The sequence below is a fragment of the Artemia franciscana genome, chromosome 5, assembly GCF_032884065.1.
Source record: "Artemia franciscana chromosome 5, ASM3288406v1, whole genome shotgun sequence".
Lineage (NCBI taxonomy): Eukaryota > Metazoa > Arthropoda > Branchiopoda > Anostraca > Artemiidae > Artemia > Artemia franciscana.
The window spans coordinates 59812265-59956024 of NC_088867.1; the positions used below are offsets into that span (position 1 = coordinate 59812265).

At 35.3% G+C, this 143760-nt stretch overlaps 2 protein-coding genes across 3 annotated transcripts; both read left to right on the forward strand.

Annotated features, from left to right (window-relative positions):
* Positions 1-3441: 3441 nt before the first annotated feature.
* On the forward strand, positions 3442-98309 carry LOC136027660 (poly [ADP-ribose] polymerase 1-like). Of its 2 annotated transcripts, XM_065705099.1 has the most exons (16): positions 3442-3611; positions 12325-12469; positions 14321-14660; positions 44500-44728; positions 48793-48872; positions 50082-50207; positions 52263-52346; positions 57864-58021; positions 71131-71334; positions 78047-78247; positions 79520-79728; positions 81009-81365; positions 85357-85485; positions 91229-91608; positions 95888-96067; positions 98146-98309. In XM_065705099.1, exons 1-16 carry the CDS (start codon positions 3498-3500, stop codon positions 98222-98224), a joined length of 3015 nt encoding a protein of 1004 aa, XP_065561171.1. In that variant the 5' UTR covers positions 3442-3497; the 3' UTR covers positions 98225-98309. The 2 variants fall into 2 exon arrangements, with proteins under 2 accessions (XP_065561171.1, XP_065561172.1); XM_065705100.1 differs by lacking the exons at positions 3442-3611; positions 12325-12469; positions 14321-14660 and adding an exon at positions 24027-24145.
* An 11186-nt stretch (positions 98310-109495) lies between these two features.
* Positions 109496-142283, forward strand: LOC136027662 (activator of 90 kDa heat shock protein ATPase homolog 1-like). Its single transcript, XM_065705104.1, has 8 exons — positions 109496-109729; positions 115675-115760; positions 120929-121125; positions 127052-127172; positions 131532-131740; positions 133257-133358; positions 138400-138536; positions 142043-142283. Exons 1-8 carry the CDS (start codon positions 109650-109652, stop codon positions 142128-142130), a joined length of 1020 nt encoding a protein of 339 aa, XP_065561176.1. The 5' UTR covers positions 109496-109649; the 3' UTR covers positions 142131-142283.
* The last annotated feature ends 1477 nt before the right edge of the window (positions 142284-143760 follow it).

Consider the following 143760-nt stretch of genomic DNA (forward strand, 5'->3'; position numbering starts at 1 on the left):
CTTTAAGATCTGATCACCCACTCGTAAGTTATAAACACCTCATTTTTTCAATTTTTCCTCTCCCATCAGCCCCTCATATGGTCAAATCAGGTAAAACGTCTTTATCAAGTCAATTTGTGCAGCTCCCTGACACGCCTACCAATTTTCATTGTCCTAGCACGTCCACAAGCACCAAACTCGCCAAAGTACTGGACCCCACTCCTAACTCACCGAAAGAGAGCAAATCCAGTACGGTTACGTCAATCACGTATCTACGACATTTGCTTATTCCACTCACCAAGCTCCATCCCGATCCCTCAACTCTAAGCGTTTTCCAAGATTTTCGATTTCCCCCACAAATTCCACCCAATGTCAACAGATCTGGTCGGGATTTGAAATAAGAGCTCTTAGACATGAATTAATTATAAACACCAAATTTAATTAAGATCTGGTCACCTGCGCTTAAGTAAAAAATACCTTAATTTTCCTAATTTTTCCAAATTAACACCCCCAACTCCTCCAAAGAGAACAGATTCGTTCCAATTACGTCAATCACGTATCAAGAACTTGTGCTTATTCTTCCCATCAAGTTTCATCCCGATCTCTCCACTCTAAGCGTTTTCCAAGATTTTTATTTCTCCCCTCTATCCTCCTACGTACTTAAATCCAATTCTAGTCAAAAATTAAATCCAATTCTAGTCAAAAAAAGAGAGCGGATCCGGTCCGGTTATGTCAGTTCCGTATGTTGGACATGTTTTTATTCTTCTCATCCAGTTTCATCCTTACATCTCCTTTTGAAAATTTTCTAAGATCTCCCCCCCCTGCCCAAACACCCCCCACAATGACACTGGGTCCAGTTGGTATTTAAAATAAGAGATCTGAGTTTCGAGGTCCTTTTAAATATGAAGTTTCATGAAGATCCGACAACTCCTTCGTAAGTTAAAAATACGTCATTTTTCTAATATTTCAAAATTAATCCCCCCCCCAACTCCTCAAAATAGAGCGAGTCCGTTCTTATTATTTCAATTATGTGTCTAGTACTTTTCCTTATTTTTCACACCAATCTTCATCCTGATCCATCCACTCTAACCGTTTTCTAATATTATAGGTACCCCCAAACTCCTTCCAATGTCACCACATCTGGTTAGGATTTAAAAAGGGAGCTTTGACACACGACATCCTTCTAAATATCAAATCTCATTAAGATCTGATCACCTGTTCGTAAGTTAAAAATGCCTCATTTTTTCTAATTTTTCAGAATAGCCCCCCCCCCACAATTATCCCAAAGAGAGCAGATCCGTTCCGGTTATGTTAATAACTTATCTAGGGCTTGTGCTTATTTTTCCCACCAGGTTTCGTCTCGATCCCTCCACTCTAAGTTTTTTCCAAGATTTTTGGTTCCCCCTCCCTCCAACTCTCCCCCAATGTCACCAAATCTGGTCAGTATTCAAAATGATAGCTTTGAGACACGATATCCTACCAAACTTCAAAAATCATTAAGATCCCATCATCCGTTCGTAAGTTAAAAATACTTCATTTTTTCTGTTTTCCCCGAATTAACCGGCCCCCACACCCTCCCCCTCGGATGGTCAAATCGTTAAAACGACTATTTCTAATTTAATCTGTAGTGGTGCCTGATATGCCCGCCAAATTTCGTTGTCCTAGCTTACCTGGAAGTGCCTAAAGTAGCAAAACCGGGACAGACCGACAGAATTTGCGATCGCTATAAGTCGCTTGGTTAAAATCAAATGCCATAAAAACAAATAGAAACAGATTAAAAATAATTTCCCAGAAAATACGTTTTTAAAAGAAAAGTAACTTCATTATATAAAAAGAAACAAGCAGAAATATACATGAAATTATCCAACAAACGTAAAATTGCCACAAATCATCATTAATAAATCGATGAAACCAAAAACGCACAGAAATTATGAAAAAAATAACCCTAGTTAAACTCAAAACAAACTGAAATCATTTTGGATACGGCTGACAACCCCTAATTTTTTCAAGACCAAAACATATTTTTTCACTTTACATACGAAAATAAACAAATGAATATGAATTGTCAGTTTGATTGAAGTATGCTGACTTTTATTTATTTTGTTCTTAATAATGCTTGATTTATTGAAATTAAAAAGTGAAACATTTAAGATGTATTTTCTTCTACCATTACTACTACTAATAGCTCACTGCAGCACCAAGCCGCCTGAGGTTAGCATAACTACGCATACTCCTCATCCAACGTAATCTATTCAAGGCCTCCCTCTTTACACCCTCCCAGGAAGTTCCCATTTCCTTCAAATCTTTATTTTTGACAGCCTCCCAACCCAGACAAGGACGACCGGTTTTCCGTGTAGCTCCAGACGGTTGGCCAAAAAGAACAAACTTCGGCAATCTGTCATCCTTCATCCGCAGAACGTAGCCTAGCCATTTCAACCTTATTTTCATTATTGCCCTAGAAAGCGGGATTAAACCACATTTTTTGTAGAACCTACTGTTTGAAATACGGTCAGTCTGCCGGGTACCTAGAATAATCTGTTGGCAATTTCTATGGTAAACATCTAGTAAATTTTCATCTGCTTTTCGGAGCGCCCATGCTTCAGAGCCATATTTGATCACTGTCAATACTGTAGCTTCCAATATTCGAATTTTGGTTTGCAGACTTATTTTTCTATTTTTCCAAACTGTTTTTAACTGTGAAAAAGCACCCTGAGCCTTAGCTATTTTACTTTTGACATCTTCACTGTTCCCACCATCTTTACTAATAATACTACCAAGGTAAGTGAAGCTCCCAACCTGATCAATCTTTTCGTTACCCAATGTCACCTTTTCATTTTCACTTATTCCTAGCCTTAGTGACTTAGTCAGTAAAGTACAAATCGTTTTCTGGTTTTAAGAAGGCATGGGTTTGCTAGCTTTACTTATGTCAATTTCTACTTGTTTCTGCAATTTCTGATGGTTTCTCGTTGGATCTTTAGCGGTTCAATAGCCTGAAATATCTTATTGTGTGCTCTGTATTTCATTATTTATGCACGTATTTCATTACGTGCACTGGAACTCGGCATAGTAATTATCAAATTTTATTGCCTGAAAGATTTTAGTAGTTTACAATCGTTTTATGGTTACTTTGAAATGATGCTGCACAAAGAGAAAAATAGTTGCCCCAGAGCTTCATTATTTTAATTTTTTCAAAGTTAAAGGAAGATATAAAGATATATTCACAATTAAATAATTTTTTGCTGTAATCTGATCCACTATGTTGGTTAGTGAGCCTTTAACATAAGCAGCAATTATTTATTTAGCAGCGTTCATCTTTTTAAGAAGAAAATAATACCTCAGTTTATGTGAAACAAAAGAAGTCGTTCAGTGAGTGACAGAATATTTCGTCTAAAAATACAAATTGCGACCAGTGATCTCGTGAAATTCGGCTCAGTTTCAATCTTAAAAATGTTTTATTTGGCAATTTCAACAATCATTTGTGTTAAATTCAAACCGAATATTGAAACGTGATTTGCACAATGGCTGATGACTTAAATTTTCGAGCTGAATATGCTAAAAGTAGCAGAGCCTCTTGCCGTATGTGCAAAAGTGGAATTCAGGAAGGCTCTCTTCGATTGGCTGTCATGATTCAAGTAATATGAATTCTTTACTAGCCCAACTTATTATCGAGGCTATTTAGCCTAGGCCTACACATTCTTATTAGCATTGAGAATCGAGTTCAGCACATCGTATTAGCTAAGCTTACGCTAGATATTTTAGAACCTTTTTTAAAAAACTCAGAACAGCCAAATAAAATTAGCCTAGCTAGAGACTGAAAACCTCTTCTTAGCTAATTCATCAGTTATAATTTAGTAGTCTATAGGAACAGCAATGGGTATATATTGCTTTAATTTTGTAGGCATAGCAATCTAATTATAACCAATGCTGTGTTTGGTCATAAAATGGCCCATAACTTAAAACAATGTTCACATGATGACAAGACAGCAGCAAATATTTTGATTTTTATTGTAACCCAAATAAAGTAAACATACCACTAGATGCCCTTTCTGAACATGGTAAATGCTCTGCAGTTCATATAATTGACTTACAAGTAAATTGAACATACCATTTGATGCCTTTTTTATGTTCTTTGTAAATATAATAATCACTTCTATTGCAAATTCAAATTTAAAATAACTATAAATAATTTTGGTGCTGAGAAAATGTAGTAGTATTTTGTCAGGAATGACCAAAAATAAATACTTTCATTGAAAATTTCATGTCAAGGAAGAAGAAAATGGCCTAAAAAGCAAAATAAGATTTATTTATTCAACTTAATCATGGAAAATCAGTGCTTGTGGATTATCTAACATAAACAAAACTGGATTTATAATGAAACAGTAAGTTTGAGACCAATGTTTTAAGCCTTTATACACCCCATATTTTGGTCATTTTTAAGAGCTCAAAAAGTGTTTAAATTTGATTTACAATAGAATTGATTATTATATTCACAAAGAACATAAAAGAGGCATCAAATGATATGTTCATTAGATTGGTAAGTCAATTGTATAAACTGCAGAATATTTACCCTGAATATAATTGCAGTTGTTAAGGTGCTTGAGAGATTTGTTAATAAAGCTCTAATTGAACATCTTGAGGTCAATAATATCCTTTCCACATCACAACATGGATTCAGATCTGGTAGATCTGTGGACACTAACCTTATCCAAACATATGAATTAGTGACTACACTGCTTGATAAGGGTTTTTCTGTTGACATGATTCTTCTTGATCTGTCCAAAGCATTCAATAAAGTTTGTCATGAATTCCTCATAATCAAATTGAGGGCTGCAGGTGTCAACAAAGGTGTTGTACAGTTATTATGGGCTTCCTTTCTGAAAGATTGCAGAGTGTCAGAGTTTTCGATTTGCAAGGAACTCCTCAAACTCCAAAGGAACAGTTTCTGCTACTTCAACTGATATTTTCAAGTCCCACCTTGATAGGGAATGACTCTGCCAGGAGTTTCTTTACAATTGGGAAGCTGCAGAGTCCTCCACAAGAGTCTAATCTAACAGCCCCAATCAACATCAAACAATTTTTTTTTTCTTTTGGAGCATCACAAGGATAAATAAATCTTATATTGCTCCAAGCTGCAATTTAAGATTTGAGGTAATAATAGTCACCTTTTTTTGCAAGTTCAATTTAGGCTGTTTTAGGCCCCTTGAAAATAATAATATCATTCTACAATTTTTTGATATAAAAATGGGTCCTACCAAACTTTGTTTCAGGCTTACTATTTCATTATCAATCCATTGATTGTGAACATTGATTTGTCAACATTTAAATACAAATCTCCCATGTTTTCTTCTTGTTCTGTTAGACCACTCAAAAGCTGCCATTCCACCTTTACATCAAAAGATATCAAAGCTGACAGAAGTAACATGGCAGATAGAAAAATAGAGAAATTGTTTTGAACCTTTTTTTTTTTTATTTTCAAGGGTTCAAAAAGGGCTTAAATTTGAATTTACAAAAAAAAAGCAATTGTTGTATTCAGGAATATCATGAAAAATGGCATCTAGTGATATGTTCACTTTATTTGTAAGTCAATAATATGAACATCAAAATATTAAAAAAAAGAAGAAGAAACCTCATTGATTACTTTATTGTAAACCAAAGACTGGCAGGACACAAGATACTATTGTATATAGGAGGGCTCTTATTGATGTTAAAAGTAAAAATTACTGTCTAGGGTTAATTTAAAGCTAAAATCTTGGAAGGTAACCACCTTTCAGGAAGCATTGACACTAGTATACTCCAGAATGATAGTAGGAGAGAAACTTTCCAGGAACAGTTGGATAAGAAACTGGAGAGTTTAAAATTTGACAATGAAGAAGATGGATAGAATAATTTTAGGAAAATAATTTGTGAAGCTGTTGATGGTGTATTTGGGAAGAGAGTTAGGAATGCTTTATGTTTAATTGAGAGAAGGAGGTGCTTCTATAGGAATTATCTGAGCAATAGATCATGTGATAAAAGTTGGTTGTGTATGATATTTTTGTTGCAATGTTTGCAAAGATATTGAATGAGACATGTCCTCTTAGAAGATTTGAAAGGGGTAGAACAAAATTCTTAAAGAAACCATGGATTACACATGGTATTCTAAATTCTATAAGTTGGAAAACTGAATTGTATAAAATATACCTATTTGAACCATATGTCATTAATTTTCAACAGTTTAAAAATTACTGGAATACTTTAAATGGATTGAAACATAAAGTTGAAAAATATATTTGCAAAATGAATTTATGAAATATAAATATGATATGAAAGAAACATGGAAAACAGTAAATTCACTCCTGGGTCAAAAGGGTAAAATAGAAGTTATTAATAAATTACAATCAGAGAGGGGAATTTGACCACCCAAAAGGATGTTGTGAATTATTTATGTGAGTATTTTTCTAGTGAGGGAGTGAATCTTTGTTGTGATGTTTTGAAAAGAATTGAGCAGCCTCCCAAAATAATTCAATCAGAAGTTCCAGTAGAAAATCATTTGGTTTTTCATGCTTGTACTATAATGATGTGAGTAAAATTATCAGTAGAATGCAATCAAACTCAGGTGGTGTTGACAGTATTTCTCTTAAGATTGCTAAGTCAGTTAACACCACTTGCATGTGATTTGATTAATAAATCTATGGGAAAAAGAATTTTCCCAGGAGTTTTGAAGGTCAACAAAATAATAGCAGAGGAGGTAAGAGAGATGAATCTTCAAACAAAAGACCTATTTCTATCCTCCCTTTCTCTTCTAAAATATATGAAAAGGTGATACAATCCAGGCTAACTGATTATGTTGAAAATAATAAATTCTTATGAATACTTTTGGTTTAGAAAAAAAAATGTCCACAGAAATGGTAACTATTAAATATGTTGACTTGGTAAATATGTCATTTGAGGTGGATCTGATTCCAGCTGCTTTATTCTGGGATTTGAAGTAGGCTTTTGACATGATTGACCATAAACAGTTATTACTAGAGCTTGAAGAAATTGGTGTGACTGGAAAGAGTGTGTCTTGGTTTGAATCTTATTTAAGTGACTGAAAGCAAATTGTGGTGAATGGGTGTTTTACTTCTATGGCTAGTGTAATACCTTGCAGAGTACCTAAGGATTCTATACTAGGTTCTCCTTTATTTTTAATTTTATAGATCAGATTAAGCATTATTTGTCAGAGGCTGGCAAAATCCTTTTGAAAATGCTCTTTAACTTGTAGCTGCTTGATCAGTTGATCTACTTCTTGATAAAATGATAAATGCAATGACCAAGTTTAATGATTGGACAGATTTCAATCTTTTGACATTAAATTATGCTAAAACTAGTTACATTTTATTTTCTCAAATATGTAGTATTGAAACTAATTTAGAATTAATAATAAATGGCAATGAAATAAAAAGAGTAAAGGTAACAAAATATTTGGGTTTTATGGTTGATGAAAATGTATCATGAAAAACACATTTAAATATTATAGCTTCAAAGTTGTCTGGATCTCTGGGTTTGCTTTGCCAAGTTAAAAACCTGGCATCCCAGAAAATTATTTGATTGCTTTATTTTGCTATTTTTTACCCATACATTTGTTGTGGTTGCTTAGTATGGGGTAGTAATTTTTTTTCTGGTTATAGAAAAATCGAAAATAAAGCTGTTAAACTTTTGTCACCTAAAACTTTGTTTACTCATAATATTAATGAACTTTACACTTAGAATCAACTTTTTGATATTTCAAAAACAAGAGATTACCAAGTTAGTATTTCCACATATAAATTTATCAATAATATCCTTCCCTCTTCATTCAAAAACTTTTTCTCGATTAATAGTCATCTTCAGAGTGATGATACACAAGGGACATCAAATCTGGTCCACCCATTTAGAAACATGGTCAGAGTTTTCTTTGTAATTAGAAATTTTATCCTCTCTGTATAGGATATTATTCCAATTGAAACAAGAAATTCGAGTCTTCTGGCATCCTTCAAGGCTACAGTTAAGAGATTTTTCCTTGCTAAAGAATAGTATGTTTGTATTTATGTGTATGTAGTTTATATGTTTGTGTGTAGTAGTATGTAGAGTAAGAGTGGAGAAGACTGCCACCTGCTGCCAGCAAACCCTTTTGGGCTTTCTTAGCAGGTGCTGAAAAGTATTTTGTATACAATTTTAAAATAAAATTTATCTTATTGTAAATGTGAAACCCCTCTTCATTATTTCCCACAATGTCTTGATTCTCAAAAGTCTCTTAACATTTTTGAAATGTAACAACTTATTAACTTTACCCTGTGATACTACTACTATTACTAACCATTTACTGCAACACCAAACCACTCATGGCAACACAGATATGCATGCTGTTCTTCATTCCCAATAATCAAAGCCTCCTTCTTTACACCCTTCCAGTAAGTTTTGATTTCCCTTAAATCTTTCCTTACAGCATGCTCACATCCCATTTGGGGAAAAACGTGCGTTTCATTTGGCCCTAGATGGCTGGTCAATAGGAGTCACAAAAAAACAACTGAAATTGTTTTTTTAAGTTAAATGGTTACTTGGACAGGCTTTTCTGTAACAGCATAGCATAATGCATTTGAAGCTGTCAGTTCATCAAAAGAATCATGACAGAGAAATTACTTTGAGCCATTCATTCTTCTTTTGACACAACATAGAAATGGACAATTGAATGAGAGGCCTGAACAAGCCAAATGTCAACAGCTATGGTATTTATTTAGCAGAATCCAAAATGAACTATTTGCCATTGTTTGGCCAGAGTTTGCTAAAAAAAAATCATAGCAGAAAGTAAGCCAACTTCTTAGACATCTTTGAAAACAAAATGCCTGCTTTCAGCCATGAAGGACATTTAGACATATCTAATGTATTGACAGAGAGAAAGCTACAAATTAGTATTTATAAACTGTAAGAGATTTTGAATAAAAGCAAGGAGCTAATCTTGCAGAAGAAATTCTACATGTATTACAGAAGTGTAAACAAAAATATCATAGGCAAATTTGGAATTGGGTAGATTAATAGCAGAGGAGAGTGACTCATTGAATTTTGCTGAGAATATGACCTTTTTGTGACAAACACAATGGTCAAACACAGCAAAAGAGGAAAGTCACTTGGTGGTCCCCTGATGAAAGGACTGCAAGCATGATTGATAACATGCTGGTATTGAATCAGTGGAAATCTCGTTCACAGGCACAGTGACTCTCTCCAATGGGGGTTTTGACTGTGATCACATCCTCCTTATGTCATCAATTTTTCTAAGGTTAAGGTCTGTTGTCAAATCAAAGCAATAAGTCCCAAGATTCCATGTGGAATCTGGTCCTGAAGGACCAGATGACAAAACAAGAGTATAGAGAGCAGCTTTTGAAGATCATGCAAGAAACACTTGTCCTATTTAGCTCAGCTGACATTGATCAGCTTTTGTTGCAAAGTAGCAGGGCAATATTTGAGACATCTGAGATTGTTCTTGGCCATAAATATGCCAGAGACATGCCGCGGATTACCCAGGAGGTTGTTGACATGAGCAACAAGAAACGAACTCTCAGAAACAAACAAGATCGGGGAAACAAGGATAGGTTCAAGCAACTGAAACACCATGTCGAGAAGAAAACTCGCCAGGCACTTGAGGACATGATAATCAAAAAGTGTCAGCAGTGCAAAGAGGACTTCCAAAGAGGTAACCTACACCTTATGTTCAAACATGCTAAAGAGCTAGCAAATCATGAAGATACAAAGTGTTTGGAGCTCTTGGATAAAACTGGGTACAAAATTACCTCTCACACCTAAATCCAAGATCCTGAAGTCCTTCAGATCTTTCCAGCAAAAATAAATGAGAAATCACCCTTAAGGTCAGAATTAGAAAATGCTCTGAAATCCCTCAAATCCAATAAAGCACCCAGGATAGATAGTATTGGGGTTGGGCAATAATTTGATTAAACAGTATGTTCATATGTCAATATTTTTGCTTTAATATTCTATAATTGATATATCAATTTCGATATTTTTGATAAGTATTTTGCTCATATTAACTTTAGGGTTTGGCAAAATTCAGTAACGAAATTTTGCAATTAAAGAGTATTTTGCACCTTTTATCCAAATTTTGAATAAAGTAAAACGACTTCTATTACATGAATGAACATTACAAAACCTTCACTTGGAATTACTCTGGCCCAGGATAAAGAAAAATAAGTCTGCCCTGGGAGAGACCTCGCTAGCTCCTTTTTCTGACTCCCATTTGTGCCACAAAGAAAGTGAATTTTCTTCCCATCTCCTGAAACATGCACTGTCAGATTATACGTCCAGAGCTGACTTATAGAAGCTTAATTTTGCCTTAACATCTGCGGTTGGAAGGCATTGCTGTACATCAAATGTCCAGAATTCCTCCTGATTCTAGTGCTTTTTCTTTATTTTCCTTTTTTCTGTCATAAGCTAGTTTAAAGGCATTGTTGCATGTCAATTGTCCCAAAGTTCCTCCTGATTTCAGTCTTTTTCTTTGTCTTTTTCCATAGCTTTTTCTGCTCTCTTCTTCACCCTTTGGCTTGTACTGGAAGCTACTTACTTTTCTGTACAAGGGAAAGAGTGAAGAAGAGAGTAGAAAATGTTTGTTAAAAAACACAAAAAACCAACATTTTCACAATGTTCAAATTCGAAGATAGATACTTTCTGTGTGCATGAGCCCTCAAGTCAACAAACTCAAAAGCAGGGAAAGAACCAATGTGGTCCTTGATTATTCCAAATCGATTTCTTGAGACCTATCGCAAGCTTATCTCTCCAGGGTTGAATGGGGTGTCTGAACTACACCAAACTCTGTTATCTTTGAAACTATTCCTCTCAGTTCTTTTAATGTGATGCCAAAGGTCCACAATCTCTCCTTTCCCAGCACTATTCTTGAAAAAGCTGATTCATAATTTGGAGGAAACTAGACTTAGGCCTTTTGGCATAATGCTGTTTCGTGAATTAGGACTTAAGCCCTTTGGCAAAATTTGTAACTCAGTCAGATTTAAAGATAAGCCCATTTTGAATAGAAAAGTTGATAGATTTCTTCGAGCTCTTTTGAACCATATGCTTAACTCCTTTTCGAAAAAAGTAGACTTAGGCCCTTTTTGTAAAACGCCATGGATTTTGGAGCCTATGTATTTTTTTTTTTTTTTTTTTTTTTTTTTAATATGACACGAAATTACTTGATCACACATAGTAACCATAGCAAATACATGGGTAAAAAATTGGTATAAGAGACTTTCCACTTGCCAAAGTGGGTATAAGATGGTATAACACTTTCCACTTGCCAAAGGAGTTCCAGAGATCCTGACAATTTCTGCATTATAAGTGTGCTCTCTATGATAGATTTTCAGCAACCATAAAGCCCAAATATCTCGTCTTCTTTGCTCTCTTTATTTTATTTCGATTTACCATTAAATCTAAACTGGTTATGGTTGGAAATTAAACTATTCTTAAAATTGCCTTGGGTTTTTTCCTTTATTGTGGGACACAAGCATTTTTCTTATGGCTTCAGCTTTCCATGCTTCAGGATGTGTAGCTCCAGCAGGTATAACAAGGCTCCAATAGAGTGTTTTGGCAGCAGAAAATGCGTATTCTTTGGGTTTATTTTGTTTCTTTAGCCTTCTCAAGCATGCTCAAAAGGTTTCATCATGTTCGTTTTCATTTTGTGGGACTGCTACATGGTGATGAGACTATACACTAAAAAAAAAAAAAAAAAAAAAAAAAAAAAAAAAAGAAAAAAAAAGAAGCAAAATCGGCAAATCGGTTTGTTTGTTTAGCAGACCTTAATTATAGTTGAAAACTTAATATGGTCAGAAAAAATACTCTTAACATGATTTGATTTAACCTCAGATAGAAAAAAGTCATCTTGTTATCATTTGTCATGATGGATTTTACCCATATTTTCAGTTTGTATAAATGTATGACTGCTTGTTGTTTTGCATACATTTTATTAGAGTGTAGCAAATATAGGCTATTTGTAATTGCAAGTGGTCTAGTTACCTGTTGTATTCCAGAAAATTTGAAAATAAAATTGATTTTCCTAGTCTTTCTGAATACGTAATCTACTAAAGAAAACACACTTAAATGAGTGTACTCATAATAAAAGAGTCAGCACTGTTATTCCCTCAATCTCACCCATACCTACACATAGTAGGTGTATCTGTCTATCTGAGTTTTTGCCCACTTATATCAGGAAAAATTCTTTAACTCCTCTTTTAAAGCTGTTACTTGTGCGTTTTTGACAGTAGCAAGCAGTCTTTCCCCCCTGCAAAGAAAATTTCTGAAAATATAAGATGAAAAAACCTCCTGAAAACATTAATTTTCTTTTTCTAGTCAACAAAGTTTGATGGTAAGATGGCCCACTGGTACCACATGGACTGCTTCTTTATAAGACAAAGACCTAAGGGTGTTACTGAAATTGAACACTTTGAGTCACTTAGATATGAAGATCAGGAAAAGATACGAGTCCGAGTCACAAGTAAGTGTTTTTCTTCCTTTTAACATGCATTAAAATTGTCATGTCTGCACAGCCATTTTAGAGAGGTGGGTATCAGAGGGTTTTAATAAGGTGGAGGAAGTCCTATTATTTATAATTTTTATACGTCTGCATTTTCCTGGAGGAGGGGGGCGGCTCTTGGATGGTTCTTAGGGGGATTTGCCATATGCTATATGCAGGCAGGTCTACAGAAAATTTTGAAGTCAGATTTGTTTTTGGAAGGGGGACAAGTTTGAAAGATTTTAAATTGCTTGATGTGTCAGGTTCTTTTCCTAGAGGGGACGGGGTGCTTGAGAACATGAAAAAAGATGAGATGTTGAGGGAGGGGGGTTCAGCTCTTTCTTTTTTATGTAGATGGGGTCTCTGGTTATTTTGATTCCCCAAGACTGTAGCCTGTAGAACAACATAATCCTGCATAATGATATATGCATATATATATATATATATATATATATATATATATATATATATATATATATATATATATATATATATATATATATATATATATATATATATATATATATATATATATATATATATATATATATATATATATATATATATATATATATATATATATATATATATATATATATATATATATATATATATATATATATATAATATATATATATATATATATATATATATATATATATATATATATATATATATATATATATATATATATATATATATATATATATATATATATATATATATATATATATATATATATATATATATATATATATATATATATATATATATATATATATATATATATATATATATATATATATATATATATATATATATATATATATATATATATATATATATATATATATATATATATATATATATATATATATATATATATATATATATATATATATATATATATATATATATATATATATAGTGTGGCTATGAACAGACGCAACAGTAGACAAGAAGTTTTAATTTGGAAGAAATAGTATTTAGTCAAATTACAGGAAAGGCAGGGGGTTATCTACTTCCAGAAATGACGTAAACCAGATTTCGTGCATCAAGTGGGGGTAAATTTACTGTATGTGGCACGAAGTGTACCCTACGTGACACACAGAGGTGTGGTGGAAGCTCCTCAGACTTGGTGAAACAAGTTGTGCTCTAATATGTGAATTACGTGTGGGAGCATTGGTAATCCCCTGGAAAAATTGTATGCTCGAAAACGATTTCCTTGACCTATTGATAGCTTGAAAAGAAGATGTACTTTAAACCAATCCAGAGAATATGGTTAAGAATAATATATGTACCTAATATAATATATACCTAATATACCTATTTACCTAATATACTATATACCAATATAATAATATATTGTATATTATATACCAAGTCACATTACACTGGTCCAGTTTCGTCCTTTGATAGCGTCAAAAATTTGGGCAATAGACGAGGGTCTACCCTGTGAACTAACGATTTTATGTGCACTCTCAAAAGTCTGAAAAAAACCCTAAAAAAAATGGGGCATAGACGAGGGTACATTTCATATGAACTCGTGCTTTCGTGTGCACTCTGAAAAATCTGAAAAAACCTAAAAAAAAAAAAAAAATGTGCCGTAGACGAGAGTCTACATTTCCTGTGAACTCGGCTTTTGTGCCCATTCTAACAAAATCTGGAAAAACCCATGTCAATTCAGGACTAGTTTTCTAATACTACCAAGACAATTACTTTCAATAAACCGTAATTACATGAAAGAAAAAAAACAAAAAACTATCCTTTGTCGCCCCAGTCTTCCTTAAACATAATTAATGAGGAAGGGGCGATAATAGTTTCTTTTTCAAGGTTCTGCTGCCATTGGAGCCCCAGCAAAGGCAAAGAAGGGTAAAAAGGGAGATATCAAACTCCGTGATTATGCAGTAGAATATGCAAAATCCAGTCGTGCTGCTTGTAAAGGCTGTCAAGAAAAAATCGAAAAGGATGATATTCGCATTTCAAAAAAGAACTATGATTCTGATGCCGCTAAACGGTATGGTCCACATGATGACTGGCATCACGTTGACTGTTTTACCAACTTGCGTGAAGATCTAGGTTTTGTCGACTCAGTAGAGGTCATCCCTGGTTTCCACGCGTTGTCCCCTGACGACAGAAAAATGTTGAAGGGAAAACTGAAAGCGATTTCGGGGTAAGACATTTTTCAGTGCCATACGTTTATTAGAGGTTTTTGTTCTGCGGTTATCTACTATTTATACTTTTTTCTCGGTAATGTATATATTTGCGTAGTAAAGGGTCTAAGGTACAATTTTTTTTTGTACCTGTATTATTGCCTTGGTTGATACCAATCAGCCAATCATTAATTCTTAGCTCTGAAAATAGTCCTTTGATGTTGTGGCTACACGAAGCAAAGACAATATTCTTTATTATATAGACATTAGGTTTCATTAAAATTATGCCGAATTTTATTCATGATTTTTGAAAGTCTTTATCCCTTTGCTGGTTGACTGTTTTTTTTTGTGGGGGAGGGCTAATAAAAAGTTTCTGAGACCACACTCGCTAAGCATGCTACTACAACTACTAACAACGCACCACAGCACCATGCCGCCTGAGGCCAACATAGATACGCACGCTTCTCCTCCATCACAATCTATTCAAAGCCCCCCTCTTTAGACCCTCTCAGGAAGTTCCCGTTTCCTTTAAATCTTTCTTTATGAGATCCTCCCACCACAGTCTAGGACTACCTGCTTTCCATTTAGCCTAAGACGGTTGGCTGAAAAGGACAATCTTCGGCAATCTGTCATCTTTCTTCCGCAGAACGTGCCCTATCCATCTCTTTTTCTTAACTCTACATTTTAAAACAGTAAAAAACTTTAGCGTAAAGAGCAGGGCGTTGAGGAGGAAAAGCCCCTTTCAAATACGGAGTAGTTTCTGTTCGTTTTAAGTTTTAATGTCACTCCTTTGCTTTCATTTAAAAAAACTTGTTTTTTTCTTTTGTTTAATTTCTGGACGTTTTTGAATTAATGCTTGGTTTGATCTTGGCTCTCCGCACATGAATAATTAAAACGAAATTTGCATATTAATTTTTTGGGGCTAAATGGCTTTTTCATAGTTTTAATCGGAAGATTTTGAGAAAAAAGGAGCGAGGAGGAGGCCTAGTTGACCTCCAATTTTTTGATTACTTAAAAAGGCAACTATAACTTTTAATTTTTTACGAACGTTTTCATAAGTAAAAAATATACGTAACTTACGAATTAAATTACGTAGCGAACTTCTATATTCGTATGTTTTTATTGCGTATATGAGGGGGCTCACCCCTCGTCGATACCTTGCTCTTTACCTTAAAGCTTAAATTTTGTCCCAATTCCTTAAGAATGACCCCTGAATCACAAAGGCCGTAGAATAAATAGTTGAAATTGCTAAAAATACTTTAGAGTAAAGAGCGAGGTATTACGAGGAGGTAAACCCCTCATACGTAATAATTTCTGTTCGTTTTAAGTTTTAATGCTTCTTCTCATTTTCAGTAGAAAAAACTTTTCATATTTATTTTTTCATTGTTTTTTTAAATAATGCTAGAAAATCCTGCGCCTCCTCCATTGAAAGTCTCTTCCCCCATGAGAAGTTCCTCCATGGAAAGATCCTCCCATGTAACCCCCCCTCAACTCTCCCACCCAAACCAAAAAAATCCCCCTGAAAACGTCTGTACACTTCCCAGTAACCATTACTATATGTAAACACAGGTCAAAGTTTGTAACTTGCAGCCCCTCCCACGGGGACTGTGGGGGAGTAAGTCGTCCCCAAAGACATAGTTATTGGGTTTTTCGACTATCGTGAATAAAATGGCTATCTCAGAATTTTGATCCGGTGACTTTGGGGGGAAATGAGCGTGGGAGAGGGCCTAGGTGCCCTCCAATTTTTTGGTCACTTAAAAAGGGCACTAGAACTTTTAATTTCCGTTAGAATGAGCCCTTTTGCGACATTCTATGACCACTGAGTCGATACGATCACCCCTGGGAAAAAAAAACAAATAAACACGCATCCGTGAGTTGTCTTCTGGCAAAAAAATGCGAAATTCCACATTTTTGTAGATAGGGGCTTGAAACTTCTACAATAAGGTTCTCTGATACGCTGAATCTGGTGGTGTGATTTTCGTTAAGACAGTATGACTTTTAGGGGGTGTTCCCCCCTATTTTCTAAAAGGAGGCAAATATTCTCAGGCTCGTAACTTTTGATGGGTAAGACTAATCTTGATGAAACTTATATATTTAAAATCAGCATTAAAATGCCATTTTTTGATGTAACTATTGGTATCAAAATTCCATTTTTTAGAGTTTCGGTTACTATTGAGCCTGGTCGCTCCTGACTACAGTTCGTTACCACGAACTGTTTGATAAAGATGTCCATCATTAAGAAAGAAAAATAAATAAAATAAACTGGGAAGATTTTTAAGAAAACATAACCTTAATGTCACTTTTAAATGTTCAAATAAAACAGAGGTTTTTCAACTGTGCCAAGGATAAAATCAGCCCCATTCTGAGTAGTGGTGTTTATAGAATTTCCTGTTCTTCTACATTCCCTGTTCTTCTTTGGCTGTTTTTATATTGAGAGGAGCCACCAAAAATTGGGGGAGATGTCAAGGGAACACAGGTCCTCAATCGACAAAGCCATGGGGCTATGCCAAAGGTCTGAGGCTTTCGATTCCGCCTTTGTCTCAACATGTCTTTGACATCCCACATCATTTCATTTTGTTTGATAACACCTCCATTATTCCTCCTGTTAAAGGTCTCATGCAAGTTTTCAGGGAGGCAGCTGATATAAAAAAAGTGTATCCACCAAAAGGTCCTTCTTAATAGAGATTCTGATGAAATATATCTCAGCCCCATTTATAATGAATTTATTAATTCTGATCGTTTTTTAATTCTGATCGAAAACGAATGGAAATTATTCCGTATATGAAAGGGGCTGTTCCCTCCTCAGTGTCCTGCTCTTTACGCTAATGTTTGACTCTTTCTCTCAGCTCTACTTTTTAAAACAGTAAAAAGCTTTAGCGTAAAGAGCAGGGCGCTAAGGAGGGAACAGCCCCTTTCATATAACGGAATAGTTTCTGTTCGTTTTAAGTTTTAATGTCGCTCCTTACTTTCAGTTAAAAAAGCCCTGTTTTTTTACGTTTTTGAATTAATGCATGTTTTAAATTGGCTCTCAGCACTTGAATAATTAAAACGAAATTGAAATATTAATTGTTTTTTGGCTAAATGGCTTTCTCATAGTTTTCAATGGACGATTTTGAGAAAAAAAAGAAGCGGGGGAGGAAGCCTAGTTGCCCTCCAATTTTTTGGATACTTAAAAAGGCAACTAGAACTTTCAATTTTTATGAACGTTTTCATGAGTAAAAAATATACGTAACTTACGTAACGAACTTCTATATTCGTATGTTTTTATTACGTATATGAGGGGTTTCGTCCCCTCGTCAATACTTCGTTCTTTACACTAAAGCTTAAATTATTGTCATAATTCTTTAAGAGTGACCCCTGAATCACAAAGGCCGTAGAATAAATAGTTAAAATTACTAAAAATACTTTAGCGTAAAGAGCGAGTTATTAGGAGGAGGTGAACCCCTCATATGTGTAATAATTTCTGTTCGTTTTAAGTTTTAATGCTGCTCCTTACTTTCAGTTGATAAAACTTTTTTTTATTTATTTTTCCATTGTTTTTTAAATAATGCTAGAAAATCCTGTGCTCCCTTCATGGAAATTCTCTTCCCCCATGACAAATTCCTCCATGGAAAAATCCTCCCCAGTAACCCCCTCCCCTCAACACCCCCCCCCCCCCAATAAAAAAAAACTGAAAACCTCTGTACACTTCCCAATACTCAGTACTATATGTAAATACTGGTCAAACTTTGTAACTTGCTGTCCCTCCCACGGAGACTGTGGGGAGTAAGTCGTCCCCAAAGACATAGTTATTAGGTTTTTCGTTTACGTTGAATAAAATGGCTATCTCAGAATTTTGATCCGGTGACTTTGGGAAAAAATGAGCGCGGGAGGGGGCCTAGGTGCCCTCCAATTTTTCTGATCACTTTAAAAGGGCACTAGAACTTTTCATTTCCGTTAGAATGAGCCCAATTGCGACATTCTAGAACCACTGGGTCGATACGATCGCCCCCGGAAAAAAAAAAACAAATAAACACGCTTCTGTGATCTGTCTTGTAGCAAAAAATACAAAATTCCACATTTTCGTAGACAGGAGCTTGAAACTTCAACCATACGGTTCTCTGTTACGCTGAATCTAACAGTGCGATTTTCGTTAAGATTCTGTGACTTTTAGGGGGTGTTTCTCCCTATTTTGAAAATAAGGAAAATTTTCTCAGGCTCGTAACTTTTGATGGGTAAGACCAAACTTGATGAAATGTATATATTCAAAATCAGCATAAAAATCCAATTCTTTTGATATGTCTTTCACATCAAAAGAATCGTTTTTTAGAGTTTTGGTTACTATTGAGCCGTCGCTCCCTACTTACAGTTCGGTATTACGAACAGTTTGATATAGTTACTTCGATGAGAACACCAAAGCAACCGGATAAAAATATATAATCAGTTTGAAATCAGTATGAAAATGCGATTCTTTTGATGTAACTATCGGTATCAAAATTCCGTTTTTTAGAGTTTCGGTTACTATCTTTACCTAGAGTTTCTTTACCACGAACTGTTTGATTACATAAAATGAAAGCTTGAGAAGCCATTCACTATCATAATTGTTACCTAGAAAGGGTCTTCTTCTTTTAGTTTTAGTTCTTCTAGTACTTATTTTATTTCTTCCTCTTTTAGTTCTTTTAGGTTTGGCTTTTACATTGTCCTTCGGACCTTTATCCTTATTCTTATTCTGCACTGAGGAGGGTCGAGCGGAGGTCTCGATCGAAATATTTGCATAGTTCTCTTCTATATTTCTCTGGCTGTTATTCTCCTCGTTTTCTCTTCTTTAGATTTTTTTTCGTTTCATGTGGGGGGGGGGGTCACCTGGTTTTACGCCCCCCTTCCCTGAAATTTTTGCCCTACTCGAAAAAATATAACCAAAACACATTTAAGTGGCTTATTTGTACCCCCCTCCCCAAACAAAAATCCCAGATATGTCCTTGGGGGGGGGGAATGATTTACTTCTGTAAATTATTTTCATCTGTTTATTTATTACTGATAGCAAAGCTAGTAAAATTTTAAATTTAGGACGGGGGGGGGGTAACACATCTTTTTCAATCCTCAAAAGAGTATATACTATTACTTTTGTGTTTTTTTTCTATGTCTGCCGCCCAACAGGCGCTGCTGCTAGTTTGAAAATAAAACTTAATGGTAAAATATTTTTGAGAATTTGGAACTTTTTCTCGATTCCAATGCCAATTCCAATTTTAGGGTGGTCCTCAGTTTTTGGACCCCGATTTTAATTCCCATCTATTATTACCTTATTAATTAATGCGTTATTTAACGCCGACCACTTTTCTTTTTTTTATGATATTTTAAATGTTTTCTAGTCTATTTCTCGCCTATAATTTTTTCACCCTATCCAAATTAGAATGGTAATGTCCTATGTTTGCTTAAGTGTCTATTGTTTTTGTTTTTTCCTGAAGTTGTTGAATACATTTTCCTTCGGTTTCCCTTATTCGACTATGACTTATTAGAGAAATTTTATTTTCTTTCTCTGGCTTTAAATTAATATGTCACGTATTTAGGTTCCAAGTAAAAAGGAAGAAAATAAATTGACATTTTATGTAATTTTCGATTTTAATTCGTTAAGAAACATATTTTTGCTGTCTGCATAGATTTGAAAAGGCTTGCTTTTTTTAGATTTGTCTCCTTTTTGTAGTCACATTGAAAGTTATCCCAAATACGAGGGGAGCCCCTCTCCACCTTCAATGCCCTCAATTTGGTGCTAATGTGTGTTTTTCGGATAATAGCTTGTCTAAAATTACCCCCTCCCCATAATTTGTTGCAACCTTGAGATATTCCAAAGGGAAGGGTGGTCCTAAGAGCCAATTAAATGAAAAAACAAGTTTTTTCAGTGAAAGTAAGGAGTAGGCTAACATCAAAGCTTATAACGATCGTAAATTATTACGTTTGTGAGGGGGATTACCCCCTCCTCAATACCTCGCTCCTTACGCTCAAGTTTGACTTTTTTTTTACTAGATGGGTAACTTTGGTCGTAGCTTTTGATGGGTAACACTAAACTTAACTAATTTTATACACTTGAATCAGCATATGCCAATTCTTTTGATACATCTAGTGATATCAAAATTCCGTTTTCAAGGCAAAATGGCATCAATGATAGCAAACGATGGGATTATTTTGCTATAGAATAAGTTAACTTAACTACAATTTGATATGTTTTAATCCGGTTGCTTTGGTGTTCTCATCGAAGTAACTTTATCAAACTGTTTGTGGTACCGAACTGTAAGTAAGGAGCAACCCGGCTCAATAGTAACCCAAACTCCAAAAAAGCGATTCTTTTGATGTAAAAGATATATCAAAAGAATCGGATTCTTATGCTGGTTTTAAAAATATAAGTTTCATCAAGTTTACTCCTATTCATCAAAAGTTACGAGCCTGAAAAAAATTGCCTTATTTTTGAAAAAAGGAGGAAACAATCACTATAATTCATAGAATATAAATGAAAATCACACCGTCAGATTCAGCGTATCAGAGGACCCTACTGTAGGGGTTTTTAGATCCTATCTGCAAAAATGTGGAATTTTGTGTTTTTGCCAGAAGAAAGATTACGGATGCGTGTTTATTTGTTGTTTTTTTTTCTAGGTGTGATCGTATCGACCTAGTGTTTGCGAGAGGGCTCATTTGAACGCAAATCAAAAGTTTTAGGGCACTTTTTAAGTAACCAAAAATTGGAGGGCAACTAGGCCCCCTCCCGCGCTCATTTTTCTCAGTCACTGGATCAACATTTTGAGATAGCCATTTTGTTCAAAATAGTCGAAAAATGTAATAACTATGTCTTTGTCGATTACTTAATCCCCCACACTCCCCGGGAGAAGGGCTGCAAGTTATGAACTTTGCCCATTGTTTACATATAGGCCTAGTATTGGTTATTGGGAAGTATAGAGACATTTTCAGGGGAGATTTTTTCTGGTGTGGGGGGAGAGGGTTACGTGGGAGGACCTTTCCATGGAGGAATTTTTCTTGTGGAAAGAGAATTTCCATGGAGGAGGTGCTGGGTTTCTTAGCATTATTTTAAAAAAAAATCAGAAATTAAATATAAAAAAACAAGTTTTTTCAACTGAAAGTAAGGAGCAACATAAAAACTGAAAACGAAAGAACCGAAATTACTACGTATATGAGGGGTTTGCCGCTTCTAGTGGAGAGATCCGGATGAAACTTGGTGGGTAGAATAAGCACGTGTCGTAGATATGTGATTGACGTAACCGGACTAGATCCGCTCTCTTTGGGGGAGTTAGGGGTTCCAGTGCTTTGGCGAATTTGGTGCTTCTGGACGTGTCAGGGCGATGGAAATGGTAGGCGTGTCAGGGACCTGCACAATTGACTTGATAAAGTCGTTTTCCCCGATTCGACCCTCTGAGGGGCTGACGGGAGAGGAAAAATTAGAAAAATTGAGGTATTTTGAACTTTCGAGTGGGTGATCGGATCTTAATGAATTTTGATATTTAGAAGGACCTTGTGTCTCAGGGCTCTTATTTTAAATCCTGACTGGCACTAAGCCTCTGATTTTTCCTTTTAAATCAATCCATTGATTCTTAGAATTTTGCTGTAGCTCATGCATTATCAGTTCTTGGCTCTTGGCATTTCCGACCTCGTCACAAGTGCCATGTGAGCTCTTAGCTCTTTACTCTTTTAATTCTTTCGTTCTGTTGGTCTGTCTGTCGGTCCCGGTTTTGCTACTTTAGGCACTCCCAGATAAGCTAGGACGATGAAATTTGGCAGGCGTATTAGGGACCAGACCAGATTAAATTAAAAATAGTCGTTTCCCCGATTTGACCATCTGGGAGGAGGAGTGGGGGGACGGTTAATTTGGAAAAATTGAAAAAATGAGATATTTTTAACTTACGAACGGGTGATCGGATCTTAATGAAATATGGTATTTAGAAGGATATCTTGTATCAGGGCTCTTATTTTATCTTTCGTCCGGATACAGTGTCATTGGGGGGGGGGGTCTGGAGGGGGAACCGGAAATCTTGGAAAAGGCTTAGAGTGGTGAGATCAGGATGAAACTTGGTGGGAAGGATAAGCATAAGTCCAAGATACGGGAATAACATAATCGGACCGAATCCGCTCTCTTTGGGGGAGCTTGGGGGGGGATCGGAAAAAATAGAAAAAATTAAGTATTTGTAACGGGTGACCGGATCTTAATGAAATTTGATATTCAGAAGGAACTCTTACTTAGAAGAGAGCTCTTATTTTAAATCCACACCAGATTCGGTGACTTTGGGGGGGAGAATAGGACGGGGGAACCAGAAATCGTGAATATGTAAAAATTGAGCCATTGTTTACATATAGGCCTAGTATTGGTTATTGGGAAGTATAGAGACATTTTCAGGGGAGATTTTTTCTGGTGTGGGGGAGAGGGTTACGTGGGAGGACCTTTCCATGGAGGAATTTTTCTTGTGGAAAGAGAATTTCCATGGAGGAGGTGCTGGGTTTCTTAGCATTATTTAAAAAAAAAATCAGAAATTAAATATAAAAAAACAAGTTTTTTCAACTGAAAGTAAGGAGCAACATAAAAACTGAAAACGAAAGAACCGAAATTACTACGTATATGAGGGGTTTGCCTCCTCGTCAATATCTCGCTCTTTATACCAAAGTATTTTTAGTAATTTCAAAAAAGCCATTTATTCTAATTGAACAGCATGTTACTTATATGAGGGAGTTTCTTCCCCTCGTCAGTGCCTCGCTCTTTACGCTAAAGTTAAGAGTTTTTTTTTTAAATAATGGCCGATATAAACAATAATTAGTTTGTGGTATTTTTGGGGCAATCTTAGCATTTAATATTATCTTAAGTAGCTTCGTAACTATGATTTTTATTTGATTATAAACCAAAGATATTTTATGTCTTCGGCTTGTGTTGTGATTAAAAAGAAAGTTCTTTTTCCAACTGAAAGTAAGGAACAATATTATAACTTAAAGCGAAGAGAAATTATTACGTATACGAGGGTGTTGCCCCCTTTTCAATACCTCATTCTTTACGCTAATGTTTGACTTTTTGTTCCAGTTATCTAAGAATGACTCCTGACAGAAAAGGACCGTTTAATTATAATAATAAGCTTTTTACAAATTCACAAACATTTTAGCGAAAAGAGGGAGGTACTGAGGAGGGGGCAACTCCCTCATATATGTAATAACAACCAAAAGAAAAATCTGAGACAATTACGGTTCAAATGGCTCGTGGTAACACTGGAGATGTTTTCGAAATGACATTTCACCTTTCCTTGTAATACCAGTTCTTTTTAAGTAACATCAAGATAGCTCAACACCAAAGACAGATTTCTTAGTTTTTTACTGTGTTATGTCTATTTGCCGTCTGTCAGAATGAAACCAGTTCAATCACTACGCGATGATTCAATGGAAATAACAGGCAATCGTTGAAGTTGCGTACTACAACTTTGTCTCTGCGCTTTGTTACACTGGTAGTTTTGTGATAAGTTCTAGCTAAAATGGTTCGAATGTTGAGGTATTACCTTTTGAATATGGCATAGAAGAGTTTTATTTATCTATTTATTTTTTATTTTTTTCGTAAAATTCTAGTTAATTGACTCCTTGCTATCTCAGAAAGGGTCTAGGTTAGGAAAATGAAACTTTCAGGGATGGGTCTACAGGCTAAAGTATGTCCCGGGAAGGTATTTGTGAGACCGTTTCAGTTTCATGTATTTGTGGTCATATAGAGGGGGGGTATACACATTACACTTAGGGACTACCTTTATACTCAAGGGCTCATCCTATATATTTAAGTAATCTCTCTTTCTAATTTCCTTTTCATTTCTGTTTTAATTCCATTCGCATTTATATTCATGTGGATTGCTTAAAATATTCACTGGTAATAAGCCGCATAGTTGGCCTGATCCCTTTAAGCTCTTAACCCCTAAGTTAGTTCTTACTTTATAGTATGCAGCATATTTTTATTAATTAGATTATCATGTTCCCTTTCATTTTCATCCACATTAAAATTAGGTAAATGTTCCTATTACCTGAGCAATTGTTGACAGGTTACAATAATTCTTTGTTGTAGTTTTCATAATTTTGTTACTGAATCTTTACTGTACAAAATATTTAAAATATATAAAATATTCAAATATTTAATGTATAGAGATGGTAATTTGATTGAGTTAGGTTAATATAATTTCGTTACTTCGCGGAAATATTATTTAGGGCCATATCTGATACCATTGTCGGGGGGTGGGAGGGAGGATTTCCAGAAACGTGGAAATGGTAGGTGTTTTTTTCTGTGAAGCCACTAATCTAGAATTTTACCATCCCTTTAAGTGCAATTTATGACTTTGTTTTCCAAAGAAAGCTTCCTAACTGTAGTTCTAAGCTTTAGCAAATCTACTAAGTCAATGCAGAAGCATTGATTTGGTAAATAGTGGCATGGGTCCAATGTATATCTTTTTTTCTGTCTATTATACACAGTGGAGGATGGTTCATTTAATGGAAATTGATGTTTTAGTACGCTTTTTAGGGCGACGAAAGTGATGGAAGAATACTGTCTATCCCTAGAGCCCCACATGAGATCAAATCGACATTTTTAGATTACCGTTTGACTAAAATTCATTTAAAAACAGTTTTTCTTACAGAAGTAAAGAGCGAAGTCGAAACTAAAAAACAAACAAAATTATTGCTTTGCAGATTGTACAAAAAAAAAAATGTCCGTAAACTAGGTGACATAATCTGACTTGTGACATATCCGATTATGCAATAACACATCTAAATCTTATTATATGGTTATAATTCTCTTAAAAAAAGAACCAGCTGAAGTTTAAGGGAATATCATGAGTCGGTTTATTCCAGCTGGTTTGTTTTTTGTTGCATAATCTGCAATTCCAATGATTTTTGTTCGTTTTTAATTTCAACTTTGCTCTTTACTTCCTTAAGAGACACTTGATTTCTATTCGTCTTCATTTTATGTCCAATAAACGTTACAAGAAGATCTTTCAATCGATTCTTGGCAACGCACTGTAAGTAAGGAATGACCAGGGTAAATCGTAAGTGAAAGTAAAAAAAAAGTTCTAATACCAATAGCCTATATAAATCATTTAAGATTACAACTATTTGCGATCATGACTGTGACTACTTTTGGTTGCGACTGCAAGCAAACGCAGCTGAAACTGCTTGCAGCTGCGACTGTGTCTGTAACTTACCAAATGCAACTGTAGATAGTGATGGGGGCAATAATCCTGAATATACAGTCTGAGGCTCTAGAGGTTATAGCTTAAACCTCATTTGTATCTACAATAAACCTCATTTGCATACTTACATGAGCATGTATTCAGGTCATGACAATAGTAGTATGGCCAAAATGGGTACAAGTGGGCCCCATATCCCGTTAGTTTAAGCGGTGCTCTATACCAATGTGCTATGGAGTTACTAGTCCCTATTGGAGATACTAGTCCTATCCAGCTAAAAACTTCTACAAGATTTAACATTGTTCCAGGAGCAATATATTCGATGAAACCATTCAATTGATACAAGTGGGCCTATAGTGTTATCTTATCTTCCAGTTGATAAGGAAAATTCTTGAATCTTTTGCCAAGTTTGTTGTAAAATAATTGAAGTGAGTTTGAAGTGACATGGTGTCTCATAAACGAAGTTTTGATATGGATTCTAATATACAATAGATAGATATCTTTTTTGTACTATAATTGTAACGAGCCGATTATTGACAATTGATTATTTATACTTGATTATGACTACAACCGACCAGGAATCATTATTGTAATGTAATGACCCTGAGCACATCGGTTTTCCATTGCCGGGCTTGCGCATGAGCTTGGGTCCCCACAGTCCCATCCAGGGCCTCAATGACCCCCCCACCATGTTTTGCCCATCCTGCCACAGCTTCCCCTGTTTTTTATCAACTTTTTTGCGACTTTTTAAGCAAATCAATATATTGTTTCTGGGGCGCTGGCCAACTGATGTTAAGCGTCACAGTACCTTAAGGTGATTCTCCGAGGTTTGAAGCAAATTCTATTTCCTATAGCATTGAAATACGCAACGAGATTTTCTCCTTTCTCATTGACTTAATTGCTCTCTTGAGGGTTGTACCAGAATATTTAAATACTGTTGTTTATTACGATCGGATTTAAAGGGAATTTAAATTTTTTTCACATGTCTAATTGGTAACAGCTGACCATTGAAATTTGGTTGGTTACAAGTCAGATAACAGTTTAGCATTTGAATTTTCACAATGGGCAGAAAAAAAATAAGAACAAATAAAGGATGGGAAAACCTGAGACATTGGTAAGTTCTATTCCAACGTTATTGTAGATTATATTACTTTTATTCATGTACAAGTTACATTTTCAAACAGTTCGTGGTAACGAACTGTAGTAAGGAGCGAAGGGGCTCAATAGTAACCAAAACACTAAAAAACGAAGTTTTGATACAAATAGTTACATCAAAAGAATTGCATTTTAATGCTGATTTTAAATATATAAGTTTCATCAAGTTTAGTCTTACCGGTCAAAAGTTACGAGCCTGAGAAAATGTGCCTTATTTTAGAAAATAGGCGGAAATACCCTCTAAAAGTCACATAATCTTAACAAAATCACACCATCAGATTCAGCGTATCCGAGAACCCTACTGTAGAAGTTTCAAGCCCCTATCATAAAAAAGGTGGAATTTTGTATTTTTGCCAGAAGACATAACGGGTGCGTATTTTTTGTTTTTTCTTTGTTGTTTTTTTCCTCAGGGGTGATTGTATCGACCTAGTTGTCCAAGAATGTCGCAAGAGGGTTCATTCTAACGTAAATTAAAAGTTCTAGTGTCCTTTTTAAGTGACCGAAAAACTGGAGGGCACCGAGGCCCCCTCCAACGCACAGTTTTCTCCAAGGTCACCGGATCAAAATTTTGAGATAACCATTCTGTTTAACTCAGTCAAAAATCTAATAAATATGTCTTTGGGGATGACTAAATCCACCTCAGTTCCCGGGGGAGGGGTGGCAACTTATAAACTTAGACCATTGTTTACACATAGTAGTTGTTAATTATGAAGTGTACAGAGGTTTTCAGGGGGACTTTTTTGTGTTGGGGTTAGGGTGGGTCGGGGGGGCAGGTTACGTGGGAGGATCTTTCCATGGAGGAATTTTTCATGAGGGAAGAGAATTTCCATGAAGGGGTCGCAGGATTTTCTAGCATCATTTATAAAAAGACAATAAGAAAATATTTTTTTTCAAATGGAAGTAATGATCAACATTAAAACTTAAAACGAGCATAAAATATTACTTAAATAAGGGGGTTTGTCTCTTCCACAATACCTTGCTCTTTACGCTAAAGTATTTTTAGTAACTTCAATTAGTTATTCTACGGCCTTTGTGATTCAAGGGTCATTCTGAAAGATTTGGGACAAAATTCAAGCTTTAGTGTAAAGAACGAGGTATTGACGAGGGGGCAAACTCCCTCATATACGTAATAAAAATACAAACATATATAAGTTCGTCACATAAGCTAATTCGTAAGGTACGTATGTTTATTACTAACAAAAACGTTTGTAAAAATATAATAAAAAAAATCTAGTTGTATTTTTAAGTAACCAAACATTTGGAGGTAACTAGGCCTCCTTTCCCCCCCCCCTTTTTTTTTAGCGAAATCGTCCGATCAAAACTATGAGAAAGCCATTTAGCTTGTAATTAACATAAAATTGCTTCTCCAAACTAAACATCCGTATGATATATGGGTAGATTATAGCAAAATATATCGTGCAGAGTACATTCCGGCAGAATATGCTTCAATCTTTTGAGGATGCCAACTCCACGTGCAACTTTGGTGGAGATAATGTCGCTATGATGCTTCCACGATAGATTTGAATCAATATGGAAGCCGAGGTACCGCAGCTTTTCACCTAATAGAACTTTACTACTTATATCAACAGAATCACCCACTCTACAAAATGTCAGTAAGAATTTTTCTTTACATTCACACACAGCAAACTTAAACTTGTAAACATCTCTAATCTTTTGAGAGTAATATGAGCTTTTACTATTAAATCATCTGCGGATTTTGCAAATACTGTTAGCAATATATGTATCCTTTAGATAAACGCGCGTCTTGTTCACATAAACTGAATAAAGTAAAGGGCCCAGCACAGACATTTTGCTATTTATAATGTTAGATATTGTCGTATGAGTGTCTACACCAGGTAACTACTTTACCCCATGAAATACAAGGCTATCAAGCATGGACTCCTGATCATAATTATCAAGCTTTTTTTCTATTCTACTAATCCTCTCCTCCAAATTTTCAATTTGAAATCTCAGACTAACAAGAGCCTGCTCGATTTTGCAAACTTTGGATTAAACTTGAGCGTGATTGAATCATAAACCTGGCTGATTATCAGTTCAATACCTTCTTTGTTCAATGAATTTGGGTCATTGGGACATTGGACGGTTAATTCGAAAAAATGAGGTATTTTTAAGTTACGAAGGAGTGATCGAATCTTAATGAAATCTCATATTTAGAAGGATCTTGCAACTCAGATCTTTTATTTTAGATCTGGCTGAATCCAGTTTCATTGGGAGGAATTGTGGGGGGGACCGGAAATCTTGGAAACGCTTAGAGTGGAAAGGTCACGATGAAATTTGGTGGGAAAAATAAGCACACATCCAAGATACGTGACTGACATAACTGGACCGGATCCTCACTCTTTGGGAGAGTTGGGGGGGGGGTAATTCTGAAAAATTAGAAATATGAGGTATTTGTAATTTATGAACTGGTGATCAGATCTTAATGAAACTTGATATTTAGAAGGATCTTGTGCTTCAGCACTCTTATTACGAATACCGACCAGATCCGGTGACAGTAGGCGGAGTTGGATGGGGAAACCGAAAATCTTGGAAAATGATTAGAGTGAAGAGATCGGGATGAAACTTGGTGGGTAGAATAAACAAATATCGTAGATACGTGATTGACGTAACCGGACTGGATCCGCTCTCTTTGGGGGAGTTAGGGGGGTCTAGTGCTTTGGCGATTTCGGTGCTTCTGGACGTGCTAGGACAATAAAGATTGGCAGGCATGTCAGGGACCTGCACAAACTGACTTGATAAAGTCGTTTTCCCCGATTTGACCATCTGAGGGGGGCTGAAGGGAGAGGAAAAATTAAAAAAATGAGGTATGTTTAACTTACCAGTGGGTGATCAGATCTTAAGGAAATTTGATATTTAGAAGGACCTGGTGTCTTAGAGCTCTTATTTTAAACCCCGACCGGCATTAATTATCTGATTTTCCTTTTCAATCAATCCATTGATTCTTAGAATTTTGCTAGAGCTCATACCATATGAGCTCTTGGTTCTTCCGACCTCGTCATAAGTGCCATATGAGCTCTTAGCTCTTGTTGTTTTTTTTTTTCAGGAAGAAAAACTTGCCCGAACAAGAAAGTTTACCAGAACAAGAAAAATTTCCAGTGTCTCCAAATTGTTCCAGGCTTTCCGAAACTCCGAATCCGGCTTTAACTATTATAGATGATTCTACGGTTAGTAAAAATGCGCCATCTGGTAGCTCTTGCGATTTTGGTTCGCCAGGAGAACACTTTGGAATCGATTTGTCTGGAATTCCAGATGTAAATTGTATAGTCAACTTGCGTCATCTGCTTAGTGAGTTTATAGAAGCAATAAAACATCAGTTCAATTGCAAGGACGGGAAATCAAAGCTTTGCGTGAAAGAAATTAAAAACACTGGACTCCAAACAAAGCTCGTCGTTATCTGCCAAGACTGTGGCTGGAAAAAGCGAGTAGAAGGTGAGCCGGAAGCCCCCCTCACTACTGTAAAAGAATACCTAACAAATTTCAGTGAACAGATATTAGGTAACAAAAAAGAGAAGATCAGCAATTTACGAGGCAACGTGAACGTGAAAGCTGTATGGGGTATCATGGGGACCGGAGGAGGCTACGCATCTTTGAACGAATTATTAAGTGTATTGGGAATAAAAAATATGAATCCGAAAACGTTTATGAATTTAGAACGCTTAGTTGGTAACGCATGGATGGATGCACTATCAGATGTCTTAGAAGAAAATGGTCGTGAATCCTTGAAATTAGCCATTCATGAGGACAGGTTTATCAACGATTTTTTCTGGACTAAGGTGATCTGTTATGGTGGCTGGAATAAACGCAGCAAAGGACACGATTATACTGCAAAAGGTTGTGTTGGGGTAATCATTGATGCCTTTACGAAAAAATTATTATATGTAGGAATAAGAAATAAATATTGTTACCTCTGCTTCAGCTCAAAGAAGGCAAACCAGAAAGTGAAAGATCATGTTTGCTTTATGAACTACAATGGTCCCTCGAAGAGCATGGAAACCGACATTCTTGTTGAAGGTTTTCGCCAAAGTGAAGCCATGCATAACCTTCAGTATTTACAATACATCGGAGACGGCGATTCTAGTGTTTTTTACAAGCTAAGACAAAGTGTTTCATACGGATCATATATCCAAAAAGAAGAATGTGCCAATCACGTGACCAAGAACTATACAAAATACCTCCATAATGTTGTGAAGACAAAAAAAGGGATGCACAGCAAATTTCTTTCAAATGACATAATTCTAAAGCTAACCAAAAATCTACGAGGTGCAATAAAAAAGAACTCGGCTGATGGTGGGTCTGCCGAAAATCTAAGACAACTCTTACGAAGAGGCCCAGAGCATGTGTTTGGTAATCATAAAGAGTGTGATTCTGGCTGTGCCAAAAAGAATGGGGTCTTAGAAACTGTGGAGAACCGCTATAATAACCTTCCGAAAACTATTTTGGAGGATGTAAAAGCTGGCGTGGAAAATATTTGTAAAAAAGCGGACTTATTAAGAAACGATGCAACGACCAATCTTGCCGAGAATTATATGTCTGTTGCAGTGAAATTCGTAGGCGGAAAACAAATAAGCCGCTCGAAACGATGGTCATACCATGCTAGGATAAGTGGAGCAAGCCTATCCTACTCCTTGGGCCCGAAATGGCAATCTTCTACATGGAAAAAAACATTTGGCTACAGTCCTTGCAAAATAACAAAAGAATACACGGTGAAAACTTCTAATCTTCGGAAACGGACAAAAACAAATCTGAAAAGATATTACGCAACCATGGGTGGGAGATATATGGCCAAAAAGAAAGAGAATCGGAGTTTGCCTAAAGGCGATCAAAATTACGGACCAAATTGCAACAAGCCTGATATGAATCCAGAGGAATTTGAAATCGCAAAGGCTGATTATGTTGCAAAAAATATGAATCTGGATGGAGCCAAACTGCAGGAGATCTACGTAAACACAATGGGGCAAAATGATAACTGGATATTTGAGAGGAGCAAAAGGATTACTGCCACTTATTTTCATAGAATAGCTTCTCGCAAAAAAAATACTCCAACCGCACCCATAGTCAAGAATATCCGAATTAATTCTAATTTCAAATCTATTCCAATGCTTAGGGGAATTCAACTGGAGGCTATTGCACTGACGGCGTACGAGCAGAGAGAGGGAGTATCATTAATAAAAGGAGATCAAATGGGACTACTCATTCATCCAAATATCCAGTTTCTTGGAGCTTCTCTTGATGGTCGCTTAGAAAACGGCACACCAGTTGAAGTGAAGACTGTCCATAATATTCCCAGAGGAATGACCATAAGGGAAGTGGCATCCCAAAAAGGATTGGTAAAGAATTTTTTCCTATGGTCACACAATTCAAAATTGGAGTTAAAGAAAAATCACAAATACTATGCTCAAATTCAAGGTCAGCTAGAAATCACCAATCATGAAGAATGTCACTTGGTGGTATATCACCATGAGCATGATGTGGAAATTTTAACTATTCCGAGATCAAAAGAATATTTTTTGTCCATATTACCAAAGCTTCAGGAGTTTTGGAGCGATTGTTTACTTCCGGAGATATTAGACTCGCGATTGATTAGGAACATGCCACTTAGAGAGCCTGCCTTAGTCCGGGCTGCAGCAAATCGCGGAATGAAACGGACTTTGGAGCCAGAAGACGGTGGATGTGAGAAAATTACTTGGTCCGACACTGAAAGTGAATATTGAAAGTGGATTTTTCATTGACATGCGAATAGTATAGAGATTGTTTAGGGGTCATAATGTATTAGTAGCAGTATTGTTAACCTTAACCTATTAGGGTTGTTTGAATAGTAGACTATTATAGGTTAACTATTAGTGTTGGTGAATAGCATATCCAAACCATGTTGATAAGTAAACTCTAATTACGTTGAGATTTAGTTGCTACTTTAGGCACTTCCAGGTAAGCTAGGACAGCTAAATTTGGCAGGCGTATCAGGGAGCGGACCAGATTAAATTGGAAATAGTCATTTTCCAGATCTGACCATCTGGAGGGGGTAGGGGCTGGTTAATTCGGAAAAATAATATTTTTTCGGGGGCCGGTAATATTTCAGAAAAATTTCGGTTAATAGAAAAATGAAATATTTTTAACTGACGAACGGGTGACGGGATCTTAACGAAATTTGATGTTTGGAAAAATGTTGCGTCTCAGAGCTCTTATTTCAAATCCCAACTGAATCCGGTGATATTGGGGGAATTGAGGGGGGAACCTAAAATCTTGGAAAACGCTTAGAGTCGAGAGATCAGGATGAAACCTGATGGGAAAAGTAAGCAAAAGTCATAGATACGCAATTGACATAACTAGAACGGATCCGCTCTCTTTGGGGGAGTTGGGGGGTTAATTCTGAAAAATAGAAAAAATGAGGTATTTTTAACTTAGGAAAGAGTCATCAGACCCCGATGAAATTTGATGTTTGGAAGGATATCGTGTCTCATAGCTCTTATTTTAAATTCCGACCGGATTCGGTGACATTGGGGGAGAGATGGGAGGGGGAACCTAAAATCATGGAAAAGGCTTAGAGTGGAGGGATCGGGATGAAACCTGGTGGTAAAAATAATCGTAAGTCCTAGATATGAGATTGACATAACTGGAACGGATCTGCTCTCTTCGGGGGAGTTGGGAGGAGGATTGTTAATTCTGAAAAATAAAAAAAAAAAGGTATTTTCGAGTGACGAAGGAGAGATTGGATCTTATAGAAATTTGATATTTGGAAGGATATCACGTCTCAGAGCTCTTATTTTAAATCCCGACCGGATCCGGTGAAGAGGAAGTTGGGGGGGGCCCAAAATCTTGGAAAATGCTTAGAGTACAGGGGTCGGGATGAAACTTGGTGGTAAAACTAAGTACAAGTCCTAGAAACGGGATTGACATAACTGGAACAGATCTGTTCTGTTTGGGGGAGTTGGGGAGGGAGGGTTAATGCTAAAAAATAGAAAAAATTAGGTATTTTAACTTATGAAAGAGTGATCGTACCTTTATGAAATTTCATATTTAGAAGGACCTCGAAACTCAGATCTCTCATTTTAAATCCCTACCAGATTCAGTGTCATTAGGAGGGGGGGACCGGCATTACTGGTACGGATCCGTTCTCTTTGAGGGAGCTAGAAGTTGTTAATTTGGGAAAATTAGAAAAATTGAGGTTTTTTTAACTTAAGAATGGATGACCAGACCTTAATAAAATTTTATAATTAGAAGAAACTCAGGTCTCAGAGCTCTTCTTTCAAATCCCGACCAGATCTTTTGACATTGAGGGGGAATTGGAGGGGGAAACTGGAAATCTTGGAAAACGCTTATAAACGGCGTAGATACGTAATTGACGTAACTGGACTGGATCCGTTTTCTTTGGGGGAGTTAGGTGGTGTGGTTCAGTGTTTTGGTGAGTTTAGTGCTTGTGGACGTGCTAGGACGATAAAAATTGGTAGGCATGTCAGGTAGCTGCACTAATTGACTTGTTACAGTTGTTTTCCCCGATTCGACCATCTTGAGGGCTGAAGGGAGAGGAAAAATTTGAAAAATTGAGGTATTTTTAACTTACGAGTGGGTGATCGGATCTGAATGAATTCTGATATTTAGAAGTACCTTGTATCTCAAAGCTCTTATTTTAAATCCCGACCAGCATTAAGCCTCTGATTTTCCTTTTAAAGCAATCTATTGATTCTTAGAATTTTGCTAGAGCTCATATCATATGAGCTCTTGGCTCTTCTTGACCTTGTCACAAGTGCCGTTTGAGCTCTTAGCTCTTGTTTTTGATGAATAGTATATAAATATAAGTAGTTTCAAAAATTTATTAAATACTCCTAAGGGGTTTCCTTCCTCCCTTACCTGTATTTATGACCCCAGGGCAAGGGTGCCTAATGTTTATTATGTACCTTCAGGAGCATATCACTTTAAATGACATTAATTTAATAAGTATATGCATTACTCCGTAAAGCAAAGTATATGATTACCCCGGTTCCAAACCGGGGTAATCAGTCATTTATGAACGAGCTTATAAATCATCAACTATATGAGATGACGGGGAAAAACCAAAATATTCTAAGATACGGCACTATTAGGAATAAAATGAGATCCCGTGGAACTAAAATGGACGAATATCCTACAACTTTAGATTTAAAAAAATAATGTTCGTATATTTTATAGGCCTACAATCGGCGTTTCTTTACTTTTAAGAGCCAATAATGTCTAAAATAATGTGTTTTAAAGAATAACGTTCTTTTTAAAAATAATATTCATACATTTTATAGGCCTACAATCGATGTTTCTTTACTTTTAAAGGCCAATATTGTTTAAAATAATGTGTTTTTAAGAATAATGTTCTTTTTAAAAATAATGTTCATACATTTTATAGGCCTACAATCAGTGTTTCTTTACTTTTAAAGGCCAATAATGTTTAAAATAATGTGTTTTTAAGAATAATGTTCTTTTTTAAAAAAAATGTTCATACATTTTATAGGTCTACAATCAGTGTTTCTTTACTTTTAAAGGCCAATAATGTTTAAAATGATGTGTTTTTAAGAATAATATTCTTTTTAAAAATAATGTTCATACATTTTATAGGCCTACAATCGGTGTTTCTTTACTTGTAAAGCCAAACTGTTATCTGCTTTGTAACCTAACAAATTCCAATTCGTATGGTGTTAAAATGATATTGCCTCAAGGTGTTGTTGCCAATTATACATGTTTTCAGCTTCCTTTTAAATCTGGTCTTAATGCTAAGGAGATGTCAACATTCTTAATGACATTCTGGCAAACCCCTCAAGGAGTGCTTAAGCCAATGAGAAAGGAGGAAATCTTGAATACTAAGAATTATTGCTAAAAATCATCTGTTATAACTACAAAATTAACAATCTTTGGGATTATTTGTCGGTATAAGATCTACAAAACGACACAAAAATCAAGGCTATATGATTAGTAAAACCCTTTTAAACAGTAAAGGAAGAATATCTTAAATGGCAAATTTTAAAGGAAACTGATGATAATAAAAAAAAAATTCACGGCTAAAATTTTTGAAATCTTGTGGCAAATGGAGAGGCTACTTTACAATTCTCTACGTCTTCTAAAAGTAATTTTATTGCTACTTTTAAAAATTAGAGGTGTCCCCACTAATTAATTTTTTATGAAGCTCTAAAGAAAAAAAATGCAAATTTGTTCGGCATATTCATGTCAAAGCTTTCAATGAAGCCACAGTAATTTTTTCATCAAAGAATCTGCTCGTGTCTGTTGTTAATACGCATTACACTGCTATAGGAAAATAGCATTGGCTTCAAACCTCGGAGAATCACCTTAAGTAAATTTCGCAGTCGATTTTCTTAATTGGAGCTGGATTTTTGGTAAATGCAACCATCTATTTGTTTCTGGGTACCATCATTCCAAGAATAAGCGAACCGGTTTCCGAGTATTTCAAGAAGTTCAAGAATGATGCGTGATTTGGTATTGCATAATGATTCATGTTGTAGGTGAAACAATACGAATACAAGCAGACCCATATCATGATTTTCGAGAATTTCAAGAAGGATACAATATTCCAAGAATAACGTATCCAAGAACAAGCAAATCGGTTTCCGGGAATTTCGAGAATTTTCAAGAACGATGCGTTATTTGTATTGCATAATCATGTTGTCGGTAAAACAATACAACGAATACAAGCAGGCACATATCATGATTTCAGAGAATTTCTGGGCATGTTTCCGAGAATTTCAAGAATGATACGTTATCTGGTATTGTGTAATCATTTATTTTCTTGATGAAACAAGAAAATGAATACACGCGGGCCTATATCCTGATTTCCAAGAATTCCTTGGCATGTTTCAGAGAATATCAAGAATTATGCGTTATCTGGTATTGTGTAATGATTCGTGATGTCAGTGAAACAATAAATACGTTCTGTGACAGCCCTCACGTCTGGTCTTTTAAGATAAGGACATTCTTGGACGCATGTCAAGTTTATTTTCTCAACAAAACTGTTCAATGGTTATAAGCGCAGCCATGATGTTATCGAAATTTCTGGTTGATAAGGAAAATTCTTGTTCTGGTTTGCCAAGTATGTTGTACAATTACTGAAGCGAGTACGAAGTGACATGACGTCTCATAAACGAAGTTTTTTATGGATTTTAATGTACAGTCGATAAAGATCTTTTTCGTACTACAATGGTATAGAGCCGATTGTAGATTATTGACAATTGATTACGACTACAACCGGACAGGTATCATTATCGTAATCTAAATCTAATGACCCTTAGCACATTGGTTTTCCATTACCGGGCTTGCGCATGAGTTTGGGGCCCCACATTCACATCCAGGACCCAATTTCCCATCAAGGACCAGAGTCCCCATCCAGGGCCCAATGCTCTCCCAAAATTGTTGCCCTCCCCCAATGTTTTTTCTTAATCTTTATAAATTTGTCCGGATTTAAAGAGGAGGGCCTTAGTTTCTAAAATTTTCTCTTAATTTTATGAATTTGTCGATATTTCTATGTATTGGCCATATTTTTTTAGAGATTGGCCGTGATTTTTATGGTTTGATCTTGATTTCTATGGTTTGGTCTGGATGCGAAAAAATAAGTTTTAAGGTGAAACGTAACAAAACAGAAGTCACTTTGAAAAAAACTTTTAAGGTGAAACCTAACCATTCCATTTGGTTTTTTATGGCACTTGGTATTAACCAAGTGACATATAGCAATCGCAAATTCTGTCGGTCTGTCTGTCTGTCTGTCTGTCGGTCCCGGTTTTGCTATTTTGGGCACTTCCAGGAAAGCTAGGACGATTGAATTTGGCAGACGTATCAGGGACCGGACAAGATTAAATTAGAAATAGTCGTTTTCCCGATTTGACCATCTAGGGGGGGTGGGGGGCCTGTTAATTCGTGAAAAATAGAAAAATAGAAGTATTTTTAACTTACGAACGGTTAATCAGATCTTAATGAAATTTGATGTTTGGAAGGATATTGTGTCTCAGAGCGGTTATTTTAAATCTCGACAGCATCTGATGATATTGGGGCGGAGTTAGGAGGGGAAAACCTAAAATCTTGGAAAACACTTAGAGTGGAGGGATCAGGATGAAACTTTGTGGGAAAAATAAACACAAGTCCTAGATACATGATTGACATAACCGGAACGGATCCGCTCTCTTTGGGGTAGTTGCGGGGAGGGCCAATTCTGAAAAATTTGAAAAATGAGGTATTTTTAACTTACAAACGGGCGATCAGATAACAATGAAATTTCATATTTAGAAGGATATCGTGTCTCAAAGCTCTTATTTTAAATCCCGACCGGATCTGGTGACATTAGGGGAGTTTGGGGTGGGGGAACTTAAAATCATGGAAAACGCTTAGATTGGAGGGATTGGGATGAAACTTGGTGGTATAAATAAGTAGAAGTCTTAGATACGTGATTTACATAACCGGAACGGATGCGCTCTCTTTGGGGTAGTGGAGGGGGGGGTAATTCTGAAAAATTAGAAAAAATGAGGTATTTTTAACTTAAGAACGTGTGATAGTATCTCAATGAAATTTGATATTTAGAAGAATATCGTGTCTCATAGCTCTTATTTTAAGTCCCGGCCGGATCTGGCGACATTGGGGGGGGAGTTTGGGGTGGGGGAACCTAAAATGATGGAAAACGCTTAGATTGGAGGGATCAGGATGAAACTTGGTGGGAAAAATAAGCAGAAGTCTTATATACGTGATTTACATAATTGTAACGGATCCCCTCTATTGGGGGGGGGGTAATTCTGAAAAATTAGAAAAAATGACGTATTTTAACTTACGAAGGAGTGATCGGATTTTCATGAAACTTCATATTTAGATGGACTTCGTAACTTGGATCTCTTATTTTAAATCTCAACCGGATCCAGCGTAATTGGGGGGGGCAGTTGGGGGAAACCGGAAATCTTAGAAAATGCTTAAAGCGGTGAGATCAGGATGAAACTGGATGGGAAGAATAAAAACCTGTCTAAGATACGTGACTGACATAACCGGACCGGATCTGCTCTGTTTTGGGTAGTTGGGGGGGGGGGAAGTTGTGAAAAATTAAAAAAAATCAGGTATTTTTAACTTACAAACGAGTGATAGGATCTCAATGAAATTTGATATTTAGAAGGATATCGTGTCTCAAAGCTCTTATTTTGAAGTCCGGCCGGATCTGGTGACACTGGGGGACGTTTGGGGTGGGGGAACCTAAAATGATGGAAAACGCTTAGATGGGAGGAATCGGGATAAAACTTGGTGGGAAAAATAAGCAGAAGTCTTAGCTACGTGATTTACATAATTGGAACGGATTTGCCTTTTTTTGGGGGGGGGGTTAATTCTGAAAAATTAGAAATTTTTTGAATTCTATTGATTCATAGACTTTTGTTAGAGCTCATACCATATAATCTCTTGGCTCTTAGCTCTTCATGCCTCGTCACAAGTGCCATATGAGCTCTTAGCTCTTGTTCTTCTTTGCTTGGCGCTCATTAAAAAAATGATGATTTTTAAGCTATAGATGACAATACAATTGATTTGTCATTTAGGTTACATTGTATTAACTGATTTTTAGTTTGGTTCATTTGGGTTCAGTAAGCGCGTGCGCACGCTATGCATTACGTGCGCACAAAGCATGTGGACTACGTATTATTTGAACAACATATCAATTTCATTTTTTTAGTACTTTAACTGATCAAATTGATTAAAATGTTCTTTTATTTGTCTCTGCTGTTGGTACTTTTAATGTCAATTCTATTCAAATCTCATTTCATTGTCTCTGTTCTTGATACTTTTACTGGTCCGACCTATTCAAATCCCGTTTCATTTTCATTGCTCTTGGTACTTTTACCGATCAAAACCGACAACCTGTTCAAATCTCATTTCATTATCTATGTTCTTGATACTTTTACAGATCAAACTGATTAAAACCCTCCTTAATTTTCATGGTGCTTGGTGCATATAACTGATATGCATATAACTGATGATGATTTCATTGTCTCTGTTGTTGGTCTTTTTGCTGGTCAAACTGATTCAAATCACCCTTTGATTTTTGATCTTCTTGTTACTTTTAATGATTAATCTGTTTCACTTCCATTTCATTTTCACTGTTTTGGTACTTTAACTGTTCAAATTGATTAAAATACTCATTTCATTGTCTCTGTTCCTTATACTTTTACTGGTCAAACCTCTTTAAATTCCGTTTCATTTCAACTGTTCTTGGTACTTTTACGGATCAAATCGATTAAAACCCCTTTCGTTTTTATAGCACTTTTTATTTGCCAAGTGACATATAGCGACCACGAATTCTGTCTGTCGGTTTGCTAGTATAGGCACTTCCAGATAAGCTAGGACAATGAAATTTGGCAGCCGTATCAAGGACCAGACCAGATTAAATTAAAAATAGTCTTTTCCCCTATTTGACCATCTGGGAGGAGGAGTGGGGGGACGGTTAATTTGGAAAAATGAGAAAAAATGGGGTATTTTTAACTTACTAATGGGTGATCGCATCTTACTGAAATTTGATATTTAGAAGGATATCGTGTCTCAGAGCTCTTATTTTAAATCCCGACCATATCCGGTGACATTGGGAGGAGTTGAATGGGGAAACCCAACATATTTTGAAAACGCTTAGAGTGGAGAGATCGGGATGAAACTTGGTGGGAAAATAAGCAGAAGTCCTAGATACGTGATTGACATAACTGGAATGGATCTGCTCTCTTTGGGGGAGCTGGGGGGAGGGTTAATTCTGAAAAGTCAGAAAAAATAGGTATTTTTAACTTAAGAAGGTGTGATCTGATCTTAACGAAGTTTCATATTTAGAAGGACCTCGTAACTCAGATCTCTTGTTTTAAATCCCGGCCTCATCCAGTGTCATTGGGGGAGTTGCCGGGACTGGAATTCTTGGAAAAGGTTTAGAGTGTAGAGATCCGGATGAAACTTGGTGGGAAGAATAAGTACAAGTCCAAGATATGTGAATTACATAACTGGACCACATCCGCTCTCTTTGGTGGAGTTGGGGGGGGGAGTAATTCAATGAAATTTGATATTTAGAACGATTTTGTGCTTAAGAGCTCTTTCTTTAAATCCTCGCCAGATCAGGTGACATTGGGAGGAGTTGGAGGGGGAAACCGGAAATCTTGGAAAACGTGAAAATTGAGGTATCTTTATCTTACGAATGGGTGATCGAATCTTAATGAAACTTGATATAAACAAACATCTTATGTCTCAGATGCTCTATTTTTAATTTGATTTTCGGGGATGTGGGGGTTGGAGGGGGGAAACAGAAATCTTGGAAAACGCTTCGAGTGGAGAGATCGGGACGAAACTTGATGGGAAGAATAAGCACAAGTTCTAGATACGTGATTGACATAATTGGAAAGGATCCACTCTCTTTGGGGGAGTTGGTGGGGGGGGGGGTGATAATTCGGAAAAATTAGAAAAATTGAGATGTTTTTAAATTAAGAACATGTGACCGGATCTTAGTGGAATTTCATATTTAGAAGGAACTCATGTCTCAGACCTCTTATTTGAAATCCCGACCAGATCTGGTGACATTTGGGGGAGTTGGAAGGGGAAACGGGAAATCGTGTAAAACGCTTCTAGTGGAGAGATCCGGATGAAACTTGGTGGGTAGAATAAGCACGTGTCGTAGATATGTGATTGACGTAACCGGACTAGATCCGCTCTCTTTGGGGGAGTTAGGGGTTCCAGTGCTTTGGCGAGTTTGGTGCTTCTGGACGTGCCAGGGCGATGGAAATGGTAGGCGTGTCAGGGACCTGCACAATTGACTTGATAAAGTCGTTTTCCCCGATTCGACCCTCTGAGGGGCTGACGGGAGAGGAAAAATTAGAAAAATTGAGGTATTTTGAACTTTCGAGTGGGTGATCGGATCTTAATGAATTTTGATATTTAGAAGGACCTTGTGTCTCAGGGCTCTTATTTTAAATCCTGACTGGCACTAAGCCTCTGATTTTTCCTTTTAAATCAATCCATTGATTCTTAGAATTTTGCTGTAGCTCATGCATTATGAGTTCTTGGCTCTTGGCATTTCCGACCTCGTCACAAGTGCCATGTGAGCTCTTAGCTCTTTACTCTTTTAATTCTTTCGTTCTGTTGGTCTGTCTGTCGGTCCCGGTTTTGCTACTTTAGGCACTCCCAGATAAGCTAGGACGATGAAATTTGGCAGGCGTATTAGGGACCAGACCAGATTAAATTAAAAATAGTCGTTTCCCCGATTTGACCATCTGGGAGGAGGAGTGGGGGGACGGTTAATTTGGAAAAATTGAAAAAATGAGATATTTTTAACTTACGAACGGGTGATCGGATCTTAATGAAATATGGTATTTAGAAGGATATCTTGTCTCAGGGCTCTTATTTTATCTTTCGTCCGGATACAGTGTCATTGGGGGGGGGTCTGGAGGGGGAACCGGAAATCTTGGGAAAGGCTTAGAGTGGTGAGATCAGGATGAAACTTGGTGGGAAGGATAAGCATAAGTCCAAGATACGGGAATAACATAATCGGACCGAATCCGCTCTTATTGGGGGAGCTTGGGGGGGGGGATCGGAAAAAATAGAAAAAATTAAGTATTTGTAACGGGTGACCGGATCTTAATGAAATTTGATATTCAGAAGGAACTCTTACTTTTAAGAGAGCTCTTATTTTAAATCCACACCAGATTCGGTGACTTTGGGGGGGGGGAGAATAGGACGGGGGAACCAGAAATCGTGAATATGTGAAAATTGAGCTATCTTTATTTTACGAATAGGTGATCAGATCTTAATGACACTTGATATATAGAAAGATTTTATGTCTCAGACGCTCCATTTTCAATTCGAATCATATCTGGAGACATAGGGGGCTGGAGAGGTGAAAAAGTTGAAGTTTGATGGGAAGAATAAGATCAAGGTGTAGATACTTGATTGACATAATTGGAACGGATTAGAAAAACTGAGGTATTTTTAACTTAAGAACAGGTGACCGGATCTTAATGAAATCTGATATTTAGAAGCAACTCATGTCTCAGAGCTTTCTTCTTGAAATTCCGACCAGATCTAGTGGCATTGGGGGAGTTGGAGGGGGAAACCGGAAATCTTGGATAATGCTTAGAGTGGAGAGATCGGGATGAAACTTGGAGGGATAGAATAAACAAATTTCGTATACATGATTGACGTAACCGGACTGGATTCGCTCTCTTTGGGGGAGTTAAGGGGTCCAGTGCTTTCGCGAGTTTGGTGCTCCTGGATGTGCTAGGACGATAAAAATTAGTAGGTGTGTCAGGGACCAGCACAAAATGACTTGATTAAGTCTGGTTTTCGCGGTTCGACCATCGGTAGGGGGGGGGCTGAAGGGAGAGGAAAAATTAGAAAAAAGAGGTTTATTTAACTTACGGGTGGGTGATCGGATCTTAATGAATTTTGATATGTAGAAGGACCTTGTGTCTCAGAGCTCTTTTTTTAAATCCCGACCGGCTTTAAGCCTCTGATTCTCCTTTTAAATCAATCTATTGATTCTTAAAATTTTGCTAGAGCTCATGCCATTTGAGCTCTTGGCTCTTCCAACCTCGTCACATGTGCCATATGAGCTCTTAGCTATTGTAAACTAGTATTTAGATTAGACCTATTCAATGCATCTAATTCACTAATTCTTCAACCATTTGTATGGTCTGAATCTTTGATTTATAACCGATTTTGGGGGGCTCTTTTGGGGCTTCTTCTCTTCTAAGCAGACGATGAATTCAGTGACTGTATTGCAGTATGGACTATACAGTGTGAAAAATTAAACCAAGTTGAAACAAGGGGATGCAAAATATTCTTCGTGAGAGACAAACCGTTTCTGCACTCAACTCTAAATTCAATGACGAATTCAAAAATGTCAGGAGCTCCGAGGTGCGTCTATACTTGGCTTAGTCAAAGTCGTAAAGTGTAGATGCAAGGTTTTTTTTTTACCCCAGGCTGTTGAATTTAGGAGCAAAGGGATGTTGAAACACTAATCTTTTCTTCTTTTTTTTATTGTTTTTTTTTTCAATGGATCTTTCCATATTTTGTATTTATCATATTTATTACTGAAAGCTTTGACAGTTTTATATTGCCCATGACCATTTGCAAAGCGAGTTAATTATGTTTTCCCTTTTGCTAAATAAAATGAAAAATGATTGCACCACTTACCCTGCTCTTAAAATTGGTTCGAAGGATTACCTCATTGTGGTAGTAGGGAGTTTAAAATGTGGCCTGAAAATGAACTCATCCGTTGTATCAATTTCTGGTATCCTTTGGGAGAGACCAAAAGGGTCTTACCTTTTTCTGCCCTTAAAATTTAAATTTTAATGAATGCTGGAAATGAAAAAAAAATTCTGAAAGAAGAACAATTATAAACAAAATAATCGTTAAATAATTATTAAAACAAATAGTAATTATTAATAAATATAAAATTTTAAATAATAAATAAAAACAAAACAATTTTTAGATTATCCCTCTTCCAATTTACCTTTTCGTACCGTAGCAGATCATTAGATCTCTATATTTTTAGGAAAAGAAAGCCAGAAACAGCAGAAGAGGTAGATGGCCCAAAAAAGAAGAAAGCAGAGGAAGGAGCAACAAAAAAAGGCACAAAGGAAGAAAAAGAAGAATCAGAGATATTGAAGAAACAGTCTGATTTAATTTATAAGTTTCGTGATAATCTTCAACAGTTGAGCAGAAATGAGTTACAAGATCTTCTTGAGTATAATGGTCAAGAAATTCCGTCAGGAAACATGGCGGTAAGGACTTTTTTGCAGGAAAAATTTTGGTTTTACTTTTTAGCTGTTCACATCCCAATAAGGTTAACTCCGTATGAAAAAAAAACATGGGTAAAGAAAAGATGAGCATTACTTCCATTGTTTTAATCAAATTATCTCAGCAAAATGGCACTGCTAATCATGCAATCATACACTGCTTTTCTCCCTAGCTTGCGATTCTAGGGATTTTTGAGATGGAAGTTTTTTTGTGTGTATTTGTTTTTTTTTCGTTGCATCTTGGAAATGGAACCTTACGGGGGAGACTTCGTAGAAGTTGTTTTTATAGCACTTGGTATCTGCCAAGTGACATAAAGCGATCGCAAATTCTATCGGTCTGTCGGCCCAGGTTTTGCTAGTTTAGACACTTCCAGGTAAGCTAGGACGATGAAATTTGGCAGGCGTATCAGGAACCAGACCAGACTAAATTATAAATTGTCGTTTCCCCGATTCGACCATCTGGGGGAGGGCGGTTAAGTCGGAAAAAATAGAAAAAATGCGGTATTTTTGACTTACGAACAGGTGATCGGATCTTAATGAAATTTGATATTTAGAAAGATGTCGTGTCTCAGAGCTGTTTTTTAAAATTCTGACTGGATCTGGTGACATTGGGGGGGGGGGGCCGGAAATCTTGGAAAACACTTAAAGCGGAGAGATCAAGATGAAACTTGGTGGGAAGAAAAAAAAAACGAAGAAAGTCCAAGATACGTGACTGACATAACCGGATCGGATCCGCTCAGGATCCGGTGACAATGGGGGGGGGGAGTTAGGGGGAGGGGGAACCTAAAATCTTGGAAAACGCTTAGAGTGGAGGGATCGGGATGAAACTTGGTGGGGAAAATAAGCAGAAGTCCTAGATACGTGATTGACATAACCGGAACAGATCCGATCTATTTGGGGGAGCTGGGGGGGGAGGGTTAATTTTGAAAAATTGAGGTTTTTTAACTTACGAAGGAGTGATCAGATCTTAATGAAATTTCATATTTAGAAGTACCTTATAACTGAAATCTCTTATTTTAAATCCCGACCGGATCCAGCGTCATTGGGAGGGGGAGTTGGGAGAGGGAAATCTCGGAAAACACTTAAAGCGGAGAGATCAGCATGACACTAGGTGGGAAGAATAAAACATGTCCAAGATACGTGACTGACATAACTGGACTGGATCCGCTCTCTTTGGTGGAGTTGGGGGGGGGGGAGTAATTCGGAAAAATTAGAAAAAATGAGATACCTGTAACTTACGAACGAGTGATCAGATCTTGATATTTAGAAGGATCTTGTGCTTTAGAGCTCTTATTTAAATCCCGACCAGACCCGATGACATTGGGGGGAGTTGCAGGGGGAAACCGAAATTTTTAAAAATCGTGAAAATTGAGGTATCTTTATCTTACGAATGGGTGATTTAATCTTAATGGAACTTGATATATAGAAGGATATTATGTCTCAGATGCTCCATTTTCGAATCGAATCGGATCAGGGGACATGGGGGGTTGGAGGGGGAAACAGAAATCTTGGTAAACGCTTAGAGTGGGGATATTGGGATGAAACTTGATGGGAAGAATAAGTAAAAGTTATAGATACGTGGTTGACATAATTGGAACGGTTCTGTTCTCTTTGGAGGAGCCAGGGGGTGTTGATTTGGAAAAATTAGAAAAATTGAGGAATTTTTAACCTAGGAACGGGTGACCGGATCTTGATGAAATTTGATATTTAGAAGGAATTCATGTCTCAGAGTTCTTATTTTCAATCCCGACCAGACCTGGTGACATTGGGGGGTGGGAGTTTGAGGGAGAAACCGAAAATCTTGGAAAACGCTTAGAGTTGAGAAATCGGGATGAAACTTAGTGGGTAGAATAAGCAAATGTTGTAGATACATGATTGACGTAATCGTACTGGATCCGCTCTCTTTGGGGGAGTTAGGGGGTGGGGTTCAGTGCTTTGGCGAGTTTGGTGCTTCTGGACGTGCTAGGACGATGAAATTTGGTAGGCGTGTCAGGGAGCTGCACAATTTGACTTGATAAAGTCGTTCTCCCCGATTAAACCATCTGGGGGGCTGAAGGGAGAGGAAACAAAAAAGAAAAAATGAGGTATTTATATCTTACGAGTGGGTGATCGGATCTTAATGAATTTTGATATTTAGAAGGACCTCGTGATTCAGAGGTCTTATTTTAAATCCCGACCGGTATTAAGCCTCTGATTCTCCTTTTAAATCATCCTATTTATTCCTAGAATTTTGCTAGAGCTCATACCTTATGACCTCTTGGCTCTTCCGGCCTCTTCACAAGTGCCATATGAGCTGTTAGCTCTTGTTGTTATTGTTAATTTATTGTTAAATAAATGAACTTAAACAATAGCATCTAATGTTAAATAAATGAAGTTAAATAATAGCATTTAATGTTAAATAAATGAACTTAAATAATAGCATTTAATGTTAAATAAATGAACTTAAATAATAGCATTTAATGTTAAATAAATGAACTTAAATAATAGCATTTAATGTTAAATAAATGAACTTAAATAATAGCATTTAATGTTAAATAGCATTTAATGTTAAATAAAGGAACTTAAATAATAGCATTTAATGTTAAATAAATGAACTTAAATAATAGCATTTAATGTTAAATAAATGAACTTAAATAATAGCATTTAATGTTAAATAAATGAACTTAAATAATAGCATTTTAAATAAATGAACTCAGAATATGGAAGAAACCCAGTGGTTGATCTCAGCTATGAAACACCGAGGTCATCAAAAGTTTTAGTCATTTCATAAAATTGTTTTGCAAAATACTAAAATACGTAACATTCTAGAGTATCTCCGTAAGTGTGGAGATTTTCTACGGCAGAATTCTCCATGTGGTAGTTTTTCACGGGATAAATTCTCCGGGGGAAATTTTCTGCAGGAGCACCTTTCTGCTAGGGGGCGGGGCTGTTTGTTTGAAGAATTTTCCACGGAGGGCAATTTCCGGCATGATTTTAAAAACAACCAGAAATTAAAGTCTTTCAAATAAAAGTGGGCTAAGAATAAAATTTTAGCCGGAAGCTTCCGCAAGAAATTTTCCACGGGTAATTTTCATCTAGAATGGAATTGTCTATGCCAAATTTTCCTGTTGGGGGAAGGGGGATATTTTATGTGGTAAGAACTTTACATGGGAGGATTTTCCGTGAGGGGAAGGAATTTCCTATGGAGGGTGGAGTCAGATTTCCTGAAATTGTATGAGGGGACAGCCCCCTCATACACATAATAAGTAATTTTGGTTTTATGCGATGAGGTTTTCACATTGGGAGGTTAGTTTCTGGGGTTGAACTTTTCAGAGAAAATGGTACATGGGGGGAAACTTTGCCTAAATTAACATGCAAATTCAGTTTTAATTGTTCATGTGCGGTGAGCCAAATTCGAACCTGCATTAGTTGAAAAATATTTAGAATTCAAATAAAAAACAAGTTTTTTTTAACTGAAAGTAAGAAGTAACATTAAAACTCCAAACGAACAGAAATTATGCCGTGTTTGAAATAGACTGTCCCCTCCTCAACTCCCCGCTCCTTACGCTAAGGCTTTTTATAACTTTAAAAAGTAGGGCTAAAAAGTAGTAGTGACAAAGAGGCAATCTTTAGCGTAAAGAGCGGGACGTTGAGGAGGGGACAGTCCCTTTCATATACCGAATAGTTTCTGTTCGTTTTAAGTTTTAATGTCGATCTTTACTTTCAGTAAAAAAAAGACTATTTTTTCTTTATTTAATATATATGTTTATATCTTCATTTTATAAAAAAAAATATTTTGTGTTCATAGACGAAATACAGATGGAATGTAAATTTTACACTAAAATGCTACAAAATGATCGCCAGGTGTGTCTGTTGGGTCAGGATTAGTCACAAGAGAATCTTGGGTTACAATCTCCCTGTCTTTAAAATATTAAACTTATAAAACCTTTAATCTTTGCATTCTATCGGTAAGTAAAACACCAGGTAGTTCTCGTGAAGAAGTAGCATGCTGGTAGCAAGCACATTGCCTTAAGTACTGTTTTATTTATTTGTTGTATTATTTCTTTTAGATGATGGATAGAATTGCAGACATTATGGCATTCGGTGCTCTGGAACCATGTCCCGAGTGTGGCGGTCAGCTTACGTTCCGGTATGACATTTGAACTGATTTTCCCCTTGAACAAAGTTGATATATTAAAGGGCTATATGATTCTTAGATTATAGCGAATCTCCTCGTTTTTGTAACATTTTATCTTGGGAAGCGTACTTTTTGCGTTTTGTTCACACTACAAAGGTAGTGCTTAAATAATTAGATCCGCTTGCTGGAGAATAAAGAAATATGTCAAAGCAAATCATCTTGGGTCCCACCTTAATTAACTACAGCCATTTTTTTACTGCTGTCACGGTGACCTTTTTTTTGTCCAAATTCATGGCCCTTGGCTGCTAAAAACTTAGGGTCTATCAAAAACTAACCTAGGCCTCCTACCTAGAGCTTTATCTGTTGAATTTTCCTTTTGAGTAGTCAATAAGCAGGTTTCCTGGGATAACATCCCTCAGGAGAGGTGTAACATCTCTCTAAATACTCAGTGAGGGTGTCACCTCTTATAATAATATAATAGAATAATTTATTCTTCACGCCTCTCAATACAAAATTTCCGCATAACTGACACCTTTATTAAAAGAAAAATGTTATGGCAGGGCGAAGAGCGGATCGACTGCGGTACGATTGCCATCTAAAGTCGTCCTACGTTGAAAGTCTCGAGATATGTTTATGTTTAGGCTATTGGAGAAGGCTTCCAGTGATTTCATCTTTTCGACTGGGAATGGCAGTTTGTTCCAGATCCTGATTACCCAGGGTATGAACGAATGATGGTAAGAATTAAATCTGCAATCTTCTTGTAGAAATACTTATGTTCCTAGTCGTATTGGCTTGGTAGAAGGCAGTACGAGTAGTTAGAGGTAAAAAATTGTTATCCTAAAAGCCTACTTCTCCAGCGACAGCTTTCGTTCAGGGTTCTCTCATGGACAGTAACCTCATTCAGCGTTATTTATGACTGTACCAAAGCAGCAAAAATGTTGTCAATTGCACTGTACTGTATTCTGTTTACACAATAAAAAAAAATTTTAAAAACCTTAATGAGAGCCTGAAATATTATTCTTAGTTATTGATATACTTTACCGTACACTATTTCCACACCTTTACTCTTTTAATACAAGCTCAAGATGCTTTTCTGTATTTCTTAATAGCTGCTTTGCTGCTTTTGTCAAAACAAAAGCTGCTTTGATGCTTCTGTCAAAACAAAAGCTGCTTTGCTGCTTTTGTCAGAGACTTATCCTCATTTCTTTGTTTTGTTTTTAGGAGTGGACATGGTTATGTTTGCCTGGGTAATATTACAGAATGGACAAAATGCACCTATACTACTAAAAAGCCAAAACGGAAGCCATTCAAAGTTCCAGATGAGCTCAAAAAGGAATATTCATTCTTGTAAGTACATTCTATATAACGTGTGATAACGCGTAAAATTTATATATTATGTACAAAATGTTTTTTTTTTATTGGCATACTGAGATTTTCTGGCCTGAAAAACGATTTAGATAGGTCACGAAATTGTGAAAATTCGTTTACAGTCTTAATTTTGGACTGAAATTTTTCATTTGAACGAGTCACATTCATATGCATTTAAAGAGTAACTTACATCATAATTTTTTAGTTACAAAACCTGGTGTCAGAACAAAAGAAACAGCTAGGATTGGAAGGAATCCCAGGGGAATAGATAATATAAACTAAGGTTCTGTGAAGGATAAACAGGAAGGAGGAACTGAATTTTTTCCAAAATTTCTTAATTCAATTAAAATTGCTGAATTGCTACTTCATGACTTTAACCAAAAAAAGAACACGATGCTTATGATAATCACATTGAGAATTTAAGAATCGCATGCATACAAATAGATCAGCTTCTGAAATAAAATGGGTTATTTTGATTTTGGTGTAATTAATTTCCGGTTCCATGGTGGCCCTGGCCTCCCTTGAGGCTAGGGCAAAACTTGATTAGCATCACCTCCTCTGTCTAATAATATTTTCAGTCCTAATGTTAACAAAATTCGCATTTATTAACAAAATTTGCATTTATTGACAAAATTTTCATTTATTAACAAAATTTTCATTTCTTAAAAAACTTTCATTTATTTAAATCTGATTTTTCTTACTTTATATGGGTAAAGATATGAGAAAATGGAAATTTTTGATTCAATTTTTATATGCTTACTGGCAACTGTGCCCTCTACAAATTGCCCAAAAGTAAAAAACCATTGTAAATTTTAGATTATTTATTTGAAATTTATTGTACTTAAAATGTCTGTGCCCGGGGTCTTTCTCCCTCTGCTCTGTCCCCCTCCTGAAACTACCTCTGTCCAGTATCTAGACAGTAATGTACACTCAACATCACCTACTCAGTCTTTCACTCAGAATTTTTTAGGTATGCAAGAATATGTAGTAATTATATGGTTTTTGTAAATAGATGTCAAATTTTAAGCCACAAACTTAACTCGAGAGGTTTTCTTGTGTATAAAATTTCTTGGAAATCCAAAAAAATTGTTTTCAATATGACGGACTTTTCAGTAAATACGGAAAGATCTATCAAATAACATGATTGTAATTTCTCTTTGTCTGTGATTCGGCTTCGTTTTTTGCAAATGGTTTATGATGTACATGTCAGCTTGGAAGGGATTTTAAACTATAAGGGTTTCTAACAGCCAATAAAGCGATTTATTTTCTAAAGCCACCCTTTAGAATTGTTCTACAAAATTTTTGTATCCATTCATTTGCTTCCTCCTAACAGAGATAAACCCAATCTTCTCTTATATGTATTAAATAAATACATATGAGTATAAAGTTTTATCAACTGAAAGTTGATAAAAATGTATATGTATATATATATATATATATATATATATATATATATATATATATATATATAATAAAAAATATATATATATATATGTATATGTTACAGCGAATGTTCGTAAATTGGTGAATGTCGACATTCACCGGTGAATGTCCGAAATACTTTTTTTTTTCTTGGAATTAGTCAGCGTTGCTAGTCAACTTTTTCAATTTAATGCAAGGTTTGATGATGACAGGTTAGTTTAGAATAGATTAGGTTTGGTTAAGTGAGTTTAGATTGAGTTAGGTCAGGCTTTTAACTCATTTCTGGTGTTTAGAACCAAATTTAACCTAATCTAACCTGACCTAAACTAGCATAATCTAACTTTAACTTTTACCATCATAGCTTGCATAAGGCTGAAATGGCTGACTCGTAAAGCTAATTGAATCCAAGCTGAGAAGAGGGTATTTCGAACATTCACCGGTGAATCTCGACATTTATCAGATTTCGGACATTCACGGTATCAGTTGGAAGGCCAGTGTCAATTTCATGACCTGGTTTGTCCATTTATGGACAAACTGGGATAATAAGTACAATTCCGAAAGTACTAGTGCATAGAACGCTCTGTCTGTCAAATATTTTTATTTGTTTTCCAGGAACAACTACAAGTATAAACCCCGTGAAAGATATATAAGGGATGTGCCACCTCCTACGCCGGCCATAGGAGAACCACGAACCAAGTAAGTTCTTGTCGTGTTAATCATTCATTGGCCTTGCAGTGCACAGAAAAAGACTTCCTTTTGATCTGACCTGGGTTAAATGTATGTTGAAAGTAAATTGAAAGAAGGTTAAGCTAGTTTATTAGCTCAATGTACTTGCAGTGTTTATCAGAATCTCCAATCCTCTTTGTAGACTTCAATTCCTTGCTGCTGTGATTTTATCTTTCTCTTTTGCTATCTTTAATAGCTCACTCACCTATAGCGCGTAAATGAAACACGCATAAAGTAGTTAACTCCCCTTTCAACAAAATTTTACAAGTTTCAATATAATCTAAGCCTAGCTTAAATTATAAGCTAGTAGTAATACTTGTTCGAACAATGGGATTACTCAAAAGTTAATTGTTACGACAAAAAAAAGAAAAGAAAAGAAAAGGCTAAAGAAAGAACATGCAAAGGTTAGATTGGGCGGATTATTTCCCTAGCAACAAATGCAACCTGTCCAGCGGCCGTTGCAGCCTAGTAAGATTTTACCGTAGTAACCAAAAATTAAAAGCGTGTATAAAAAAAAAAACTAGTGATGGTGAGAACAAATTGCCATTTGTAGGTGATTCAGGTTAGTAACTATTATGTCGATTAGTCTTAATAGTAAAATATTATTTTGAAAGCCAATGTATGAAAATTTCAAAAATAGCCTAAACCCCCGGAAAATAGCGCCAAATTATAAAAAAATACGCTATTGCCAAAAACCCTGTACAGGAATCCCTGGGAATTATTTCCCTTTCAACTAATGCAGCCTATTCACTTCGCTGGTCATGGTTGCAACGATAGCTGCAACCTAATAAGATTTGCCCATAGCGACCAAAAATTATAACCGCTTAAAAAAAAAATTGGCTAGTAAGAAAAAAATCGCCATTTGTAGCTGATTCAGGTATGGTATCTATTGTGTCGATTAGTCTTTAATAGTAAAAATATCATTTTGGAAGCCAATGGGAATCCCGAGGAATACCCTGAAACTCCGCGAAAATGGTGCCAGATCGAATAAAAAATTACGCCATTGCAATCGTCATTGCCGAAAACCATATACCGAAAACCCTGAAACCCTTAAAGCGCCCTGGCTTGGACCTCACTTTTTTTTTGCATAGATAGCACTGATGTGGCCTCTTCTTTTTTCTTCTTCACTGCATATAGGGGTCAATCTAACATATTAGAGAGTTATTTAAGGGCTCATTTGAAAGAAAGTTTCAATAATTACGTGCTTTTTATGCAAAAAACATTATTTGAAATATAATGCAATTTTTGGCTGAAAATTCATGTTGGTATTCGACATCATTACTACAGAGCACTTGAACTTCAATCTCCCATTTCTGGTGGAGACTCCCCATAAATAAGAGCCGCTGTACTGTGGTAACTATTTATAAAGAATGTATTATTATATTTGACGATATTTTATTAAGACTTAGACGTAAAGATGAGTTTGCATTGTCAGTTTTATTGAGATGTAAGAAGAAATGCAAATTTAAAGAAAATTGTAGGACAGAAATATAGATGCAATCCAAGTAAGGTATCCTATCTTCTAAATCATGAATTTCGAGCGATTTTACTTTAAAGAACAGCGTGGGTAAAAATAATGACAATGGGGTTTATTAGGTTGATGGTAAGAAAAAGCCGCTGGTCTTTTCCTGTGTGTTTATATATTAGGATCTCCTATAGCCAATGATGGCGTACAAGGCGTCCAATCGATGTTTAAGTTGATGCGTCTTTTTATTACAGAAACAGGTATTTTAATTAAAATGACAACCATATACTTGCATAATTAATGGTTAGTTGAGGCCCTTTATCTCTATTCTTTGCTTGTTTAAATTTATTATCAAGAACATTGTCGTTACTATTGTCGAGCTTATGAGTTTGTCTTAATTATTGTATAAAGAGTCTTTATGCGGTTAGTAATAAAGCATAAAGTATGTTCATGCTAGTGTCTTCGAACATAACGTGAATGGGATTAAAATGATTGATCAATCGATGCCCAACGGTATCTTACTCGCATTGATATTCTCAATCATTCCTGAGTTAAAGCCCTTTTTACAAGCCCTATATACATAACGTATTTTGATTTAGGGCATCACTCCCTTCTACATTCTCTAAAAGATTCACCTGACTGTCCTTTATCTTTTTGGAAAGTAATAACAATCTTTATGGAATTTCAATAACATATGCTTTATGTAAAAAATGAACGAACTGTCTAACTTGTTGCCCTTGCCCTGAAGGTTGTGGGGGGGGGAGTTGATATCCCCAAAGGCGTAATTTCTGAACCTTTCAATGATTCTGAAGAAAATAGATGTCTAAAAATTTTGATTGGATGTTTTTTGGAACCGATGAACGTGGGGGGGGGGCGTTGCCCTTAAATCGCTTTTAATTCTTAAAAAGGGCACTATAACTTCCAATCTCCAATTAAATGCCCTATCCGAAGTTTATATGACCACCCATTCCATAAGAACCTTATATGCCCCCAGGGCATAACTTATAACCCGTCCCAGGAATCTAATGGGCTGCTCAACCCTGGAGGCATTGTTGTATGTCCTTTGGACTATTTTGAACAAGATGGCTGTATCCCAATATTGAACTGTCCCGTTTGGAGGATGTTTTGCCCTCTATTACTTTTCACCCTTAAAAGGGAACCAGAACTTTCAATTCTTAATTAAAAATCTTTTATGCAACCACTCTTCCATAAAAACCTTATATACCCCTGGGGCATAACTGACAACCCTTCCTCTGAGGGCTCTGGGGGGAGAGTTAATCTTCAAAGACGTATGAACTGGACCTTGTAACTACGCTAATAAAATAGCTATCTCAAAATTTAGATTGGATTTGTTTCGGGAAATGATAGGTGTTTCTCTATCCATACGAAGTTTTTGACAAAAAAAATAATAATAATGCATCAAATCGTTATAATCCTTAGCTATAGGCAACAGCAGAAAATTGCGGGGGGGGGCTAGTTTCCCTCCAATCACTTTTGACTACTAAAAAGGGCACTAGAACTTTGGATTTCCAATTGAAAGAGCCCCTTTTGAATTTATACGACCACCCTTTTCCATAAAAACCTTGTATGCCTCCGGGGTATAATTTATAACCCTTGCCCCGAGGGTTGGGGGGGGTCTCATCCTCAAAGACATGGCTACTGGAGTTATCAGCTACGCTGAACAAAATGGCTATCTCAAAAGTTTAATTGGATGTGATTGGGGAAATTTCAGCAATTATCAGTTCCTATTATGGTGTTGTCTTATTGTAGATTATTTTCCTTAAAAAAGACTGATTAGAGAACTAATAAAATATTTTTCTGCTATATTTTGGCATCATCAGTTCAACATCCCTTCGCATTCATGATGGTAGTTTCAGGAAAAAAAAATCTTGGACAAGAGACAGTAAATGAGGAAATTTAAACAGAATGGAAGTGGAGAGAATCTTTTACTGAGCTTCTTTTGTTGTTTGTAGAGTTCTCTTCAAGGCCGTATGGGGGCTAGGAGTTTTGAAGCGCCGCCCGAAATGTTTGTCAGACTCGTAAAAATGGAACAAAAATGCGTATAAACCAATTTTTGATGCATGTATATAAACCCATTCTGTGTAACAGTGAGGTTTTCTGTTTTGTTTATTGTTATGTTTAGGGCGATCACGTATTTGATAATAATCAATGGGGGCTAGGAGTTTTGAAGCGCCGCCCGAAATGTTTGTCTGACTCGTAAAAATGGAACAAAAATTATTTTGTTCCATGATCCATTCTGTGAAACAGTGAGGTTTTCTGTTTTGTTTGTTTTTATGTTTAGGACGATCACGTATTTGATAATAATCAATGGGGGCTAGGAGTTTTGAAGCGCCGCCCGAAATGTTTGTCTGACTCGTAAAAATGGAACAAAAATTATTTTGTTCCATGATCCATTCTGCGAAACAGTGAGGTTTTCTGTTTTGTTTGTTTTTATGTTTAGGACGATCACGTATTTGATAATAATCAATGGGGGCTAGGAGTTTTGAAGCGCCGCCCGAAATGTTTGTCTGACTCGTAAAAATGGAACAAAAATTATTTTGTTCCATGATCCATTCTGTGAAACAGTGAGGTTTTCTGTTTTGTTTGTTTTTATGTTTAGGACGATCACGTATTTGATAATAATCAATGGGGGCTAGGAGTTTTGAAGCGCCGCCCGAAATGTTTGTCTGACTCGTAAAAATGGAACAAAAATTATTTTGTTCCATGATCCATTCTGTGAAACAGTGAGGTTTTCTGTTTTGTTTGTTTTTATGTTTAGGACGATCACGTATTTGATAATAATCAATGGGGGCTAGGAGTTTTGAAGCGCCACCCGAAATGTTTGTCTGACTCGTAAAAATGGAACAAAAATTATTTTGTTCCATGATCCATTCTGCGAAACAGTGAGGTTTTCTGTTTTGTTTGTTTTTATGTTTAGGACGATCACGTATTTGATAATAATCAATGGGGGCTAGGAGTTTTGAAGCGCCGCCCGAAATGTTTGTCTGACTCGTAAAAATGGAACAAAAATTATTTTGTTCCATGATCCATTCTGTGAAACAGTGAGGTTTTCTGTTTTGTTTGTTTTTATGTTTAGGACGATCACGTATTTGATAATAATCAATGGGGGCTAGGAGTTTTGAAGCGCCGCCCGAAATGTTTGTCTGACTCGTAAAAATGGAACAAAAATTATTTTGTTCCATGATCCATTCTGTGAAACAGTGAGGTTTTCTGTTTTGTTTGTTTTTATGTTTAGGACGATCACGTATTTGATAATAATTTTAAATAGATCCAGCTGCGGATAATAAACTCACGGGTCTGACAATGTTTGATTGAAATCATAACATAATTTATCTGCCTTGTTAATTGAATATTTGTCCAATCCGCATGTAAATAGGCATGGTTTGTAAATTACATGGAAAACTAATGATTTTTACACATGATGTAGTTGCAGCTTCAAAGGGTTTTAACTAAACGCTGTTCATCAGCAATTAGCGTAATCTGCTTGAGTAGTTCATAACCGTCGGTACCATTTTACATTTAAAGGTAAAATGGTAAAACCGGGTACACTTTCAACGGTGATTAAGTAAGATTGATCTGGAGGTAGTCCCAATTTAGGAAACTTGTCAATTTAGAGAGAAAATATCTAACAGGAGAGATAGAAGCCATCCCGTGTTTATTTAATTTATCCATTTCTTATAAGTATCGGTTTTTATATAGTAGTATATCTGAAGAAGCACAGTTAGATGAAAACCGTCAGGCTGAAAACTCAACTGAGAAAACTTCAGAACTAACTGTTTCAGTGGAACTATTGAACTAGTTTTTAGTATTGTAATATTATAATTTGATGTTATAAGTGAAAATATTATTAAATATTTCTTGTTCGGATTCTTTATTAATGGAGCATGCAGGTGAAAATTGGGTCTTTTTTGCAGTTTAAGCCAACTGTCAGTAAAAAGTGATAATATTGTCGATTATTTTTATTACAGAAATTTTGTAATTAGTCTATTAAATGTTTTTAGGCCTCCAAAAAGCTCCAAGCCTTTGAAAGACATGTCGTTTATGATTGTTGGAGATCTTTCAAGAAAAGCAGAAGAAGTAAAAGACATCATTGCCAAATATGGGGGTAAAATTACTACAAGGATGACAGCCGATTGTGTGGCTGTTATATCTTCTCAAGGTTTGTGTACTGTAGTAATAGGGTATGCTGTATCCTATAGTATGGTAAAGTATACTTGTAGGGTATAGGGTGTAATAATAGGGTATACTGTAATTCACAGGATAGATTTAAAGTAATGTACACTTCGTTTTCATTTTGATGTTTTAGATTGATTTTATTTACTCTGCGTGTTTGTTTGATGCTGTAAAATTATAAGGCGAATTTTAGTTTTGCAATCTTTGCTTTCATTTTGATAGTCAAAATAGATTTATATGATAACTTTAAGTTTTTACTCTACATTATAATTTTGATATTTTAAATGTATGTGGTAAATATAAGTTTTTTAGACTTTTCTTGCCATTTCAACACTTTAAATTTCTATTGAAACTCTAATTTTATGGCACTTAGGATTTACCAAGTGACACTAACGATCGCAAATTCTGTTGGTCTGTCCGTCCCAGTTTTGCTAGTTTAGGCACTTCCAGATAAGTTAGGACGATGAAATTTCGCAGGCGTATCAGGGACCACACCAGATTAAATTAGATAAAGTTTTCCCGATTCAACTATCTGGGGAGGGGGGGGGGGGAAGGAACTTTTAATTGGGAAAAATTTAGAAAACATGAGGTACTTTAACTTACGAATGGGTGATCGAATCTTAATGAAATTTGATAGATAGAAGGATATCGTGTCTCAGAGATCTTATTTTCAATCCCGACCGGATCCGGTGACATTGGGGGTGGTTGGAGGGGGAACCTAAAATCTTGGAAAACGCTTAGAGTGGAGGGATCGGGATGAAACTTGGCGCAAAAAACAAGCACAAGTCCAAGATACGTGATTGACATAACCGGAACGGATACGCTCTCTTTGGGGGAGTTGGGGGGAGGGTTAATTTTGAAAAATTAGAAAAAAATGAGGTATTTTTAACTTACGAAGGAGTTATCGGATATTAATGAAATTTCATATTTAGAAGGAACTCGCAGTTCAGATCTCTTATTTTAAATCCCGACCGGATCCAGTATCTGGGGGGGAGGGGAGAACCGGAAATCTTGGAAAAGGCTTAGAGTGGAGAGATCAGGATGAAACTTGGTGGGAAGAATAAGCAAAAGTCCAAGGTACGTGACTTACCTGACTGGACTGGATCTGCTCTCTTTGGGGGATTGGGGGGGGGGGGTAATTCGCAAAAATTAGAAAAAATATGGTATTTGTAACTTACGAATGGGTGATCAGATCTTAATGAAATTTGATATTTAGAAGTATCTTGTGCTTCAGAGCTCTTATTTTGAATCCCGACCAGATCTGGTGACATTGGGACAGTTGGAGGGGGAAACTGGAAATCTTTGAAAACGTGAAAATGGAGGTATCTTTATCTTACGAATGGGTGATCGGATCTTAATGAAACTTCATATATAGAAAGATCTTATGTCTCAGATGCTCCATTTTAAATTCGAATTGGATTCGGGGACACGGGGGTTGGAGGGGGGAAACAGAAATCTTGGAAACCGGAAATCTTGGAAAACGCTTAGAGTGGAGAGATCTAGATGAAACTCGATGGGAAGAATAAGCACAAGTAAGATAGACAGTCTAGAAAGGTGATTGACATAATTAGAACGGATCCGCTCTCTTTGGGGGAGTTGGGGGGAGGGCTGTTAATTCGGAAAAATTAGAAAAATTGAGGCATGTTTAACTTAAGAACGGGTGAACAGATCTTTATGAAATTTGATATTTAGAAGGAAATCATGTCTCAGAACTCTTATTTTAAATACTGACCAGACCTGGTGACATTGGGGTGAGTTGGAGGGGGAAACCAGAAATCTTGGAAAACGCTTTGAGTGGAGAGATCGGGATGAAACTTGATGGGTAGAATAAGCATATGTCGTAGATACGCGATTGGCGTAACCGGACTGGATCCGCTCTCTGGAGGAATCGGGGGGGGGGGGCCAGTGCTTTGGCGAGTTTGGTGCTTCTGGATGTACTAGGACGATGAAAATTGGTAGGCGTGTCAGGGACCTGCACAAATTGCCTTGATAAAGTCATTTTCCCCAATTCAACCATCTGAGGGGCTGATGGAAGAGGAAAAATTAGAAAAATGAGGTATTTTTAACTTACGAGTGGGTGATCGGATCTTAATGAATATTGATATTTAGAAGGACCTTGTGTCTCAGAGCTCTTATTTTAAATCCCAACGGGCATTAAGCCTCTGATTTTCCTTTTAAATTAGTTTTTTGATTCTTAGAATTTTGTTAGAGCTCATGCCATATGAGCTCTTGGCTCTTCCAACCTCGTCACAAGTGCCATATAAGCTCTTAGCTCTTTTTTTTTTTTTTTTTTTTTTTTTTTTTTTTTTTTTTTTTTTTTTTTTTTTTTTTTTTTTTTTTTTTTTTACTTTGTTTTCATTTGATGCTGTAAATTAATAAGGCCAGTTTAAGTATTACAACATTTGGTCTCATTTTGTAAGGCACCCCTTATTTTCATGCTCTGCTGTATTTCGTATCGTAAATAAGTTTAAACTGGCATTAGTGTTAACAAAAAACCTGAACGCCATCTAGAGTTTGGTGAAAGCTGGTTTTATTTTCAGAGTAATAACAAGAATCATTAATTTAATTTGTAGTTGGTAAAATTAGTATTGTAATAAGTGTCTGATCTCAGTTCCTGACAGAAAAGTGATAACAAAGCTCGAGAAATTGAAGTGTGTTGCCAAACTCTAGAAGGCGTTGATGGTTATTTGCCGATATTAGTGCCAGTTTCCACTCTTATAAATTACCCATACTCTTTGCTTCATTTTCATTCATAGCTTACAAGAGTGGAAACAGGCACTAGTGTCGTCAAAAAACCTCAACGCCATCTAGACTTTAGTGAAAGTTGGCATTTTTAGTGTAATAATAAGAATAATTAATTTAATTTATAAATAATTGTCTGATTTCAGTTCTTGACAGAAAAATGATAACAAAGCTCGAGAAATCGAAGTGTCACCAAACGCTAGATGGCGTCGATGGTTTTTTTTACCGACATTAGTGCCAGTTTCCACTGTATAAATTACCCATACTCTTTGCTTCTAATTATAAAATAAAACAAGTAACCTTTTTTTTTAGGAAACATGTCAATGTTAATCCTGAGCATAAATATTAGGGGTATGAAGGTTAAACACTCAAGATAAAGTAGTTTGCATTCAATCATCCTTTTAGTCATATGATTTTTGGATTTTAAAACGTATTTCTAAAAAAAATAATACAACGGAATCGCTTTTAAAGGGTCGATGATTATGGTAATTAATTCTGTTTTTTCCCATGTATAAAACGTAATAGTAGTTTATCTCGAAGCTATAATTTTGCAAACCATATGATATGAAATTGGATTGGGTGAAGTCCATAAAAACAAGATTTTGTTGAGGAAAAGGCTGGTGTAATGGTGATAGAAGGACGAGAGTTAATGGAGGGGAAAATGCAAAGAAAAAAAATAGTTAAATGCTCGTACCAGGCAATTGCGCAGAAAGGTCCAATAATAATAATAATAAAATAATAGTCTTGTTCTTGGAACAAGAAGTGGCCAGAACTTGGGTATCATTTGGAAGCCCCCCCCCCCCCCCCCCGCAGGTGTCCCTAACTTGCACTATAGCCGCAATACCGTAATGATTTCATTGCTTGGATAAGCTTACCCAGTAATATGGAGAGTACCAAGTAGTAATACTTCACAGCTTGAGCCACGGTATTTTTCGCTATATTTTGCTTTGAGCTCAGGTGTCTAGAATAAAACGTACCTTGTACTTTGGTCCATCCAGAATTTGCCGACAAGCGTCCCTCCATTGTTCTCCTTCAAGTGCGACTGGCTCGATCAACTGAATCCATTGTCTATTCCAGCGATGCCTGTGCTTCTTGAAACATCCCAATGGCTCGAGGTCAGCTCTAACTGTCAATAACCATGTCTTTTTCTGTCCTCCGGGCTTCTTCTTCCAGTGCGTAAGGGGTTGGCATTTCAAGCACTGTTTGCTGAACGAGTCATCCGGTCGGCGCAGTGTATGCCGAACCACCGTAGACGTCTCGCTTTGACAACATCAGAGAGAAGCGGTATATCACCACATCATCTTCTGATGACATCATTAGAGACGTCGTCAGAGGGACGCAGGCCAAGTATACAGCGCAGACGCATGCGGTGAAAAACGTTCAGGTCTTTAGCTTCCCCAGCTCTGAGCGGCCACGTTTCGCAACAATAAAGAAGTATAGAGAGGATAACCAGAGACACTTCCGAAGGTGAATGAATGCTGCCCAGGCTGCGGAGATTCGGCTTTGCAGCATCCCATACCAGGTCTGAATCCTGCTTGATTTGGCCTTGTCCGATCATTTCTAATATTTCTGAACCTATTTAACGCTATTATTGTAAAAGAAAACTTTTGCAGAAATCGGTATCAGGGATATTCTTCTATAATTTCTACAATCGGCTCGATCCCCTTTCTTAAGTACAGGAATTATTACAGAGGTCCTACACTCTTCAGGAATATATTCATTGACCCAGACATCCGTTTGTAAGTCGTGGAGCTGATCGATAGCTTTGAGAAGTTCAGCTGGTATAGTTTTATGGAATCGATTGTTTCTTCTCTGCTTTGAGAGGCAATATTGCAATCTTCATACACGGATGGTAACTCAGAACATAGAATAGAATAGGTATAGAATAGGTTTTATTTGCACAATCTCTCGTAGTCATAAAACTAAATGGCGCTTGTGCTTACAAAAAAAGAAAAAAGGATTAAATCAAACGACAAAAAAAAATCAGAAGACAAATAGTTTAAAATCAACAATTGTTATACTTTGATACAAAGAAAGGGATGAATGAGTTGGAAAAACGATTTGTGCGTGAAGGGGAGGTGCTGCTAATCTGTCAAATTTCTTCAACCTAGTACTTCGATGTTTCACTAAAACTGGTGGTAGTATCGATCTGTATTTATCACTTCTGAGAAGATATTGGCCAAATTCAAGGATCAAACTGAGACGACGCTCTTGAAGAGAGGGAATTTGTAAAGTGGATAATGCTAACTTATATTCGGTAAAAGCATCGCACAATATTACTTTGACTGCTCTTTTTTGTATTGACTCAAGCTGGTCACTTAGGTAAATAGTGTTATTGACTTGTGGGCCCCATACGGGACATGCATACTCTAAAATTGGTCGAATGTAAGTAAGATAGGCTATCCTTAGTTGTGTCACTGAAAAACCAAATCGACGCATTAGTATAAGTGTCCGCATCGCACTATTTGCCTTTTTGATAATTGTATCGACATGGAGGCTGAAAGAGCAGTCGATGCTAAACTTGACACCAAGCACTACTGCCGAAGATTCACTAGGATAAGGAGGAGGAGGGCACACAAAGTCTCTCTTCAGGGGATTAAAGCGAAGGAACTGTTGTGAGATGGAATGGGTTGGCTGTGGTCATTTTCTGGTGGGTGAAGGAGCTCCTGGAAGTGAGTACGTTATTTTTCGATACGATCTTCTTTGCTCGTGAGGAGCTTGTTGTCCTTACTAAGTAGCGTGGGGGTAGATCTTTGCTTCTTTTTCCCGGTTGATTCGCCTAGGAGCTGGTAGAGTTTCCGTGAATCATTGCGTGCAGAAGCTTTTTATGGCACTTGGTATTAACCAAGTGACATATAGCAATAGCAAATTCTGTCAGTCTGTCGGTCCCGGTTTTGCTACTTTAGGCACTTCCAGGTAAGCTAGGACGATGAAATTTGGCAGGCGTATCAGGGACCGGGCCAGATTAAATTAGAAATAGTCGTTTTCCCGATTTGACCATCTGGGGGGAGTGGGGGGCCCGTTAATTCGGAAAAAATAGAAAAATGAAGTATTTTTAACTTACGAACGGTTGATCAGATCTTAATGAAATTTGATATTTGGAAGGATATCGTGTCTCAGAGCTGTTATTTTAAATCCCGAGCGGATCTGGTAACCTAGGGGGGGAGCTGGGAGGGGGAAACCTAAAATCTTGGAAAACACTTAGAGTGGAGGGATCGGGATGAAACTTGGTGGGGAAAATAAGCACAAGTCCTAGATACATGATTGACATAACCGGAACGGACCCGCTCTCTTTGGGGTAGTTGGTAGGGGGGTTAATTCTGAAAAATTAGAAAAAAACGAGGTATTTTTAACTTACGAACGGGTGATCGGATCTCAATAAAATTTGATATTTAGAAGGATATCGTGTCTCAAAGCTCTTAAATCCTGACCAGATCTGGTGACATTGGGGGGAGTTTGGGGGGAACCTAAAATCATGGAAAATGCTTAGATTGGAGGGATCGGGATGAAACTTGGTGGGAAAAATAAGCAGAAGTCTTAGATACGTGATCTACATAATTGGAACGGATCCGCTCTATTGGGGGGGGGGGGGGGGTAATTCTGAAAAATTAGAAAAAATGACGTATTTTTAACTTACGAAGTAGTGATCAGATCTTCATGAAGCTTCTTATTTAGAAGGACTTCGTAACTCAGATCTCTTATTTTAAATCTCAACTGGATCCAGCGTCATTGGGGGGGGGGGGGGAATCTTAGAAAAATACTTAAAGCGGAGAGATCAGGATGAAACTGGATGGGAAGAATAAAAACCTGTCTAAGATACGTGACTGACATAACCGGACCGGATCTGCTGTCTTTGGTGGAGTTGGGGGGGGGTAATTTGGAAAAAATTGGTATTTGTAACTTACGAAAGGGTGATCAGATCTTAATGAAATTTGATATTTAGAAAGATACTTGTGCTTTAAAGGTCCAATTTTAAATTCCGACCAGATCCTGTGACATTGGGGGGAGTTGGAGGGGGAAACCGGAATTCTTGGAAAACATGAAAATTGGGGTATTTTTATCTTACGAATAGGTGATCAGATCTTAATGAAATTTGATATTTAGAAGGAATTCATGTCTCAGAGCTCTTATTTCAAATCCCGACCAGATCTTTTGACATTGGGGGGAGTTGGAAGGGGAAATCTTGGAAAATACTTGGAGGTGGATAGAATAAGCAAATGTCCTTGATACGTGATTGACGTAACCGTACTGGATTCGCTCTCTTTGGGGGTGTTGGGGGGAGGGGTTCAGTGATTTGGCGAGTGTGTTGCTTCTGGACGTGCTAGGACGATGAAAATTGGTAGGCGTGTCAGGGAGCTGCACAAATTGACTTGATAAAAGTCGTTTTCCCAGATTCGACCATCTGGGGGGCTGAAGGGTGAGGAAAAATTAGAAAAAAATTAGGTATTTTTAACTTACGAGTGGGTGATCCGATCTTAATGAATTTTGATGTTTAGAAGGACATCGTGACTCAGAGCTCTTATTTTATATCCTGACCGGCATTAAGTCTCTGATTTTTCGTTTAAATCAATCTATTGATTCTTAGAATTTTGTTAGAGCTCATACCATATGAGCTCTTGGCTCTTAGCTCTTCTTTTCTCGTCACAAGTGCCATATGAGCTCTTAGCTCTTGTTTCATTCCACAGGCTACATTAGACCAATATGCTTTTTTATCTGCCTTAGCAGATTTGTGACAATCTTTGTGGAGTGCTTTAAAAGAAGCAGATTGTCTATCGGTCATTTGTTTCTTCCTTAAAGAGAGTTCTATTGTCTTCTGTGAAATCCATCTTTTGGATTTTTTGTCCCTTACTCCGAGAATTTCTGTAGCTGCCTCTTTCACTTGATTTCGGAACTTGTTCCAGCGCTTTTCTATATTTAGCGATGGGTTAAAATTTTCTTGCTCGGTCATGGCTCTTGTCTCGGTCTTAGAAATTGCTTGATTGGTCTTAAATTCTCGGTCATTATCTTGCAACGCCGTAAAACGGTTTTTAACTTCGAGCTTAAAGGTCTCTTTAATTTCAGAGAGTTTGAGTTTCTCTATATCTAGAATGTGTCTAGGTACAGATATTTCTTTGGAGCTGAGTCTGAATCTAACTTTTGATTTGAGTAAAAAATGATAGGATCCACTTTTGATCCAGTGTCCGCTTCAGTGCTTCAGTTAGTCAGAGGAGCAGGAGTTAGCTACTTAGCTTTCTTTGAGCAAGAAGCACAGCTAATGGTGCCTCAACAAATGAGGAAGACAGAGAAATCTACTGTCAGGCAAAGAAAAATTGAAGAAAGAACTAAAAATTGAAAACTTGCGAAAAGAGCTCGAGGAGCAGGAAGCTGTTTTTTTTCTACAAAGCTTAAACTTTCAGAAAAGTTCATTCAGAACTTGTAAAAAGACCTTGTGGAGCAGGAAGTTGTTTAAACTTTCAGAAAAGTTGATTGAGAACTTGTAACAAGACCTCAAAGAGACGAAAGTTGCTTTTTCTGCAAAGCAGGAACTTTCAGATAAATTAATTGAGAAGTTGCTAAAAGACCTCGAAGAGCAGAAAACTGTTTTTTTCTGCAAAGCATGAACTTTCAGAAAAGTTGATTGAGAACTTGTAAAAAGACCTTGAGAAGCAGAAAAATTTTTCTTCAAAGTTTCAGATAAGCTGATTGAGAACTTGCCAAAAGACCTCGAGGAGCAGAAAGCTGTTTTTTCTTCAAAGCAGACACTTTCAGATAAATTGATTGAGAACTTGCTAATAGACCTCAAGGAGCAGAAAGCTGATTGAGAACTAGCAAAAAGAGTTCGAGGAGCAGGAAGCTGTTTCTTTCTGCAAAGCGTAAACTTTTAGAAAATTTGATTGAGAACTTGTAACAAGACCTCGAGGAGTCGAAAGTTGTTTTTTATGCAAAGCGTAAACTTTCAGAAAAGTTGATTGGGAACTTCATTTTTTCTGCAAAGCAGAAACTTTAAGATAAATTAATTGAGAACTTGCTAAAAGACCTCGAAGAGCAGAAAACTGTTTTTTCTTCAAAGCAGAAACTTTCAGATAAGTTGATTGAGAACTTCCCAAGAAACCACGAGGAGCAGAAAACTGTTTTTCTGCAAAGCACATACTTTCAGATAAGTTGATTGGTAACTTGCCAAAAGACCTCGAGGAACAGAAAGATGATTTTTCTTTGCAAAGCAAAACTTTCAGAAAAGTTGATTGAGAACTTGCCAACAGACCTCGAAGAGCAGAAAGCTGTTTTTTTTTTTACGCAGATCAGAAACTTACAGATAAGTTGATTGAGAACTTGCAAAAAGAGCTCGAGGAGCAGGAGACTGGTTTCTTTTTTCTTTCTTTTTTTTGCAAAGCGTAAACTTTCACAAAAGTTGATTGAGAACTTGTAAAAAGACCTCCAGGAGCAGAAAGCTGTTTTTTCTGCAAAGCAGAAACTTTCAGATAAGTTGATTGAGAACTTCCCAAGAGACTACGAGGAGCAGAAAATGGTTTCTCTGCAAAGCGCATACTTTCAGATAAGTTGATTGGTAACTTGCCAAAAGAGTTCGAAGAAAAGAAAGCTGATTTTTCTTTGCAAAGTAAAACTTTCAGAAAAGTTGATTGAGAACTTGCCAATAGACTTCGAGAGCAGATGAGCAGGAGGCTTTTTTTCTTTCTTTTTTTTTCAGAGCGTAAACTTTCGCAAAAGCTGATTGAAAACTTGTAAAAAGACCTCCAGGAGCAGAAAGCTGTTTTTCTGCAAAGCAGAAACTTTTAGATAAGTTAATTGAAAACTTGCTAAAAGACCTCAAAGACCAGAAAACTGTTTCTTTCTGCAAAGCAGAGACTTTCAGATAAATTAATTGATAACTTGCCAAAAGAAGAGCAGAAAGCTGTTTTTTTTTTTTTTTTTTTTTTTTTTTTTTTTTTTTTTTTTTTTTTTTTTTTTTTTTTTTTGTGCAAAGAAGAAGCTTTCAGATAAGTTGATTGAGAGCTTGCAAAAAGAGCTCGAGGAGCAGGAATCTATTTTTTGGCAAAGTGTAAACTTTCATTAAAGTTGATTGAGAACTTGTAAAAAGACCTCCAGGAGCAGAAAGTCGTTTTTTCCGCAAAGCAGAAACTTTTAGATAAGTTAATTGAGAACTTGCTAAAAGACCTCGAACACCAGAAAACTGTTTTTTTTTTTTTTTTTTTTTTTTTTTTTTTTTTTTTTTTTGCAAATCAGAAACTTTCGGATAAGTTGATTGAGAACTTGCCAAAAGAGGAACAGAAAACTATTTTTCTGCAAAGCAGATACTTTCAGATAAGTTGATTGAGGGCTTGCCAAAAGACCTCGAGGAGCAGAAAGCTGTTTTTTTTTGCAAAGAAGAAACTTTCAGATAAGGTGATTGAGAACTAGCAAAAAGATTTCGAGGAGCAGGAAGCTGTTTTTTATGCAGATCAGAAACTTTCGGATAAGTTGATTGAGAACTTGCCAAAAGAGGAGCAGAAAACTATTTTTCTGCAAAGCAGATACTTTCAGATAAGTTGATTGAGGTCTTGCCAAAAGACCTCGAGGAGCAGAAAGCTGTTTTTTTTTTTTTTTTTTTTTTTTTGCAAAGAAGAAACTTTCAGATAAGGTGATTGAGAACTAGCAAAAAGATTTCGAGGAGCAGGAAGCTGTTTTTTATGCAGATCAGAAACTTTAAGATAAGTTGATTGTAATTGTAAAAAGACCTCCTGGAGCAGAAAGTCGTTTTTTCTGCAAAGCAGAAACTTTTAGATAAGTTAATTGAGAACTTGCTTAAATACCTCGAAGACCAGAAAACAGTTTTTTTTTTTGTTTTTTTTTTTTGCAAAGAAGAAACTTTCAGATAAGGTGATTGAGAATTAGCAAACAGATTTTGAGGAGCAGGAAGCTGTTTTTTATGCAGATCAGAAACTTTCAGATAAGTTGATTGAGAACTTGCATAAAGAGCTCGAGGAGCAGGAAGCTATTTTTTTGCAAAGCGTAAACTTTCATTAAAGCTGATTGAGAAATTGTAAAAAGACCTCCTGGAGCAGAAAGTCGTTTTTTCTGCAAAGCAGAAACTTTTAGATAAGTTAATTGAGAACTTGCTAAAAGACCTCGAAGACCAGAAAACTGTTTTTTTTTTTTTTTTTTTCTGCAAAGCAGAAACTTTCAGATAAGTTGATTGAGAACTTGCCAAAAGAGGAGCAGAAAGCTATTTTTCTGGAAAGCAGATACTTTCAGATAAGTTGATTGAGGTCTTGCCAAAAGACCTCGAGGAGCAGAAAGCTGTTTTTTTTTTGTTTTTTTTTGTTTTTTTGCAAAGAAGAAACTTTCAGATAAGGTGATTGAGAACTAGCAAAAAGATTTCGAGGAGCAGGAAGCTGTTTTTTATGCAGATCAGAAACTTTCAGATAAGTTGATTGAGAACTTGCATAAAGAGCTCGAGGAGCAGGAAGCTATTTTTTTGCAAAGCGTAAACTCTCAGTAAAGCTGATTGAGAAATTGTAAAAAGACCTCCTGGAGCAGAAAGTCGTTTTTTCTGCAAAGCAGAAACTTTTAGATAAGTTAATTGAGAACTTGCTTAAATACCTCGAAGACCAGAAAACTGTTTTTTTTGTTTTTTTTGCAAAGAAGAAACTTTCAGATAAGGTGATTGAGAACTAGCAAACAGATTTTGAGGAGCAGGAAGCTGTTTTTTATGCAGATCAGAAACTTTCAGATAAGTTGATTGAGAACTTGCATAAAGAGCTCGAGGAGCAGGAAGCTATTTTTTTTTGCAAAGCGTAAACTTTCATTAAAGCAGATTGAGAAATTGTAAAAAGACCTCCTGGAGCAGAAAGTCGTTTTTTCTGCAAAGCAGAAACTTTTAGATAAGTTAATTGAGAACTTGCTAAAAGACCTCGAAGACCAGAAAACTGTTTTTTTTTTTTTTTTTTTTTTTTTTTTTTGCAAAGCAGAAACTTTCGGATAAGTTGATTGAGAACTTGCCAAAAGAGGAGCAGAAAACTATTTTTCTGGAAAGCAGATACTTTCAGATAAGTTGATTGAGGGCTTGCCAAAAGACCTCGAGGAGCAGAAAGCTGTTTTTTCTTCTTCTTTTTTGCAAAGAAGAAACTTTCACATAAGGTGATTGAGAACTAGCAAAAAGATTTCGAGGAGCAGGAAGCTATTTTTTATGCAGATCAGAAACTTTCGGATAAGTTGATTGAGAACTTGCCAAAAGAGGAGCAGAAAACTATTTTTCTGCAAAGCAGATACTTTCAGATAAGTTGATTGAGGGCTTGCCGAAAGACCTCGAGGAGCAGAAAGCTCTTTTTTCTTTTTTTTTGCAAAGAAGAAACTTTCACATAAGGTGATTGAGAACTAGCAAAAAGATTTCAAGGAGTAGGAAGCTATTTTTTATGCAGATCAGAAACTTTCGGATAAGTTGATTGAGAACTTGCCAAAAGAGGAGCAGAAAGCTTTTATTCTGCAAAGCAGATACTTTCAGATAAGTTGATTGAGGGCTTGCCAAAAGACCTCGAGGAGCAGAAAGCTGTTTTTTTTTGTTTTTTGTTTTTTTTTTGTTTTGTTTTTTGCAAAGAAGAAACTTTCACATAAGGTGATTGAGAACTAGCAAAAAGAGTTCGAGGAGCAGGAAGCTATTTTTTATGCAGATCAGAAACTTTAAGATAAGTTGATTGAGAACTTGCATAAAGAGCTCGAGGAGCAGGAAGCTATTTTTTTGCAAAGCGTAAACTTTCATTAAAGCTGATTGAGAAATTGTAAAAAGACTTCCTGGAGCAGAAAGTCGTTTTTTCTGCAAAGCAGAAACTTTTAGATAAGTTAGACTTCGAAGACCAGAAAACTTTTTTTTTTTTTTTTGCAAAGCAGAAACTTTCAGATATGTTGATTGAGAACTTGCCAAAAGAGGAGCAGAAAGCTATTTTTCTGCAAAGCCGATACTTTCAGATAAGTTGATTGAGAACTTGCCAAAGGACCTCGAGGAGCATAAAGTTTTTTTTTTCTGCAAAACAGAAACTTTAATATAAGTTTTTTGATGCCGGATTTGAGAGTTTGAAATATTCTTAAGAGCATTCGCTCCTCCGGCTCAGAAATCGTCAAAACAAGGCTGGAATGGCATATAATAAGGAGAGAAAAAGAAGAATTCTTGTCGAGGAACGAAAATTCAAACAATCAATTCCTTTTTACTGTCCTTGGTAGTTTTAAGTATAATTTAGTTGTTACAATCGTAGTATTTTCTTAAGATTCGAAAAAAAAATATTGAGGGTAGTTGGGTAATGGTATTAAATTTTAGTGTTATAAAATAATTGCAGCATGGTCATAAGTGGTAATAATAGTAATTAATGAACATTTTTGTTTCAGGAAAGCTTGAGGAAGGAGATAAAGTGTTTGACAAAGCAGAAAGTCGAGGCGTTTATGTTGTTACGGAAGATTTCCTAGATGACATACCGAAAGCAGATAATATTAATGCATTGTTGGAGGAAAAGAATATTGCAACATGGAAAACAGCAAATGTGAAAATGAGATTAAGTTTAAAAGAAGAAAAAAATAAAATCGAAAAGAAACGTAAGTTTATTTCATTAGTTGTCTATTGTTTTAAATTGTATATTATAAATAATTGTAATTCACAGATCATCTCGTGCAAAGAAAAATGTTCAGGGTTCATTGGGTTTGTTATAGCTTGCAGGACTTCATCATGTTCGTTCATCGTGTTTTCGTTGTTTTAAATCATATATCATAGGTTACTGTAGTATAGCTTATTTTCTTATTTACAGATGTGATTGGGCAGATCAAAGCAAAGTATTGATTTACAGTAGTCGATTTTTAGGATGGGGGGGGGGGAGATATTAACCGTTGTAGGGAATATGCTTGTGATTCAATCAATCACTGGGACAAAACATTTTAAAAATGGAGGTCAATTGACTTGGACTTCATCATGTTCGTTCATCGTGTTTTCGTTGTTTTAAATCATATATCATAGGTTACTGTAGTATAGCTTATTTTCTTATTTACAGATGTGATTGGGCAGATCAAAGCAAAGTATTGATTTACAGTAGTCGATTTTTTAGGATGGGGGGGGGATATTAACCGTTGTAGGGAATATGCTTGTGATTCAATCAATCACTGGGACAAAACATTTTAAAAATGGAGGTCAATTGACTTGACTTAAGAATTACTCAATCGTAAGTTCACTAAGAAGGATTCGTTCATCGTGTTTTCGTTGTTTTAAATCATATATCATAGGTTACTGTAGTATAGCTTATTTTCTTATTTACAGATGTGATTGGGCAGATCAAAGCAAAGTATTGATTTACAGTAGTCGATTTTTTAGGATGGGGGGGGGAGATATTAACCATTGTAGGGAATATGCTTGTGATTCAATCAATCACTGGGACAAAACATTTTAAAAATGGAGGTCAATTGACTTGACTTAAGAATTACTCAATCGTAAGTTCACTAAGAAGGATGTTTGGATACTAATGTGTTTGGTGTAAGGTGTAAGGTGTTTAAGGTGTTGAAGGATTAAGGATACTAAGGTGTTTTGGAGAGGAAGCAGGACTAATTATGGACATTAAAACATTTTATGACTAAAAAACTGTAAGATATTAGTCACATACTGGTGTATCACTATAGAGCTGACTGTAAAAATGTGATATTTTTATTAGGAAACTTCAGTTGGCACAGTGTGGGATAAATGTGTTCTAGCCTAGTCCAATTTCTGGTGGGGGGTGGGGAATCAATGGCAATAGACTACTACAGTTTAGGTATAGTACCAGGGAATTGAGTTTCATTCGGTGAAAGAAACAGTTATTTAACTTCTTTCGCCAAATGATTTTTTCCCCCTGTAGAAAGTAAATCCATTAGGTTATTGGACGTCTGGGCATTCGTGACGTCATTCATGTAATAAATGTCTACATAGATAAGACCCTAAGTGAATTTCCTCAAAGTTGTGACACTCTAGATAGTTGTTTTCAAGCCGAAAAACCGCAGTATTCCAATTTTTAGAAAAAAACATTAGTGCTGTTTCTGAGAAAAAATTCACAGATAAATAAATAAATATACATACATAAAATTACTGTTTGTTGTAGTATAAGATTAGCTAATATATTGTCTAGTCCAAAATTGACACGATTGTCACATGGTGGTATGATGTCATTGATTATATTAGAGTACTTGGATAGGTATTTATTGCAAAAAAGCCTATTTGGGCCATTGCAAAAAAATAATAAAAGAAAAACACTTGTTTTTTTTTTTTTTTTTAATTGAATTAAAAGAGTGACAGGATTGATACAAGACACTGAGGTATGCAGGAGTGCTGTTATTGCACGGATAGATGGATTTTAAGAAAATAGTATGTGTACTAGCAGAGGATGTCATAGGGAGGAAGGTTACAAAAGCAGCTGGGAGTATTAACGAAAAGATTCAAGGTTGGAAGAAGAGAGAAGGGTTTATTAAAATATTTTCAGTGGTTAGCTTATGAAGGAACAGTAGGAAATTAAAGAAATTTCTTAAGACATAGTCTGAAACAAAGAGTGAAATCAGGTTAAGGATAAAATTGTTGAGGAGGAAGAAGATGCATTTATTTCCTAAGGCAAAATTAGAAAAGTTACTCAAGGCTGCTGTTCCTTATTATTTAATTTATTTGTTTTATATATATATATATATATATATATATATATATATATATATATATATATATATATATATATATATATATATGAAGCTTGAGACAACATGTTGAAAGTATTGAATATGATTTTAGTATATCGAAGTGGGTCTGGATTTCAGGACAGTTTAACCAAACTTTGATCAGAAAAGGTGATAAAAATGAATGCATTGTTTCTATAGGTATTTGTTTGATTTAGAAGGAAACAAATTACTTAATATGGTTATACGGGTTGGACTAACAGATTTTGTAGGTGAAGTTTGAAAAAAAAAATAGAAGTGTCTTTATCAAATTTTAATTTTAGATTAATAACTGTGAAGTATTTAAATTATCAGGCAACTTCAAAAATTTTTATAGATTGTGAATAGATGCTTAACTCAGCTGATAGAAAAGTTTTAGTAAAGGTCTTTTTTTATTCTTATATTAACGGTGCCAGGCATAATTGAATATCTGATTTGCCGCTAGTCTTTTATCGAGGCTTTTAGGCGAATATTAAATCTTCTTTTGGATCAGTCAATAGAAAAACGATTAGATATAACTTCCTCTGGAAGATTGGAGAGAGTCGTGGGGAATGACTAAACCTGCCCTATTAGCCCTATTTTGGATCTTCTGGAATGATGCAAGCAACGTCTCAGAGTACCAGCGTACAGTGGACATACATACTCGGCAGTGGATCTCATGTAAGTACTTGTAATGTAGGATGATTGAGCTGAGCGGTAGAAGGTTTTTGCAGTATTAGGTTATCCCTATCTTTCTTGGAGCAGGAGGTTCTCATTTTTTCAAGCTAGGGGTTCTAAGAGAGATCTGTGAAGAAGTGGATTCCAAGGAGACGAAGCTCGTCATGCACGGAGATTCGGGCTTAGATTAATATTTAAAAAGTATGTAATTTACTAAATTATTCGATTTAAATTATTTCTTTATAGACTAGATTCTTAAATCAGCTGAAATAAGGTCACATTCTTATTTAGTAGTTTGGGCTGCGCATGAAATTAATATTGCTGAGGTTAAGGGGGAAAGCAAGGTTTGTTTTTACTTTGGTGGGGAATCAGGTAATAAACAGGGTTGTCATTCACCCATGTCTATATAGATTATTTGGACGAATTCCGTCATAGAGAGCACAGCAAAGACAAAGGGAGAACCTGGGTTTGAATGGGTAGGTAACACTCGTAGGGCTATATTACGGAGATGGTTTAAGCATCATAGATAAAAGTGTTAACAAACTGATTGAATTTTGAGGTTTTTGTAAGTCCACGGTTAGGTGGATCGTTTCAAAATTTGTGTTATAGAATATAAATGCTTAAATTAGGAATAGGCTAGAATAGAAAGGTAATGGTAGGTACCGTTCAAATTGACTGACTGGGTGGCTTCACTTTCCAAGGTTGTATTATTAATATTTAACTTGGATGTAGAGAAGGTTTAAAACGTGGACTATTCTAAGTGGGGTGTGTCTACGAACTGAATTTAGATAGAAAGAGCAATCGTATAGTTAATTACTGTGCTAATTAATTAATTAATTTTATTAGGTAATTTAATTATTAATTTAATTAAAATAAATAATTTTAAATCGTTTGTTTATATAACTAATTAAGCTATAAGCTATGGTAATCGTTGTTTTCAAGTATGGCGTTGAAACGCAGATGTATCAAAAATTTGAATAAGTTGTGGTGTTTTCCAGGGGAATTATTCAAAGGTAATTTTAGGCACCCGTTGGAAGAACTGTTTATCAAACAGTTCGCGGTAACGAACTGTAGTAAAGAGCGACTCGGCTCAATAGTAACCGGAACTCTAAAAAATGGAATTTTGCTACCAATAGTTACATCAAAAGAATCGCATTTTAATGCTGAATTCAAATATATAAGTTTCATCAAGATTAGTTTTACCCATCAAAAGTTACGAGCCTGAGAAAATTTGCCTCATTTTCAAAGGTTATTCAATCTTAACGAAAATCACACCATCAGATTCAGCGTATTAGAGAACCTTATTGTAGAAGTTTCAAGCTCCTATCTATAAAAATGTGGAATTTCGCATTTTTTGCCAGAATACAGATCACGGATGCGTGTTTATTTGTTTGTTCCTTTGTTTGTTTTTGTTTTTCCCCAGGGGTGATCGTATCGACCCAGTGGTCCTAGAATCTTGCGAGAGCGCTCATTCAAACGGAAATGAAAAGTTTTAGTGCCCTTTTTAAGTGACCAAAAAAATTGGAGGGCACCTAGCCCCCTCCCACGCCAATTATTTTCCCAAAGTCACCGGATCAAAATTCTAAGATAGCCATTTTATTCAGCGTAGTCGAAAAACCTTATAACTATGTCTTTGGGGGCGACTTACTCCCCCACAGTTCCCATGGGAGGGGCTGCAAGTTACAAACTTTGACCAGTGCTTACATATACTAATGGTTATTTGGAGGTGTAGACGTTTTCAGGGGGATTTTTAGGTTGGGGGGAGGGTTGGAATTGGGACAAAATTGGGACCCCATTCTTAAGGAATTGGGACAAAATTTTAGCTTTAGTCTAAAGAGCGAGGTATCCACGAGGGTTGAACCCCCTCATATACGCAATAAAACATACGAATATAGAAGTTTGTTAAGTAAGTTAATTCGTAAGTTACGTATATTTTTTACCAATGAAAACGTTTGTAAAAAATTAAAAGTTCTAGTATGCTTTTTTAAGTAATCAAAAAATTGGAGGGCAACTAGGCCTCCTCCCTCGCTCCTTTTTTCTCAAAATCTTCCGATTAATTGCAATTAATTAATATGCAAATTTCGTTTTAATTATTTATGTGCGGAGAGCCAAGATCAAAACATGCATTAATTCAAAAACGTCCAGAAATTAAATAAAAAATAAGTTTTTTTAAATGAAAGTAAGGAGCAACATCAAAACTTAAAACGAACAGAAATTACTCCGTATATGAAAGGGGCTTTTCCTCCTCAACGTCCCGCTCTTTACGCTAAAGTTTCTTACTGTTTTAAAAATAGAGTTAAGAGAAAGAGTCAAACTTAACGTAAAGAGCGGGGCGTTGATGAGGAAGCAGCCCCTTTCACATACGGAGTAATTTCTGTTCGTCTTAAGTTTTAGTGTTGCTCCTTACTTTCATTTTTAAAAAAAACTTGTTTTTTTATTTAATCATACAGTAAAAGTTCAGAAAAATTTGGTTCCTTTCAACTATCTAAGGATATAAGCAAAGGAAGGCTAAAATGGTTCAACCACTTTTTACCCATAAAGGGCTACTATAGCTCGTTCTTTTTGATGAACCAGATACTGCCAGCAGGATATCTTTTGATTTGGTGGAAAGAGGTCTTAAGAAAAGACTATAAGGAAGCATGAATTTTATGGGAGGGAGGAAAGAGTGAGGTACTGAGCAGACTGGTAAAAAAGTAGGCATGACCAGCTGTATTGGCCTCAAGACGGCTTGCTACTGTTATATGGTATTATTCGTTGTAGTAATTAAATCAAATTCGTTCAGTTACATTGGAAAAGCAATTCGATAATACAAGTTGTACATTGATCTATAATATGTATGACTCCCGCATTAGAGCTAGAAACTTTTGCGCCTCTGTCCAATGTTTAGGTAATGAATTAGGTTATTTAGCGTAACTGAACATTTGATATATGTAATGTCTAATATATAATACCTAATAGTATATGTAATTTCTAAATATCTCTAACTTGGAGTTACGGGCGAAATAGTTCGGATTGTTCTGGGTACCCGACTGACTCACCGTATTTCAAACAGTAGGTTGTACGAAAAATGCGGTTCAATCCCGCTTTCTAGGGCTATAATGAAAGAAAGGTTGAGATGGCTAGGCCACGTTCTGCGGATGCAGGATGACAGATTGCCGAAGATTGTCCTTTTTGGCCCACCGTCTGGGGTTACTCGGAAAGCAGGCCGTCCTCGTCTGGGTTGGGAGGATGTCATAAATAAAGATTTAAAGGAAATGGGAAGTTCCTGGGAGGGTGTAAAGAGGGAGGCCTTGAATAGATTAGGTTGGAGGAGGAGCGTGCTTAGCTGTGTTGGCCTCAGGTGGCTTGATGCTGCAGTGAGTTATTAGTAGTAGTAGTAGTAGTAGTCTAACTTGGAGCGTTTCGGTATCTGTTTAATAAATAAACAGCTGAATTTTGCTACAAATTCTGTTCAAAACGTTTGCTCAAGCTTCCAAAATCATCTCTCAATTCTTAAAAATCGACCTAGAATAATCACTCTTGAAGAATAAGTTTCGATTTTATTCCATGTGACAGTAATTGCAAACGATTTTGCTAACTTCATATCAATATTTGCGAAGTGGCTTGCCAAACATCAAAGTCTCTATTTAGCAAAATCTGTGCCCCCTTCCCACAGTTCTTAGAAAGACCGAACTGTATTCATTTCCAATGGTCTTCCGAGATCAGTCAAGGTCTGTAAAAAAAAAAAAAAAAATTGAGAAATCGCTTATTAAAGTTACTTGTTTACATTGGAAAGAATGACCAATATTATGCTTTGAACAAAGTCATTATGCTTTGAACAACAATGTCAATTGAACAGTATTTTATTATTTTGAAATGAATAATTTTTATACCTTTTTCTACTGCTATTATTTTATGAGAATGTGCCTAAGGTAACTCTACCTTTTGTTTTCAGCAAAGTACTCTAAAGAAAATGAGCGAGTTCGTCTTCAGCTGAAAGGAGGAGGAGTTGTTGATCCTGAATCTGGATTAGACAGCGTTGCCCATGTCTACAAAGATAAGGATGGGACCCTGTACAGTGCCGTTCTAGGTCAAGTTGATATACAACGAGATAAGAACTCATTTTACAAGCTTCAGGTGCTTCAAAGTGACAAAGGTAGGTTTAACTTACTTCTGTTGCTGCTTTTAGATACTTTTTCTGAAATTTTGCTTTGAGAGCTGTCCTGTGGCTTTCCAACTTATGTCATCATTGAGGACGGTTTATATACTTGCGACAATGAATAGCTTCGTATTCAGCTGAGGGGCGTCAATTCTTGAAAATATAGGGGAGGGGATCTTTCCGATGAAGATACAAAAAAAATCTACTTTTCGTGCGTTTTCAATTTTCAAAAAACATCTTTTTTTTTAATTTTTCAGTGAAAATGCAGTGCGACTTCCCCTAAAGCCCGTCTCGATTCGACAGTTTTACTTTAAAATTTCAAGGACGTCCATTACAATTGTTTTTGCTGGTCAAACTGCCACGATCCTGCTTCCCTTAAATAGGTCTTTTTTTTCTTGTCTCGCTTGCCCTATTCCTCGGGCATATAAATACAAATTGACAGAGATCAAGTTAGATTAGGACTCGGGGGATATTCTGTTCAAACTCCTTGTGTTAAATCACTTTGATTTTGAAAAATGGGAGAGGGGTAGCATTAAAGGCGGTTCTGAGGTTAGTGGATCTTGGGGGCAGAAATTTCAATGTAAAATCCCTCTTCTTAACAATATTAATTTAATTGGAATTAAGAAAATTTAAACAGTTTCAATGAAGGCTCGCTTCGGGGATTATCGCTTACTCTGTCTATCAAATGGACAAGTATATTTAATGAGGCAATATATTAATCTAAGATTACAAAGAAAATTTTTGTGTGGCTAATAAAAATGCACAATAGAGGGCCTTGTGCATATTCGCTTAATCGGTTGTTTAAATCGATAAACGTCGATTTACGTTGGCGATATATTATTTCTGCTACGATAAAGAAAATAGTTAAGCGGCTCATAGATGTATAGTTTCACAGACAACATGTAAAACGTGACTATGCTGGGGGCGGGGGTAGAAAATCTCCATTCAAGGGTTTTCGACCACGGTGATTCCAAGGGTATGCTTTTTACATCGATATGCCATGTTTCCGAGGATTTTCTAGTTCTTTTTTTCGAAATTACCATAATTTTTTTGCTATCACTTTACAATTCCAAGCTTAGAATGGTAATGAATAATAGTTATCATTCTTTAATCAGTGTGTAAAGTTGATTCTTTTTTATTTGAAAATTTATTTTCAAATGTGTTTTTAATTTTTGGTTGCTATAGGCTATCAAACTATTATCATAAGTTATCTCATTTCGTTTTATTTTTCTGATAATAATGTCTAATTTTATCTTCTTTTCTGCTTAGGTGGAAAATATTGGGTCTTCCGTTCATGGGGAAGAATTGGAACCACAATTGGTGGCAACAAGGTTGAGGAAATGGATTCAGTCTTCGATGCTAAGCAGCATTTTGAAAGATTGTATGCTGAAAAAAGTGGCAACGAATGGAGCGATAGACATAACTTCGTTAAGTTACCTGATAAAATGTATCCCCTGGAGCTGGACTACGGTGCTGATGTAAGTAAATCTAGGCCTACTATTTTTGGTAATTAAATTTAAAAAATGTCTGCTACTACTACTACTACTCACCGCAGCACCAAGCCGCCTGAGGCCAACACAGCTACGCATGCTCCTAGTTCAGCCCCATCTTTTCAAGGCCTCCCTCTTTACACCCTCCCAGGCAGTTTCCATCTACTTTAACTCTTTATTTGTGACATCCTCCCACCTTACACGAGGACGACCTGCTTTCCGTTTGCCCCAGGCGTTTGGCCAAAAAGGACAATCTTCGGCAATCTGTCATCCTTCATTCGCAGAACGTGGCCTAGCTATCTATTTTCATTCGCTTTTCGGAGCGCCCATGCTTCAGAGCAATATTTGACCACTGTCATCACTGTAACTTCCAGTATTCTAATCTTGGTTTGCAGACTTATCTTCATATTCATCCAAACTTTTTGATAACTGTGGAAAAAACTCCCTGAGCCTTGACTATTCTACTTTTAACATTTTCACTGCTCCCACCATCTTTACTAATAATGCTACCAAAATGAAGAGGCCCACCTGATCAATCTTTTCATCTTCACTTAATCCTAGCCTTAGTGACTTAGCCTTCTTAATATTAATTTTCAAACCTATTCTAGCACCCTGAACTGGCAAAACCTCTAAAAATTCGTTCATTTTGTCAATGTCAATGTTTTGACATTCGATATTTTGAATGACATTCAAAATATCAATGTTTAGTAAAGTAAATAAGTAAATTTCCTGTAAAAACCAAAAACCAAAAGTAACTATTTAACTACCTGATGTACAAAACAAATCATCGTGTCCAAACATTAAAGGGTATATTTGACATGTGTATAAAATAAGAAGGAAAAGCGAAAGACGATTCCTGGAACTGTTGACGGCAACCGATTTTGATGCCCAATAATTTGCTGAAACTCAGATGGCTGAGTTTGATCTTGATCAGATGGCTGAGCTGATTGAGTTTGAGCTTCATAACGAAGCTTGGGTTTGAGCTTGAAAATGCCACTTGGCATTGCTTGAGCGTATTTGTCCCCTCACCATCATCTTTACCGATTTTTTGTTGATTTTTATTATTGTATTTTTCTCTCTTGTGTTTTATGTTGTTATTAATCCACCTTAATTATTTTTTGTGGGTATGTTATAAATGAGTAAAGTGAAAAAAATTAAAACAATGATATAGAAAAGATTTACATTCCGAAAGGAACAGATAGCTTAGATTTAAACGACTCTTGGACCTACATACCAGTTGTTGCCTCTCACTATTGTTATCATTCCAGGTTACGGATTCAATTGAGAAAATGTCCGTTGAAGCTTCAAAGTCATCACTACCAAAACCTGTTAAAGAACTTATCTGCCTCCTATTTGATATTGATAATATGAAAAAACAGATGGCTGAATTTGAGCTTGATCTCACCAAAATGCCGCTTGGCAAACTAAGCCGCAAGCAAATTGAACAGGCCTACTCCGTTCTTAAAGAAGTTGAAGAGCTTTTGAAAAATAAAGAAGGTGACGCAGAATCATCAAATAAGGGAAATGCCAAGTTTATCGATGCCTCAAACCGTTTCTTCACGCTTATTCCGCATGACTTCGGGCTGAACCAACCTCCTCTACTGGACAATCATGAGATAGTCAAGGTTCTCCCATTTCTTCTCCGTTTCTAGCTTCCAAGTTAGGCAGGAAAACTGAGACTAGAATCTACTAAATATAAATAACTAACTAAAAAAATTATAACTAAAAATAAAATAAACTAAAAAAAAATATAAGTAGAAAATGAAAATAAATTACTGAGAATCTGCTAAATATAAATAACTAACTAAAAATAATAACTAAAAATAAAATAAAAGAAAAATACAAATAAATTACTGAGAATCTACTAAATATTAATAACTAACTAAAACAAGAGCTAAGAGCTCATATGGCACTTGTGACGAGGCGAGAAGAGCTAAGAGCCAAGAGATCATATGGTATGAGCTCTAACAAAATTCTATGAATCAATAGATTGATTTAAAAAGGAAAATAAGAGGCTTAATGCCGGTCAAGATTTAAAATAAGAGCTCTGAGTCACAAAGTCCTTCTAAATATCAAAATTCATTAAGATCCGATCACCCACTCGTAAGTTATAAATCCCTAATTTTTTCTAATTTTTCCTCTCCCTTTTGCCCCCCAGATGGTCGAATCTGGGAAAACGACTTTATCAAGTCAAATTGTGCAGCTCCATCCACCAAGCTTCATCCCGATTCCTCCACTCCAAGTGTTTTTCCAAGATTTCTCCCTCTAACTCCCCCCCCCCCCCAATGTCAAAAGATCTGGTCGGGATTTGAAATAAGAGCTTTGAGACATGAATTCCTTCTAAAAATCAAATTTCATTACGATCCGATCATCTATTCGTAAGATAAAAATACCCCAATTTTCATGTTTTCCAAGAAATCCGGTTTCCCCCTCCATTTCCCCCGAATGTCACAGGATCTGGTCGGAATTTGAAATTACAACTTTAAAGCACAAGATTCTTCTAAATATCAAATTTCATTAAGATCTGGTCACCCTTTCGTAAGTTATAAATACCTCAATTTTCAAAATTACCCCCCCCCCCCAATTCCACCAAAGAGAGCAGATCCGGTCCAGTTATGTCAGTCACGTATCTTAGAAAGGTTTCTATTCTTCCCATCCAGTTTCATCCTGATCTCACCGCACTAAGTATTTTCTAAGATTTCCGGTCCCCCCAACTGCCCCCCCCCCCAATTACGCTTGATCCGGTTGAGATTTAAAATAAGATATCTGAGTTACAAGGTTCTTCTAAATATGAAGTTTCATGAAGATCCGATCACTCCTTCGTAAGTTAAAAATACGTCAATTTTTCTTATTTTTCAGAATTACCCCCCCCCCCCCCCAATTGAGCGGATCCCATCCAATTATGTAAATCACGTATGCAAGACTTCTGCTTATTTTTCCAACCAAGTTTCATCCCAATCCCTCCAATCAAAGCGTTTTCCATCATTTTAGGTTTCCTCACCCCAAACTTCCCCCAATGTCACCAGATCCGGTCAGGATTTAAAATAAGAGCTTTGAGACAAGATATCCTTCTAAATATCAAATTTCATGGAGATCCAATCACCCGTTCGTAAGTTAAAAATACCTCATTTTTTCTAATTTTTCATAATTACCCCCCCCCCCCCCAACTACCCCAAAGAGAGCGGATCCGTTCTGGTTATGTCAATAATGTATCTAGGACTCGTGTTTTTTTTTCCACCAAGTTTCATCCCGATCCCTCCACTCTTAAGTGTTTTCCAAGTTTTAGGTTTCCCCCTCCCAACTCCCCCCCCCAATTTCACCAGATCCGGTCGGGTTTAAAATAAGAGCTCTGAGCCACGATATCCTTCTAAATATCAAACTTCATTGAGATCCGATCACCCGTTCGTAAGTTAAAAATATCTCATTTTTTTTAATTTTTCAGAAATACCCCCTTGCCCCCCAACTACCCCAAAGAGAGCGGATCCGTTCCGTTTATGTCAATCATCTATCTAGGACTTGTGTTTATTTTTCCCATTATGTTTCATCCCGATCCCTCCACTCTAAGTGTTTTCCAAGTTTTAGGTTTCCCCCTCCCAACTCCCCGCCCCCGTTACCAGATCCGTTCGGGATTTAAAATAAGAACTCTAAGACACGATATCCTTCTAAACATCAAATTTCATTGAGATCCGATCACCCGTTCGTAAGTCGAAAATACCTCATTGTTTCTAATTTTTAAGAATTACTCCCCCCCCCCCAACTACCCCGAAGAGAGTGAATCAGTTCCGATTATGTCAATCATGTATCTGGGACTTGCGCTTATTTTTCCCATCAAGTTTCATCCCGATCCCTCCGCTCTAAGTGTTTTCCAAAATTTTAGGTTCCCCCCCCCTCCAACTCCCCCCAATGTCATCAGATCCGGTCGGGATTTAAAATAAGAGCTCTGAGACACAATATCATTCCAAACATCAAATTTCATTAAGATCCAATCACCCGCTCATAAGTTAAAAATATTTCATTTTTTCTATTTTTTCCGAATTAAGACTGTTATCAACTCAATTTGTGCAGGTCCCTGACACACCTAGCAATTTTCATCTTCCTAGCACGTCCAGAAGCACTGGACCCCCCCCCCCCCAACACCCCTCAAAGAGCGGATCTGGTCCGGTTATGTCAATCACGCATCTAGAGCTTGTGTTTATTCTCGAACTCGCCAAAGCACTAGGAATCCTCCCAACTCCCCAAAGAGATCAGATCTGGTCCGGTTATGTCAATAACGAATCTAGGACTTGTGCTTATTCTTCCTATCAAGTTTCATCCTGATCTCTCCACTTGAAGTGCTTTCCAAGATTTCTGTTTCCCCCCTCCACCCCCCAATGTCCCTGGATCCGATGTGAATTGAAAATGGAGCATCTGAGGCATCTGGAAATGCTCGAACTAGCAAAACCGGGACCGACAGACAGATAGAAATCGCGATCGGTATCTGTCACTCGGTAAATACCAAGTGCCATAATAACTAAAAATAGACTAAAAATAAATAAATGAAAAATTAACTTGTTTTGCAAATCACGCACTAGCAATATACGAAAGATGGGCGAGCAGTCGTGACTTTTCTAAAGGTGGCTAAGGTATGCAAAGGATTACACTAAAATTAGACATACATTTTTCATGCATTTATTGTATACATTAGTGAAGTAAATATTGAAAAAATAAGCAGCCACTAATTTTTTAATTACTTGTATGTGCTAAATAATATTATGTAGTTATTAGTACTAATTAGCCCGAAAGATAAAATTCGTTTTGCAAACCGCAGACTTTAAAGTGATATGAACGATGGGCAATCTTGATATTGTTTTATTTGTGTTCTTACGAACTGCTACAGAACCCTACTGAATATAGGCCTTTTTCCGCCGTCCAAGTTTTATTTATAGTTTTTGTTTGCGTGTGGAAACAGAACACAAAAACAACTTTGCTACTAGCAATTTATTGAATTGCATCACGTTATGCTATTAATTGTATTTTATTATTATAATATAACTTTAATATAAAATAAATATTATATTATATGTTATGAATTATATATATTATAATATTAATAAAAAATATAATATATTATGTATTATATTATTGTATTGATCGAGGGAAAATTTTAAGAATAGGACAGCAAACTATAAACTTAGGTTTCAAATAGCGTTTCCAACTTTAAATAAAAATATTCGGGTCGAGTAAGCATAAATAAGCATAATAATGGCGTACAAAACTAAAAACAAAAGTTTCCCGCAATTTTTCTTAAATAAACTAATGTAAAAGTTTTATTTTTTCAAATTTTTTGAATTTTTCGCTAAAAATCTATGAGTGAGTTTCTCTTGTAGCGTTTTCAATGGTTAGGGGGGCTAACTAAGAATTGTGAGCAAAATTATATTTTGCTAGAATGGCAAAAGTATTATATATGTTCATTTGTTTTATATTTATATACAAATATGCATATATATATCATACATATATACATATATATATATATATATATATATATATATATATATATATATATATATATATATATATATATAATGTGTGTGTGTGTGTAGTCGTAAATATGTTTATATTTGTATATTTATTTAGTCCAAGCTGGAAATGCTGGATAGTCTGATGGAGATTGAAGTTGCTTATAAGCTGCTTAAGAGCGGGGAGGAAGACAAAACCAAGGATCCTATTGACAGGCATTATGAACAACTTAATTCCAAAATTGAGGTAAGTTGTTTAATTGGTATTGTCTGAATTTTATCTCCTCTTCCTTTTTATCAAGTTTTGGCATTCACTTAATTTAGTAATTAATATAATTCTTTTTTGAATTAACAAATACAGTTTATACAATGCAGACAGTGAGGTAAAATTGAATTTTAGCACAAGAAATAAATCAATAACAAAGAATTCAGACTTCGAAAAAGAAAAGAACAGGGCGAAGGGCGGCTAACTGGAGAAAAAAAAGGTAACGAGATAGGTGTGATAATCACCAAAAACATCGAAATTATTTGAATAGTTCGCTAGTGTAAGCTGGAAGAACCATCTTCTTTAAAAACCCAAGCTGTCTTTTCATAGTTGAAAATAGTTTGGAAGAACAGGAAGAAAAGTCAGCGAACCAAGGTTAGAATACTGGAAGCTACAGTGGTGAAGGGGCTCAAGTACTGTTCTGAAGCGTGGGCTCTCAGACACACGGAGAATTTGCTAGATGTTTCCCAGAGAAATTGACTATGGGTTGTTTTGGGGGCCCGACTGACTGTATCACAAACAGTAAGCTGTACGAAAATTAATTTCAATTCCACTTTCTAGGGCTACAATAACAGAAAGGTTGAGTTGAAATGGCTTAGATAGGTTCTGCGGATTAAAGATGGCAGATTGTCAGATTGACCTTACGGGCCAAACGAAAAGCAGGTTGTCCCCAAATTATGTGGGAGGGCGTAAAAAGAGAGTCTTTGAATAGATTGAGATAGAGAAAGCGCGAGTGTAGTTGTGTTGGACTCAGTTGGCTTAGTGCCGCGATGGGTTGTTAGCAATAGTAGTAGTATTTATTCACAATGAGAAGAAGTTGATACCTTGAACTTCGTCTCACTCACGCATTCTTAACAAACGGAAAAATAAACTCGTTCCTCGCTCTTGATAAATGAATATTTAATTTTTTAATCAAAAGTGTCAGTCCATTCGAAAAGTGATCTTTAAAAGTAAAATTTCTAAACACCATGTTCTTAAACTAAAATGAAAAACTTGTTTCAAATCAAAAATATCAAGAAATAAAGAAGATGTTTTTAGTTTTTCTTGGGTGTTCTAAAACACCCAAAATTTTTATTGATTTATTGATTAGTAAATTTTTATTGATTTAAAACTAATTAAATAATCAAAAAAGTTAATTATTAGAATTAAAAACTTGCACCCCAACCTCAGTGTTTTTGGTTTTTTTTTTGTCCGTCCTAGATTTTGAAAACAACTTCTTGGTATTTAAATTTTAAAATTAACCCCCCCCCCCTTCTAAATTCTGAAAAATTATCTTCCTCCCCTTAATTTCTGTGAATGCACGTCACTGATTTTCTTTGGCTTAATAACATTAGAATGTATGTGTAGAGGTATGAGAGGTATGTAACGATTGTATCTAAAACAAAGCAATGAAAATGGCAGTATGATTAATTTTTATTACTATGTTAAAATGAAATCATATCTGTAACGAACTTACTTCTGTAATATGTATAATTTCGTTTTTTAACCCTGTGTAGTATTTTAATTCCTTTTCCTAGTAGAAACGAGGAAGTAGTAATGGCTTGATAGACATAACGTGTCTATACATTTGTGATATACATTAAAGTTAATTAATATCGAAAAGCGAGTAGCTAATAATGACTTAGTTTCTAATAGTTTCTAAAAATTTTAATTATGAAGATCTAATTACATAGAAAACTTAAATAAAAATCAATAAAAAAATAAAAGGAAATAAAATATGAAAATATCAAACTATGTATGCGCTTCCTTTTTAAGCAATCTTTTTGTTATTGCTCGTTTTCGGAAATGTTTCGACGCATTTCATGGAAAATTCTGCGGAAATTCCATGAGATTCAGTCTTAACTCTTTTGGAAATGTTTCAACGCATTATCGATTCACATGCTATTTTCTCTGTTGAGAAGTGGGATAAACCGTTTTCTCTGCAGTGTCTTATAGAATTGGTATGGTAATGCGTCCATACGGGTGCGGCTAGGTAGCCAGCTGAGCAAATCTATCACTGTTCGGAAAGGTGTGAAACAAGGATCTTTGCTTATTCCAGACCTTTTCAATAATGCCATCCGAACGGTTACAAAAAATATTCTTCCATTTCTAATTGAGCCCCATATTGATGTCAGCCACCTCTGTTACGCAGACGATATCCTTTTATTATCAGATGATCTCCAGGTTCTCTAAAATACAATTCATATAGTTTTATCTAGTATCAATGAGATTGGGCTTCAAGTTGCCTTCTCCAAAACTGAGCTTCTTGTCTACGGTTCGCCTCAACAACATTCCGTTATTATCAATGTTGGCCCAGAAACTATTTCTGCATCGTCTTCTCTGAATTATTTAGGTATCTCGTTTGTATCAAATGTTAACACTACTAAAACACTTTTCATCCCGGCGTTGAAACAAATGCTTAGAAAATCGTACGGGCGACTTTTTTGAGTTAAAGGTCAGTTTCACAAAATATCCCTGGGCAGACTTGGCAACACTTTTTTCGCACCGCATTTCTTCTTCTTTGTTCCTTTGTGGAAATTTTTTTCACAATATCTAAACGGAAGAAAATTAGATTTCTATTCTTCCGTTTTTGTAAATGTCTTCTGCAATTGCGGCTTTGGACTCGCAACCGGTACATTTCGAGGAGATGACGTTTTTTGTATTTCTTCAAAAATGGGCCAGCTTGTGGACAGTTTCTGTAGGCGTCGAGAAAATATTGTCGACTTTCCATTTAATTGTATAGCTTAATTGTGTTTCTTAAGTAACTGAGATGTTATTTGTTTTCGTGAGTGTTTTCTTGTTTTCATTTTATTTTGTTTTTCTGTATTTTTGTACTTTTAAGTGGATTTAATGTATGCAAAGAGGGTTGAAATTAATTATTATTATTATTACATGGAAAATTCAACGATTATATTGAACAAAGATTTTGCCAAGCAGTTTTGATTAAAAGTCGACATTTGGCTTTCGATTGGTAACTTTAGTAATTTGTTGCTTTGAATTTTATCTAAACAGCAGCAACAGTCATGGAAGTTGAAAATCTTTATGGTAATTCAAATTATTCATTAGTGCAAATCACAAATTTTGTTAATCACAACATTTTTTCTCTGTCTTACCCTACAGTTAGATTATAATAAACCAAGAAAAAAAACACTTGTCTGCGTTTGTACTTGACATCTACCTAGTACCAAGATTTTTTCACAATTTTCCAATTTTCATTGTAAGAGGCACTATGATATTAAGCTAATTTTCATTCTTATTATTTTAAAATCTCCCCCTAACAAGTGGCTAATGTCCTCCTGGATTTTTTTGCCCTTGCCCATAGATTTTGAAAAATAGTTTTTTATTGGTATTTGCATTGAAAAATTGATGAATAGAAAGAGGCAAAGTTCTTTTAGTTATGAAGAAATAGAACAGGTGTATAAATTAGACCAAACAAATTTTTATATCCTCTGTCTAAAATTAAATTCTTTCTATATACCCTTTCTATTTACCCCAGGTGTAACTTAAGTGCATTTGAATCATTACAGCAGTTAAAGCTGAAATGATATATATTTATAAGCTTTGTGAAAGCTAAATTGGACTTGAAGCCCTTTCTTCTTTAATGAAAAAAAAAAAATCCATTCTCTGTCAGATTTTTTTTTTTTTTTTTTTTTTTTTTTTTTTTTTTTTTTTTTTTTTTTTTTTTTTTTAGCCAAGCAAGGGAATAATACCCAGCCCTGAAACCAGTGTTGTATCTGACTCCTAGCGTCGTCTTAGATAGTGCTGTCAATGCTATAGTCTCTTTAGCTTTAGTGGTAGAGTTGGGTCTCAGAAAGACTCAGACAGGATTGGAAAAGGTCCATAATGACTTTCAGTGGTAGTTGGCAGTGGCAGTAACAGATGATACTATAAGTTTTTTTAGTTGGGGAATATCCTTTTTAGGTTAAAAAAAAACTTCTTTGAAGATCTGAAAGCATGTCACGCTCAGTGTCGTTGGAAGGTCTGCTTCATATCAAAGATCCCAAGGGCGAACCAATATTTCATGAACATTTAGGTTTAGGTTTTTTCTTTGTGCTCTCACTCTAGTGTAAGTACAGAGAGGTCACTTTCCAAGTTGGCTAATATAAAGAATAAACTAAGGATATTATGGGATGCCAGTGCTTTGTTGCGTATGAATTAACTTGTGCGACAGTCTTCATGCTCCATTAATTCACTAGCTCTCCATAACACTTAAAGAAATGGCATTTAAATGAAGAGGACCCCGAAGAAGTTAGTAGAAGACAATATTTTAATTATTCTTCTGATGATGGCTAGTTGATAATGTTTATAACTGCTAGTTCGCTCATACTAATTTTTTCCCTCGTTAGTTCACACACCACCGAAGGGTTCTTCTAGCTAATAAATTAATTCAGGCTTTACAGGTGAAATTGGTTAAGTTGCTTCTTACTTTTTCTGGCTCTTTCGATTCCTAGGGGGGGAGTTTTAAAGGAGATTTTTAGGGGGGGTCTTTTAATGGCTCAAAAGGTGAATTAAGCACATTTGAAATGGATCTTTTAGGAAAAGTCAAATCTTGCAATCAAAAGGTTGTTCTTACTGACAAGACACTTGGCTGACTACCTGAAAAAGATGAAGTGATGACTAACAGGTCTGTCACCCCACCCAGAGTTTTCAATCGCGCTTTCTGTCTGCTCTCTTAACGAATAAGCCTTTATCTTTTTGTCGAAAGTGGATATTAACTTTAGGGGGCTTATGGCTACTGGCAAAATTTGGAACTACCACTATTACATCGCAAAAGAAAGGGATGTCAGTATTGAAATGCCTCTATTAATTTTGCTTTGAAACTGCTCAGATTTCAGAGACAAGTATGCTTTATGGCAATTTGCCCTCCCCTTAAAGCATGAAACTAGATTTTTTCTGTAGTATGAATATTGTCTGCAGTAATGAACGTGCTCTGACCCTAAGCAACCGTTGTAAATATCCATCAACCTTCACACAGGTTTCCAACGTCCTTCAACGATGGCTAAAAACTTAATCTACACTGATACAGTGCCACCAAGGTAACCACTCAGAGTATCTCAGTCCCACTAGTCGTGGTGCAGTGTAGAGCACTTGGAATTGACACTGTCTTCTCCACGATTAACTACGGTTGAAAGTCCGAACAAACAATATCAGGCGAGTAGGCCAAATGAAAGGATTTTGGCTAGACATCAAACAAAATTAGAAGTTTATGCTCACGGTTGTCAGTTTATTTTGTCTATTACCACTTCGTCTTACCGGCAAAAAATTCTTCGTTAGGCGAAAAGTTTTTGGTAACTCTTGTCCTGAACCTCCCATCCCACTTCATGCCTGTCTATGGAGGACACCTTAATTAATTTCAATGACAACTAGCATACACCGCCACTGAGAACTCAATAATCACCCAGGATTCACTTACTCCATGCTTTGACAAAAAAAACTAAGGATATCAAATAATAGCAATATTATGTTTACTTTTTGAATATAATGTTGAAGTTATGTGAGCAAATTGGTTGATAATAATTAGGAATGATAATAATCATTGACCAATGTTCTAAATTTCTTAGTCGAGCTGCAAATAAGATAAACCTCCTAGACAAGGGATGAGGTCTTGATAAAATTCGTAACGCAACTTCGGCACGAACATTATTTTGATTAAATTTCAATCCCCTGTCCCAGCTAAAAATTGATTTTAGACTTCCCTGGTCAGATGTTCTAAAAACGCTATCAAGTTCTTATTTTCTTTTTTTAGGTTCTTGAGAAGGACACAGAAGAATTTAAAATTATTGAAAAGTATGTTCGTAACACACATGCTGAGACCCATTCTCAGTACAGCTTGGAAATCGAAGACGTCTTCAAAGTCCAACGAAACGGTGAAGACAAACGTTACAAACCCTTCTCAAAGCTCGGCAACAAGAAACTTCTTTGGCATGGTTCTAGACTTACGAATATGGCTGGTATAATGTCTCAAGGCTTGAAAATTGCACCACCAGAAGCACCAGTTACTGGTTACATGTTCGGAAAGGGTATCTATTTTGCAGATATGGTGTCGAAGTCGGCTAATTATTGTTACACGTCTCCTGCTAATTCTCTTGGATTTTTGCTACTCTGTGAAGTTGCACTTGGTAAAATGTAAGTACTTGTACGATCTTGTAAATTATTGGCAATGCTAACGTCAATTTTAGCATGTACGACATATATGGTTCTTCTAACCTATGATTATGACGACATTCATCATCTGGTATATGAAAATGTAGTTTTTTTGTAAAAATATTGATATAATTTTAATTTTTTCTTTTTACAAAAAGGCACAGATGTGGCAATTTCCTTTAAAATGAGCACTAAACAGCTCTCTATGATGTTCCTAGCTAGTTGCAGAGAACAAAAAAAAAACGGAAATAAAAAGACACGGTCGATGGAAAATATCGTGATAATAAGGAATTTTGTTGTTTTTCAAGTCAATGGATTGTCTTTATTGTTCAAGCCAAGGGGCGGTGAGTTTTCTTTACTGGTGATTTTGACAAGGCGGTTCTAATGGTTTTACTTTATAGTTATCTGACCCTATTTTTGGAAGCTATGTGGTATTTTATTTCAAACAGTTCGTGGTGACGAACTCTAGTAAGGAGCGACCCGGCTCAATAGTAACCAAAACTTTACAAAACGGAATTTTGATACCAATAGCTAGATCAAAACATTTTAATGCTGATTTTAAATATATAAGTCTCATCAAGTTTAGTTTTACCCATCAAAAGTTACGAGCCTGAGAAAATTTGCCATATTTTAGAAAATAGGGGGAAACACCCCCTCAAAGTCATAGAATCTCAACGAAAATCACACCATCAGATTCAGCGTATCAGAGAACCATACTGTAGAAGTTTCAAGCTCTTATCTACAAAAATGTGGAATTTTGTATTTTTGCCAGAAGGCAGATCACGGATGCGTGTTTATTTGTTTGTTTGTTTTTTTTTGTTTTGTTTTTTTCCAGGGGTGATCGTGTCGACCCAGTGGTCCCATAATATTGCAAGAGGGCTCATTCTAACGGAAATTAAAAGTTCTAGTGCTCTATTTAAGTAACCAAAAAATTGGAGGGCACCTAGGCCCCCTCCCACGCTCATTTTTCCCCAAAGTCACCGGATCAAAATTTCGACATTGCCATTTTATTCACCATAGTCGAAAAAACTAATAACTATGTCTTTGGGGACGACTTACTCCCCCGCAGTCCCCGTTGGAGGGGCTGCAAGTTGCAAACTTTGACCTGTGTTTATATATAGTAATGGTTACTGGGAAGTGTACAGACCTTTTCAGGGGGACTTTTTTGGTTTGGGTGGGAGAGTTGAGGGGGGGGTTACTTGGGAGGATCTTTCTATGGAGGAACTTCTCATGGGGGAAGAGAATTTAAATGGAGGGGGCGCAGGATTTTCTAGCATTATTTAAAAAAACAATGAAAAAATAAATATGAAAAGTTTTTTCTACTGAAAGCGAGAAGCAGCATTAAAACTTAAAACGAACAGAAATTATTACACATATGAGGGGTTTACCTCCTCGTAATACCTCGCTCTTTACGCTAAAATATTTTTGTAATTTCAACTATTTATTCTACGGCCTTTGTGATTCAGGGGTCATTCTTAAGGGATTGGGACAAAGTTTAAGCTTTAATGTAAAGAGCGAGGTATCAAAGAGGGGTTAGCCCCCTCATATACGCAATAAAAACATACGAATATAGAAGTTCGCTACGTAATTTAATTCGTAAGTTAGGTATATTTTTTACTTATGAAAACGTTCGTAAAAAGTTGTATTGTATCCGATTAACGACGCTTCTTGACTACTATGGTCCCTGCGTCGGCCCTGCAGTGCATTGCTGCAGCATGATTCGATCTCTGGGTCCCGTATTACGAAGCTAAGGTAAAACCCACTGCGCCACCACAGGACTAAAATTATAAGTTATAGTTGCCTTTTTAAGTAATCAAAAACTGGAGGGCAACTAGGCCTCCTCCCTCGCTCCTTTTTTTCAAAATCTTCCGATTAAAACTATGAAAAAACCATTTAGCCCCAAAACATTAATAGGCAAATTTCGTTTTAATTATTTATGTGCGGAGAGCCAAGATCAAAACATGCATTAATTCAAAAACGTCCAGAAATTAAACAAACAAAAAACAAGTTTTTTTAAATGGAAGTAAGGAGCGACATTAAAACTTAAAACGAATAGAAATTACTCCGTATATGAAAGGGGCTTTTCTTCCTCAACGCTCCGCTCTTTACGCTAAAGTTTTTTACTGTTTTAAAATGTAGAGTTAAGAGAAACGGTCAAACTTTAGCGTTAAGAGCGGGGCGTTGAGGAGGAAAAGCCCCTTTCATATACGGAGTAATTTCTGTTCGTTTTAATGTCGCTCCTTACTTTCATTTAAAAAACTTGTTTGTTTATTTTGTTTAATTTTAATATGGAACATGATCATCTGTTAGTACGTTGCCCCTACCGCTGCACCGCCGCTAACGCTGCAACCGCTGCATGCACGTGGCAATAATTATGCATATAATTTTGTTATTGTTTGAAGATGTTGATATGTCAAGTAATCACGTAAGAAACATAATCATAATATTACAAATCAACTAGTATTTGGATTCTGGTGGTTGCAGAAGGTGGCTCAACGCAGTTCTACTTGAATTAAAATCACCTTGATGGACTGTGATGAAAAAGCTGAGTCTGCTAACTGCAGAAAAATCCCAAGACAGATAGTCTTATTGAGAGGCAAAGCTGGCATAACCCTTTGCCAAAATTGTATGAAAATAATGTCATTTTACTTGTTAATAGATAGTCCAGAAGAACTAAAAAAGGCAAAACTAAACTTAAAGTACCACAAAGACATCAAGACTAAAAATTTGTTGCCATGTGTTTTTAGTTTAATGTTCTTGCTTTCCAGTTCCAAAAATTATAGAGAGGTATATAGCATCACGTCCTTTCACCTCTTTAACTCCTTCATCAGAAAAGCTAGCCATTGGAAGCACTATTCTCCTTCAGTCAGCAAAGAATGAGTACATACCTCTATATGGAACCAAATTACGAAGTTTCATTTTATACATTGTTGCTCTGTGAAAATAAATAAGCGAAATTAATTCGTTAAATTTGACAACAATTTTCGTCCTTACTAATTCAAACATTAGTAATTTATTGATTTTCAAAGGTAACTACTCCTTCAAAGAAAATGTTTTTAGCTTATTTTTGCTAAAACATAAGTTTTAGCTTATTTTTGGTCCATTGTGTTTTTAGCTTATTTTGCTGATTTGTCAACCACGTTTCATTTCTTTTTTTTTTCTTTCTTTTTTCACTAGTACCAGAAACTGTATAACTGTTTATAGAAGTCCTTTTCATAAAAAATTGAATTTTGATACCAATAGTTACAATAAAAGAATCACTAATACAAGAGTGACTTTAAGCTGTACCATTTTCCATGGCAAATTGTTACGCTTGAAAACGAATTTTTTTTAACCTTTTAACGAATCCAAAAAAAGAGAATTTAAACGGAGGGGGCGCAGGATTTTCTAGCATTATTTAAAAAAAAAATGAAAAAATAAATACATACTTTTAATCAATACTTTTAATCAATACAAAATCAATACATACTTTTAACGAATTTTCATAACCAATTCAAATAATCAGATTTCATTTTCACTGTTCTTGGTACTTTAAATTATTATAATAGGGGTTAAATTGAATTATCAGTTCTTAACTGATTAGTCAGTGACTAATTATAATTAATAAGTTGTTTAAGCTAAAATTAATTATAATATTAATTAACTAGTTATCAGTTATATCAATTTAATTAACAGTTAGGGATTAAATTTAATATATAAAGATTGAATTTATTAATCACTTTAAGATCTAAGCTGAACTTCTCTGAAATTAGATTGATACTATTATTTTTTACTTATAATTACTGAGTTATATTCACCGATTACAAACTATTGAGGGATAGGGTATTATATTCCAATATAAAAAGCAAAAGAAAAAAAATAGAATAATATATAAATGCAACTAATATTTTTGCGCATGTTTTTACAGTCAATTTTGTGATTTTCCTGATTAATAGTGTATAGAGTATTATTTTGTGTTTCTCAGAGACAAACTTGATTTCCCCATTAGTTTCTCATTCACTTTGGCCAGCCTGTGCCTTGATCAAGTTCTCCTGTGAATTTATGAAAATGTCAGATTTTGCCGTTGCTTTTTGAATTAAAATGGAATTATTGTGGGCCTCAAGTCCTGGCTAATTGTAGACAAAGCCAAGACAGATAGTCCAATTTAGTGAGAGGGCAATTCTGGCATTAAACCCCCATTATTAGGCTTAGTTAAGATGATATATTGTTTGGATTTGATTATAACTCAAATTATAGCCATGTGATTTTTGTCCTTTTTAAGGTATGAGCGAACGGACGCCACTTACATCGAGAAACTTCCCAAAGGATATCAAAGTGTCAAAGGCCTTGGACAGACTGAGCCAGATCCTGCTGAATCGATAAAGATGAAGAAGGATGTAGAAGTACCGCTTGGTAAAGCTGTGAAATCGGGTGTGAAAAAATCGCAGCTACTGTATAACGAGTAGGTTCCCACTTTCTATTATGCGTTTAAAAGAGCTCCTTTAATAGCAACACGGTAATAACTGTAGTCAATTATGGATAAAGATAAAGAAGGTTGTAGAAGTGCCACTTGGAAAAGCTGTGAAATTGGGCGTGAAAAAATCGTAGCTACTGTGTAACGAGTAGGTTCCCACTTTCTATTATGCATTTAAAAGAAGCTACTTTAATTGCAACACGGTAATAACTCTGGTCAATTATGGCTCTGAAGCGTAGGTGCTTTGACAAGCAGGGGAAGATTTGAATGAGAAATTGTCTAAGAATAGATTTAGGTACCTTTTTGACTAACTGTATGTCAAACAACAAGTTTATGACATATCTGGTTTGATTCTACCTTCTGGAGATATAATATAATTCTAAGACACGTTTTATGGATGAATGATGGCGAATTGCTAAAGCTTATGCTTTTAGGCCATTGTTTTTGCTAACTTATTGTCATAACAGACGAAAAACGAGAGCGGTGTATTTTAGCAAATAGATAACTAGCTCTGTCAAAATCAAATTTAGGGCCGCGCTTGTTTTATGTTTATTACTGTGAATGTCCGAAATCTGTTAAATGTTTTTACGAAATTGCTTTTTCCCTGCTTTGACTCAATCACCTTCGCCAGTCAGTTTGGTCAGTCTTATGCAAGGTTTGATGGTAAAAGTTAGGTTAGGCTGTAAATATCAGAAATGGGTTAGAAACCTAATCTAACCTTTCCTAATTAACCTAATTAAACCTAACCTAACCTATCACCATCAAACCTTGCTTAAAACTGTCAAAGCTGGCTAAACGTATCGAGTAAAAAGGAATTTTGGGTATTCACCAGTGAATGTCGACATTCTCAAATGTCAGAAATTCACAATAACATACCACCTAAAGTCTCACCACCTAATGATTCAGCCTCGTATATCCCTATCCTAGATATTAGTCCACTTACTACCAAGTTACTGACTACTATGATCCACTTAATACTAAGTAACTGATTATCGTAAGCCTAGTTACCCAAACGAGATTCCGATTAAGTTAATCACTCGGTGTGCATATATATATATATATATATATATATATATATATATATATATATATATATATATATATATATATATATATATATATATGTATATATATATATATATATATATATATATATATATATATATATATATATATATATATATATATATATATATATATATATATATACATATATATATATATATATATATATTATTACGAGAATGTCAAAAATTCCTTATTCTCTGCTTGGATTCAATCGGCTTTCCCAGTCAGCTTTTTCACTCTTATGCAAGCTATGATGGTAAAATTTAAAGTTAGGTTTCGTTATGTTAGTTTAGGTTAGGTTGAATTAGGTAATAAATCCCAGGAATAGGTTAGAAATCTGGCCTTTCCTAACCTAACCTTTCACCATCAAACCTTGCATAAAAATGACAAAAAGTTTTTTTTTTAGAGAAAAAAAAACTTCCAATAGAAAAAGAACTGCTTCCCTTGTTGATTCAACATGATCATGCATCTGGATGAGGGAGGGGGTCTCTTTCATATGATTCTTCAGCACAAAAAAAAAACAGCCAAAAATCACACTACTACATCCACAGTCCAGTCCTGGGTAGGCGATTGATAAGCGCATATTATGAGCAAAGGAAATCCATTGTTTTTATTAAATTATATTTATATTATCATTTTTAAAGAGACATTTTTTATTCTTTGTTATTACATTTGGTTAATACAATAGTATGTTTTATTAATATGATTATATTTGACGAATAATATAAAATCATGTTATTACGTCTGAATAATTAAATTTATTACATTTAAAAAACAATAATATTTACAAAAGAACGTTCTACTAAAAATAGGGTTTACTAGAGATATAACCAGTTGTTTGATAATAGTATTAGATTCCATGTTTCAAAAATAACTAGCTTAGTGTGGAAAAATTAAAAATTCTCTGGTCATTTAAGAAAACTTAGAAGATAAAGAAGAAAGTTTACAGTCTTAGTGAAGTTCGAGCCTGATTGTTTTTTGTTGTTTTTTTTTTTCAGGTTCATTGTGTATGATGTTGCCCAGGTGAATATACAATACTTGTTGAAAACTAAGTTCAGCTACAAGAAGAGAAGATAAATGTCTCATACTTACTGTTCGATTATAACTTCTGGCTATATATTTCTTTATTTTCACTATACCAATATATCTAAATCGAAATTTCCATGTTTCTTGTTTACCTGCAGACGTGACTCGTTAACGTGACTCAACGTGATCTTAATCAAATTTAATCGAAACTATTTTAATAGAAATTTTCGTGTTTTTTGTTTACCCGGAGACGTGACTCGTTGACGGGACTCAATTTAATCTTAATCGAACTTAATCGAAACTATCTTAATAGAAATGTTGTGTTTCTTGCTTGCCTGCAGACGTGACTCGTTGACGTGACTCAACGTGATCTTAATCGAATTTAATCGAAACTATCTTAATAGAAATTTCGTTTTTTTTTTTGTTTAATTTTTTATAGATGTGTAGATATGTAGACGTTTTTTTGTAGATGTGACTTGAGGCTAAATATAACAAAGTATAAGGAGTATCCCTTTACTCGACTGTTAAAATTAAATAACTAAACTAGTTCTAAGTAGTTAAGTATATAGCTTACATTGCATACCCTAGAAATATATTTTTGGTGTTCTCCACCACGAAAGTAATGTTTTGAGTTATTTATTTGTGATAGTTAAAATTGAAATCTCAACTTCAACCCGGTTGGCTGCCGTGTTTGAACTCTCCACCTCCTGATATTTTTATTTACCTTAATTTTTTAAGTAGACATGACTCGTTTCGTGAACAATGGCAATCAAGAAAAATTTCTCAGGGGGCGCGGTAGTCGCATAGAATTTGTTCTAGTTGACTTACCTAAGTTGCAAGAATTTTTTACTAGTGGAACGGGACAAGTCTGCAGAGACGTTTTTTGGGGACTGGGCCATGCTTGTAGAAATGTTTCCAGCGAACTATGGGGAACGTGCCAAAACTCTTAGGGGACTGGGCCAAGGCTTTAGATTTTTTTTTTTATGGGACTGAAGCAGGTTTTTAAGAGGGTGATAAATGCTTGTTTTGCTTTTTTTTTGAAAGAAGCTAGTTTTTGTTATAATTTTGTAAAATTTGTATAAAAAAGAATCAGGAAGCCCTGGGAAGTTGGATCTTTTGTGGCTTGAGTAGAGCTTTTATAGGAATTAGCTGCCTGTCTTAGTAAAACAATAAACATAAAATAACTATCACTAACGTTACAAGTAGTGCATTGGCTATTCAAAGCTTGACGGAACTCCCTTCACGAAAACGCAGTTTTCGGCTGTTTAGAGGAATTAAAAAGTTTTCCTTGGAATAGAGATTTTGACAAAAATACTACAAACAAGGGTTCTTTGACATGATGGAAATTGAACCAAGAAACGGTAGTGTAGCTTTTCAACAATTACCCAGCCCTGTGAGTGACAAAAAAATAAATTGTATTTATTCTATTTTTTTAAAGTTTTTGCTACAGCTATCAGTTCGACTCTGTTCCTTTTAATTTAGGTTTTCCTCCAATGAGAATTAATTTATATATATATATATATATATATATATATATATATATATATATATATATATATATATATATATATATATATATATTTATATTTATATATATATATCTATATATAAAAATGAGTTGTTTGTCTCTGTGTCTGTCGAGTGACGTCATGTCATGTCGTCATGAAGTTAGTTGTCGTCATTCTTATGACGATGACGTCATTAAAGATATTTAAAAAAATCGTTCAAAGACAAATTTTTAATTGTAAGAAGATCGTGGATGGAAAAATGTTTAATTATAAAATGACTGAAGAACCTACAATGGCGACAGCCAAGGAAGCTGCTCAAAAAAAGGCTGCTAAAAAAAGCTTCCAAAAAGGAAGCTGCTGCACAAAAAAACTAAAAAAAAGGTAAAAACCAAAAAAAAAAACTAAAAAGAAAAAAAGGGGAAAAACACAAAAATTTATTTCATCATATACCAATTCAAAAACGAATGTATATACAGGCCGGGACACCGGGACACAAATGACGACCGGGACACAACTACAACGGGGACGCCGGGGGGCACAGGGGGATATATAAATGACGACTGGGACACAGGGAATGTTCGATTAGCAATCACCATCAACAAAGCTCAAGGGCAATCACTAGAATCATGAGGTATAACTAAAAAAACCTAAAAAAAATGTAAAAAACTAAAAAAAAAGACCAATTCAAAAACGAATGTATATACAGACCGGGACACAAATGACGACCGGGACACGGAATATAAATGACGACCGGGACACTCAAAGAGAAATTACAGACTGGGACACCAGGACACAGGGAATATAAATGACGACCGAGACACAGGGACACAACTACAACGGGAACACCGGGGGGAACAGGGGGATATATAAATGACGACGGCGACACAGGGAATGTTCGACTAGCAATCACCATCAACAAAGCTCAAGGGCAATCATTAGAATCATGAGGTATAGATCTGAATACGGATTGTTTTTCCCATGGACAATTATAAGTTGCATGTTCAAGAGTCCGTAAACCTGACAATCTATTTATATGCACAGACAATGGGACAGCGAAGATGTTGTATATTCGCAAGTTTAACGTAGTTAAAATATATATATATATATATATATATATATATATATATATATATATATATATATATATATATATATATATATATATATATATATCTATATTCACAGGTGGGACACAGGGACACAACTACAATGGCGCGTAACGACTTACGCGCGCGGGGGGGCTTGGGGTGGCGCGAACCCCCCCCCCCCCCAAACTAGGTGTTGGGGTGGCGCGAATCACCACCCCAACAGCTAGTATATATATATATATATATATATTTTGATATATATACATACATTTTGATATAGCTGGTCGATTTTTTATGGTCTAAAATCCTACACGGGAGGTTTTGACTCCTCTATCTTGTCAAAAAAAAGGGTTTTTGCCATTTTTTCTCCTCAAAAGATCATTTTTTCTCAAGCAGGTTCAATTTGCCGAAAAATTTAAATTTTTATCTAGAAACCTAAATAGGAAGTTTTGACTCCCCCCCCCATCTTGAAAAGTGCCTCTAAAACGACTACACTGAACTCATCGTTTGTTCATAAGCTGTTTGCTGATAATGACTTGAACAATGCAGTTATTGCTACGGCTTTTTTATAGATTATCAGTAGGTGATGATATTTTCAATGATAACAGATCATGCCGGAACAAGATGGCGCTTTCTGCTGGTTTGTATCATAAACACCTATTTATGCTCAAGCAGGGTCAAGTTGCCGAGAAGTGCAATTTCTAAGACAGCCAATCAATTTTAATTTTCCCAAAACCTCAAATAAGGCGTTTTAAGCCCCCTTCCACATCTTGGAAAACGGAACTAAATTGTGCGGACTCAGCCTTACAGTATGACTTGAATGTCACAGCGTGCTCTATTTTTATTTTTCGTAAATTTTCAGCTGAGGGTGGCCTGTGTGCTGCAGTGATTGCACAGTTTGTTACTGTGTTTATTCATTATCATCTGAAATTAATATTTTCAAGTAAGAAAAGAAATTGTGCCACAAATGCAGAAGTAAAACCTATATAGAGTGCCTTAAATCTATGCTGATTACAGGGGCGTAATTTGCTATGGGGCAACTTCCCCCCCAGACCTTGGTTTGCCCCCCCTCCCCCAACTGAAATTTAGTTCCTTTAAAAATCCTGTCGAAAGTAAGATAAGCCTGCATAATTTAAGCATCAATAGAAACGGATCAGTTTTCTTTAGTATATTTTTACCTTTAGAGTACTTTCATGGTACCAAATGGTTCATTTTTCAGTTTTACTGTCATTTTAACTTGATTTGAGAAAATTGGCTCCAACTATTCCCCCCCCCCGGAATTTTGACGAAATTAAGCAACTGGTTGAATAACTTAAAAAATCATGCTGACCTCTTTATTTTCACCATGAATTAAACTAAGATCTTTTTAAACCTTTTTTATGTGAATGGGAAAAAACGAACAATTTTTTTGTTGTTGTTAAGAGTAAAGTTGAAGCTTAAAACGAGAAAAAATTAATGCTTCGCTGATTACGTAAAATATATCTGCAAAACTCCCTTAAATAAACTGACTCGTGATATTTTCCAATATATGTAGAATTCCAAAAAATAGCGCTTTGCTAGAACTGAGCTTGCACGATTTTTTAACAGAATTATGATTATCATGGTCGTTGAAGGACTATTGGAACATTTGTAAATTAATCTTTCTTTATGCAAGTTAGTCTTGAGTTTTCACTCCCAAGACAAAATCCTATTTTTTTCGTTAATTTTGTGTTTTCAGTAAATTACTATATTTTAGAATTCTACAAATATTGCAAAGTATCACGAATCAGTTTATTTCAGTTAGTTTTGTATATGTTACTTACGTGATAGGTGAAGCAATACTTTTTGTTCGTTTCAAGTTTTAACTTTGCTCTTTATTTCCGTTAGAAATTTTTTTTTTTTTAAATTAATTTATATATTGATTTATAAAACTAAAGCTTTTCTTAAAATGATCTTGCTTGATATTTTTTTTCGAATTACAGTTTTATGCTAAAAGTTATCGATATCGTAGTCGCTGAAGGACAGTCTTGTGCCAGTTTTTCATAGAATTGTTTGCTCCTGAGACAGTCTCCTGTTTTCTTTTTGTGTCAGTGTTGTGTTTTCTGTAAAGCACAATTTTTTTTTTAATTCTACAGACCATTCAAAATATTACTAGTCAGTTTATTTCAGCTAGCTTTGTAAATATATCTTACGTAATCCGAATATTAATATGTTTTATTCGTTTCAAGTTTGTACGTTGCTCTTTACTTCGATCGGAAAAATCGTTTTTAAATTTTATTTATGCCTGGGCTTGGCAACCTATACCTGGAGAGCAAAAGATCATATACTAGTTGATGCAATGAATCCAACTATTACCTTCTGCGAAACATATTTAGCTCTGTTACCATGGACTGCTACTTTGGCAAGAAAGATTCTGTCTTTGCCAGCAACAAGCGCAGCAGCAGAAGGAGTTTTTAGTGGGACAGGACTAATATTTGCTGTTAAAGGTTCAATGTTAACTTCGAACCTAGAAACAAACAAATTTTTATATATAAAACTACAATTTTATCAAAGCTTTTAAGGAAAGAGCTTGATTTTTCATTTCAAGTTAGTTGTCTTGAATTTTTAATTCTGGCTCAATAAAGGAAAATAACAACAGAGAAAAAAAAATTGCTAGTGAAGGTCTTAAAAGCTGAAGGAGCGATGAGGAAAAGCTGAAGGTCAAATTGCAGAACATATCAGCTAGTTTTCAATGTAATTACAAAGACATTGAAAGAAAAACAATGGTAAAGTAGATGTAGTTTTTAAAGTGGCAATATAGTAATATAGGTAACATAGGGGTGATAAATTGGTAATGCAATGGTAAAGTAGATGTATTTTTGTGAGGATATCAGGGAATTGTAACATAGGTAGAGGGAGTTAAATTCAAAGAAGTTAGATTCAGGGTACAAGGTCAGGAAACCTATACATAGAATGTAACGTAGCCATGGAGACATGGTGCAAAAATTTAGTTTAGTTCCCTATTTTTTCAGATCAATTTAATTGTTCAATTACATAGGAAGTACCTAGTGATTTTACGAAAACTACTTTAACCTCTCTATGAGAAAGTTGATAAATAGCAATTTAAAATTAGAACCATCAGTCTGGTTTCTCTAGAAAGCAAATTACTTAGTATGATAGTTTTTTAGACTTAGAGATTCTGCACACAGAATTTTAAGAAAATATCAGCGTGGTTTTGGGAAGCGGAGAGGATGAGTTAATAGCAGATGAAGATTTACTAGATGTTTTCCAGAGAAATTGCCTCGGATTGTTACCCGGCTGACTGACCGTTTTTCAAACAGTAGGCTGTACGAAAAATGTAGTTCAATCCCGCTATCTAAGTCTATAATGAAAAAAGCGATGAGATGGCTAGGGCACGTTCTGTAGATGAAGCATGACAGATTGATGAAGATTGTCCTTTTCGGCCAATCGTCTAGGACTAAACGAAAAGCAGGTCGTCCTCGTTTGGGGTTGGAGGATGTCATAAAGAAATATTTAAAGGAAATGGAAACTTCCTGGGATGGTGTAAAGATAGCAGGCTTTGAATAGATTGGGATGGAGGAGGAGCGTGCGTAGCTGTGTTGGCCTCAGGCAGCTTGGTACTGCAGTGAGTTGTTAGTAGCAGTAGTAGTTTAGATTAGTAATTGAGAAGTGTATGAGTCATCGGACTCCTAAGTCCTTAGCTTTGTGTGATTATGAGTAAGTTTTGGATTCAGGTAATAAAAGAGCTTTAGCAAAGGTCCGATCCTTGTATGGTATACCAGATAAATACAATAAAGTGATTAGCGCTACGTATAAGAATAATACTGCTGCTGTTAAGAAAGGAAATGTAGTTTGTATCTGGTTTCGTGGTGAATCATGCAGGGTTGCGTTCTATCCCCATTTATATAGATATAAAGTCAACAAGGAACACAACACCTAGGGTAGAAAATGGAATCAAATGACACTGTAAAACTCTTCTAGACTGAGATTATACTGATGATTTGAGCGTCCTAGATGAAAATATTAGAGTTAATATTAGGTAACAAGAAGATCGATCGAATAGATAGCTTTACTTTTTTCAAATTCACTTTATTTAAAAAACATGTGACGGACAGAGCCCAGGTAGTGTTATTGATTAAGATGACGGATGTGGCTAATGCGTTAAAATTAGAAAAGCCAAAAGTCCAGGATTTTTTTTCACGGTTCAAAAGGGTTTGGAAGAGTAAGAAGATTAGTTTGCGAACGAAGATTAGGATCTTGGAATCTTAGGTAATGTAAGGTTTAAGTATGGTTGATTTTTATTGTTTCACCATTTGATGTGCCAAAATCTTTTAAAAGATAGTGATAATATTGAATATATTCACGAGGGTTAGTGGCGTTTCCCCGTAAGACAAGCCAAAAGTTTACCCAGCTTCAAATGGGTACCTAGAGAAATCTAGGGAAAAGCACGGGAAAGCGTCGGATGACTTGCCCCCAACCACGCATTGCACCCCGGCCGAGGGCGGAGAATCAGGAGATCGGCACCTGCGCTACGCGAACCCTAATCGGTTTGCATGCGAAAGTTTGCTTTTTGCTTTTGATAATATTGAATATATTAACTCTAAACAATACTCACAATTCCAAATATACTGATAGACAATGGTGGAGCCTAATTGTGGCCATACATTTAAGGCTTGAACTTAATCTTAGAAAATACTGTCTAATCTTTGACACAGGATTTCAAAATCTGTCCAATGACAGACACAGTCAACCTTCGGTAGACTTAACCTAAGACAAACGCTGTGAAACAGAATAATTGTATTTAAATAAGCTAGAGTTTAGAGGTAACTTTTGTCTAAATTAAAGTTTTGAAAAGACTAGATGTCTTACAGTATTGCAGTCAGCCAATTCCAACTGGTCTAGTCCTAACCATCAGCCAATCACAGCTATCTAACCCTATACACATAACATACAAGATTAGGAGATAAAAGATGATTTTTAATCAGAACATCTGGCCAAGATTAGGCACTGGTTAAGTGCTTGGGGTCTTACCCTATATTTGATCATTAAAGGTGAGAGGGTAAAGAAAATTTATAATGGAAAGGGATGTTATTTTCAAGTTCAGGATGACATTTGGATCATAAAGGTAATTTTATTCTTAGACTTGCTCTATTTCAATAATCTGTGAATTGAGAAAATTACTAAAAATAAAAGAATTACTGGTGCCTACAGCATCAAATTCATGTTTTTTTTTGTTTTTTTTGTTTTTTACAGGGACAAGTAGCTGTATTACAGCAATGCCAAACTATAAAATGACGAATTACATAAAAGTGTAATTTTGACAGATTTCATGGCACAATGAAATCAAAAAAAGTAGATCTCCTTCATTTACAAATAGTATGAAAAGTTATGTTTGATTTTTGTAATACAATTTTTTGATTACATGTTTTGACTACAATACTTTATAATAAATACTTATGATAAAGTATTCTATAGTACTCTATTAGTATTCTATAGTATAGTATAGTACTCTATATATTCTTCATAGCACAACAGGAACATGACATAACCGTTGTTGTAGTATTTATGCAGTACCGTTGTAGTATGTAGTACCGTTGATATTCATCGTTCAAAGCGAAAGGACCTAGATGTGATTTATATTGCACTCTCAAAACCTGTTTCCTAAAAAAGCATATTGACCTATTGAACGAAATTTGATATGATCTGTTGGAATAATAAATTGCTAATGAACTTGATATTGAGTTAAATTGGATACGATCTTTGGATATGCGGGCTTAACTACTAGAGCTATTTTTAAGCGTTATAAGACTGATTGGACCGATTACAAGGTGATTGCCAAGCTCGCGTGGGCCTACATATTAAAGTTAAGTGCAGTTTTTATTTTTATTTTTGATAATACATTTCAATGGTTCAGTTCACAAAAGATGCTGTTGTTCTAGCAAAATTCAAAAACTATCTACCATGGCCATGTCGAGTGTTGGATATAATTCAGGCCAAGAACAAAAAAATATCCTATGTTGTATTTTGTTATGGAAGCCATGAAATCGTGACAACAACAGCCTCACAGCTTTCGGCCTTTGTTAACATTTCAAAGGAGGCCAAGAAGAAAAATGAATTAGGCGTTGCAAACGCTTTTGCCGAATTAGCTGATTTTCCTGATAAGCATCTCGAGATTAGTGGTTCTAGTTTACCAGATACATTGGCGAATTCAATAAATTCTGCCTTATCGGATTTGGACACGCTAAAATCCAATATCCGAAATGATATAGAAAAAGAAGTACGTGAAAAAGTTGGATTATCAAATAGTGCGGATATAATTGATTCTATTGTTTCTCAGATTCACGACTCTATACTAGTCCAGTATTCGACCAAGTTTGATGAGATTGAAAACAAACTACGGGCTCTCCAAAACGCAAACCTAGCCCTAGAAAACAGGATTTAACAGCTTGAAACCCGTCTTGATGATATGGAGCAGGAAAACCGACAAAATCAGCTTGTATTTCATGGTGTTGAACAAAGTGGGGGTCTTCCTATCTCTGAGTGTATATTGAATGTGATTACAGATAAAATACAAATTTCTGATTTTTCTTCGACCGCAATAGTTTCTGTATTTAAATTTCGAGCACATTTTACTGATTCGGACACGATTGTAAATGCAAAAAAGCGTCCTGCGCCTGTGTTGGTTGTGTTCAAGTCTGCTGAAACTGCAAGAAAAGTGTTTTCATGTAAGTCAAAACTTGCTCGGTCGGAAATATTTGTTACCGAGTACCTAACATCAAAAAAGAAACAGATTCTTGACTTGGCTAAAAGTAAGCTCGGAAACAGAAATGTTTGGTCGAACAACGGGACAATTTTTGGAAAAGAGTCAGTAGGAGTGATCCGTAAAATTAGAACTATGGCTGAAGTGGTCCGTTTGCCGAATCCGACCGCATAATTTTGAGTTATGAAATTATGTTGTTGCACTACTTGTATGTTTGTTTTCCTCTTTGCATTTTATAGCCAAAATGTCAGTTTCTTTCATGTTTATCTCTTTCTTTTTCCTTCTTCTTTCTGCCTATCAGACTTTTTTTTTTTATCATTAAATAGTCACCTTAAATGAGCGTGAACAGATATGATGACGCTTTGAATGAATTTGAACAAAACCGGTTTATTCTTGGAAGCCAAGCTCGTGACACACTTGCGGGGGATGATGATTGCATCAATAATTTTTCGCTGAATTGTCGCCCAAGTAATTATGTGAATCCGAATAATCTTTATGAGTATTCAAAACCTATGAGTGCAGATGAAAGAGCGATCGTGTTCTGGAATTGTCAAGGTCTAAGAACGGCATATTCTCCTCTATGTGAGATTTTAAGTTTACTAGATAAGAAACCGTATACTGTAGGCCTATGTGAGACATTTGTTTCTAGCAAGTCACTGCCCTGGGATTATTCTTTTCCGGGATATGTTTGCGAGCGATGAGAACGGACAACCATGGAGCGGGGCGGTCTATGTAGTTTGATAAATGATGGTACCCAATATTGGGTTAGGGATGACCTCTCCCTGTGGCTGGAAGGTAGGATCGAAACCCTTTTCATAGAAATAAAAAATGAAGGGATTATTTTGGGTACCTGTTTGTCTGACTGTATTTCAGACAGTAAGCTGTACGAAAAATATGGTTCTGTCCCACTTTCAAGGCTTTAATGGGAGAAAGGTTGAAATGGTTAGGAAACGTTCTGCGGAGGAAAGATGACGGATTGCCAAAGTTTGTCCTTTTTTGACAAACCATTTGGGACCAAATACAAAGCAGGCTGTCCCTGGAATTATGAGAGGAAGTTGTGAGGAAAGATTTAAGAGGAATTATAACTTTTTTAGGAGGGTTCAAAAAGGGAAGCTTTAGATAGAGATAAAGGAGGAGCAATTCTAGCTGTGCTGGCCTCTGGTGGCTTAGTGCCACAGAGAGTTGTAATTAGTAATAATTGTAGTATTAGTAATTAAATCATTAGGCAATTCAAAGTCTCACTGTCGATACTTCGGATTAAGAGAATGTTCAGGAAGAGTTAAGCTTGACGGCATCTCCTTTTCTTTCCCTTAGTTTGTTTATACTAGTGAAGATGAAAATGAATTGTGAATCACAAGAACTTTAGCTTAGAAGCAAAAAGGAATTCCTTTAGGAACTGACATAAATTTAGTTTTCAAAAATTTGAAAATGGGCAAGAAATTTTAAGAAATAGAGTGAACACCAAACGATCGGTGAAACACCTTTGATCAGATTTTGGTGGTGCACCGCTGAAAAATTCTTTTCCGCAACCAGGGTACATCGACTGTAATTCCTCCTATCTTCAGCAAAATAAAATTCGACAAAGCTTCTGAGACCAATCTGGAGGAAATCTTCGCTCTGTTAGCACGTCCTACAACACGAGGGGAAAGATTTTCTGGTAGGAGCCAGGATGCCAATCAGAAATAAATACGAGAATAGATAAAGTGAGTAGTTCGTATAGAATATCTAAAAAGTAAAGCATATACAATCTGACTCAAATATAAACGGAAATCTCCCGACAGGATCCACTATTTGTATTTTGGCTTATCAGAACTAGCTTTTAATGGCATTGCAAATAATTCTAATATATACAATAATACTGAAGTATAACTGTGCTTAACGTGAACTAAATACATATATTGACACTAATATATTTAGAACATTCCCACAGTTTTTTATATATAAGTCTTAAATCAAATGCTGGTTTCTTACTTATGTCTTAAGCAATATGTATATTTATATATTTATTTATCTTGGAAATCATTTTTCGACTTAATTCTAGAAGCTTCTTAATTTCTGAATTCACTGATCGTCTCTGATTAAAATACTTATATTTCACCAACCGAGGGAAATACTAGAAGTATATCAATAAATAACGAGAAATGGCCAAGTGGGGAGAAGGAGACCCTAGGTGGATTGTAGAAGAAAGACCTGATGCTACAAATGTGAACAATTGGCATTGGTGAGAATCTTTGGTAAATTTGTCCTGTAACCCAAAAATTAGGCTAGAAGAGCATGAAGTAGGCTAATGTAGTTACTACTGGCCAGCTACCATATAACTAGCAAAGCAGTGCCTCATTAGACCTAGTGTTTTTGTAGTGTAGGCTATAATACTTTAGGCTAAGAAAAGGTAAATTTCTCAGCTCACATGCCATTAACATAGCTTGGAAATAGATATGCCCTTAGAACCAGGATTCTATAGTGAATCAAAGTTTAACAGCCATTTTTAGGCTATTTCAAATTTACTCCCCCCCCCCTATAATGTTCAAATATATTCCCTGAATTGTATATAGATAAATAGATAATTTTTGTGGCATTTTTTTTGCTGTTAATGTTCTTTATTATTCTTTGACTATGCATATTTAAAACTTTACATAATGTGTGTAGCTGGGAGACTGGCTTATTGACTGCATTTCAGTAATATATCAAAAATACAAAAGCAGACAGAAGAAGCTTTACAATGGTTAGGTTAGATTATGCTAGGCTATTATAAGCTTTTTTTACACTCAAAAACTAGAAATAATTTGGTCATTCATAAGAGCTCAAAAAGGGCTTAAATTTGAATTTGCAATAGGCTAGAAGCAATTTTTATATTTTTAAAGAGTTTTGTAAAATGGCATCAAGTAGTATGTTCACTTTATTTGTAAGACAATAATATGAACAAGGAAAAATTTATCAATTTTGTTACCCATTCAAAAATGGAACAAGACCACAAGTAGAGTAAATAAACAGGAATGAGCAAAAAGTTAGGTACTATAGCCTATATATACACACAGATACTTAAGGATTAATCAAGCCTGCTGGCCTCAATTGACCAACAATTCTGTCTGATGCTTAATGAGGGCTTCAATGGGGTCAGTAATGCTGAACCAACATGACACCCATGTTCTTTGTCCACAGGGTTAAATTATGACAGTTCATATAACTGACTTACCAATAATGTGATGATCCCACTTGATGCCTTTTTTATGTTCTTAATGAATATAATAATTGCTTCTACTGCAAATTAAAATTTAAACACTTTCTGAGCTTTTAAAAATGATGAATTTTCAATTAAAGTATGAGTTATTGCTTTTTTTACAAATTAATGCTATGTTTTCCCAGCACCATCTTTTCTTGTAATTTTTGAAAAAAATAATGCTACATTTTCTAAGTGCTGAATTTATTTATAATAAGGTTAGGTTAAACTAGGCTAAAAAGCACTTAAATTTGAATTTGCAGTAGAAGCAAGTATTATATTTGTAAAGAACATAAAAAAGACATCAAGTGGTATGTTCACTTTATTGGTAAGTCAGTTATATGAACTGTCATGAATTAAGCTGTAATTTTGCAATTTGATCTCTGTTCATTCATTGCCATTTATAAATCAACTGTTCAACCTATACTCAAACACAATTTGTCAGTATGGTATCCATTGAATAAAAAAGACAGAGCAAGGGTTAAAAAAAATACAGCAAAGAGCAACTAAGCTTGTACCTTATTTGAAACATTTGCCATATGAAAATAGACTGCATAGGCTAGGATTGCCAAGTCTTCAATTCCAAAGGGATAGGGCAGACATTATTAACACATTCTGTATAATCAAAGGCATTGATAATATAAGTACATCACAGTTCTTCACATTTAATGACACTAACAGGACCTGTTATCACCCACATAAATTGTACCCCTCACTTTCAAAAAGGAAAATAGGCCAACATTCATTTTACAGCAGGGTGTGGAAGCCATGGAATGACCTTCCACCTAAAAAATTTCTAACAGATGACATAAACAGATTCAAAACAAAACTAACAGAAACAAATTTTCAAAGTAAATGATTTTTAAATAATATATAGTATTATTTGTCAGTGTTTGTTATGGTTGTTGTTTTCATTGATTTGTATGTGTGTATTATGTTGTCAGTATTGTCATAATTTCTATTTATTATGTTAAGTGTGATAAGCTTTGAAGCTTACCATATTTGGTATTAATAAATAAATAAATAAAACTAGGAACACAGCTGTCTTATAACTTTTGGAGAAAAAAAAATCCAAAATGGAGATATAGCTAAAAATAGGGTATAATCAAAGCATTGTACAACCAGGCTTCAATTTGTCTCTTATATATTTTTTTTTGTTGGTGGATGAACACCATATGCTTTTCTTGCCTTTTCTCTAAAATGACTTATAATAATAATAATAATAATAATAATTTATTTCTTACCCACAACAACACTATAAAAGTATTAAAATGTGGAGTACAAACAATTAAATACACACAAAAAAGCAAAACATACAAAAAATGAAAAGTAATGACAATAGGAATTTTTTACGTTAATACAAAAAATTAAATAAACACACAAAATAACGAACTATGAAAAAAAAATGAAAATTAGATACACACAAAAAATGAAATTCAAAAAACACAAAGAGAAAAACAAATACATACACAAAGTCAATGAAAAAAACAGATAAGACAGTGGTGAGGGGATAGGCGTGCAGAAGCTGTACTGGAGAGTTGTCTGTGAAGAATCTCCAACTTTAAAGTTATGTCAGGAACCACACTTGACCCAATAAGCATCCTTAAATAAACATTGCCTTAATGTACAACATCATTATCACTAAACTTGATGACAAGATCCCTTGAATTTGCTCCACTACAAAACACAACAACCTTACTTTTTCTAGGATTAAATGCAGTGGTCAGTATATTTGACAGTAACCAGTATATTTGGCAGTAGCCAGTATATTTTATATTGAGGGCTAAAGTTTCTGTTGCATTGCTTGTTTGCTGTTAAATCAATTTGAAGAAAAGAGTGATTTGTTGAGAAAGTAAATTTGGGGTATTTTTATTGATAAATTTGAATTGATATTAGATAAAATTAACAATGAAAATAAAATAAATTTATGATGGGAGATTTTAATATTGATTTACTAAAAAAATGAATAGCTCAGATTTTGTTGATATGATGGTGTCACATTTTCCTCTTGTAACTATTCCAACTCGGATTTCGCATCTTTCGGCCACCTTAATTGATAATTTCTTCGTTAATGGTGGATTACTTGAAAGATCCCAAGCAGATGTGATTGTGTCCGACGGGTTGGATCACCTTGTTTTAATAAGTAAAATAAAGCTGAATCTGTCAAAGGAAAATAAACGGTGTGCAAGGGCATCGTTTTACCATGAAATGAAAAGTAAAAACCTAAACAGTTTTGCAAATAAGATGGATGAAACGAATTTTTTGCATGTAATAGAGGAAAAGTGTCCAAATGCAGCATATCACCTCTTCAGTGAGATAGTGACTAATGTAATGAATGAAACATGTCCCTTACAGAGATTTAACCCTAATAGAAATTTTCCTAAGAAACCATGGATAACAAAAGCCATTCTAGTTTCAATAAAGAAGAAAAACCAACTTTATGTGAATTATTTAATGGATCGTTCAAATGATAATTTATAAAATTCAAAAAGTTTCGGAATATTTTAAATTCAGTAAAACGGAAAGATCAGAAACTTCATTTCCAAAATGAATTTCATGAAAATCAAGGTAATATGAAAAATACATGGAAAACAATAAATAAACTTTTGGGTAATTTTCACAGTAGGGAGGAGGTGAGAGCCATGGAGATGACAGAAGGTCGTCTTACTGATTCTCAACACATAGCGGAATTTCTGTGTGATTATTTTGCAAATGAAGGAAAAAGACTTTGTAATCAAGCGCGGGCTAGCTTACGCACATCTGTGAGTTTTGGATCTGTTATTGAAAGACAGCCTGCAAGTGAGAATTCCTTTGAATTTGCAAGATGTTTGGAACTGGAAGTGGCACAATTCCTGGATGCGATGAAATCGATTTCTAGTGGGATGCATGAGTTTTTGCTGAAACTCATAAAAGCTGCAAAAACGAGTGTCTTACCTATCTTGACACACCTCATCAACCTTTCTCTGGATCATGGAGTCTTCCCAAAAGCACTAAAAATTGCTAGAGTGGTTCCTCTTCATAAAGGAGGGAAAAAAGATGACCCATTGAATTGAAGACCTATATCTATTCTTCCATTTTTCTCTAAGCTATATGAGAAAGTCGTACATGCACAGTTAAGTTATTATATTGAAAAGAAAAAAATTCTAATGGATAACCAATTTGGGTTCAGAAAAGGGCTATCTACAGATATGGCAGTTCTGAAATTGGTTGATTGGATTAATGATCCATTTGAAGCTGGTCTTATACCTGCAGCTGTGTTTTTGGATATGAGAAAAGCATTTGATATGGTGGACCACTCAGGGCTTATTCAAGTTCTTGCCTTGATTGGGGTGAGGGGTTCAAGCCTTGAGTGGTTTTCATCATATATACATGACCGGTATCAGATAGTACAGAATGGATCATTTTTATCTTCAAAAAAGAAAATAGAGTGTGGGGTCCCACAAGGGTCAATCCTGGGACCCCTCCTTTTCATCATTTTTATTGATCGAATGAAGCATTACCTGTTGGAAGCTAATGTCATCCTATTTGCAGACGACGCTTTGCTCTTTCTAGCTGCGCCTTGGCTTGATGTTTTGCATAATAAAATTCATAATGCTGTCTCTGAATTTCTAAATTTTTCTCAACAAAATTTGTTAACCCTAAACTTTTCTAAAACTCTTTTCATGATATTCTCAAGACTTTCGTCAAGTGTTGGCAATGATCAAATCATGGTTCGAGGAAATGTGATAAAAAGAGTAGCAACAACAAAATTTTTGGGGTTTTTAATTGATGAAAACCTGTCGTGGAAAAACCATTCAAATGCTATAGCTGAAAAATTAAGCAGAGGTCTTGGGGTGATGCGAAGAATGAAAAATCTAGTCCCAAAAAAGATTCTAAAAATGATTTATTTTTCTATATTTTATCCATATATTAGCTATGGATGCTCTATATGGGCAAGTAATTTTGTAACATGTTTCAAAAGGGTACACAAACTTCAGAATAGAGCTGTAAAATTATTATCGGAATTTTATGAGTCTGATAATGTTCCTGATCATGAGCATTTTAAAAAGAATAAGTTAATGGATGTATCTCAAATTCGTGATTACCAGGTTGCGATTTTCTCATATAAATATTTGAATCACCTGCTCACCCCTGCTTTTGAAAATCTTTTTACTTGTAATAGAGACCATCATGATCATAATACAAGAAAAGCTGATAACTTAACTCATGAGTTTAGGAGTACTACTCGGGCATCTTTTGTGATTCGCCATTATGGTCCCCATGTTTGGAATATTTTGCCCAAGGGTGTGAAAAATGTGCCTAGTCTTCTAGCTTTCAAGTCACGGGTAAAGAAGTTTCTTTTATCTCGTGAATAATTTTGATGTAAGCCCTGTTCCAGGTTGTCATTCTATTCAAGGCATTTCCCTGATTTACTTGCTGTTAATTTCTGTTAATTTTTTATCTGTCTTCTTCTTGTCTTTTTCCTCTTTCTCTTTTTCTCCTTTCTTCCTTCATCAGTTGAGTTTCTTTTGTATTGAGTAGCGTGATATGAATGTGTTTTTAATTAACTGAGGGGGTAACCTCGCTTGCCTTTACAAGCTTATTGCCTTTCTTGGCAGGCAAATGGTGAATAGTGTTTGTTTTCTTTTCTGAATAAATGTATACCTATACCTATACCTAGTACCTATATTCTGAACAAGTGGTGCATAGAGAATAAAATAGCAGCTGTCAACCTTTTGTTTTTATAGTGGTTAGTTATGAAAAGGAGTTTTTTGCGAAAGTTATGGTGCAAACCATTAGTTAATTGCAATGATACAAAATTTGAATTAAAGTAAGACTTTTTAAATTGTCATATTTTGAAAGAATCAAATTATAAAAAAAAAAAATACAAAATCCCAAGATGGCTTCTTGTATTTAATATATTCTTATTTACACTGTTTTCTTCTCTTACAGTGATTATTTCTTTGTAGGACTGAGAAAGATGCAACTCCATGGTCTAAGGATAAATTGAAAAGCCTTCTGAGTAATTTAGTTATTAAAGATGAAGCTACATCAGGTAAGTTTTTATCTTCTATGATGAGTATTATGCTAAGAAATTGCTATTATTCATTGTTTTCTTTTATGTAGGTATTTCAAAATAAGTAAAAGGAAACCACCTTTTATTGTGGTTACCTTTTACTTTGAATTAAAATAAATAACATAAAATAAGTAAACCACCTTTTACTGTAGCTACCTTTTACTTTGAATTAAAATAAATAAGATGAATTTAGTAAACCACCTTTTACTGTAGTTACCTTTTACTTTGAATATAAATAAATAAAATAAGTAAACCACCTTTTACTGTAGTTACCTTTTACATCGAATTAACATAAATAAAATAAGTAAACCACCTTTTACTGTGGTTACCTTTTACTTCGAATTAAAATAAATAAAATAAGTAAACCACCTTTTACTGTAGTTACCTTTTACATCGAATTAAAATAAATAAAATAAGTAAACCACCTTTTACTGTGGTTACCTTTTACTTCGAATTAAAATAAATAAAGCAAAATAAGTAAACCACCTTTTACTGTGGTTACCTTTTACTTCGAATTTAAATAAATAAAATGAAATAAGTAAACCACCATTTACTGTGGTTACCTTTTACTTTGAATTAAAATAAATAAAACAAAATAAGTAACCACCTCTTACTGGCATGCTATGATTTTAGTGTCACTCTTATTGACATGTTACAAATACAAAATTTGTTTTTATTATGTATTTTCGGAAAATTGTTTGAGTTTTTGCAGTTGTTTTTCGGGCATTTTTAGACTGTTCACTGATGGCATCTACTTGGGAGGAATTAGAAATTAAAAGACAATGCTGTTTGTTCCTATGGTAGGATGTATATGAACCCTTCCGTCACTTTGGATGGATTTTTACAACAGCTATTTTGGTTCATATAAACTATTTTAAGGATAAGAATAATTTCTTTGTAGATAGTTTGTTCAGCTTGAGGGGGAAAATTATGACTAAAATAGCTTGAAAGCTTTTTTTTAAGTTTGCAGCTTGGCAATAACATTTAAAACCCTTTTAGAATATCACATCTTTAGATAAATTTATATAATACATGAAAATATTTAGATATATATAGATATTTAGAAAAAAACTTATTGAGTCTTTTCGTCAGAATTATGAATTATTCATGTAGAATTTTAAAATTTCCTGTGTTAACACCATTAATGCACAACTGTACACATCAATACAATAATTCAACTTTAACATTTTAAAGCCAGTACAATTAAATTAATGATTGTTGTAGTTTTTTCAAGCAATTACTATTCAGCTACAATATTATCCAGTTGAATTACAAACATAACTTGAAAGTGTTCAAAAAGAATGCAAGGGTAATGTACAACTTATTCTGTGTGTTGGCTAGAACATACATTCAAAAATTTACAGGGATCAGTTTGTCAGTTTAGGAGTAAACCCTGTACATTGAAATATAACTTCAGTATACAAAGAATATGATTTTTGTAAACTTATATCCAATCTACAAGCTAAGTAATATTGACCAGAAAAGCAAAATGTCTATATTATATTTTGGCTTGATTTTTTCCTTTGCTTTATAGTGAATCCTGTTGATTAAGGAATGATTTTTGTCTTATGTTATTTTGCTGATCCACACTCTAATTATATCTTTTTTTTTATCCTAATATTTGAATTCCACAATACCCCTGGGGAATTCTAGAATTGTAGAGTACTTACATACTCTTAGGTAAATTGCAGTCATAATGACATCAACGTCAAAGCACAGTTTAAATCAGGAATAATATCTTAAGGGAAACGTTTTGATCTAGTATAACTAATAAATTAGTTGCAAGATATGGACAAGTACAAATCCGTTGCAATTATTTTTCACCTGAGAAGATCAATTACGTTGAGAAAGACATTTAGAAAATGCTGAGAAGATGAAAAGAAAAGAAAATGTTGAAAAGAGTGAGAAAAGAAAATGTTTAGGAAATGCTGAGAAATAGAGAAAATCAATAATTATAGTTGAATTCAAAATTAAGAAATTAGCTTGAATAATCCTTTGTCCTCTAGGACAAGGGTTTGAGTCCTGGTGTAACAAAGCCTTTGACTTGTGGTAATATGTGCCTCATAACTGAAAACGTATTTTTCTCTAATAGCTAGTATATAACCTTATGATTTCATAAGGTTTAGTTGAAGACTAGAATTTTTTTCAAATATAGAAAAAATTTCTGTTAGAGCCCTTGAGAAAGAATATTGTTTTGAAGTTAGCTTTTCTCTATAAACTGCTTACTCATATCAGGTATATTTAGGTGCCTTTTTAGTTTTTAGTTTGTTTTACAATCTATGAACTTTCTTTTCAACCCATACTCTTTTGCTCAAGGATCTAAGTATCCCAAGGATCTTTTGCATCTAAGTAGGATTGTTAATTTGCAATATTTAGAAAGCAGAAAGTATACCTTTACAAATTACAGACAGTTAAATTTCTTCTAATATTGGCTGAAAGAACCCCTCCTATCCCTAATATGGGAAATATATGGGAATCCTGCACCTTTTTATCTCCCCAGAAAAAATAAGCCTACGTATCCCAAAGATATCTCCATGTTATGAATGAAACCATCTTTTTTTTTTTTTTTTTTTTTTTTTTTTTTTTTTTTTTTTTTATTTATTTATTTTTTTTTTTTTTTTTTTTTTTTGTCAAAATAACCACTTTCAGACTGTCCTGTTTTTGAAGGGTTGGCTCTCTGAATTGATTTCAATGTTTTCCTTTTTGACATAAAGCTTAAATTCACTTATCCAATAAATGTTCTAAGGCTTTACAGCTTATTTACTTAAACATTAAATGGCTTTTTGGACTTTAATTGGACTTTTTGAATTTGTCTTTTAAGTCTAAGCTAGATCACCACAAATCGTCAATAGCAGTTTAGAAATTACCCTCTATTTAATAGCACCAGGGGACCAAGCTTTGCTTGGAAAAAATAAAAGATGTTTTAATTTTTATGGCACTTGGTATTAACCAAGTGACATAGGCCTATAGCAATCGCAAATTCTGTCGGTCTGTTGGTCTGTCTGTTGGTCCCGGTTTTGCTACTTTGGGCACTTCCAGGTAAGCTTGGACGATGAAATTTGGCAGGCGTATCAGGGACCGGACCAGATTAAATTAGAAATAGTCGTTTTCCCGATTTTACCATCTGGGAGGGTGTGGGGGCCCATTAATTCGGCAAAATAGAAAAAAGGAAGTATTTTTAACTTACGAACGGTTGATCAGATCTTAATCAAATTTGATGTTTGGAAGGATATCGTGTCTCAGAGCTGTTATTTTAAATCCCGACCGGATCTGGTGACATTGGGGGGGGGGGAGTTGGGAGGGGGAAACCTAAAATCTTGGAAAACACTTAGAGTGGAGGGATTGGGATGAAACTTGGTGGGAAAAATGAGCACAAGTCCTAGATACATGATTGACATAACCGGAAAGGATCGCTCTCTTTGGGGTAGTTGGGGGGGGGGTCTTGAAAAACGCTTAGATTGGAGGGATCGGGATGAAACTTGGTGGGAAAAATAAGTAGAAGTCTTATATACGTGATTTACATAATTGGAACGGATCCGCTCTATTGGGAGGGGGAGGGGGTTAATTCTGAAAAATAAGAAAAAATGACGTATTTTTGACTTACGGAGTGATCGGGTCTTCATGAAACTTCATATTTAGAAGGACCTCATAACTCATATCTCTTATTTTAAATCTCAACCGGATCCAGCGTCGCTGGGGGGGGGGAGGGAAATCTTAGAAAATACTTAAAGCGGAGAGATCATGATGAAACTGGATGGGAAGAATAAAAACCTGTCTAAGATACGTGACTGACATAACCGGACCAGATCAGCTCTCTTTGGTGGAGTTGGGGGGGGGGGGGGTGGGTAAGTTGGATAAATGAGGTATTTGTAACTTACGAAAGGGTGACCAGATCTTAATGAAATTTGATATTTAAAAGGATTTTGTGCTTCAAAGCTCTAATTTCAAATTCCGACCAGATCCTGTGACACTGGGAGGAGTTGGAGGGGGGAACCGGAATTCTTGGAAAACGTGAAAATTGGGGTATTTTTATCTTACGAATAGGTGATTGGGTCTTAATGAAATTTGATATTTAGAAGGAATTCAAGTCTCAGAGCTCTTATTTCAAATCTGACAGATCTTTTGACATTGGGGGGAGTTGGAGGGGGAAATCTTGGAAAACACTTGGAGTGGAGGAGTCGGGATGAAGCTTGGTGGATAGAATAAGAAAATGTCCTTGATACGTGATTGACGTAACCATACCGGATTCGCTCTCTTTGGGGGAGTTGGGGGGAGGGGTTCAGTGATTTGGCGAATTTGGTACTTCTGGACGTGCTAAGACGATGAAAATTGGTAAGCGTGTCAGGGAGCTGCACCAATTGACTTGATAAAGTCGATTTCCCAGATTCGACCATCTGGGGGGCTAGAGAGGAAAAATTAGGTATTATACCATATGAGCTCTTGGCTCTTAGCTCTTTTTGCCTCGTCACCAGTGCCATATGAGCTCTTAGCTCTTGTTTTTAAGAAATTTAATTTAATTTTGTTCAGCAAACTTTTTGACATGTTAATATTGACAAATGATTCTATACTATCCACAGTCAAATTAAATCGCAAATGTACTTTTTAAAATATTGAACATAGACACTCATCCTCAGCAAAATTTATTGATATTGCAAGTTTTTGTGGTGTTGGTTGGAAAAAATTGACTTAGGGAAAAACATTCCAACAAAAAATTTGACTATACAAAATTACTATATAATATATATATATATATATATATATATATATATATATATATATATATATATATATATATATATATATATATATATATATATATATATATATATATATATATATATATATATATATATATATATATATATATATATATATATATGATTATTGCTTGTGCAATAAGATAGGTAGGTATAGACAGGTCCAGCCTGTTAAAGGTATGGAGATTTTTACAAAGAGGATGAGAATATCAGGTGCCTCAAAAGTTTTTGTTTCAGTCAATGCTCTTTTTTTTTGGGGGGGGGGGGTCAGATTGGGCTTTTGAACCATTGCTATCAAAAGTATAATTGTGTTGCAGATGGTGTCTCTGTATGATGCTGATATTCTCTGTAAATTTCAGCCTTTTGTTACAACTTGATATTTTATTTCAGCCAAGTGTACAATTACCGATATTGATAAATTAGAGGGAGAAGCTGTAGCAAATAATAGGAAGGCAAAACTAATCTTTTTCTATGAATGGACCATTGATCTCAACTGGACTGGCACTGTTGGAGAGAGTGGTGAAGAAATCAAGGGTAAAGTTCACATTCCCAATCTTAGTGAAGAAAACGACCCAAGGGAAGTAGATGTAAGTATTTCATTTTTGGATTACATTTTAGGCATTTTTTAATAAGTTATAATCAGATCTTCATTGGATAAAGCTTAATCATATTTTTCTTTTTATTTATTCATATTTTTATTGTTTAATGGTTCTATTATGGAAGGCTTACATCAGAATAATCTGTCTTTTAAACCTGGGGGGGGGGTCTTCAAATAAACTAAAGGAATATTCTGAAAATTAGCCATTTTTACTACTACTACTACTACTAATAACTCACCCCAGCACCAAGTCGCCTGAGGCCAACATAGCTACGCACGCTCCTCCTCCATCCCAATCTATTCAAAGCTTCACTTTTTACACCCTCCCAGGAAGTTCCCATTTCCTTTAAATCTTTCTTTATGCCGTCCTCCCACCCAAGACGAGGACGACCTGCTTTCCCTTTAGCTTTAGACGGTTGGCCGAAAAGTACAATCTTTGGCAATTTTTCATCCTTCATCCACACAATGTACCAGGTAGCCATCTCAACCTTTCTTTCATTATAGCTCTAGAAAGAAGGATTGAAACACGTTTTTCGTACAGCATACTGTTTGAAATACGGTCAGTCAGCCGAGTACCCAGAACAATTCGTAGGCAATTTCTCTGGAAAACATCTAGTAAATTTTCATCAACTTTACGGAGCACCCATGCTTCTGAGCCATCTTCATTCTAATCTTGGTTTGCAGACTTATCTTCCTATTCTTCCAAACTTTTTTTTAACTGTGAAAAAACACCCTGAGTCTTGGCTATTCTACTTTTAATATCTTCCCTGATCCAACCGTTTTTACTTATAATACTACCAAGGTAAGTGAAGCTGCCCACATGATCAATCTTTTCGTTACCCAACGTCACCTTTTCATCTTCACTTATTCCTAGCCTTAATGACTTAGTCTTCTTAACATTAATTTTGAAACCTATTCTAGCATCTTAAACTCGCAAAACGTTTAAAAGTTCATTCATTTTGCTCACACTTTCAGCAAGGATGCTTAAATCAATAGCATAATCTAAGTCCAGGAGAGTTTTTTCTCCCCATTTGATCCGTGGTCTCCCATTGCCTTTCCTTTGCTCTTTCCAACAAAGTCCATCAAAATGGTCCATATAAAGGGGGATAGAATACAACCCTGCTTAACTCCTGATTTAACACAAAATCAGGTACTAGCCTCATTTCTTACCTTAGCCGCAGCAGTGTTATTCTCGTACATATTACTAATCACTTTAATAGTATTTGTCTGGTATACCATACAAGGATTATACCTTTGCTAAAGCTCTTCTATCAACAGATTCGAACGCTCGTTCATAATCTATAAAACTGAGGAGAAAAGGTGTTTGCCAACTCAGGCACTTCTCAATTATTAACCTAATAGTTTAGGTCATGCAGTTTTTCCACTGAGAAAATAGATGGTTGTGAGCCAGGCCCAAGGAACTCTGGTGAGCAACAAATTGGAGAAGGAGCTTTGGGTATTATCTATTGTTTTAAGAAATACAAAACTTTTAAGCACTATCCTCCCCCCCCCTCTTCAAGCTGAAAGAGACTTTCTTAATTTTGAGACTTGAATTTTAAATTTGAATAGTAACTTTAATTTTGGTAGCTAAAGGAAGTGTGACTGATCCAGTTGTTCTACTAAGAAAAAAGTATTTTTTTTATACAAAATTATGCTCCTTATAAGACACTATAAAGCATAAACCATATTTTTAACTGCTCAATTTTTAGCTACTCAAACTGGTGCTCCTCATAAAACATTGTTAAGTATAAACCATATTTTTAGCTGCTCAAAATGGTGCTAGTCAGAAATACTTTAAAGCATAAACCTTATTTTAGCTGCTCATAATGGTCCTCTGCAAAAAGAAAAAAAACTGCAAACCATAAACCATATTTTAACTACTCGATTTTTATAATAGCTAAAAAAAAATTTTTCCGTTTGGTTCAACAGAATAAATTCGTGTTTATGTGGCCGTGTTGCTGGATGTAATATCTCCTGCAACATTGGAGGATGGGGGTTTGGAGCATGGGGAGCTTTTGAGAGTATGGAAGGAGAGAAAGACGGGAAATTCTCTTTGTAGCCTATGTTTTTCAACTTCATGTTTATGTTTGAAGAAAAAAGATGGTAATAAATACTGGACTCCCACAAATTAGATCCAATTGGATGCCAATTCAAATTAACAGATCTAAATATAAGCTAAAGCCCAATATGCTCAATATTTAATTTTTATATGATGTAATTTCTGAACACAAATTTTTTGAAAAAACCATCGATCAATGAGGGATTAAGAAAAAGAGTTAGAAAAATGGTACCAACTTAAAAATACAATTGTGGCTTAATGCCAAAATCACAATTATAAAGTTTTATACATTTAAATGAAACATACGAAAATAATACAAATGATAATAATAATATAAATATTATGTAAAACAATTAATATTATAAATAAATATTTAACAGAAATACAATTTTCGTTATGAGTAGCTTGAAATGGAGACTTAAAGCCCAATATGCTGTCCTGTGGTGGCAGATTGGGTTTGATTTTGGCTTGGTAATAGGGGACCCAGAGTTTAAGCCCAGCCGTAGCTTGAACCAAGACTGTAGCGTGATCCAGCTATAGCAGAGCTCGAACCAAGCTAGACTAATATCGAAAAGTCCTTCATGCTTCAACCGTCGTAGATTTAACAGTCTATGAATAATGGAAATCTCGGACCCTCAGGAAACTGGTTCCCTCCATTGTTCTAGAGCCCATTAGATTAAAACTAGATATTGCTTGTTGACTATTAGTATTCCTACTGTTTTAAGTAAACATTATCAGCAATTTCGGCAAATCTAGGATTTTTTAAAGTAATAAATGTTCTTATAATCAAGGTGGATCTGTAGGAAATATATTGGGCCCTATGCCCCCCTTCCTCTGGAATCTTGATTACCTCAATGTCTTCTCGTGCGTATTCATCTGTTTCGTTTTTCGTTATTTTTTTTTTATTTGTACTTTGTATTTCTAGAGAGCAGAGAGGGAGGGAAAAGACTAATATAGATTTATTCAAGGTATTAACTTCGCTGATTGGTTCTTCGCATTTGCTCTCTTCTTTTCGTCATCTTAATTCCTCCTACAATGAATTAGTATGTACACTAATTTTTTTCTCGCTGATTCAACGACTGGGGTCGAACTGTATGTGTCTTACTTGACAAGTATAGACTTTTTTTTTAAAGATTTTTGTCTTTTAGACTAGAAGTCAATAGTAACGGTGATTAAGTAGGGCCCAACGTGTGGGTGCTTCGAGAGGATTAGGAGCATATGGTAAATGTTTTCTAGAGAAATAGTTTAAGAATAGTATTAACTTTTCCTTTGTATGACCATAAACGTAGAGTAAGCTGCATAACAAAAATTTAGAGTCCCTCAATCACTTTAAGAGTCCTTTAAGGGTGTTTAAGAGTCTTGGGAGTGGGTTCACTGACCTCAGTGGGTTTGACCTCAGCTTTGTGATATGGGACAGAGAGATCGAACCCAGCTGTTACAACACACTGCAATGCCGACACAAGACCCAAGTTGTCAAGAAGCGTCATTATTCCAATACAATACGGCCCAGTATGACCTTGAATGGAATAGATGAGATAATTTGAAACATTGCTGACATAATTGTTCTAGAGCCCATTAGATTAAAACTAGATAGATTAAAACTAGATATTGCTTGTTGACTATTAGTATTTCTACTGTTTTAAGTAAACATCAGCAATTTCCTCGAATGCAAAAATATATATTCACAAAATATATGTTAATATATTCAATGGTTCCTCAATTTATCATTTTGTATTGTATAAGATATGTAATACTCAGTGTACATAGGATGTTGGATTTATTTTAAAAATGTTTAAATTGTTATTGGAGCATTTGTTTGAGAAAGAATTTAAGATGGAACCTGTTTTCATTTTCAACTTGAATTCAGTTTCACTTGATCTTAGTTTTGTTCGGGCTCTTATTTAACATTTACCCTGTCAAAATAAGTACAACTTACTGTGTATATAAAATCGTAAAGTTATCAATAAGTTTTTCAATATCATTGAATTTAATCCCTTTTTTACGCATTATTATATCAATAAGGTAGATATTAATGATTTATGTTACTATAATTATTCCTTTTTTAATTCAGTTTTTATTTTCAAACTTACAGTCTAGAGGAGGAGTTCCTTGTAACCTTTTTTTTTGTATGGTACTGAGGACTGCCCATTATGCATAAGTGCCCACAACCTCGTCGGTTTGAGGGGGGAGGAGGGTATGTGGTTCATACTATTTTCCTAATAGGGAATGGGCGTCAAAATAAGGCCTTCATATCTATATTCTTCTGCTCCCCTTTCCTTTCTGCAGATTTCTCATTTTGAAGGGACTTCCCTCAACTCCTCTTCGCTATTATGTTAACAATCTCCTTTTAAGCGTTGGAGCGGAGGAATAATGACAAAATTGGTAGACTCTGGACAAGATTCGGTATATTTATAGGAGCGTAGCATAGTCTAACTCGATTTATTGATGTATTTAACCCCACAGTACTTAGTGATTAATTCTTTGTTTAAGGGGCACGAGTGCGATCCCTGTCGTACCCAGTTATTTAATTTGGGACGGGGTCAATGGCGTGACTCTGTACTCTGAGCCAGAGTCGGCCAAACTCTAAATGGGTACCTAGAGAAATCCGGGTAAGGTAAGCAGGAAGGGTGTATGAAAGCACAGGATGGCTGGCCTCCAACCTCCACTGCACTTCGTGGCTGAAGGGTCACGAAATGGAGATCAGCACCGCCGGTATGGGCCTTGAGGGTCTAGTGCCGTCGTACTTACCCTAAAACAATTGTCACCTATCCATATTTTCGAACAGTTCGTAACGAAGTGTAAGTAAGGAGCGATGCGGTTCCATAGTAAACGAAACTCTAAGAAACAGAGTTTTGATAACAATAAACACATCAAAAGAATCGAATTTTGATGCTTATTCAAAATACATAAAATTTATCAAATTTAATGGTACCCATCAAAAGTTACGAGTCTGAGAAAATTTGCCCAATTTTTGAAAAGGGGAGAAATACTCGCTAAACATCAAGTAAATTTAATGAAAATCATTCGTCATGTTCAGCATGACAGAGAACCCTACTGTAGAAGTTTCAAGCTCCTATGTAAAAAATATGGAATTTTAGATTTTTGCCAGAAGAAAGATCATTGATGCGTGTTTATTATTATTATTCCCAGGGGTGATCATATCGAACCAGTGATCGTAGAAGAAGATCGGAAGAAGGCTCATTTGATCGGAAATTAAAATTTCTAATGCTCTTCTAAGTAACTAAAAATTTAAGAAGACAGCGATAATTATTTTGTTCAACATAGTCGAACAATCTAGTAAATATGTCTTTGAGGAAGACTTAACCCCCCCCCCACAGTCCCCGGGGGAAGGGCTGCAAGTTATGAACTTTGCCCATTGTTTACATATAGTATTGGCTACTGGGAAGTATACATTCGTTTTCAGGGACGATTTTTCTGTTGGGGGTCGGGGGGGGGGCACTTGGGAGGACCTTTTCATTTGGGAAGGGAGTTTTCCATGGAGAAGGGGCTGGATTTCTCAGCATTACCTTTCTCTCTAAGCTAATTTGTTTTAGTACTTTTTTAAAAGAGTTATTTTTTGTAATTAAATGGGCTTTGTGATTCAGGAATTATTCTTAAAGAATTGGGTCTAAATTTGAACTTTAGCGTAAAGAGCTAGGTATTGACGGGGGGGGGAGCCCCCTCGTATACGCAATAATTTCTGTTCGTTTTAAGTCTTAATGTTGTTCCTTATTTTCTCAGTTGAATAAATTGTTTTTTTATTTAGTCTTTTTTAGGGTTAGGTTTTTTTTCACCCTTGGCTCTATCTTTTTTATCCCTTTGGTCTAAGTTTGATACTGTGTCTTGTTAATTATAGGTAGAAGTAACTGTAAGCACATCTGGCAACGAAGCTGATAAACTTAAGGAGTTTATGAGGAAAACGGGTGCTAAAAAAATACGGGAACAAATGACCACATATATTGCAACACTCAAAGAAGGTATCTTATAATTCTTATTATTAATATTATAATTATTATTATTATTACTAATTATTATTATTATTTATAATAATAGTATAATATTATTCATAATAAATAATAATTATTTAATATATAATATTATATAATAATTATTAATAAATTATTAATTATATTATATAATATTTATTATATAATATATATATAATAAATTATATAATAATTATTTATAATAGATAATAATTATTATTATTATTACTTATAATTATTATTAATATGTTATCTTATTATTGCTTTTATTTGGGTTAGCCACCTGTCATAAAAAGTTTACAAACTCATTAATTATATATTGGTTACCAAATTTCAACCACTCTAACACCATCAGTAATTAACACCTTGAAATACCTAAAAAAAAATCTCAAATCTCTAAATGTGTTAGATTATCCAATAGATTTATCTGATAGTTAATGAAAGTGGGATATTTTAAGTAAGAAGTTTTTAGTGAGAGTTATATAGCCATAGAATTTATATATGATTGAGGATGGACGACATTTTGGGGTTGGGAGAACTATGAAAAGAGAATAATTCTAATGGTTACCAAACAAAATTAACGAGGCTTCTAATTCATGGAATTTTTATGGATAAATAGACCTAAGGCACTTAATGTGCTGAAATCACGCTTTTATCAAATGCTAGAGTTATTATCAGACGTTACATTAACAAAATATAAGCTGAAATCACGTTATTATCAGATGACAGACACAATTACCAGAAGTTCATTACCTAAGTATATACTGAAATCATGTCAAAAGACCAGATGACAAAATACATACTGAAATCACGTTATTGTCAAATGACAGACGTCATTATCAGACGTTATATTACCAAAGTAAGCACTTTTATTTAATAAATAATTTTATCAAAATAATTACGTTACTAAAATATAAGCTGAAATCACGTTATTACCAGATGACATGACGCAATTATCAGACGTTCATTACCAAAATATTACTGGGCTGAAATTCCCAATATAGATTTAAAATATGTACTCCAAAATTTGTACCATGGTGGGGAGGGCGTTTTTGGCTAGAAGAGATTTGGAGAAAAGACGAATTATAATGGAGTTTCAACTGGTGCGTAACATATATTAATGCCGGTATTAATTTATGACATTCTCACTAAATACCCTCTTTAATACCTTCTTGGTATTAGCATTTATTTGGACTAGTCACATGTTGTCAGAATCTTACTGCATTGTTAGAGTATACTGCATACAATTGAACAGAGAACAGATAAAATTAGAGTAAAGGAAACAAACTGAGTTGAAGACAAAGGAAAAGTTGAAATGTATGCAGAAGAAAAAGAAGAACAAAAGGTAAAAACAGACCTCATGTCAAATAAACGAAACTGCACTTGAATAAGCAGCAAAAATTGCTGTCTTGTGTCTACAATATGTAGAAACTCTTCACTCTGAACTATACTCAACGTACTAACCAAGGATACCAGGGGTGATTTGCTACCTTTTTATCATAATTTCCATTTAATCGAATTTATATATTTAAAAAAAAAAACGTTGCATCATATTTTATCTTATTTTGATTAATGTGATTATTTAGATTGCTTTAAGATACGTCTTAAGACAATTATACCATCCATTTGGGTTGCAAAGAAGTAATCCCTGTGAGTATTAATGGAAAGTGAGTCAGTCTTTTGAATCCATGATTAGATTAGTTTTTTTTTTGGCGTTTGCCTATGTAAGGTTTTCAGATACGGCAATGTTGGTATTTCAGCTTTTTGCTGAGCAGGAAAGCTATTATCTTAGCTAGCCCCTCCTCCCTCCAAGGGTCCGACCTTTGTTCATCTATGTCAGTAATGGTGTATTGTTTTTTAGGCATAAACGGGTACACTATACATTATGCCCATTTTTTGAAAATTTTCGTTTTCTGGAATAAAAATTCCCTTTGAAACTGCTAAAAATTGCAAGCCGTCTTGCAACATCTTGCTTTTTTTTAAATTAATACAGATGTTCTTATAATCAAGGTGGATCTGTAAGAAAATATATTTTGCCCTATGCCCCCCCCCCCCTTCCTCTGGAATCTTGATTACCTCAATGTGTTTTCGTGTGTAATCTATCTGTTTCGTTTTTCGTTATTTTTTTTTTATTTGTACTTAGTATTTCTAGAGAGCAGAGAGGGAGGGAAAAGACTAATATAGGTTTATTCAAGGTACTAACTTCGCTGATTGGTTCTTCGCATTTGCTCTCTTCTTCTTTTCGTCATCTTAATTCCTCCTACAATGAATCAGTATGTACACTAATTTTTTTTTCGCTGATTCAACGACTGGGGTCGATCTGTATGTGTCTTACTTGACAAGTATAGACTTTTTTTTTAAGATTTTGGTCTTTTAGACTAGAAGTCAGTAGTAACAGTGATTAAGTAGGGCCCAACGTGTGGGTGCTTCGAGAGGATTAGGAGCATATGGTAAATGTTTTCTAGAGAAATAGTTTAAGAATAGTATTAACTTTTCCTTTGTATGACCATAAACGTAGAGTAAGCTGCATAAAAAAACTTAGTTCGAGCCCACTTTCTAGGGACATATTGAAGAAAACTTAAGATCATGGTCACGCTGTATGGATGAAGGGTGACAGGCCATGGCGTGCATTTGTGCTTAGCCAAGTCCAATGCTTGCCATCGAAAGAAAATTAGCCGGATAGGCTGTCAGACCATTGTTAATTTAGCCAACGATAAGGTCGCTTCCAACCGGTTGTTATAAAATGAAGTAGATGGCCACTGTGGGGGTGTCTCCCATACATTAGGGCTCGAGGTTTGTTCAGCTGTTTGGGTTGAAAACCAAGACTAATTAGTGTACTGGAGCGACTTCTCGTTGCTATCGCTTCGTACCATCGCAGCCTTTTATCTTCCTCAGGCTCTGTGACTAGAATACGTTGATGGCATTTAGAGTTGCGGCTGATGCTTGCAACGGCTCAGCTCCACAGCTGATGATTGACTTTCACCAAAGGCAGTGGCTCCATCCAAAATGCAAAGATGGTCACAGAGTTGGAGGGGAACGGGATGGGAAGAAGGTATTATAAACGGAAGGAAAAGGAGAATAATTAGTGAGCAACTAAAACTCTCAATGTAATATTCTGTACGAATTCTTAAGTTCTGGTGTGTTTATATGATATTGTGACGGCTATATTGCTAGGCGGGCTTATGGCTAGGGGCATCAGTTTCTTGAGGGAAAGAATTTTGTGTAAGAAATTCGAGATTTTGAGTACTCGTTTAATATTTAGCTGGTCCACGATACAGGTGTCTAGAAAATTTGCAGAAATTCCTTTTCTTCAAATTCAGTAGAATTACTTTTGGGCTCACTTTGCAGTACAGTCACCTTTATGTTTTTAGGTCGGATAGTTCTGATGTAGGTGACCATTGCACTTGATATATTTTGGTTATTCTTTTGAACTTCGAGCGTGTTGGAAAATTTGAGGGGCAGAATCTAGCAATATGTCCAAATTTGAAACAATTCTGGCACTAGAATGATCTGATTTTATTGGTCTTGAATGCCCCTCGTTTTTTTTTCTTTTACTAAATAGGAAAAGAGGGAATAAAGTTTCGATATCGCTACTAATATAATTTTTTTCTTATCATTTGCAAGCCAATCAAATTGAAGTGGAGTAGGTATATTCTTTGGGATGTGTACATGGCTATCTTAGACATTTTTAAGGGAGACCAATCATTGTATTTGTTTGGACATCCACAATGCTGTTTGCGTTTAGTGTTTTCTCAGGTGTCTGTCATTATACTGGTTTAACGGTTTTTCGGTTATTAACTTTTAATTGTTTTAACTGGTTTAATGGTTCAATTTGGCAGATGGATGTTTGGGGAAAGGCGGGAATTGGGTTGTTAGTTTTAATCGGTGGATTTTTTTTCCATTTTTTTTTAGCATTTGCGGTGATATATTTCTTTGAATTCATGGGAAGACTTAGGACTGCCAGAAATCCATCATTAAGATTTTTCAGACCGACTGGGATTTCTGTTAGGTTGGTTTCATCCATCAGAGCGTAATCATCAGGATTTAATAGTTCAGGTGACTCGTGGTTTAATACTGACTGACCAGTAGGAGCGATTAGCGAGTTATACCCTTTAAGGATTGAGTGGCTGTACAGAGCTTGTAGGGGAAAAAAAAGGATTGCCTTGGTTGCTGGCACTTTCCAGGAGGTAATTTACACACGGGGCTCTTAGAAAAGTTAGCAAAAAAGTAGCTATAAGAGATTGTACCCCTCGTGTCTCAGCGACTACCATAGATCCGTAGAATTAATGTAAAGCCAATCACTCTGGATAATGTTTTGTCTTGTTAATAATTGAATGATTTCCTCTTCAGAATTTTCTCAAGGAATGATTCTCCCCAAGAAGGAAGAAACAACTAAGGCTGCTGTGAATAAAACAAATGTAACTAGTAGAGTGTTTACCCCTGTGCAGTCAAAAGAAACAAAAGGATTAGGTGTCAAAATAGAAACTACAACCTTAAAGGATGAGCTGAATTTCAAGTGTACTGTAAACGAACTTTATAATGCCTTGACTATCCCAGAGGTAAGTCTTTGTGTCTTGCTCCTGTTCTCTTCCAGAAAAGATTCTGGGTAAACCTTGCATAGTTAAGCTTAATGCATTTTCAAATGGAACACTAATTGCTGGAAAATATAAAAATTAGCAATGACATAAAAGCTCAAAATATGCACTCAGATTTAAATGAAAATAGGCTGAAATGACAGTTGTATGGTTTTACATAGGCAAAGACTGTTTTTAGTTATTAACTATGAATGCCTACATTTATTTTATTATCTGTTTTAATATTTTTACAGCAAAAAAAGGGATCAGAAGAGAATTTTTCTTTACTTTCTTATGAATTTTGTTGACTATGAATGCTTGCATTTCTTTTATTATCTATTTTAATATTTTTACAGGAAAAAAAGTCAGAAGAGAATTTTTTTTCCTTCAAGTTGTACAGAAATACTTGATCTTAACTGTAAATAACAGTCCTAGAAAGCACTGTCCTGAAATAAATAAAAAAAAAATGTTTATTTGAAATAATGTTAAAAATGTTTATTGAACATAAAAAATGTTCTAATCTCTTTTGTTGGAATCTGACGTTGATTTTCATTGTTTGTAGCGTAAAATTGCAATCTTCATTTAATAATAATAATAAAAAAAAAATGTAAACGTCACATGTATATAATGAGTAGGGGGTGGAGGGTGATGGAATATTCAAGAATTTTTTTTTAGGTGTAATAAATACCACGTGCTTCTATTTCTTCTGAGGTCAGTACAAAGGTTTGTATGTCTGAGCTTTCGGTGAAGTTTCTGAGAAACTTGCTTGAAAAATTCAATTGAAATAAATGTTAAACCATGCACAAAAAATAACAGAGTTGGCCCTCCCAACTTAAGCTTGTAGATCCGGTTTTCTCATCAGCAATTAAAAATATGATTATGATTTAACACTGTGATTATGATAATAATTATGATATGATTATGATAATTGGGCTTACAATCTACTAAATTTGAGTAATTTTTTATATACCATTTCATTACTATTTTTATAACCAGTAGCTTTATTACCTTTTATATACCATTGAAAATCCTCGCACCGGTTATTTCGAAAATTTACCATCTCTATAAATAACGTGAACTAAGCGACATCAGCCTTGAAATGCTACACCGGTAGTGGTGACCTGTTTCATGGCCATGATCTGTACTTGCCCTCTCCTATCCTACTCTGCTGAGAATTAAGTGTTTCAGTAAGAAAGCATAGCGATCTGGTGGTGGGTAGCAAATTGTAAAGATAATACTGATGAAAAGGTAAGGAGGTACATTACTGTGTATCTCATGCATGTACCATGGATGCCATTAAGAGGCACCTTACCTTACGTGAACAGAAACCTCTGTTTGAAAAAAAGATCACTGTCAAAATTTGCAGCTGTATTGTATTAGATGTCTAATTTATTAGATAGATAACTGTATTTTAAGATATATAATGCAATTATTATAGATTACTAATATTTTTATACAATTGGATATATGTGATTTTGTATTTTTACCATTCTTGTTTCAGATGGTTCAAGCATTTACAAGAGGGCCTATAAAAATGGACGTGGAAAAGGGAGGAAAATTCTCATTCTTCAATGGATTTGTTTGTGGTAGTTTTGTAGACATAGTAAGTGAAGTATTTTATTTATTTCATTCCTTAGTTCCTTTGCTCTTTTTGTTAATGGGGAACTCCATTTGATATTACTACTTAATTTTCAGCAGAGGTGTTAATTCACGGAATCCACAGATGGGGAAGGAAGGGGGGTAAAATTGTATTTTTGAATGTAGAGGGGTATTCTTTTCAATTATCCAAATTAAAGTACCGAAAAAGGCCATCTTCCGGAAAAATACCGAAAACCGGCATTCTTCAAACTCAGAGGGAGGAGGCCATCTCCCACCCCCAAAAAAAACAAATTGTATTTTCAAAATTTAGGAGGATTTATTTTTGTTATAATTACTTAGTTTCTGGCAGTGGAATCAATCAACGGAAACTACGGAGGGGGGGTTAGCAAAAATAGTAGTTCAAAATGTAAGGAGCGAGTTTTTTCCATTTTTTGAGAATATCTGCTTATTTTTCCTTCGTAACTTCTTTACAGCTTGTTAAGGACCTGTTCTAACCATATTTAAATTAGCCCCAGATTGGTTATCAGGAAGCTGAGAAATCCTTATATCATATTTTGTGGAAATTTCGACATGATCCGTGTTGATATTTATGTTTCTCCCTTGATAAACTCTAGTTGATGCTCTCTTGCAAAGAAAACAGTTTACACACAAAAACACACACGCATACTTGTTTCCTATATATACCTATACTAGTAAAGGAGTTACGATTTACCATATTTTTTTTTCGCCTCTTTCTCTTGTTACGATTGGCTTTTATGAGTGTAGTGACTATTTTATTTGGAAAGAGTAGGTGAAAATTTTACCTACTAGATATCAAAAGATAAATATGCAATTATATTCTGTATTCAATTGTCTTTCCAAGTATAATAATTGCTCCTGTCGCAATTGTGTCGGGTTGACAAATGGTACCAAAACTTGAGGTGTTCTATAGTGGATTTAACCTCCCTGGCCTTGTCTGAGAGAATTACTTGTTTTGGGTAGAAACATTTGTCTTGGGAAGCAGTCGGGAAGTTGAAGGCCCTCCTTTTCAGTTACGTTTAAGGGTGCTTTACTCTATCCATGCTAGGCTTTGGTAGCCTAAAATAATTTGGGCTAGCTATCAGTTCTACCTAATCATTTTACTTGTAGTTTATTACTAAAACAACTTGCTAGATTATTAAAATTATATCTTTTCACTTTTTTCAGTTCATTTTTAGTTTTGATTATAATTAAATAATTGTGAAGATAAATAATTACTGATAAATTATAAAAAAAATTGTAACTTATTCCTGACAACTGGCGATTTCTTCTGTAAAGAAATAAAAATTTCATAACGAAAAAAAAACAATTCAAAGCAATAGAAAAGAAATAATAAAAAAAGAAATCTGCTGCGTATAACATGGATGTTACCACACTATCTTCACCTGGGCCTCATTACTTTTCAATTCTCTTAGTACTGTCTGTGACTCCTTGCAAATGTATTTTTTTTTTTTTTCAATTCATAGAAAAAACATTTCTTTTAGTAAGGCTACTGTTGGAAAATTACAGTTTTTTTTTCTTTTTCTGTTTTTCTTTTTTGAGCATTGAGGACGACTTGGCGGAGGTCCTTGTCGAAATATTAGCTTGATTTTCGTTTTTCGTGTTTTGCTACTGGCTGACAAAATCCTCGTTTTTTCACCTTTTTGATTTTTCCTCTTTTCATTTATTATTTCCTTTCTTGATTTCATACGTCATGCATAGCCAGTATGGTCTCAAAACACATTTCCATCTCGGCGAGGGCGTTAAAATAAACGATCGTTTATTTTGCCTCTCGTTTATTGTAGTGATAATAAATAGTGATGGCCCCATCGGTGCCGTCGACGTGTGTTTGACCAAACGTGTTTTTTTTCGTTTATACCCCTAAGAAACGCTCAGTAAAACAAACGGTTAGTAAAAACGTCAAACGTGTCTCAGGGCTAAAAGACTGTCTGACTTAACAAAGCTTATCAGAACGTTAGTGTGTATCAAAGTAGAGGTAGTTAAAAATTTTAAATATTGGAATATTGCCTGAAACAAAATTATTTTTCCCAATATAAACAAAATATTGCCAAATATTTGGCAATATTTTTGGAATATTGCCAAATCCCCAGAACAGCCAAGCTGTCAACCTGGCTGAAAAGATTTATTCTGAAATTTTGTATTTTCCGCTATTTTATCTGCCTCGTTGATATGGCAACTATGAACTTATATAAGCACTTTGTTTTCTTGGTGGTGCTTGGATGTGGTTGTACATATACAGGTGTGATTTATCCTTTTTCACAGTGGCTGCAAAATCATAGGGTTTACTGAAAGCATTGGGTGAGAGGATGGCAGTGCAGGTAGGGATGGGGCTCAAGTTAAAACCTCGGTAAAATCCTAGTTAATTGACATCTTGCTATCTTGGAAAGGGTTTAGGTTAGGAAAATGAAACTTTCAGGGATGAGTCTACAGGCTAAAGTATGTCCTGGGAAGGTAGTTTAAAGTACCCACCTCCACTCCTCCCTCTAGAGGGCCCTGAAATTTGCCTACATGACAGGTCTATACCTATTGAAATTTTGACAAAACAACATTTTACCTTAATTTTCAGTTACTACTTGCTTTTTCTCTGTATTTGTTCTGAAAATGCAATTCCTGTTATGTGAGTAGAATTTTGAGCCATATCAATGTTTTTTTTTCAAAATTTAGGAAATGTATTTGCATATCTTTGAAACCTTATAAAATGGAATTGAGCGAAGTTATAAAGCTGAAAACAATTTTGTTGTACTTCAATTAAGCAGAAGATCTATTTCGCAAGGTTTTGCTTTTATAACACACATATTTTTAAAGGTCATCAAAGGTCAGGGCCATCTAGAGGGAGAAGGAGTGGAGGTAGTTGCTTCAAAATACCTTCCCAGGACATACTTTAGTCTGTAGATTCATCCCTGAAAGTTTCATTTTCCTAACCTAAACCCTTTCTGAGATAGCAAGAAATCAATTAACTAGAATTTTACCAAAACCTCCAATAAGCACGGTAATTTGCCACCAGCTTCATGGGCTAAAAAACATTTGGTTGGTCTATAACAAAGAGCACAGATCTTCCTTATCAAAACAATCTGGATTAAAAGGGGGATATACCTTCCGAATCCCTTCTGGATGTTTGATGGTATGAAAGATTTTTCTAAGGTGAAAGATTTTTGCACCATCCCAGCTGTGATGTTGACTAATTGTAATTCTGTTACGAATACACAGCAGTTAGATATTTCAACTATTATGCAAGAGTTCTGAAATACCACAGTCATTTCGTTTTTACCAGATTTATGCTTGTCTTTATGAATAACGAATAAGACTAACTTCCAGGCAGTGACTCGCAAAGTTTCTAACTCGTGAATAGGCTCAAATCTGAAAATTATCCCAACAGATAAACTACCATATTAGAAATTGAAAGGGGTTTACTTGGTGTAAGGTGTTTTTCATCATGTCGTGAGTGTGCTTTTACTTGTTTTTGTTGTCTTTGAATTTGTTACATGAACATTTTGTTATTATGCTTTGTTTTATTGTTGTTGGTTTATTCTACTTGTTTTGTCATATGGAGGCCAGAAGTAAATTAATCGCTAAAACACTTCGCACAAGAAATAAAGAAAAAGCGCAAGACTTATAGCCGAAAACATACTGGCACCCACTTATAGCAACTACTGTAGTAGAATCAGATGTAACTTCCCTTTTTTTAACCAAAAGCGTCCAATGGTTACTGTGTTGGCGTGGAATATTTTAGTAGAAGTCTTATAAAATTTGGATTTTATGTGTATTATGCTTAGACCCGTGGTCTATTTTGTCAGTTTTTGATGAAACTTGAGTTGCATCTAGATAGCCGAAGTTGGTGTCATATCCTTTTAGTTTAAAAGGATATAAGTAAGTAATAAGTAAGTGTTTTGAATTCCAGAAATGCAGTATCAGTTTTTTCTCTATGGAAAAACTTACGAATTGCAAAGAACGATCAGTACTATTTTCACAATTAATGTCTTCTTTCTTTATCTGTTTTTCTGCATTTATCTCACGTTGGCTAAACATTTTGAAATGTTATGGCTTTCGAACTACTTTTTGTTCTGATTTTATTATTAAACTAAAACTTAAAGTACTTTCGCATGCTCGCATGCATTGCGCAAGAACCGAAAGGCTTCGACTGTGAGCGAAATGCGCGGTTGGTGGCAAATCAACTGACGCTTCCCGTGTTTTCCCCCGAAATTTTTCCAGGTACCCACTTAGAGCTGGGCCAGGCCTGGCACCGCTAAGCAGAGTCACACCGTTGACCCCATTTCCAAACAAAATAACCAGCGATACCAGCACTCGAACCCCTGACCTCAGGATTTCAAGTCTGGAGTGCTAACCAAATTATTGCTAAATAAAGAAGAAAAAAAAATCAATGGAAGCTACGAGTGACATTTAAAACCCAAAATTTACAGAAACTACCCTATATATGAAAGTACCTACCAATCCTCTCCTTCAAAATATCCATTTCTCATTTACTCTAAATATTTTTCTCCAAATGTAGGAATGTAATGGGTTGCTAGCACCATCTTCGTCCATTTTATCTGAATTTTTAATAATCATAACAATGCTTCTCAGTTTTCTATTCCAGCAATTTGTAATATTCCTGGTGGACAGCGTTTCTTCTTTTCTTCCTTGACTTATTGTGTGGTACCCCGACTGTGATGCTCTAACCTTAATTGGACGTAAGGTCCTCTATTATGTGGGGGGATAAAGAATATTAGTTGGTTCGGACACGGTACAGCGGTGTTTTCTTTATATTATCTGATTTTTTTGGGATTAAGGGGACATTTATTATACTTGGTTTTCTTGTGGTCAATTTGTTGTATCAACATGGTTCATGGGCTTTCATCAATGTTCTACGAGGATGGGCCTCTGAATTCCTAAATTTTCGCGATTTTTTGGTTATTAAAATTTTTTTTTTTTTATTGCCCCTCCCCCACCCGAAAAAAGTCCTGCGTATGTGCCAGGCTTTTAGGGCTTATGAATCTGGTGACATTGTATTACCGACACGAATATTATAGGTCCCTAATGAAAAGCTTGTGCAAAAATGGAGACTAAAATCTTGGCCTGATGAACACTATTCAACTGTAACATTCACGTTTAAAGATAAAGGTGACTCTGCTGATCTCATCGTTCATCAAACTGGAGTGCCCACAAGGTTAGTTTTTTTCACAATTATTTCTAGTTGTCCATAAGTTTTTGAAATGGTTTTATAGATACGGCAGAGTATAAAAAGCTTATAGGGTGGAAACTGGCGCTAATTTCGAAAATAAATGTCACTGACGCTATCTAGGCTTTGGTATATTATTTGACCCAAAATTTCTATATACTTGCCTTTAGAGGTACATAAAAATCCAGAAAAAGATGCAAAAACGAAGATACCTAAATGCGGTATACCTAATACCTAAATACCTAATACCTAAATACCTTAAATGAAGATACATTTAAGGCGAAGATGCAAAAACGAATCTTCCTAAATCAGACTATGCCTACTTTGTATCCACTGGGTTTTGACTATATGATTCTTGAAAAAAAAAATACTGATTAACGATTTATTTGTCGAGAAATATCAGCTTTCATCCTATTGCAATGTAAATTAACTCTAGTCCAAATTTCTTTGAAATTGTCCACTTTTTTCATGAAATAGCCATACGCTGCGCTGTAAGTGGCGCTAGTTGTTTTAGCCACTGTCGTCATATGTTCAATCACCGAATTTCCGTCTCTTTTAAGTTTCCCCATTTTCTTTAAGATAGAGGGCTGAATTCTCCTGTCCTAGGATTATTGGACATGTTGGATTTTGAGGATGCCTTCATTAAAAATGGCACCCCTTTGTGCGGGCCTTTTCTGCAATATTTAAGATCATGCAAATATTCTAGTGCCAATAACTTTTGATCGCTTGGTTTATTTTACAACTTAGTAAATAGCGTATAATAAAATTTGTTTTATTCATGTTTTTTTCGAAATACCGGTTTTTATAGATGTTGTTGCTGTTGATAAGGGCAGCTCTTAACTTGCCATTCATTACCATTCTTGGTTAGGTTTTTGGATTGGATGTTCAAAAGTGTCACTTGGTGTTTGAAATTTTTTTTATAATACAAGAATTTCGACAAAACACTAAAATATATCACCCAATTTTTTTTTAGGAAGAAGACGTACAGTGCTTATTTCCTATTTTATTTCCTATGAAATATTTAATATGACAAATTTAATACGGAATATTAATTATGAAAAGAGGAGAAAAAAAGACTTCCATTGAAAATACTTCAGTTAGAGTTACGAGCGTTTTTGCAAACTTTTTCGATAGATTAAACATACTCTTACCTAATAAGTTGTCGTGAGCTGGTCTCTATAATTTGGAATATTTCGGCGTTCGGCTTTATTGCTGACGTTAGAATTCTTGAAAAAAAAGGCATCGACCCTTTACAGGAGATATTTTGATTTTGTTGTTGAAAGGATAAAGATCATGGTCTCCATGCCTGCACAGGGGTAGGTAAGAAATTCCTCCTCCTTCTAACTTATTCCAAGCCCCATCGTCTTATCTTAGTCTGAAGACCCTCCATGATCAAAAATATTCTCTTCTAACCTCCCGGTCATCCCACTCAGTGTTGGCTGTGTTGCTAGAATTGCTTCTTGAGAAACGCGTTCCTTAATATCGAATCCAACTTATATAGCCATCCAAAAAAGATTTACATGCCCTCAGTACCATAACCTATAATACCCACTAACATGACACAATATGAACCTTAAACTAATTGAACAACTAAGTAATTTAATAGTATTTGGCAAATAGTCTACCGCCTATGTTGGATTGAATCGCCGAAAATCGTACCATTACCTGAAATGCAGTCGCGTTATTTTACCAATTCTACAGTCAGAAATGGTCACCCCCCATGTCCAGAGTACGCCTGGATCCGAGATACGATTATTCATCCCTCAACCCGCTTCAAATAGTACAGTCAGAGTATGCTCTCTAAAGATTTTAAGCTCTATCTGCATTTTCAATATTATTTGATGGTACTAAAAACAAATTATAAACAATTTTTTTTCATATATTAAAGGGAAAAACAGATTACTGGATAAGGAAAAATCTAGTGACCCATATGATTGTAAGAAACCCCGATTAGGGTTGTAATATCTAGCTACGAGTACATGGGTGACGACCTATAAGACAACTTGGTGTGAGAACTTGCATTTTTTTTAGTATCCCCATTTGGACTCGTAATAGTTACATTTCGCGACGGTACGGTGTTTTTGAGATTTGTCAAAAAATGAACGAACTGCTGCAACAGAATTATCGATTTTCCACTGACTTGCCTTCTGTCAAGTGCCTTGCGTCGCCAGCAGTGAAAACTTATGACTTTTAATCCATACACATAGAGCATGAAGAAGACAATGGATAAACGGTTGATTCAGTTATATTTATGGAATCTGCAGAAGGGAACAGGAGTGAGTTTGAAGAGCCGCATTGGTACCGGCCGGGCTATAGGCCTTAAACTGCCGGGGACAGGCAGCTCAAGTACCCGCACTTCCCACAACACTTAATTAGAATTACGTACTTTCATAAGGAGAACCCTCAGGTAGCTGATTTGAGTATATTTTATTTTTACTAATAAAGTGTTTTAAAGTGTCTGAAGCTGTCAAGAATTGTGCGCGTCTTATTTTCTGTGCCCTTTTTATTTTTCGTTTCATCTTTTTACATTCCTCTTAAGAGCATTTATGTTGTATGATGAAAGTAACAATAAATTATTATTATTAGAGGATATATATATATATATATATATATATATATATATATATATATATATATATATATATATATATATATATATATATATATATATATATAAACAGAGGGAGTTACTCTAAACAACTTATTCTTATATATTCTTTATTATACATTCTTTATTATACTTTATTATACATTCTTTATTATTTATTATTTTTTTAATTATTTAATTATTCCACCTCATGGGCTTAAAACTTTTCGCGATAAATTTGATCTACACAAAATTCAATATCTTCGTTAAATATTAGTTTTAAGATATTTTTTTTTTTTTTTTTTTGGTTCCTAATTGTTCTTTTTTTTCTGTTACTTGACAAAGAAACATTTCGTGCTCTATTAGAGCTTGTGATAGACTTGTTGGAAGTCAATATTATTTTACCGAAAGTTGTCCATAGAAGGGACATCAGTTTTTTTCCATGAGCAGGGAAGTCTAAAGAACCAAAATATACCTATTAAGGCTTAAATATCCTTTTTTCTTTTTCCTGCCCCCCCTTGTCTGCGGGCATGCCAGTAATATCAGTAATATTTGTAATATCAGTCAGATATGTCAGTAAGTAACTGTCTTTACTAAAAAAAAAAAAGTTCAAAATCAAGCAGCGTTTTGTTAATTTATTTTCGATTTTCAAATACAAACTAAACAATACTTTATGAAATTTGTAAACTTTTGTCAGTACTCCTAGTAAATCGTTATCTTTATTCAAGTCCCCAACAGGTCACGACCCCTCCCCCTGGAACGGGTCTGTGCCTCCCCCACGTCGAAAGCTATACCCAGATATTCACCTTTGCCTTCATCCTTAATCTTGTGTTAAAATAGGAAAAGCTGTTGTGTATTTGCGTGAAAAACTTACTTTTTATTCTAATTTCTACATTCTTTTTTATAGCAACTTAGAGGAGACAAAACAAGGCTGGCATAGATATTATTGGGAGTCAATTCGGCAAACTTTTGGTTTTGGAGCACCTATTTTATAGATTAGATCAAATGCTCGGAATAGCCAGAATTTGCACGATCCTCTCAGCGAAGTTATTTTCTTTGGCAACATTGCTTATTTAAACATCCCTGCAATTTCTTTTTGTATTGTCAAGTTTTATTTCAAATAAACATAACGTAATAAAAGAAAATAATCCACTGTGTTTATCGGCGATTAATATATAAATAAAAAAAATGCACTGTGCGTAAATTGTCAAAAAAATACTTTTGAAAAAAGGGAAAGAAAAGAAAACATGTTATAATGCGCTACACAATGATTATTTACAATAATTGCGGGTATGAATATAAGAATTAAAGTTATACCAAACCTGAGCTCACGCTATTGCGCCTTAGTTTTTTTTTCAGAAAATGGTTGATGCGAAAGCATACACCGAAAAATTAAAACTGTACCAAATTGGTCCATCATAACTATTAAATCACTAGCGACGTAAACGTGAACGTCGGATTAGGTATAAAGAAAGAACTAAAAAAGTAAAAAAAAATCCGTTGTCTTTTTTTGTCCTAGAGAATCAGATTGTTTCTTAAAAATAAAACCAATATATCAGTCTCTAACAAAGTCAGTGAATTTTTAACAACGTTGAACCATCAAAATTCATTATTCATGGAAAAAAAAAGAAAAAAGAAAAGGCGCGTAAGCAGGACATAATGGTGTGAACTCAGGTAAATTGACAACGAACATTACAGCCTGAAGATGCGTCACTGTAGAAAGGCAGGCTTTTAGGTGGAATAAATGTATTATTCCTATAATGGCTATATAATGCCCATTACAAAAAAAAAGATTTTGTCTAAAAGCTGCATTTGTAAGTGAAGCATGTTTTGAGCTTATCAAATAAAGGATAGTTCAACTATTATTTTTTTAGCTTATTTAATGCTAATTACATAATCCAAATGATAGCAGGTAACAATAAGTAATAACAAGTAATAAAACACGACACAGAATCTATGATACTAAAACTTTCTAACGTAAGTACTTAGGGTGTTACAAACCCTCCATGGTATTTTTTTTTTAAATACCATGGTTTCATTTACTCCAAAAGCAAACACTAGCTTCGATTATTGGCACGTTCAGACTAAGATTGCCACTTTACACAATTCAACATCCAGAATAAAAATAACCTTCCTAAAGAAGCAGATTTTGTGCTACATGCACTATATATAGTAATATGTTAATACAGTAATATATAGTCATATATTACCATAGTAATATAAACTCTGCTCTACTGGCTGGTGATGTCTACGAACAAGAGCAATTACTCAAAGCATATTTTTGAAATGAACATATGAACATATCAAAACAAAACTTCAGCGACTAAGGTGATGCATGTTTAAGCCTTGACACTTAAAACTTTCTACCTTCTACACATTTTCAGTCGCATCTCCTTCTCATATAGCAGATTTGTTAATTTCATTCCAAGGAATACCAGTCTCTAAAAAAGAACTATTACGATTTTTAGCCAACGGTAATTGTACTTAAACTACCTGTCACAGAATATTGGAAGAGGGCTCATTGGAAATTAAAGCGAGAGTTCTGGCCCTCTTTTTGAGAGATAACAGTTTGTAGGGTAGCAAAGGGGCGGTTTCCACTATTTTATATATGTTTGGTTTTGACCC

Coding starts and splice junctions, on each gene's coding strand:
- LOC136027660 (XM_065705099.1), top strand. CDS start 3,498: ATGGCTGATGACTTAAATTTTCGAGCTGAATATGCTAAAAGTAGCAGA. Junction 14,661..44,499: donor AAACTGAAAGCGATTTCGGG/GTAAGACATTTT, acceptor CTATATTTTTAG/GAAAAGAAAGCCAGAAACAG. Junction 50,208..52,262: donor AAAAAGGAATATTCATTCTT/GTAAGTACATTC, acceptor TTTGTTTTCCAG/GAACAACTACAAGTATAAAC.
- LOC136027662 (XM_065705104.1), top strand. CDS start 109,650: ATGGCCAAGTGGGGAGAAGGAGACCCTAGGTGGATTGTAGAAGAAAGA. Junction 127,173..131,531: donor TATTGCAACACTCAAAGAAG/GTATCTTATAAT, acceptor TTTCCTCTTCAG/AATTTTCTCAAGGAATGATT. Junction 133,359..138,399: donor GTGGTAGTTTTGTAGACATA/GTAAGTGAAGTA, acceptor CGAATATTATAG/GTCCCTAATGAAAAGCTTGT.